Below are 127,223 nucleotides of genomic sequence, written 5' to 3'. Positions count from 1 at the left end.
GACACCTTTTCCTTTTTTTCCTTCTATATTCCTAAGGAGGCTGAGAATTTGATTTTGGGGGGAAAATACTTTTATTTTTAAATTGCCAGTTAAGTAATGGTTATTGTAAAAATTTCCACTAATACAAATATGATTTGTATAAGGTTTAAAAGATATAAGAAGGTTAAGAAGGTGTTATTTGTATAAGATTGAAAAGGAATTTTTCCCTCTTTGTTCCTTTAGCCCACAAACTTCCATTCCCAAGTGTGTCTTGTACGTTGTCCTAGACCTTTCTCTTTGCCTTTCTCTTTGCACATATAAGTAATTGATCAATAGCTTTGCTCGTTTGTTACACTGCAACTTTCCAGTTTCACTTAACAGTATTACATGGACAAGCTTCCATGTCAGTGCATAAATGAGAACTATCTTTTTCTTATTTTTTAAAGTTAAATTTATTGAGGGAATTTTTTTTTTTGGCCATGCCATGTGGCTTGTGGGATCTTAGTTCCCCAACCAGGGATCAAACCCCTTCCCCCTGCAGTGGAAGCATGGAGTCTCAACCTCTGGACTGCCAGGGAAGTCCCCTATTGAGGGGAAATTTACATAAAGTAAAACTCACTGTTTTTGAGAGTACAGTTTGCTGAGTTTTGACATAGGAGACAACAATTCCATCAAGATAGAGAACGCTGCTGTCACCACCAGAAGTTCCCTCTGCAGTCAATTTTCTCCTCACAACCCGAACTCCTGACAGCCACTGATCTGTTCTCCACTCATAGACTTTTCTCTTTTCCAGAAGGCTGTGTACACGGGATTAAGCAGGATTAGCGTTTTGTGTTGGCTCCTTCTACTTTGCACGATGCGTCTGAGATTCAGCCACATCCCTGGTTTCGGCAGTTCATCACGTTACTGACTACTGTTGCCTTGTACACAGTTTGTTTATCTAGTCACCAGTTAATGGCCATTTGGGTTGTTTCTAGTTTGGGGTCATTACAAATAAAGTGGTCATGAACATGCACGTACAAGTTTTTGGGTAGAAATGTGTTTCATTTCTTTTGAACAAATACCAAAGGGTAGAATTGTTGGGTAGCATAGTAAGCATATATTTAACTTTATAAAAAATTGCCAAACTGTTTTCCAAGGTGGCTGTGCCATTTTGCATTCCCACTAGCAACTATGAGAGTTCCAGTTGCTCCATATCCTCAGTAACACTTGGAATTGTCAGTTTTTTTAAAAAATTTATTTATTTTATTTATTGGCTGTGTTGGGTCTTCGTTGCTGCATGTGGGCTTTCTCTAGATGCAGTAAGTGGGGGCTACTCTTCATTGTGGTGTGTGGGCTTCTCATTGCAGTGGCTTCTCTTGTTGCAGAGCATGGGCTTCAGTAGTTGAGGCATATGGGCTCAATAGTTGTGGCGCAGCATGTGGGATCTTCCTGGAGCAGGGATCGAACCCATGTCCCCTGCATTGGCAGGCAGATTCTTAACCACTGCACCACCTAGGAAGCCCTGTCAGTCTTTTTAATTTTAGCCATTCTAGTAGTATGTAGTGGTATTTCACTATGGTTTTCATTTACATTTTCCTAATGACTAGTGATGTTGAGTATATTTTCATGTGCTTGTTTGCCTTCCCTGTTTCTTATTTGGTAAAGTATCCATTCACACCTTTTGCCCATTTATTTTAATTGGGTTGTTTCATTATTATTGAGTTGTAAAACTTCTTTATATATTTTGAATACAAGTCCCTTATCATATATGTGTTTTGCAAGTATTCTCTTCTAGTTTTTGGCTTGTCTTTTCAATTTAACATTGTCTTTGGAAGAGCAGAATTTAAAAATTTTGATGAGTCCATGAAAAAATTTTTCCTTTTATTGTTTGTGCTTTTTGTGTCCTATTTAAGAAATCTTTTTTCATAGAAGGAGGGATGGTAACTAGGGGTAAGGAGGGGAATGGGAAGATGTTGAACAAAGGCAACAAAATTTTAGTTATGTAGGATGAATAAGTTCTAGAAAGCTAATGTACAGCATGGTGACTATAGTTAATAATACTGTAGTGTATACTTGAAATTTTCTAAGAGAGTAATTCTTAAGTGTTCTCACTAGAAAAAAAAAAACCATGTGAGGTAATGAATATGTTAATTAGCTTGACTGTAGTCATCATTTCACAATGTATAAAAATCATGTTGTTACACCTTAAATATATAGACTTTTTATTAATTTTTTTCATTTAAAAAGAGAAATATTTGCCTAATCCAAGGCCACTAAGATTTTCTCCTGTTTTCTTCTAAATGTTTAATGATTTTCGCTCTTACATGTATGATCTAATTTGAGCTTTGAGCTAATTTTTGTGCAGAGGACAGTGTAAGAGTTACGGTTCACTTTTGCTTATTTTGCATATGGAAGACCGATCTTCCAGCATCATTTGTTGCACAGACTACCTTGTTCTTTGTAATGGCTGTATAAGGTTTCACTGAAGGGACAGGAAGTCCGTTTCAGATCTGGGGCGATGGTGAATACCCTTGCATCTGAACCACTGGACGGTTGGATGAGCATTTCTGTGGAAGCTCTGGGTGAAATGGTACCCGCACGTAAAGCGTTAAGTGATGAGCGCCCCGGACTGTTTCTCAGTAACACCCCCACCTACAAGGCTTGGGCGGGAAGGCTCTAACTTTGATTGACGTTACTGGTGGAAGCCTTTCACAAATCTCCGATAATTTCCTTCTGGAAAAATCTAACAGCCTGCATTATTAGATTCTGAAAGATTCAGAGTCCTTCCAGAAGGGTTTGAAGAGAGATGATAATTTCTACCTCAGTCAGTTAGGGTCACCTCATATGAAATAGGCTTATAAAATACATGGTCCATGGGAAATGGAAATTTACAAAACAGAGTTTAATAAATATTGGGGCTTATAAATACCTCTATGCAGGGCCTCCCCGGAGGGTAGATGTTCCTGTCATAACTTTACACCAACAGTGACTTCCCTGCAGTGGCCTGTGTATACATTCAACCTTCTGTATGCAGGCCACGGTCCACATTCCTCACACTGGCCCCAGCCCTCTGTGGCCCAGGCCCTGGCCCACAGCTACATGTGCAAAGGCACAGCACTGCTGGGAGTGCCAGTTGCTCAGCATGGCTGGAGCATAAGGTTATGTCACTTTTCCTACTTTCTTTTCATCTTACAATAGTGTGCTTGGATCACATTAACTGACATTGTTGAGGATCTGTTAGGTGACAAGGACTGTCCTGGGGACTGTGGGGGTGCATAGAGCTCTGGAACAGTCTCCCATCTTTAGAGACATTAACAGAGGTTAAATAGAAACACACGGTGGTTTAGAAGCAGTTCAAAAACAATACCAGCAGGTGTCACGGGCAGGACATAGTGACATAATCTGTGCCAGCTGCAAGGCCAGTGGTGAAATCTGCGTGCTGAGAGAAGGTGAAATCCCTTTGCTTCTCACCAAGGTAAAAATTCAGATTCTGGGGACTTCCCTGGTGGCAGAGTGGTTAAGAATCCACCTGCTAATGCAGGAGACACAGGTTCAAGCCCTGATCCGGGAAGATACCACATGCCGCAGAGCAACCAAGCCCATGTGCCACCACTACTGAGCCTGCGCGCCTAGAGCACATGCTCTGCAATGCAGGGTAGTCCCTGCAATGAAGAGCAATCCCCGCTCACTACAACTAGAGAAAGACAGCGCTCAGCAACAAAGACCCAACACAGCCAAAAATGGATAAACAAACAAATAAATAAATAAATAAATAAATAATAAATATTAAAAAAAAAAAATTCAGATTCTGGCACCAAGTTACTTAGAAGTTACCCTCCCCCTACGTAACCTGCATTTTCTCCAAGCCACCCAATGCCCACTGCTGGGGCTGGACGTTTCCAGAATTAATGAGAACAAGCCTGAGAATTTCCTCATTGGACTTGGCCAACAGTCACAATCCTTCTGCTAAACATTTTGGGGACAGTGACATGGGGTACCCCCTCTGCAAGCTGTACTGTTAATTTTGAAGTAACGAGTGTATTCTTCATGCTTTTCTTATAAATCCTGTATCAGTTAGCTACTGCTGCATAACAAATCATCTTAAAACCTAGTGGGCTTGAAGACACTGAAGGCAAAAACAACAGCCATCTGATTTGCTCATGAACCTGTAATTTGGGCTGGATTTACCTGTGTAGTTCTTCAGCTGGTCTCACCTGGTCACTTCTGTGACTGCCATCGTCTGGGGACCTGTATGAGGTCGGATGATCCAAACTGACCTCACTCTCATGTCTAGTGCCTCATCTGAGATGGCCAGACAGCCATGGCCCGGCTGCTTCCCCCTCCGTGTGGCCATTCGATAGTCCAGACTTTTTAATGTGGCAGCTGGTTTCCAAGAAAAGGCAAAAGCAAAAGCGAAAGCTGCCAGGCCTGTTAAGGCCTAGGCCTGGAAATGGCAGTGTCACTTCAGCCACATTCTGTTTGTCAAAGCTTGTCACAAGGCCAGCCCAGACTCGACGGGAGGGGAAACAGACCCCACCTCTTGCTGGGAAGAATGGTGCCTACGTATAGGGATGCGAGAGATTGCTGGGGGCCATGGCTGCAGCCCTTCTACCGTGGCTCCCCAGGTTTCATTTTTGCTGTCTCTATACACAGTTTTAAATTCAGGGATGAGTCATCCCACATTACCTCATTTAACCTTTCCAACAAGGCTTTAAAGGGAAATGCCTCCATTGTATGAGAAAACCGAGGCCTAGAGAGATCAAGCAGTTTGTCCACAGTCACAGCAAAGCTGGAATCAAGCCCCTCTGGTGCTGGAACTGTGGGTATCACCTCATCCTATGCTTCCCTCCCAGAGTGAGGCTCAGCTACTGGAGCCCACAGTCAGGAGCTATCACACCATTTCTGAATTAGCTCCCATGAGGTACTGGGAGCATGTTATATAGATTACAGCAAAATGGACAGTTCTGTGGGATATTATTTTCATTATTTGTATATAGAGATCTAAGGTTCTCTATAACAGTCTTTATAAACTCATAAGGGGATCCATTGAAGGATGAGACACTTTGTATTTGAAGATTTTTTTCTAGCCAAAGGTCAAGTCAATGATGTTATATCCCAAATGCAGTTTGAGCAATACTCATTCACTTTGCAATTCACTTACTCATTTCATTTTTCATTCATTGCTTTGCATGGGATAAAAGGTTGCAGGTTTCGGAGAGAATAACACTTTTTTTTTGGTGAAAGCTGTTTTGGAAAATATAAAATCTCCCCACGCGCACCCCCGCTTTTTATTGAATGATTAAAGAAAAAATCCAGGCTCAACTTTACATTTGTCCCCCAGTGGGTAAAAATGTCACAGACTGACAGCAGAAGGTCTTGTCTCCAGGGAAATTCGGTTTGAATCCAGAGGGTCTGAATAGAATCTGTGATGCTGCAGGACACCTCAGTTGTGAGGGGGTAGACGCCACTGGATAACCATTAGGAAATCTGTCTGCCCTTGACGACTGCTTCTAGTGGACATTCGAGACCAGGCTGCCATCACCTCTTCAATGGCCTCTTACCTCAGTCGCCAAAGAAGAAAATTCAGATATCTTAATTTCAATGAGGGCATTTGATCCAGTGCTCAAGATAAATATAACCCTGTGGAGTACGGAGGTTTAGTGGGGAATGGTTGGCATTCTTTCTCGGTAAAGGCATGGGGAAAGTAGAGAGAGGGAGCGAGAGGGAGGGAGAGAGTGAGGGAGAGAGAGAGGGAGAGAGAGAGAAGGAGAGAGAGAGAGGGGGAGAGAGAGGCAAACGGCGTGAGGAAGACAAAGCTCAGATAAGCGAGGCTCCTTGCAGCCCTGCCTTGAGAACTTGACACTTTCCAGACCGCAGCCAGCATGGTTGTCCTTAATCCGGTGACTCTGGGAATTTATCTTCAGCTTTTCTTCCGCTTCATCGTGTCTCAGCCCACTTTCCTCACCAGCGTGCTCCCCATTTCAGCAGGTAAAGCAGGACCACCGCTTCCCTGTCTCCTCTCTGTCGGGCAGGGGAGGGAGGAGGACCGTTCTGCAGCCGTCTTTCCCTTCCCCTCGGGGTGGAGGGAGGCTGGGAGGGAGCCAGCCCCCAGCAGCCTCGGGTCTCCCGGCCGTCCTGTCGGGGCGCCCCTTCTGTCCTTGTCCCCTCCCGGCTGCTCAAAGTCACAGACCCTTGAACAGACTGCAGGGGTGCATTTTGGTCGGGAGTTGTGGGGAGCTTAACAGAGACAGAGAGGAGGGCAAGTGAGAGAGAAGTGAGTCCAGACGTTTCCATAAATTCTCCCCTGACCCTTTGGGGAGGGGGGGTGGCTTGGCCCACAGGGGATGCCGCGAGAGGGAGCCCCGTGCGTTCTCCCGGGTCCAGGGGCCCCTGCAGCCTCGGGACCAGGTCTCTTGTCTCTCCAGCCCCGTCCCGTTTCCTGCTGGGCTTTCTCCCAGAGGTGGGCTTCTCTTCAGCCTCAGAGGACGCGGGGAGGGGGCCGCTGGGCGTAGCCCTTGGGGGTGGGGAGGGGGCTCTTCCGCCCCAGCCTGGCAACCTCTCCCCGGGGGGCTCCAAGCTCTTGCCCCTGTCCTGCCCGCCCCCCGCCCCGGGCAGGGGAAGTATTGAGTTACCGGCACCGCCTGTATAAACCTTTCTGAGCGAACAACGCAGATGTTTCCGGAGCGCTTGAGGGGGGTGGACAGACCCCAGGCGTGGCATCCTGTCCCCTCACAGCCCCCTCACCTCACTTCGGTCACCCCTGGCTCTCCCCAGAGAACGTGGTTTAGCTCACATCCTCCAACAGGAATCTCAGAAGTACTGGAGTGGAGGCAGACATTTCTCTCCCACTGCCTTTGCTCTCGGGGGAGGGCACAGCCCTGAATGCAGTCCCCAGCCCACTCCATTCATAAAAACGGCTCAGCGACCTACTGAGCTGCCAGCGTTTGTGGGCCCTTGGCGCCGAGGAGGGCGTGGAGCTAATTATAAACGAGAGAGAGAGAGAGAGAGAGAGAGAGAGAGAGAGAGAGAGAGAGACGGGAGGAAGGGAAGGGAGTGTATGGAGAATGTTGGGGGGCAGGAGAGGTGGATGGTTGTGCTGCCACAGGTGTGTCCGCATGTCCCCCCCCAACCCCCCGCCCCGCCATCCCGCCCCCCCCAGTTCAAGTTGAGAGCACAAGCTTCTGGGAGTGAGTAGGTCATCATTCCTGATTCGGGGGGAAGCTTGATAGTTAGTTTGGTCTACTTGGTGGTTCTTCACCTTGTTTGGGCCGTAGATGCCTTTGAGAATCTGCCGAAGGTTCAGAACTCAAGGAAGCTCGGGCTTCTGGATCCAGCCTTGCCTCTGGGGGGCTCCCTGGCTTCTGGGAGGTGGTTGGCATTAGACTGCAGGCGCCATGTGGGCAGGGACTGTGTCTGTCTTCGACGTTATCGCTAGTTACCCAGGGAAACACTGGGTAGGGGCCCCGTAAATACTTGGTGAATGCATGAGTGAAGGAAGGAATGAAAGCTTTTCTCATCTGTAGAGTGCAGTCTGTCCTCATTTTGTACCACTTAATTTAGATACAGCTAAAATGGCTAGTGAGTTCTAAAAGCTGGAGGGAAGAGAACCTCTGATTTTCTAACTCCTCACCTTCGAGAGAGCCTCGGCATAGCTTAGATGTCTCTTAGGTAAGACTTGGTACGGACCATTCCAGTCAGGGTCACAGCAGGAAGATGTAACTCAGATGGTTCGAGAAAAGACTGGAGGGCTTCCCTGGTGGGGCAGTGGCTGGGAATCCACCTGCCAATGCAGGGCACATGGGTTCGAGCCCTGGTCCAGGAAGATTCCACTTCCCACGGAGCAACTAAGCCCACGTGCCACAACTACTGAAGCCCACGCACCTAAAGTCCGTGCTCTGCAACAAGAGAAGCCCGCGCACCACAACGAAGAGTAGCCTCTGCTCGCCACAACTAGAGAAAGTTCGTGTGCAGCAACGAAGACCCAATGCAGCCAAAAATAAAATAAATAAATACGTAATTAAAAAAAAAATTACACACACACACACACACACACACACACACACACACACAGACATCTTTAAAAAAAGAAAAAGAAAAAAAGAAAAGACTTGAATGAGGAGACTGCTTTCAAGGATGTGGGTGGGTTAAGGGAGCCAAGAAGAAAGGTTGAGAAATTAGCAACCTCAGGAAGCCTTTACCACCCCCATGCTTGAGGAGGCAAGAGGAGAAAGTGGGGAACTGGATCCCAGGGAGATTTGGGACCTTGGAGGAGCGGCTGCGGAGAGGAGCTTTGGTTGCAGAGGGACCAAAAGCAGATAGCAAGTGCAGAATACCTGCACTTACATACCCTGACTGCTCTCTCCTCCAATCCAACCACCTCTTGGCAGTGCCTCCCATGGGCCAAACCCAACCAGAAGCCAGGGCAGGGGAACCCCTTGATGCCGTCACGGGGGTCAGCCCCTGGCTGAGTTAAGGGAGTGGGAAATGAGAAGAGTTAGCTGACCCATCCGTGGGCACTTCCTCCTGAACTGCTAACTTCAGGTCTTCTGATGGGGACTCTGTTCTTTAGACATTTGGTAAAACAGTGGGTTTGCTCCAGGGGGAACCACTAATGTGTCAGCTCAACAGAGCAAAAAACATCTGCTTCCTCCTGTGGAATCACTTTGCTTGGTCCCATTCAACTTTTTGCCAGGGCTTCCTGACAGCACAGTTGGGATAAACTTATGCCCTGAAACGGGAACTGTTCCTTAATACAGGAGAACTTTAATCCTTTCAGAATAGTTGCTGACAATTTGACGTGAAATAGTCTGTGTTTGGAAGCTCATAGATTCTGACCCTTCTGCAGAAGCCCAGCTCTGTGTACATAGTGAAAAGTGCCACCAGGAAATCTTTTCATTCCAGTGGCCATAGCTTAGTGAACACCTACCGTGCACCTGGCACTGTGCTAAGTGCTGCAGGGGCCACGACAAGCAGGATGCAGCTCTACTCTGGGTGGAAATGCAGGTAGCACAGGCCCCAGGATGGAGGAAGCGCTCTTACAGGTCTGTGGGCTGGTCCTTTCCTCACTCTCTTCAGGAAAGAATGGATTGCAGCAAAGCCAGACACAGCACAGCTCTCTGGATCAGATATTCATTGCCTGGCAGCCTCCACTGTCGGGTCCCCGAGAGGACCAGAAAGGGAGCAGAAAGCATCAAAGAGGCCAAAATTGATGATATCGATCCCAGCACCAAAACACCTGTATTGGGTACACAGAAAACTAGCTCAGGCCTCACACCAAGCCTGTGAGCTCTTTTCTTCCTTTTCCTTTTCCTTTTTTTTTTTTCCCTGCGTTTGGGTCTTCATTGCTGCACACGGGCTTTCTCTACTTGTGGCAAGCAGGGGCTACTCTTTGTTGTGGTGCACAGGCTTCTCATTGCGGTGGCTTCTCTTGTTGCAGAGCACAGGGTCTAGGCACGAGGGCTTCAGGAATTGCAGAACACCGTCTCAGTAGTTGTGGTTCTCGGGCTCTAGGGTGCGCAGGCTTCACTAGTTATGGTGTGCGGGCTCAGTAGTTGTGGCTCGCAGGCTTAGTTGCTCCGGGCAAGCCTGTGAACTCTTATGTGGGGCACCATCCTTGCAGGCTATGAGAACAGGCTTCTTCAGGGTGGCGACTAGCACACTAGGTTGGGGAGGCGGGTTGTTGATTAAGACAGACACAGTGACCACCAGAACAACAAAGACAGGCGATAAAACTAACTTCAAGAAAAATGGTAAAGAACCAGGGCATAGTTCTGAGATCAAAAAGGATAGCCGATTGGAATTGTTTCTAGAGCCTCTGTCCTGTAGTGGCCCCGGAAGGTGCCACTGACTTACAGCTCGTTGACTGCTTTGCACTGTGATGAGCACGAATGACCTGGTGAAGGTGGACTTCGACTCACTTCATTTTGCCTAAGAAGGCAGAGATATGTCAGATATATATTCTATTGACCATGGCCCTAAAATTTAAGTGTTAGGAGTCTTTTTTTTCCCCCCAGTGGAAATTTGAAAATGAATTATTTTATTGAATGTGATTCTAGGTCATTTAGTAAATTGAAACTTTAATTTTGCATCAAGAAAACATCTTTATAGAGAGAGTCAGGACATGTTTACCAGGGAGCTTACACTTATACTGAAGTTTCGGTTCCCCTCAATTGCCTGGATCACTTCCAAGACCCATGGAAGGTTCCTGGAACTGGATAGAGGTATCCCCTGCTTTTCAAAAGCATGTCATTTTACTTTTACAAAAGACCTACATTATTACCTGTTTTCACTAACTGAAAGAAATATGAAGAGGATTTTTGCTTTAATGAAAAACAGGCAAGAAACATGAAAACAGTGTTCAGCATTTGTTTTGCAGGGAACCTATAAAGACAGCATGCACCACTGGCAGTGAGCGTGGCCCAGCTAAGCGCCTTCCCCAAAACTCTACTCAGCATCTCAGCATTGAGCCGCCATAGCTTTGAACTGTGTCTGTGGGCATCGTGTGCTTTATCTCCATTTATCCTGTGCGTTCGTTAGAAAGATGTGCCCTGAGATAATTGCTTCTTTGCTTTTTGCCATTTAAGCTTAGGAAAGGTTTCATAAGGACTAAAGTGTCAGGAGCCTTAACTTTGGTGTATTGTTGTAACCCTTGCTGGGCAATAAGCCACCCTGAGACTCAGTGTTTATTGTTGAAGTTCAAGTGTTTGTGGGTCAGCTAAGGGTCAGCTGATCTGGCCTGGGTTTGACAGGCCTGGGTGGGCTCACTGTGGTCTGTGCACTGACTCAGCTCCAGGGTCCGTCCACCGATGTGGCTCTGTCATTGTACAGTTTCTAGTACGTGGTGGCACAGACCCAAGGACAGTGATATCTATAGGACAGGCCTCTGGCACTCTTCAATCTCTGCAACTCTCACAGCATCTGGGATGGGTGTGGCCTCACTCCCGCTTTCCAGGTGGAGAAATGAAGGCTCAGAGAGGTTAAGTGACTTGCCCAAGATGGCACAGCTGATGAAGAGGACAGCTGGAGCCTGGAACCCTGCCCATTGACTGTAAGTCCAGGGCTCTTACCAATGTAGACCAAATCTGCTACAGCCCTGGATAAACAGTGATACTAGCTTTTGAAGTCCCGTACCCCAGCATCCGAAAACCCAGCTCCGGGTCTTTACTCTCTGTTCCCACCTGCCTTCTCCTCACGACATCAGTGCCCAAAGCGCTTAGCAAATGTCTGAGACGACGACTTCATACTGAAGTGTGCATGACTAGCTAGGGTACTGGTTTTTCTTTCTTTGGAGGTATTTGTGTTGTAACAGGAGTTGAAGATCTAAGCTAAAGGATCTTCTAGTAAGATGAGCTTCAACCAGGGCAGTTGGGGGATGAGGCTTCCTGGAGCCAGGGGAACCTGCTTCACAGACATTCTCTTCAGGGCTGTGAGCCAATCGACTCTCTGCCCACAGACACGTGTGGCTTCCCTTCTCTGACACAGGATTTCTCAGGCAGGCAGGAACTCTCCAGATGATGTTTGGGTCTGGGGCTCAGGACAAGGTGGAGAGAAGGCCCACTTCCAGTCCTGGAGAGCGAGATCACGTGGAAGCTTGTGTGTTCCGTCTGGGTGCTCCTATCTTCTCCTGTGGGTGCAGGGACGTGACCAGGGCACGCGTTTCCTGGCCTATGGGACCTGGTGTCTGGCCCTACACTCCCCTGACTGGAAGCCAGCCAGGCCACTGCTTGGGACCAGTTGTGTTCTTGGCAGTAGATTACGGGCCATTTATTTGTGTCTGATGCTGGTTGGCTATTGTTTAATGTTCCGTAATGTACTTCCCAGCCATCTCCTCCGATTTAGCTTCCCATATTTCCTCTGGATAATATAATCAGAGAGGCTTCTTAAATTAGAGGGCCCTCCAGGGTCCCAGCATGCCCACTTCACTCCATCCCAAGCCTCTGAATGAAGCACTGGACCCCTCTCCAGCTCAGAGAGGGGTGGGTGTGGGCGACAAGGGCTCTCTCTCCAGAGACCTGGGCCAAACCCCGACGCTGTCACTCACCACACCCAAGCCCGCCTTCCGCAGACCCACAACCATACAAAAACGACGCAGCTCCGGAAGGAACAGAAACTCCTCTGACTTTGATGAGTCACCAAGTAGGTTGGACCCGTCTTCTTGAAAGACCGCTCATGTCGTAACTGCTGTTCGTATTGCTCTTATAATTGGTACCAAGTGCCCCCAAACCCCTTATTTTGCCAGGTTTTTTCACAGCTGCTGTGTATTTGCTCTTCACAGTTGTCCCTGCTGTGGGGGGTCTTGGGTTTGAATCCTGACTCTGGGTGATTGTGGGATGCTCATACCATGATTGTGGCGTGAGCCCCAATGCTCGCATCTGTGAAATGAGTGTAATAGTCTCACAGGACTGCTATGAGCATTTATCCGTTCAACAAACATTTAGTAAGTCCCAACTCTGTACCTGGAACTGGGACGCAGCAGTGAGCAGACAAAAACCTCCTGCCCACAGGGAGTTCCTGTCATCACCCTGCGAAGACTAGTCTTCTGGGCCCAAGGGGCGAATGAAAGTCCCTTACAGCAGAGCTGGAGCCCACAAACCAGCTGTCCAAGGGCTGAATCCAGTCTTCCTCTGGAGCTGTACTCAGGCTTCACGTTGCAGTACTGAAAAAAAAAGAGACAGAGAAAACTTTTAAAAAATTGGCTTGGTTGCTAATATTTAAAACTCAAGTGATTTAACAAATTTCTTTAAATGTATTTCTTTTTTTTCCCATAAATTTATTTATTTATGCCTGTGTTGTGTCTTTGTTGCTGTGCGTGGACTTTTTCTAGTTGCAGTGAGCGGGGGCTACTCTTGGTTGCAGTGGGCAGGCTTCTCATTGCGGTGACTTCTCTTGTTGCGGAGCACGGGCTCTAGGTGCACTGGATTGAGAAGCTGTGGCACAGAGTTGAGGGCTCTAGAGCGCAGGCTCAGTGGTTGTGGTGCACGGGCTTAGTTATTCTGCAGCATGTGGGATCCTCCTGGACCAGGGCTTGAACCCGTGTCCCCTGCCTTGGCAGGCAGATTCTCAACCACTGCGCCACCAGGGAAGTCCCTAAAATGTCTCTCTGATGTTTCTTGAAAATCAAAAAACCTCTTGGAAGCCAGGGCAACCTGGCAGTCCTGCCCCACATCCTGATACCACAAGGACTGCCTGGCGTGGAGCAGCTCCTGGGTCCCCACTGCACGCTCCCGCCTTACACCTGGGCTGCCTTCCTCGTTACCTCTGCCCGTCTGGACCCATCTGGGCCAGAAGCCCTGCTGGTTTGGACCCTGCCTCTTCCCTCTTTAGCAGTCTAGGAAGTCCCAAGCTCTGCAAAGGTCAGTTTGAAAGTTAATATTCTAGATCAGTGGTTCTCAAACTATAACACTGCTTCTCCCCAGAGAGACATGAGAATCACCTGGGATGCTTTAAAGGCGTCCAGTGTCCAGACTGAACAGACCAATGACGTCAGACTGTCTGGGGCATGGCATGGGGCACTGAGAGTGCTGACAGCTGCCTGGGATTCTAACGTGCAGCCATGCCTACCTGTTATTATAGCTAGCATCAGCACCACCTGGAAGGTCTGCTAAGACAGACTGCTGGCCCACCCCTGGAGCTTCTGATGCAGTAGGTCTGGAGCGGGCCCATGAGTTTGCATTTCTAATAAGATCCCAGGCACTGCTGATGTGGCTGGGCCACGGGCCACACTTTGAGGACGACTGCTCGAGTTTGCCTCTGAGTTCCTGTATTAGTTTCCTGTAGCCACTCAGTGGTCACACTGCCTCCTGCTCCTGTGTCAGTCTTCCTCTGCCTCTCTCTTATAAGGACACCCACCCAGATAATCTCCCCATCCTACGTTTCTCATTTTAATCCCACCTGCAAAGTTCCTTTTGTCATATAAGGTAACTTTTACAGGTCCCAGGAATCAGGGTCTGGACCTCTTTGGGGGGCATTAATCAGTTATTGTCCCACAATTGCCTTTTCCACTGGGTTGTGTCCCCCGCGTGCGTTCTTCGAGGACATCAGGATCAGAGGCACCGGCGTGTATACCGTCATCATTTGCATCCCTTTCCAGAGCGGACCCTGAGACAAGGATTTGGGTGTGAGTGTTTGGGAGGTGACCCCAGTCGGGCACTGGGAAACCGAGACAGAGGAGGGAAGACCGTCGGTTCTGGGGGAGTCCACGAGCAGATTCCTGCTGTGGGCAGCTGGGGCTCGGATCTCCTGGGACCTCCGGGAGACAGGGGACTGGGTATTGACGCACCAGGTCCTGGGGACATGCTTCTCCAGGCAACTTCAGTGGCTGGAGAAGCCCTCTGGCATGGTCCCAGGTGCTGGTAGTGGGAGCTGGAAGCCGCAGGGCCTGGTGAGCGCCGAGGGCTATGGCAGGGAAACAACAGCACCTGCCGTGGGTGTGCTAAGAGAGCAGCTGTGGTCCTGCTGGCGCTTACGCGGTTGCTTGGCCTCACTCTCACCCCTTCTGTGATCCTGGAGCTGGGTTCCAGTAGTTAAGGGAGCCCCCATTAACACTCATAAAGCTGCCTTGCATAGAGCACTGCTTATTTGTTAGACTCTCCGTGTACCTGACTTCCAATCTTCACAACAATTTCACAAGACGTTAGTACCCGCATTCTACCAAAGAGGCTATTACCATTCAGAGAGGTACAGTCACTTGCCTGAGGTCACACAGTACCCGGGCCAGAACAGCCAGTTAGTTAGGAGTGGGATGTCTAGTGCCATGCTGCCTGGGTTCTAATCTTGTGTCTCCCTTAGCTTTGTTATGTTGAATAGGCAAATGGCCTTGTACGTGCCTCAGTCCCCCTGCCTGTAAAATGGGGCTCAGAGTAGGATTTCACTCACAGAGCAGTTGTGAAGATTAAGTGGGCTAATTACGAACACAAAGAACTTTGAAAAGTGCCTGGTGTGTGATGTATAAACCTTTTCTCTCATTATTTCCAGAACCTCACAGTTTCTCTCCACATATGCCAGGAGGTCATGATTTCCCCTAACTTGCATTTGTGTCAAAAGGCAAAAATCCCCAATACACTACAGACAATAACTTTTTGCTTAAAATATCCAGTGGGTTAAGGCCGTAAGAGGGGCTCAGCTTTTATCCATGTTGCATTTGTGAACCAGTCCGTAAAGCAGGGACCCATTGACCAGGGAGGGAGGCCCTTCTCTTGGTGACCAGCTTTCCCAGATGGCTTTAAAAATACACCTGGCCCTAGTCCATCTCCCCGCCCGGAGCGTTTGGCTCCATTCAAGCCCGCACTTATGTCTCCATGGCGACCAACATAAGCACACGTTGGAGGCGTGTACTGGGAACTGCGACAGCTGCAGGGGAGGCCTGGTGGCTACCGAGGACTTTGCGCCATGAACCAGCTGAGGTCTGAGAAAAGAAAAGAAGGAAGCACGAATGGGAATTGGACAGGTTCCTCCCCTTCTGGGCGTCTCCACTCCTTTCCCCACGCATCCTGTTGCCACTCACCTGGCCTTCTTGGTTTCTTTCTGAGAAGTCTGGAGAAAGCCCTGGAGCTTTCCCGCTGCAGCTGGTAGCTCTCTCTTGGGACACATGCTCCAGGAAGGACCTTCTGGGCTCTCAGACCCATTGTGGGCGTCTCGGGGAACCCAGGAGGGTGGGGGATGGGGTGATGATGGCCAGCCTACCTACTTACTTTACTGTGACTCAGGGTTTGTTTAGGGTTTGAACTTGTCCCCTTTAGGAGGGGCCTGCCAGCTGCATCATTATTGTTGAAAACTGAAACCAGGCTGCCCTCATGCCCAGAGAGAACTGGCTTGGTTTCGGAGATCATCTGCGTTGGACCTCACAGGGTCGCCCCCCGAAGGCCTCCAGATTCTCTGTGGTCATCCAGAAACCAGGTTCTCCGCTGTTGAGATTAATGTTCGGGATTTAGGGCGGGTTCCAGGCAAGGATAGCCCTTTCCCTCCCGTCCGTCTTCCTGAGAGCTGTGTCGGGCAGGTCGAGGTGGGGAGAGTTAATGGTGGGGCTGAGTGTCCTGACGGCAGGCCATGGGTTTGGCTGGCATCCCTCCACGCTCCATGGCTGCCTGTGAAATGGGCACTGGGAGGCCGAGAGGCTGTCTGGACAATTCAGGCCCTGGGAGTGCTTTCCCCAGAGTCTGAGTAAATGATTTCTTTTCTTTTTTACTCTGATATCCGAGTTGACTGCCCAGCTCTCACCTCTTCTGCTGTGCAGCCAGGAAAGAGAGAGGGCACCTGCCTGACCGGCATGGGACCTGCTGCTCAGCTTCTCTCATCAGGTCCAACTAGCAGGTGGCAGCGTGCGGACAGTTAGCGGGCTTGGCCATCTACCTGTTTACTAATGTTCCCCGAGAGGCGCTGTGGTGGTGCTAAGACACCGAGGTGGAACTCGGGAAACCTGGGTTCTCTCTCTGACCCACTGCTGACTCTGGGACACGTGTACTGTTGGACCAGCTATTTGCTCTCTGTAAGACTCAGTTTCCTCATCTGTAAAATGGAGGGATGGACCAGATTCAGAAGATCCTTTTAGCCGTAGACTTTCTCTGACTTTGGGGCTCACAAGTCGCTTGCTGATTTACAGGATTAGCTTGTCCACAAAGAAGTGTTCTGGGCACAGGTTTCTCTTTGGAGCACTGGCACCTGAGAACTCACGATGTGGCAGGAAAAGGCGTGGGTTCGCGTTCAGACAGCTCCGGACTTGAGTGACATCTTCGTGACCCACTAGCTGAGTGATTGTGGCCAAGTGGTCTTGGCTCGTTTTCGTAACACCTCAATTTCCACCTCTGTAAGATGGGAGCACCTGCCTCACCAGATGGCGGTGCAGTAGGTACAGAGCTTTGCACTGCGCCTGGAACACAGGCGAGCTCTCAGCTACTGTTGCAACCGTTATTCCAAATGGCAGTGAGAGAGTTGGAATCCAGGCCACTTACCTCCTCCTGGGATGACTCGTTTCTGCTGTAATCCCACCTGCTCTTATTCAGTGGCTGGGGAGGTTTGCTCCTGGTGGTCAAGAGTCCAGTCTCAGAATTCAGAGTCTTCATCGGAAGCCCGGGCTGAGGGGGGACCGTCACATTGCGTGGGCTTTGGAACTGCAGATCTGGGCTCAGAAGCCCAGCTCCATCGGACCTTGACTGTCAGAGCCTCAGTTTTCCTCATCTGGAAAAAGGGGGCATAGTAGAGGGTAATTCAAAGGGTTGTGGTGAGGATCAAAGGAGGAAGCATGAGAGGGCTGGCTCTGAGCTGGTAGCGTGTGCGTTCGGCATTTTTTGTGCCTTGAGGCGTGATGCCGGACTTTCATGTTCTAGAAAGCATGGGCTCACACCTGCACACCTAGGGAGGGTGCCTTAGCTACAGAGTCCTGAGCTGATGGGCAAAGTCCACCCACAGGCGCCTCCCTGAGCTGTGAGGGAGAAAGCTCTCGCCTCCCCAGATGGAGTGAGCGCACTAGGAGTCCCCAGGGCACTGCAGGCCTGAGGGCAACTGGTGGAAGTTGTGCAACCCTGTGTGGAACCAGCTGGTAGACAAGTCACTTCCCGTATCCAATTCATCTGAGTCAGGAGAGCGGGGTCCTCTGTCCACCTGGCATCTGCTCTGTATGGAGTAACTTGCCCCCTTCAAAATGGACAGCAATGCCAAGTCACCAGGCTTGCCAGGGGGTCCTGCCTGTAAATCAGAGGCAGGTGTTTTTTTGTTTGTTTGTTTGTTTTTAGCTGCATCGGGTCTTAGCTGCAGCGCACGAGATCTTTCGTTGTAGCACCTGCAGCGAGCAGGCTTCTCTCTCATCGTGGTGTGCAGGTTTTCTCTCTCTAGTTGTGGCTCGTGGGTTCCAGGGCACGAGGGCTCTGTGGTTGGCAGCACGCAGGCTCTCTAGTTAAGGTGCATAGGCTCAGCAGTTGAGGCATGGAGGCTTAGTTGCCCCACAGCATGTGGGATCTTAGCTCCACTGACCAGGGATCAAACCCTTGTCCCCTGCATTAAAAGGCAGATTCTTTACCACTGGACCACCAGGGAAGCCCTGGAGGCAGATGAGTATTATTTTTTATACATCTTTATCGGAATATAGTTGCTTTACAATGTTGTGTTAGTTTCTGCTGTACAACAAAGTGACTCAGCTCTATGCATACATATATCCCTTATCCCCTCCGTCTTGAGCCTCCCTCCCACCCTCCCTATCCCACCCGTCTAGGTCATCACAAAGCACCAAGCTGACCTCCCTGTGCTCTGCAGCAGCTTCCCACTAGCCGTCTGTTTCCCATTTGCTAAATGTATACATGTCAGTGCTACTCTCTCACTATGTCCCAGCTGGAGGTAGATTACTAAACTTGAAAATTTCACACGGAATGCCAGCAACGGTGGCTCACTTGACAAAGATGCTCAGTTTTCTGGCCATATACCCGTCTGCTGCTGCTTTTGTCGTTGTTGTTTAACCACTTTTACTGAGATATAATTGACAGACAATAAACTGCATATATTTAAAGTGTACAATTTGATATTTTTCTTATTAGTAAATGTATATATGGCAATCCCAATCTCCCAATTCATTCCACCCCAACTACCCACCCCCCCGCCCCCGCCCCGCTTTCCCCGCTTGGTGTCCGTATGTTTGTTCTCTACATCTGTGTCTCTATTTCTGCCTTGCAGACCGGTTGATCTGTACCATTTTTCTATAGCCCACATATATGTGTTAATATGCGATATTTGCATTTCTCTTTCTGACTCACTTCACTCTGTATGACAGTCTCTATTCCATCCGTGTCTCTACAAATGTCCCAGTTTTGTTCCTTTTTATGGCTGAGTAATAGTCCATTGTGTATATGTGCCACCTCTTCTTTATCCATTCCTCTGTTGATGGGCATCTAGGCTGCTTCCACGTCCTGCTATTGTAAGTAGTGCTCGTCTGCTGCTACTTTGCATTTTGTTTTATTTTTTCCTACGTGAGGCAATAAAATCCACTTGAATGGATTCAGATTATCCTCATTAGCATGTTTAAATCTCTCTCTGCCTCTAAATTAATTATGACTATTACTTGATACATACATAGCTTTTTTTTTTTTTCATGCATAGCTTTTGATACACTTCCCATCAATCAAATGGCCAATTTTTATTGCACCTCCTACTATATACTTAACTATTATATTGAACAAGAAGATTCACAAGACAAACGAACACAAGAAGCCCACAGTCTGTGTGTGACACTAAAATCACAGAAATGAAACGAGAAGTGAAGCGGGTCATGGTGGCAGTATCCGGGGTGCACAGGTGGTTGGCATTTGAATGAACAGAGCAGTGGAGATAAGGGCACAGCGGATCTGGGTTCAGGTCCCAGCCCCATCCTGCATGTTACCCCTGTTACCGAGTGTTGTGATAGCTGATGTTTGCAGGCTTCATAGTTTAAAGAAATTTTTCTTTCCTGCTTTAGGTCACAGCTAAAATGTCTCCTAGAAAACAAGAAAACAAACAAACTTACATCTTATACCAGAATAAATCACAAATGAATTCAGATTTAAACATAAGGTATGAAATCATAAAATTGTTAGAAAAAATCTTGGGAGACTTGGGGGGTAACTTTAGTGGTGGGGGGGACCCAGAAGCCATTAAAAAAAGGCTTCTCAATCAATTCTACTACATAAAAAAGAAAAACTTTGTGTATGGGAAAAACAATTAAAAAAAAACAATGTCAAAAGACCAAAACAAACTGCAGGAAATATTTGCAAGTCATACATAAAGTGCTACTCTTTTTATGTATTAAAAAAACGTATAGACCAACAACCTAATGGAAAAATAGAATAAATGTTATATATGGCTCTAAGATGTGTAAAAATATCCCCAGCCTCATTTACCGTAAGAGAAATGCAAATTAAAACTGCACTGAAGCACCATTTTTCATCCATCAGATGGTGAAATTCAAAAGGTCTGACGTCGCATGTGCTGGTGAGGATGTGTGGAAACAGATGTCCTCATCCGCTGCTTGTGGGACGGAATGTGAATTGATGGAGACTTGGTGGAGATGAATCAGGCAACATGTGTAGAAACTACAAACGCACACACCCTTCAACCTAGCAATTCTTACTCTAGGAATTCATCAAATGGACATGCTTATCAACATATACAAAGATGCACGCAGAAGGTTGTTTTATTGTATCATTATTTATATCAGGAAATGTTTGCAAATCACCCAAATGCACATTAGTATGGGGCAGGGTGAACAAATTATGGTCCTTCCAAATGAAGGAATATTATGTAGCCATAGAAAGGGATGTGTATGCATTTTGTGCAGTAATAAACTCTTAGAAATACTGTGAAGAAACCGAGAAAGTATCACAGTTATAGTATTATATTACAAGTAACCCTTTAAGCAAGAGAGGGAAATATTATTCCTATCTATTTGCTTCTGTATGCATAAAATATTCGTGGAAGAATACACAGGAGACGAGCTGATAGTGAATAATTGGAACTGGAACAGGGTAGGAGAGTTTTCAAGCATACCTGTTTATATACTTGAAATTTGAATTTTGAATCACATGAATGTATTAGCTTTTCTAAACAATTAGACAGAATCCCATATATACATACAAAACAAGAGTCTCTCACCTGGTGCACAAGATGAGATTTTTCTGTCTTTAAAAGTCTGTTGGGGACTTCCCAGGTGGTGCAGTGGTTAAGAATCCACCTGCCAATGCAGGGGACACGGGTTCAATACCTGTTCTAGGAAGATCCCACATGCCACAGAGCAACTAAGCCCGTGCACCACAACTACTGAGCCCGTGTGGTGCAACTACGGAAGCCTGGGTGCCTAGAACCTGTGCTCTGCAATGAGAAGCCACGGCAATAAGAAGCCCTCGCACTGCAACAAAGAGTAGCCCCTGCTTGCCACAACGAGAGAAAGCCAGCACACAGCAATGAAGACCCAACACAGCCAAAAAAAAAAAATGTCTGTTAGACCCAAATTAGCAAAAGGAATTGAGATCTCAGAGAATTTCCAGGATGGTAGAATCACATCATTATCATGCTGCTTGTAAGGTTCCTTTTGCCAACTTGTTCAGTCGAGAAGCTCTTTTCCTCAGTTGAGTTCAATGGGGCACCTGAGGTCTCCCAAATCCTGGAATCCAGGGTTTTTAGTGACTCATAATACCCGTGGGTAGGGACCCTGCCTTCTCCTCCCCCCTTGCTGTGGACCCTTGGCTAACAATTACTGCAGGTGGTGGGGGCAGGGGTGGAAGTTCTACGGAAAGGGCTTAGCGAGTCATGGGGTTTTAAATCACAAATGTCTGTAGAGATAAAATGTCACCACGGATAAACAAAGGCATGGAAACGTAGCTGGTGGAAACACAGGGTCTTTCCACTCGGCTCCGGTTGTCAGCGCAAGTGGCAAACGACCCACCCTTTGGGCCGATGTGGTGGAGGGTTTCGTCTCTGACCTGATCTCACAAATAACTCTAGAAACCTGGCCTCCCCCGTCAAGCCACAGCTGAAGATTTAATAGGACGCGCTCATTTATCGTGGCCGCTGTAATCAAATTCAGCGGCAAGGCACAGCCAGCCTTGGGGAGGTTTCTCCGTGTTCCCTTGGCTCCTAATAACATTGCCTCCTCCTTCTTTTCTATTTACCACATGCCATTTGGTCAAATTAGAACTCTAACTCACAAAAGCAGATGCCTTCCTTTAGATAACATCCAAAAAAATTTCCTTGTTGGGAGGAAAGAGAGATGGGTTTGTCTCCTCAAATCTATCCACAATCAAAGGAGTCACTTCTGATAGATGCCTTACTTCCCAGGCTGGGACCTGGGACCCTTTGCTGCAGTGCTGCAAACGTTGCACCTGGACACACCTCTCCTCGAGCTACCAAATACAAAGAAAGTACATGGGACTAAAAATAACTGCGTGCCTGCGCCATTGGGGCAAATTCTGAACCAAAATATACAAAAGACTAAAACAAAACACAACAAAAGACTCAGCTGCCACTTCTGAAGAGCTGGGAGCAAGAACAGGGTGTTGGGAGCCAAAGCAGGTAATACGTATGCCCCCTGCACACACCACCACCTACGGGGTGGGCGAACACCTAAGGCACCCCTCTGCCCACCCCTGCGCACCACCCTACCCTCACCCCTCGGGGAGCAAGGAGCAAAGGAAGCGGCTGTTTGTTCTCGCTCCCCCCTGCTGCAGCGGGGGCCCCAATACAGCCTTGCCTGCATTCCTTGTCTGGCCTCTAGTCAATTTCTATTGCTTGGGGAGGGCCAAGAACCCTGGACAGTATCAGCTCTGGTCCAATCTGACCGGTGTGCATATAAAAAGAGGAGATCTGGACACATGAAGAGACAGCAGGGATGCTTGAAATGAGGAAAGGCCACGTGAGGACACAGGGAAGAGGTAGCCGTCTGCAAGCCAAGGAGAGACGCCTCGGAAGACACCAAAGCGTCTGACACCTTCCTCTTGGACGTCTAGCTTCCCAAACTGTGAAAAATGAATTTCTGTTGTTTCAGCCTCCCAGGTAATTCGCTAGGGCAGTCCTAGCAAACAAATACACCTACCACATCGATTCTGCAGTCGCGATTGTTGTGTCATATTTACTGTGTCCTCTCTCTGTTTATCCACCTTATTTGATTTAAGGGATTTCAAAATGAGTTGCGGATCCCTTGCGCACATTGAAGAGTAAGCTATTCAACAGAGACAGCAAATGCATGCATGACTGAAGCCTCTCTGTGGCCGGGACAGTCAGGGAGGCAACTCAGATTGCCTACCCGTGTGCGTTTGTTTCCCAGCCGGGAAACTAGGACCGGAAGTGGAGGGGCTGTGAGGTTTGGTTAGAGAGACCTGGGGCTGGGTGTTGGAAATGCCTCCAAGCCCAGCTGGCTGGGCCACACCTGCGTTTTTCTCAGCTTCCCTGCTCATCCTCTCCTGCTGGTGGGGGTGTGGGGGGGTGTGGGGTGAGGTCACGTCCGGAAGTCTCCAGGGTCAGGCATCTGGATTCAACTGATGTCTTCATTTATTTTATTTTTTGGCTGCCTTGGGTCTTTGTTGCAGTCACAGGCTTCTCATTGCAGTGGCTCCCCTTATTGCTAAGCACGGACTCTGCGCACGCCAGCTCAGTAGTTGTGGCCCATGAGCTCTAGAGCACAGGTTCATTAGTTGTGGTGCACAGGCTCAGTTGCTCCATGGCATGTGGGATCTTCCAGGGCCAGGGATTGAACCTGTGTTCCCTGCATTGGCAGATGGATTCTTTTCTTTTTTAATTAATTTATTAATTAATTGGCTGCGTAGAGTCTTTGTTGCTACACACGGGCTTTCTCTAGTTGTGGTGAGCGGGGGCTACTCTTCATTGTGGTGCGTGGGCTTCTCGTTGCAGTGGCTTCTCTTGTTGCGGAGCATGGTCTCTAGGCATGTGGACTTCAGTAGTTGCAGCTCAAAGGCTCTAGAGCACAGGCTCAGTAGTTGTGGTGCACGGGCTTAGTTGCTCCTCGGCATGTGGGATCCTCCCGAACCAGGGCTTGAACCCATGTCTCCTGCATTGGCAGGCGGATTCCCAACCACTGCACCACCAGGGAAGTCCTGGCAGGTGGATTCTTAACCACTGTGCCACCAGGGAAGTCCCAACTGATGTCTTCAACTCAAGGGCTTGACACATGGTACGTTTGTGGGTTGGAGTGGAATCTGTTACCCAGCTCTCCTGTGTGCAAAACACTGGATCTGTGTCAAGGGAAAAATGATTCTGATGCTTGTTGAAAGGGTAAGGGAGACTGATGGAGACCAGTGCCACAGGTGGCAAGACTCTCCCAAGAGGGGAGAGAGATTGGGCTCAATTCTGAATTAAACAGGAACAAGAGGGGATTTGCGGCCAAGGAGCAGGTTGAGGGGTTGGTGGATGGAAAATTACCAAGAGACCTCAAGTGTAGGAGGATCTCGCTAAAGCCACTTAAGGATTCTTGCTGAAGGCAGGCCAGGTGATAAGATATCAAGGGTGGGGGAGATGAGAAATCTATCAGATATCAACGGTGAACAGATATCAACGGTTCTGACAGCAGAATTCTTGCTAAAACTGGACTCAGCAAGGCTGACATGGAAGCCCAAGTTGGGGCCTGGTTCAGAGCCTGACCAAAGTTTGGTCAAGGAGAGCGTGTCCGGCAGTGAGAACAGAACCCAGGTCCTACAGCCTACTTCTGCGGAGGCTGCGTCCTCGGGAAGGATGTCGAGTTAGCCCAGCCACACAGTCTCTCTGGGCAGCAGGGGTGGGAGACACGGTGGAGGGGAAGATGCAAAGCAGACTCTGCCCTGGTGGGCTTAGCAGGAAACAGGCCGTGTGTGTGGTAGCAGTGGCGACAGGCGCGCTGGCCCCATGCCCGGGGAGGCAGTATTCCAGAAGGGTCTTCTGGCCTGGGTGATGAATCCCAGAGCTGCGATTAAGACGAAATACTGTGAATATGACACCTGCTGACAGCTGCACGAAGGCCCCAGAAACTTTTATAATGAATTAGATTTTGCAGGCAGCTGTGCTGGGTGAGCAGTGTTTCGGTGAGCGGGTGCCTGGGCCAACGACAGGCAGCTCAGCCAGCCGGCTGCCTCGAGGGCAAGGATTGCTCTCCAGGGGAGAAGAGAGCAGAGTGGTCCTCCACCTGGTCCAGGGCCCTCATGAAGGGCCACTTGTGTCTCAGGAGTCACCTCCGCTGGGAGAAGCCAGAACTTAGAGTGCATCTAGCCCAATGCTCCCATTTTACATTTGGGAAAACCAAAGCCCAGCACGGCAGTGAGTTGTCCAAAGTGGCACAGCAAGTTACGGTCCACACCAGGGCTGGAGACCAGGACTCCAGATCCCAGGCTGGCACGCTTGGCTGAGGGGTAGTTAAGTAGTGAGCGCACCTCCAGGCATTTGACTTAAGGAAACTCCACTGTTAGTGCCTGGAGAGACAGAGACAGAGAGTGAGACAAAGAGACAGGGAGACAGAATGGGATTGAGGCAGGAAAGAAAATCACAGAAGGAGGGAGACAGAGACATTGGTGAGCCTGAGACATCAGGTTTAGAGTAGAGCTGCGGACACCTGCAGGGCTGGGTAGGACCTCAGCGATCCCCTGGTCAGCCACCTTCCTTTTCACAATAGTGAAACAGAGTATAGCTGAGTGGTTTACTTGTGTAAACATGTTGAGGAGACGTTTGGTGTGGAATGGTAAAAAGTAAATCCTTCAGGTGCTTAAAACGGCAAAACTTCCATCTCTAAAGGTTTTAGAAATGAGGCTTGAAAAATGAAAGAGCTGCAGGAACATGAGCCAGCACTGGGGGATCTGGGTAAATGTGATGCAGAAGACCTTCCTGCCGTGGGCTGGGCTTCAGGACTCTGTGCCCGCTCTGCTGCTTTCCCTGATGTTTCTGCAAACAGAGAGAGGGAGATGCCCCAGAGAAGGAACAGAGCCTAACCCTCTCCCTCCCTCGCTCCTCCCATCGTGGTACCAGCAGATCTCTACTTTCAAAGATCAGGTCAAGTCCAGGAAGCTTTCCCTGATTTCTCACTTGTATCCCCTGCCCCAACTGGTACCCATCACTCCTTCTTGTAAATCCCCGCAGACACCCCAGCCTCCTGTGAGTCACTTTTATTTTTCCATCTGGTACAAGTTATCTATGAAAATGTTGATAAAAGAGCCCCTAGTCTGTGCCTTGTGCTAATCCTCACAGCAAAGGAGCCAGGTGTGTTTCTCCATACCCGCTCAACAGATAAGGAAGCTGAGACCCCGAGAGAGTGAATAACTTGCTCAAGTTCGGACAGCCAGCAAGGGGCAAAAGCAGGGCTGCAGCCCAAGTTTGCCTGCCTCCAGGGCCTGCTCTCTTTCCAGGACACGGAAAGACACGTGCAGAGGCAGCGACTGTGTCTAGCCGTTGCGTCTTGCAGGCGTCTGGCACCCGCTCGCTGTGTGTTTCTGAAGGAAACAGTAGATGAATGAATGCAAGAAGGATGCTTCCTTTTGCAGGCTGTAGCTCAGGGGTCGGCAAACTACAGCATGGAGGCCGCAGCCAGCTTGCCTCCTCTTTTTGTGAATAAAGTTTCATTGCCACACGGCCACACGCATTCCCATCCGTGTTGTCTATGCCGCTCTCGTGCCCGATGGGAGAGTTGCGTGGCAGCAGGGGCCATGAGGCCCACAGAGCCTCAAACACTTACCATCTGGCCCTTCCCGGACAAAGCGTGCTGACTCCTGCTGCAGCTCCTGGTCACTACTAAGCTAGTTAAAACATCAGCGCTGACTCCTCTTCTGAGCTAGAATTCTGTGTGTGCGCACGCGTGCCTGCTTATACATCAGGTGCCTGCAAAGTGTCCGACAGACTTCCGTGCGTATCTGGTATATGTCACTTAATCATTTTACAGGGAAGCTTCATCTAAAAAAGCTTGCCCCTTGGACCCTTTGGAAATACATATATAAATACATATTTTAAAAATTAAGTTTAGCTTTGTTGCCAACACTTTGGCACAGATGTGGTGAAGCAACAAAGAACTTCCCTGGAGCAGAGGTGGGCAGACACCCCCCGTCCCACACCCATCGTGGTGGGGGGACAGCGAGGCTGGCTCCGTGAGGCTCGCCAGGATGGAAAGCAGCCTGTTGGACGTATTACCCTCCGTTCCCCTCTGCTGCAGGGGCATCGGTCTCCCAGGCTCCCAACCCCACCTCCTCCCCTGGGCACTCCCCAGGGCGCTCTTCCTCTCCCAAGCCGCCCCCTAGTGCCTCCTCCAGAGAGGCCAGAGCGCTGCCTCCCCTTTCCTGCTACCTGGAGCTCAGGACTGGCCTCCGGACCCCTGGCATCTGGGGTAGAAGCAACACCAAAGCAGGGATTGGCCGACTCCCACCCCAAATGCCCAGCAGCCCAGGTGCTGCAAGCACCAGGGTGTGACACATCTCAGCCGGCCTCCAGCAAGTGTCCCCCGGCCAGCCCACCAGGCCTTGCCCGCGATGACTGGCCCATCCCTTGACCTCGCTCATCTGCTCACCATCTCAGGACTGCTCTGCTACTCAGCCTGCTGCTTGGATGAGTTCTGTGAGTGAGTGTGTGTGTGTGTGTGTGTGTGTGTGTGCTGTTTTGGAAAAAAGACTCTTGGAAAACAGACTTGTTCTGGGAGCTTTTGGCAGGCTTTCAATCCTAAACTCCTCCACCGGTGCTGCACCTGCAACGCAAAGGGATTTGACATTGGAGTTGGTGGGGCTTTTGGCGCACACGTGTGTGTGCATGTGTGCCCACGTGCACGTGCGTGCCTCTCTTGTGACCTTGAGTGGCAGGCTGGCAGCTGCTGCTCCCTTGGCTTTGAAGCAGCATGGTGTCCTGGTGGCCATCCCTCTCCAGGCTGGCTGGCAGCTCCTGGCTGGGTCATACAGCTCCCCATCGTCCCAGGGACAAACATCTTCTTTGTAGGCTGTGTCCTCACCTGCCCCCCAGGCCTGCTCAGTCAGATCGCAAGACAGCAAACGCCTAACTGGTCGTCCAGAGCAGTTCAGCTACGTTCAAGCGCTAGGGTCAGAATTTGCTTCTCAAGGTGCATGTGGGGTGAATGGGGTTGAAGGCAAGTTGCAGGGTGCAGCCTTCTCTGGAATCTGTGAATCGGGGAAAACCAGGCAAGCTGCAGACAGTCGGGGTGAGAACTTGGCTGTAGCTGAGCCCTCTGACTCACGGTCAGACCCCTTCGTGATGCCACGAGCACGTGACCTGACCTCTCCTCTCCTTGGGCTCCTGCGAACACAAGTTCAAACAGGCAGGCGAGTCCCAAAGCGGAGGGGCGGGGGGCGTAAGAGATTGAGCAGGAGCAGCTGCAGACCAGTTAGTGCATGACAGCACCTGTAATTTTCCCGACCTGCAAAGGCAGGATGTTTGTGGCCCTTCTTTCCTTTGCTGCCTTCTAATGGCACATTTGCTTGGTTTGATGCGGTGCTGCTTGATGCAAAAACAGGAGGCAGAAACAGAAAAGGCTGTCTCTAGTGCCCTGCTGATGGGCTGGTCTAGTGCGTGAGAGACCCAGATGGACACGTTGGTGATCCTGGGCTCGTATGTGTAGGAAAAGCACTTTGAAGATGGTTTGGGCCAAATCCCTTGTGGTGCAGATGGGGAAACTGAGTCTCGGGTTGACGATGGGAGTCACGCCGGGTCCCATGGTCACTTGCACCTGAACTCACACGTGGATGCAAGGCCCTGTGTTTCCAATAGTAGGTCAGCGTGAGTTCCTTTCCAAGGATATGCCCCAGACGCAAGTGGGTATTTTGTCCAAAGGGCAAAGACAGCATCAACAACAGAGAAAAGAAAAAAAACCCAACCATTTGCCAAAAGCCTGCATCACACTCAGCGTTGTTTCTGTCCGTGATGTGGTGCAGCTTTGGTGTGTGTGAGTCAGGGCAGGCAGTCCTGAAATTCCGTGGAGGTTGCCGTTTGCAAGGCAGTTGCCTGGGGCTGAGCCACGTGGGGCTCCCAGGTTTCTGCAGGCCCCGAGTACACACACACACACACACACACACACACACACACACACACACACACACACACGCACGCACACGCGCGCGTGCGCGCACACACACACACACACACACACACACACGCTATTGTTTCCATTACAACAGAGCCTCTGGGGCTTTCCAGGCTGGACCTGAACTCAGACACGATTCCGCAGAGGCAGCCCAGTCCGGAGGGACCCACAGGCCGCTCGGATGACACCAAAATAGACGTGTGAAGTCCTGTCTTAGAGACTGGCAGGGAGGGGCGGGGGGACGCTGTTCCCAAACATGTCCACCTGATGGAAATATTCTGAGCTGGAATGAGCTGGAAATAAACTAGACGGCACTAAAAACAAACCTCTCCAGGGAGCTGGGGGGCGGGCAGAAATAGATGGTCCTCACCTGCTGAAAACGAAGTGGGTGGAGGAGGAGGGGCGAACAATGCAGAAGCCTCGGCAGGAGAAGCAACTGACTGTGTGTTTGCTGAGGGACTCCGGCCTCCAGGAGGCAGGGAGGTCATGGGTGGAGGCCTTCCAGGGTGTGGGCTGCAGGAGGCACTGGGGCCCTACATGGTCTGGAAACAGGAACAGTGAGCAGTGCACCTTCGGCCCTCGAACCTGCAGCCCCCAGGTGCTCCTGGCTGGGAGAGGCGGTGCGGAGAACCACAGCTCAGCCCTTGCTGTCTGCTGAGGCCCAACTGAGGCGAAGGAGAGGCTGCAGCTGGGGCCCCGGAAGGGCTTTGGAGACCCCCATGCCTGCCCGCCTGTCCCAGGCTGGCCGCAGCAGCTTACGCTCCAGGAGAGAAACTTGGAGAGGTGGGGAGAGGCGTACCATTGCTGCTGATGTCAGGTCTCGTAACAACACTGCCTGCCCTCCCAGTTCAGCCGCGGCTCCTCCTCTTGGACGCGGACAACCTCACAGAACGATGGCCGACAGGGCCACTCTGTGACCGTGATGGATCAAGACAAAAACAGGGCCATCGTCACCATGCCAGACATAGACACAAGACTGTCTCCGAGCCAGCAGGCCCTCTGCCCTTGCTCACACGGAAGACTGCGCTGCTTTACGCCCACAGCTCCCATTTCCCTCTCGTCTCCCTCCCGTCTCCTCTTCTTCTGGGTGAGAATTAAGATGCAGTCGCAGACTAGCCGTCACGTCCTGACAGCAGCCAGTCCAGAGCAAGGCTGACTTGGCTGTCCCGTACGTGCCCCAGCATCACGTTGCAAAAGCCCAACTCCTAGAATAAATCCTTTCTCACCGCCTCTTACCAAGATGCCCATGGTCCCCTGGTGTGCCTGCTCCCTCATGGCGATGAGGCAGTGGGGCCAGCTGTGTTCAGCTACAGGTGCGTCTTCGTTGGAGGCATCGATACGTTCTATCTCAGGTGGTTGTCCCGGGAGCCCCTGGCCTTCTTCTTAATTCCCGGTCTTTATTTCTACGCACACGCAGGCATAGTGTCCAATCAACAGGAAGGACTCTGAAACCAGAGTTCAAATCCTGCCTCTGTCACTTACTAGTTGTACGACCTTGGGCAAGTTGCTTTACCTCTTTGCCTCAGCTTACCGGATCTGTGAAATGGGGTTGATGGTCATAGTGATAATAGCACTGAACTCTCAGCGTTGCTCTGAGGATTCGGTGAATTTATAGGTGTGAAGCACTTAAATGGTGCTTGGCATGTAGTAAATTTTTAAAGTTAATTCAGCAAACATTTGTGGAATGTCCAATGTACGCCAGGTGCTGTGCTAGACCCTAGGGATCAAAACTGACGCCCATCCTCCCAGGAAGCACAGTTGAGTTGGGGAGATACAAGGAAACACCCCATGGGTAAGAGCTAACCTGGAGTGAGCGCAGAGAAAGCATCGCAGGACCCCTCAGTCTTGGCCTGGGAATCGAGGAAAGCTGCTTGGCGGAGGCAGTGCCCGACAGGTCTTGCTGTAGAGTAAGAGTCTCCAGGACGGGGCTGGGCGTGCGTGGGAGGGCAGAGTGGGCCGTGAGCCGAGGGCACGGGGCAGCCGCCGACAGGCAGGGGCACGTTCGGGCATCTCTGCCCTCACGAGGCCTAGTCCAGTGCCTGGCAAAGCACAGGCGCAGATGAACGAACGTCTAGTGCTGAACCTGGCAGCTTTCCTCACACACCCGTGCCTGCTCTGACTGTCCTTAGACTCTGACCACGGTGGCCCCGGGTCCCCTGCGACGTCAGAATCACCCCGATCTTTCCTTCTTTTCCACCGACCCCCGGTTTCTTTCTCCCCAGGATGTGTGCGTGGCCCCTTCCTTCCAGCCCTCACTGCTTCCACGCCGGTGCAGGCCCTGTCAGGCCATGTCCTTGCCCGGCCAGCCACCGGCTCTCTGCCCCCATTCTCCGAGCTCCCCTCACCCACCTGCCCCCACACCATCTCTCCCAGCACCGCGTTGATCCTATTACTCCTTCACTCAGCACCTTCTGTCACTCTTTACTACGTTTTGAATAAAGCCCAAACACTTGGTTGGGGCATCCGAACGGCACGATCTAGCCCCAAACTAACTTCTCAGTCTTCCTCACCCCCTCTGTTCTTTCCAGAGCCTCCTCCCCCATGAGACCTCCACCTTGAAACTTCTTGCTTCTGTGCTCTATTTCACTATTTGGAGGGTCTGCCTGCCCTTGCCCCCTTCCAGAGAACCTTCTCCCATAGCCACAGTGAGCTGGCAACACACTGAGATTCTGCTGAAGATTGGCCCTGGTCCCGGGTGGGTCTGCACAGCCGTCCCAGGGAACTGTCACTTGGCTGGAAAAGACGTGCAGGGCCATCAGAGTCCCTGTCATGGATATTTGAAACAAGAGCCACGAAGGGATATTCCAGCCAAACAGATGCTGGAGCGAAAAGACTTGAGGCAAGACTGGGTCAGCCATTGTGGGGTGATGGGGGGAGTGAAGATGCAAGAACACAGGGTGAACAGATGCCCAGAAACAAGCATAAGAGAGCAGCAGGGGTGGGAGGGAGGGGGAGGGGGAGAGGAAGGAGGGGAGAGAGGGAGAGGGAGGACTGGGAGAGAGGAGAGAGGTGGGGGGAGAGGAGGGCTAGGGCTTCGGTTCCTGCTCTTCCTAACATTCCTTAGCTTTACGATAAACCTCACTTTTCTCCCACCAGAGCCGGTGTGAATGGACTTCTGCTCTTGCCGTCAAAGAATGGCCATCCTCAAAAAATCCAGAAACAGTAAATGCTGGAGAGGGTGTGGAGAAAAGGGAACCCTCCTACACTATTGGTGGGAATGTAAACTGGTGCAGCCACTGTGGAGAATAGTATGGAGGTTCCTCAGAAAACTAAAAATAGAACTACCAAATGGTCCAGTAATCCCACCCCTGGGCATATACCTGGAGGAAACCATAATTTGAAAAGATACATGCACCCCAGTGTTCATTGCAGCATTATTTACAGTAGGCAGGACATGGAAGCAACCTAAATGTCCATCAACAGAGGAACGGGTAAAGAAGATGTGGTACATATACACAATAGCATATTAGTCATAAAAAAGAACAAATGCCATTTGCAGCAACATGGATGGACCTAGAGATTGTCATACTGAGTGAAGTAAGTCAGACACAGAAAGACAAATATGTCTTTGCTTATATGTGAAATCTAAAATAAAAAGTGTATGAATGAACTTATTTACAAAAGAGAAGTACAGTCACAGACGCAGAAAACAAACTTATGGTTACCAGGTGGAGAGGAGCGAGAGGGAGAAATTGGGAGATTGGGATGGACACATACACACTACTATATATAAAATAGGTAACTAATAAGGACCTACTGTATCGCACAGGGAACTCTACTCTATACTCTGTAATGACCTATATGGGAAAAGAATCTGAAAAAAAAAAAAGAGTGGATATATGTATATGTATAACTGATTCACTTTGCTGTACACATGAAACTAACACAACATTGTAAATCAACTATATTCCAATAATTTTTTTTAAAAAAGTGGCCTGAACAGAATGTTGTTTCTCCCTGCCATTCCTCCTGCCCCCTGGGGAGTCCTCCTCCTTCCATCCGCCGCCCCATCCAGTCCTGCCCCAGACAGTTCCGGGGTCTGGAAGACTTCCTGTATGAATCTTCCCCAGTCTTCCAGAACTAGCATGAATGCCACCTTCCCCAGAAAGGCTCCCATGTCCCTCCCAGTGGGTCATCATCTCTTCCTTGCTTCTCTGATTCCCTTCCGTTCCTTGTTAACCTACCTGGGGCAGATGCTGCTTTGGTGTGGGAATCGGATTCTGTGGACTGTCTGGGACCAAGCCTGTCTCCAAGCGTGGGAGAAGCCAATAGTTTCTAATAGGGCCACTTTGTTTTGGTTTATTTGTTTTTAATTTGTTTTTATTTTTATTGAAGTATAGTTGATTTACAATGTTGTGTTAGTTTTTGGTGTACAGCAAAGTGATTCTCATATATACATATTCTTTTTCGGAAACTTTTCCATTATGGTTTATTACAGAATATTGAATATAAACAGGGATATTTATCTATTTTATATGTAGCAGTTTGTATCTGTTAATCCCACACTCCTAATTTATCCCTCCCCCACCCCCTTTCCCCTTTGGTAACCATAAATTTGTTTTCTATGTGAGTTTCTTTCTGTTTTATAAGTAAGTTCATTTGTATCATTTTTCTTAGATTCCACATATAAGCAATATCATATGATGTTTGTCTTTCTCTAACTTATATTTCACTTAACATGATCATCTCTAGGTCCATCCATGTTGCTGCAAATGGCATTATTTCATTCTTTTTTATGGCTGAGTAATATTCCATTGTATGTACATACCACACCTTTTTATTCATTCATCTGTCAATGGACCTTTAGTTGGTTCCATCTCTTGGCTGTTGTAAATAGTGCTGCTATGAACATAAACGTGCATGTATCTTTTTGAATTAGTTTTCTCTGGATATATGACCAGGAGTGGGATTGCAGGATCATACGGTAACTCTATTTTTAGTGTTTTGAGGAACCTCCATACTGTTCTCCATAGTGGCTGCACCAATTTACGTTCCCACCAACAATGTAGGAGGGGTTCGCTTTTCTCCACACCCTCTCCAGCATTTGTTATTTGTAGAATTTGTGATGATGGCCGTTCTGACTGGTGGGAGGTGACAGCTCATTGTAATTTTGATTTGCATTTCTCTAATAATTAGTGAGGTTGAGCATATTTTCATGTGCCTATTGGCCATCAGTGTGTCTTCTTTGGAGAAATGTCTATTTAGGTCTTCTGCCCACTTTTTGACACGGTTGTTTGTATGAGCTGTTTGTGTATTTTGAAAATTAATCACTTGTTGGTTGCATCATTTGCACATATTTTCTCCCATTCCATAGGCTGTCTTCTTGTTTTGTTTATGGTTTTCCTTGCTGTGCAAAAGCTTATTAGTTTGATTAAGTCCCAGTTGTTTATTTTTTGCTTTTATTTCTATTGCCTTGGGAGACTGACCTAAGAAAACATTGCTACAATTTATGTCAGAGAGTGTTTTTTAGGGCCACTTTGGAAATGTTCATTTTCAGTTGTCACAGTGGCTGGGGTGAGAGGTTTCCTGTGAAGAGTGGGACAGAGTCATACATCAAGAGTGGATCCATGTCCCACATGACTCTGAAATGTCACATGGAAGATGCATACCTTTCATAATCATCTCAGCCTAGAACCTAATTCTCTTTCACATTAATATTTGTTGAACTACTATAGTATGAAACTGAGTTTTGTGAGACGATATGGGTGCAAGCATCAAACTACATCGTTTCCTTTTTTTTAATATAAATTTATTTTATTTATTTATTGGCTGCATTGGGTCTTCGTTGTTGCACCTGAGCTTTCTCTAGTTGCGGTGAGGGGGAACTACTCTGTTGTGGTGCACAGGCTTCTCAGTGTGGTGGCTTCTCATTGTGGAGCACAGGCTCTCGGCACCCGGGCTTCAGTAGTTGTGGCATACAGGCTCAATAGTTGTGGCATGTGGGCTTAGTTGCTCGGTGGCATGTGGGATCTTCCTGGACCAGGGATCAAACCCATGTCCCCTGCATTGACAGGTGAATTCTTAACCACTGAGCCACCAGGGAAGTCCTACATCATCATGTTTTCTGATGTGCTAGTGCCTGACCACTTATAGTCAAAATATGCATTTTTATATCATAAATCCTTTTTCTGAAAGATCTCTTTTATATGACACTCAGAGCATTATATTGATTTTTTAATTGCATAAGTATGTTGTAGTATTTAGGAATTTCATTTTAGGATGACAAAGGGCTCTTTAAAAATATTTCTTACCAATGGGGCGTTGCGTCTGAGGGGTCGAGAACCATTGGCCCAGCCAGTGGGATGCTCCTCCACCAGGTGCAGGGTGTAGGTGTGCTTGGGGTGGTGATTCCCGGGTGCTGGAGCTGACACAAGCCACCCCACACTGGGCACCTTCTGAGAAGCACCCAACAGTAGCCTGATGTCTGAGGCAGGTCCTGGATCACAGGGTGGAAAGAGAAGGCAAGTGCTGGCCCCTAGGAGACAAGACAGAAAACTGGGTTCAGGGCGAGATGTGTGCGGAGGGCAACCCGCCCATGGTCTGTGAGGTCAGAGGTTCAGAAAAGGGGTGGAGGTGGAGGTAGCATCACAAGACCAAAACTGGGAGCTGAAAAACTACAGCTTTGGGCGATTATGAGTCTTAACTTCTATGAATGTTCCAGTACATGTGTTTGAACATGCACCCACTTTTCCATCGGTAAACACCTAGGAGTGAGCTGCTGAGCTATCGCATGTGCCTATATTCAGCTTTAGTAGATGATGCCGAGAGTTTTCCAGAGAGGTTGAAGCAATTTTCACTGCCACCAGCCCATGGAAGAGAGTTCCACATCCTTGCCAACATTTGTTATTTTCTGTCCTTTTCACTTTAGCCACTCTGGAGGGTGTGTAGTGGTGTCAAGCCTGTGTGCAGTGGCAGCAGGATGGACAAGCAGGTTGTGGTCGAGTCCTACAGTGGGACCCTCTTCAGCAGCATAACAACCACAGGCAATGACCAGGATGTCCCTCACAGACAAGTTGAGCAAAAGAAAGACACAAGAATTCACGTTTATATAAAGTTCAAATATAGGCACAAGGACTCCCCAGCGCTAGAAGCCAGGATGATGGACAGGGAGCAGTGCAGAGACTGGACAGGAGCTGAAGGGTCTTCTGGAGGCCGGGGAGTTCTGTGTCTGCACCCAGGTGCCGGCTTCTAGGGTGTGTCCACTTTGCAGGAACCCACTGGGCTGAACAGAGGACCCCTGCCCTTTCTGCCAGGTGCACTTCAACACTGAACATGTACGAGCCCTGAAACGGGCACGGGGCAGTGAGGCTGTAAGGACCCAGGGCCCTCGCTTCGTCTCCTCACACCCATGTCTGGAGACATTAAGCTGTGGGTCTCCAGGGAGCATGGGTGACCCCGAATGTCTGTGTAGAGTCTGGAGTCAAACCTGTGCTTGAAATCCTGGCTCTGGGTCTGGTCAGCACTGCCCCCAGCCCTGATGCCTCCCCCTGGAACCGTTCCTTCCGGGCACAGGATCAAGCGTATTAGCAGACACTGCCTTCTTCCCGACTGCTGGGGGCACCTTATGACCATTTGAACTTTGCCTTCCTTGTCTCATCTACAAAGTGACCCGTCGGTGTCTGGAGAAGGAGCCCCAGACCTCATGATGGTCACCGTGGCTGCTGCACCATCTGCTTCTTTATCCAGTGAAGGTGGGGAGGGCTAGGTCGGGTACAGACAGGAGGTGTGCTCACGCCCAGCAGGCTGGAAATGAGACGCAGGCGTCTGGGGTGCCACCCTGGCACGGTGGGCACCCAGAGGCCCTAGTGCTGACCCCGTACTAACCAGCAGTGGTTTTCTCTGCACAGCCCTTCCCGGCCTGGATCAGAAGAAGCGGGGTGCCCACCGGGCATGTTGCCTGCTCACCCCCCCGCCGCCCCCTCTGTTCCCACCACCCTTCTTCCGAGGAGGCCGAAGTCCAGTGAGTAGCTTTGGGCTCACGAGAGGGCAGAAGTGTGGGTCCCAGGGCCACCACGCAGCCCACCTCCTCCCGCACCACTCAGCAGGAGCTGCCTTCAGGGTCCGTCCGGAGGGGCCCAGCTCTCTGCCCTCACGCAGCAGCTGGAGCCCAGAACTGACATGTAGCTGTTCCTCCCTCTGTCTTAAACAACTGACAGAGGGAGATGCTTCTCAGCAGGGAATCGGACTTGGCAAAGTGTCCCGTCCTTTCAAAAACAAGGAGGTGGATTTATAATTTTCTGGGCTCCTATTAGGGACTCAGACATGGAATTTCCCCTTCTGTTTTTTCTTCTCCCCAAGGGCTTGTGAAATTCCCTTCCACAGCCCGAATCTGACTTATACCATATCCATGAGGTGACACAGGAAACAGTCCCGTGAGAGGGAACAGAATTAGGGGCGGGGAGGAAAAGGTGAGCAAAGAGCAGGATTTGGGAAGCTGACCTAGAAGACAACCGCCCAGGGCATTCCAGGGACTTGAGATGCTCAGATCTTCCCAGAACCTCTTCGAGCTGCACTGTCCAGGAGAGCTCCTATGTGGCCAGCTCCAGCTGAGATGTGCTGAGTATAAAATACGCGTTGGCTGCATTTTCTAAGAATGCAAAATATTGCAATAATTTTTTATATTGAATATATGTTGAAATAATGTTTGGGATATATTGGTTAAGATAAAATACTTATTAAAATTAAAATTAATTTCATTTGTCTCCTTTCACCTTTTTTATGTGGTTACCAGAAAATTTTAAACCGCACAGGTGTCTGCATTGGTGGCTCACATTTTATTTCTGTTGGGCGGTGCCGACTTGGACACTGGATTAAGGCCCCTGAGTGAGCTTCCTAACTCCATCCAGAGTGGTCTTTACCTCTCTATAGTCCATGCAAGCCAGGTTCGTCTCAGAGCAGATGAGAGAATGGAAACTGGGGGCCCAGAGGTCGCCTTCTTGAGACACCCACTGGGGTATCAGGGAACCGCCAGCATCGGGGGCTGGGCTGTGGAACAGGTCTGTGTCCGGGGGCTGACCCTTCTTCTGTGCCGCAAGTCTGACCTGTAACCTGTGTCACTTTGCCTTAAAGTTTCTCTCCCCCGATGTGAAGAATCTCGTCCTGGAACTGGAGACCACGCAGCCCCCGTGCATGGAAGGGTCGCTCAGCTCCCCCGGGCCTCCGGGCCCGCAGGTCAGTGCGTCCCCTGTGCCCTCCTCCCTCCTCTGTTCAGAGCAGGGACGCCCCCGGGCAGAGCCACCTCTCTTCGGGTGACGTGGGGTTGTTTTCCTGCCCTGGAAACCCCCAGAGCCACGTGGATAGAACACTGGTTCTTCTCTAGGGGATTCTGCCCCCAGCCTAGACGTCTTCTCCCCACAACGAGGAGGATAAGGTCCCCTGCAGTGCTGGACTTGGGGGGTGACCGAGTGAGATTATTACTCCAGTTATCAACAGGCAAACACTCCATGGCAATGTGACTGTCAGCCCCACCAGAGGACCCAGAGGTGCCCGCATTCAGGGCATAAAAATGGAGGTAAAAGGAACTCGCTACCCTGAGCTCATTTGGCCCCCAGATCCTGGCACCAAGCAGCCAACCCCTCCCCACCAAAGCTCAAGGAAGAGTGAAGCGCAGGCAAAATGCTAGAGAAAGGATTTTCTAGACAGGAGAAGAGTACCCTGCAGAGACCCCGTCTCCTTGGCCGGCCTGGGAGAGGGCGCCCATCAAGGAGGATCGTCCCTCGGCATGGGGTCCGGGCCTGCCGTGGGGACGGGAGGGAGGAATTCCGTCACCCCTCCTGTGGCTTCCTATCATGGGAAGAAGCTAAGACAAACTCCTCACCCAAGAGCAAAGCTGCACACGGGGACCCGCATCTCCTGCGGGGTCTCGCGCGCCCACCACTGCCCCCTCGGTGTAGCCGCAGTGCGCCTCCTGGGTCCTCAAGCACCCGAAGCCTGTTCCAGCCTTGGGGCCTTGAGGCGCGTGGCTCCAGAGGCTTGGGGTGCTCTGCCTCCTGATTGTCTCTGTGGCCAGCCCCTCTGTCCCCCAGCACGCAGGGTGCTCCACCTCCCCGGACCAGCCCTCTGTCTGCGGTGGCCTCCGTCCCTCCGTCCCTCTCCATCCAGTGACCTGTTTACATTCTCCGCAGTTTTCACATCTTGTTACGGTTTTCTTTTCTTTAGTTCCTAGGCTCTTTGGTCACCCCTCCAAAATGGAAGCTTTATGGCTGGGCTTGGCAAACTATGGGCAGGGGTCCAGCCCCGCTTGTTTTTGTAATGAAGTGTTATTGTCCCTGGCTACTTCTGCACTAAAGGGCAGAGCTGAGTACTTGTGACAGAATTGCTGCATCAGAGACAAAGCCTAAGATGTTTCCTATCTGGCTCCTTACGGAACCAGTGAACCGACCCCCGGTCTTGCGAGCAGGGAGGTTGTCCACCTTGTTTATGCTGTGTACACAGCCCACACCAGGGCCTGGGGCGTGGCTTCCCCATCAACATTTGTTGAATGCGGTGAGGAAGACAGGCGGACCTGAGCTGCCGCAGAGGGGCTGGGAAGTCTGCACAAAGGCACGGTGGGCCCCCGAGAGTCAGCTGTCTAGGGGATTTCCTTTTATTTTTTGGCCACAGTATGTGGGATCTTAGTTCCCCGACCAGGGATTGAACCTGGGCCCCCTGCAGTGGAAGTGTTGAGTCCTAATCACTGGACAACCAGGGAATTCCTTGCGTCATTTTTTAATTAGTTAATTAATTAATTGATTAATTGGCTATGTTGGGTCTTCTTTGCTGCATGTGGGCTTTTCTCTAGCTGTGGCGAGCGGGGGCTACTCTTTGTTGCAGCGCACAGGCTTCTCATTGTGGTGGCTTCTCCTGTTGTGGAGCACAGGCTCTAGGTATGTGGGCTTCAGTAGTTGTGGCACATGGGCTCAATAGTTGTGGCACATGGGCTTAGTTGCTCAGTGGCATGTGGGATCTTCCCAGACCAGGGCTCAAACCCATGTCTCTTGCATCGGCTGGCAGATTCTTAACCACTGTGCCACCCGGCGAGTCCCTCTGGGGGAATTCTATCTTCCCAGCCTCACAGTCCACACTGACAGCACATGATGGCACACAAGAACTGGTGCCGAAAGCTCGGCCTCTCTGCACCGGTGCCGAATCAGATCTCGGAGACAAAATTTTGGGTGAAGTAGAAAGGATAGCTTTATTACTTTACCAGGCAAAGGGGGACCCAGCGGGCTAATGCCCTGAAAACTGTGGGTCCCGACCCCAGAGGATTTGATGAGGGGTTTTTAACAATGGTTCCACAGTGGGGTCTCTGACAAGATTAGAGTGTAAGCAGGGCTTGCATTTCTTTCATCTGGTCTCCTAATCTTGATGAGCTTCTCTAGTTCCTTTAATCTTGCCTCAGGGAGTCTCTTGGCTGTGCAGGCTCCTCATTGTGGTGGCTTCTCTTATTGAAGAGCACAGGCTCTAGGTGCGTGGGCTTCAGTAGTTGTGGCACATGGGCTCAGTAGTTGCAGCTCAAGGGCTCTAGAGCCTGGGCTTAGCAGTGGTGGTGCACGGGCTTAGTTGCTCCGAGTCGCATGGGATCTTCCCAGATCAGGGATCGAACCTGTGTGCACTGCATTAGCAGGTGGATTCTTAACCACTGTGCCACCAGGGAAATCCCTAGAGTCTTACCTACAAGAAATGGGGGACAAAAAAAAGGCCTCCATGTCTGGGAGCAGCACAGGCCCCCCGCTTGGTTTCAGAACCCACAGAGAACCCATGCCCTCAGCCTGCGGTCTCCAGCCCCACGTGCATGCCGCCAACCTCGTGCAATCTCCTGTGTGTCACTTGGAGGCTGTGCTGCCGACTCCAGGCACACCGTGTGAGGACCAGCAATACTGGCATCACCTGGGAGCTTGCTGGAAACACAAAATCTCACCCTCCCCTCCACCGCACACCGTTCCATCAGAATGTGCATTTTAGCAAGTCTCTCCAGAGGGAATCACCTCCACATCAAAATTTGGGAAGCCCTGAGCGAGGGAGAGCACGATGGCCTCACAAATGGTTCTAGCCCACTTCGAGAGAACAGAAGAAACTGAGGCTTGGAAAAGACCAAAGAGTGGAACTGAAACTCTCCCTCCTTCCCTCCCTAAAATGGAATAAGAATAAACCAACGATCGTGGTTCCCAAACTTTTCCGCACATTAGAGGCCCCTGGGATGCCTACGTCCCCGGGAATTTTAAAAGATCCCCAGGGGCTTCTAATGTGCGGAGAGGCGTGGGATTCCCTGGCTGAGGGGGCTGTTGGTCATTTGGACGAGCCTCAGAGAAGTCCTGTTTCAGACAGGCTTTGCGTGAGGCCTACTCCCCTGCAGATCATGGGGACGAAGTGGTGGCCTGGGAGTGTTGGTGAATTTCCTCTCTGCTGTCCTGAGGAGCTTGGAAGACAGCTGGCCAACTGAACACTTCACAGGCACATGTGCAGAAAGAAGGCAGCTGCGTCCCGCCGTGGACGTGCCAAGCTTTCGCACGACGGGCACTGGAGTCCCTGAGCTAGACTCAGCCCCACGCCCGTGGCCAGGCAATGGGGCAAAAACGTACTCTTGACTTGCCCACACGCTTAACATCTTAAAACACAAGACTTTTGCTGTACCTGGTACCCACAGATCCAGCATGGGAATTTCTGTGTCAGTTGCTCCTGCAAGCAAAGCACAACTTCCGTTTTGTCAGGGCCCCCGAGAAACTTGGTAAGAGCAGCTGAAACGATGTGAGAGGTAGCAAAGCATCTCGTTTTCAGCAAATAGCATTTTGTCAAGTCTCTTTAGCTGCTCTCACCAAGCACTCAGGATGTTTCAGGCAACCCAAGAATCCCAGGGAGAAAATGAAGATCATGGAGAGTGGGTATGTGAGCATCGTAATGATGGTGCCGTTGGCAACAGCCCAGAGAAAGGGAGAAGGGGGCCTGGGGAGGGGCCTGGGCTGGAGGGTGCAGGGGGCCCTCCCCACCATACCTGGAGCCCCGAGTCTGCAGGGAGAGAGGCTGCTGAGGAGCCAGGGTGCCAAGAGCCCCTCCCGGCCCCGCCTCCCTCCCACCCCGCCTGCCTTGGGCTGACAAATGCTTTCTTCACTTCTTATCTTGATTGTGTAGGGCCCGCCTGGGCTTCCTGGCAAGACAGGACCAAAGGGAGAAAAGGTACGAACCATCTCTATCTTCACCCCACCTGTCCTTGTAAATCCAGCCTGTTTTCTGGGGGCACCACTGAGGGTTTTCTGGTTGACATTTCAAAGCATGTCCTAATCCTGCCTTAGTGAGTGCGGATGGGCTCCGTGGTGACTGGGTGTCTGCAGGTGTGGGACCCACCATGCATCTCGGCGGGAGCCCCTGACGTGGCGGGGGTGCTGTGAGCCGCCAGGGGACCAAGCCACATGGGCATGTCTGCTCATCAGCCCTACTAAGCCCTCGCTTCCACAACTTTTCCTCCAAAGCAGCCTCTGCTTACCTGTCTTCTCCATCCACAGGGGGAGCTCGGTCGACCAGGAAGGAAGGTATGGTCCATGTTGTTCTGTCAGCGCTACGTGGGTAGCTGTGCTCCGCGTGCATGAGTGTGCGCTCCTAGGGGTGGGGACCAGCCACGCACCTCTGCTGCCCTGATACCCAGGTGGCCGATGACGGCATTGCCATCCTCATGAGGACAGTAGCGACCTCCTCTTTCTGCCCACCTTTCAGTCAGGAGCACTGGGACTGCTGCCAGAGGCTGCCAAGCCTGGCCGCATTGCCCCCAGCCTCAGACCACCTCATCCTGTCGTCCATCAGAGAAATCCTCCAAGGCCCCGGCCAGTGACACCAAATGACTCTCACTGTCAATTTGATTAAATTGAAATAAAGTGTCAGACAGAAACAAATGGCTTTGCTTTATGGCCCGGCTAAAGTAAATGGGAGTTACTTCAGGTCACAGGGACTCCGAGTGAACCAAACACATGTTATTAAGACTCTCATTAGTGTCAGGAAGGAGTAAACACCCTGCCGCTGGCTGCAGTCAATGGACGCTGGCACTGAAATTGTATGTCTTGGTGATATAGAAGGAGGTTCAAAACTTTGGCTGAGAAAGATGCCTATGGTTCTAAATATAAATTACTATTCTCCCAGTTAAATGTTTTATTCAAATACTCTCACTATCAATAAGAGCCTCGAACAGACCCTTGTAAGGCAAAGTTCCAACCCTTTAGGGCACAGCTGATCCCTCCAGCCGAGGCTCAGGGGTTGATTGAAGAGCTGGGCTGGGAGGGTTCTGGCATCGTCTCCGTGCTCAGAACGAACAAAGGCCATGATTGATTAGCGATGTCTGCCGTGGGTGAGGCAGGCAGGAGCGGGAACAGTACACGTGCCAACACCTGTGAGCTCTGGGTAGGGGCTGGGCTTCCACATCCCCAGCTAGGCTAACTGAAATTAGCCAGTGGTACAGAGTCAACACGGACGGCAAGTCGCTGCTCCCCTGCTCTCTTGCAGGACGTACGCTTCTGTAGCTCCTTGGCTTACGTTGGGCTCCCTAGCCACAGAGATAGAGATGGTCCCAGCCATGTGCGCGTGAATTACTGATGAAGGGAGCTCTCTCCAGAGGAGCCTAGGGGAGGGGGGTACCCAGGGAGGGGAGGAGAAGCAGCCCCGTGTGGGGGGGCATCAGGTGACGTCCAGCTTCAGCCTGATCCCTAGGGGGGCTCTGGAGTGTGCACGGCACCAGAGAATTTGTCCTCCTTTGCCTTGATGTAAGGGGGCTGGGCTGTCGGCAGCAGGAAAGAAAGTACCTCAGTTGCTGGGCAGCTCCAATGGCCCCCAGCAAACCCACACTTGCAGGTTGCAGGAAGGAATGCATTGGTACAAGGAAGGTAGCCCCTGGGAGAGGGGCACGCTGAGCAGGGGAAGAGACCCGGAGGGAGTACCCGCAGCATCTGCTGCTGCTTCCCAGACGTAGTCCTCTCCCCTCCTGTACTGCCTCATTGGAGAGAACCTACTGGAATGCAGGAGACATTGGGTGGGTGCGTAGAGGGGATGATAATTGAACCGAGACGTTCAGCATCCCTTCCCCACCACCTTCCACTTCTTGAATAGAACAATCTTGTGTGTTGACATAATGTGACACCAAGGGGTTTAACTCATACGGGAGTGGCCCTACTTTCCAGGCCGTCCATCTTTGGAGGGCGGGGATGAGGTTCCTGGGGCCTTGCTTGCAGTCCTCATACTCCCCTTTAGGCTGCAGAGACACATCTGTGTTTTTAGAAGAAGGGAAACAAACCCAGTTGTCCTGACTTTTGTTCTCTGTCTTTGAAGGGCAGACCCGGCCCCCCCGGTGTTCCTGGCATGCCTGGGCCTGTTGGCTGGCCTGGCCCTGAAGGCCCCCAGGTAAGTGTGGCAGCTCTCAAGGCTCCTGTGGCATCAGAACTTGAGGGGAGAAGATGGGGGCTCCCTTGGTCCCTGGCTCCTAGCCGGTGAAACTCACTTCGTCAAGACAGGGAGGAAGGAGAGAGTCCGAGGCCTGCCCAGAGGTCCCTAAACACTTCCTCCTTTGCTTGGACCACAGGACCTTGGTCAGTCCCACAGCTCTTCTTCTGTGGGGGGAGCAACAGGGGCTGCCGCCTCTTTCCCAGGAGCCCTGTCCTCCTTTGTCCTGAGAGTTAGCATGCAATTCTTTGGTTCCCTGAGATGCCCCAAGAGGGGCTGGGATCTGGAAAGCATGCAAATCAGGCAGGGGGTGGAGGGTGAGGGCTTGGGAGTTGGGGGCTGGACAACGGAAGTCCTACATTCACAGCGCGATCATCAAATGCTGGTGAAACCCCTGTCCTCAGACAGGTTAGGAGAAGCTAACACATTCACACCCATGTCTTTTTACACGCTTTGGTCATAGACTACTGGGTGCAGAGGCCATGACTTAGAATTTTGACCTGCAGGAGTCAGGGGTGGGCAGGTGTGTGTCACTGTCTGCTCTGGCTCACTTACTGGCTGTATTTATTATGAGAATAGAAAATTGCTCCCAGTCCTCTTAGGAAAAGTCCCAAGGATATTTCTTTAAAAATCCACTCTACAGAGCTGAGTTGTCCAAGAGGGCAGCCACTAGCCACATGTGGCTACTGAGCCCTTGAAATGTGCCTAGTGCCACTGAGGAACTGAATATTTAACTTTAATGAATTTAAGTTTGACTTTAAAAACCTGTACTCAATTCAGTTATTTGAAAATATTTAAGTATTTTGGAGTGAATCGAGTATGTGAATCTGCTTTTTCAACTATAAATTTTATGAAATCTAAATACAGACCACGTATTTTAGATGAAAATTTAGCACCTGAATTGAGATGTGATTTAAATGTAAAATACAAAACAGATTGCAGATATTTCTTATGAAAAATGGAATGTAAAACTCTCATGAATAATTTTTACATTGATGGCATGTTACAAATGACAATTAGATTAAATTAATCAGAGTAAATAAAATATGTTATTAAAGTTAATTCCATCTGTTTAGTTTTACTTTTAATGTGACTTCTAAAAAGTTTTTTTAAGTTAAGTACGTGGCTCACCTTATATTTCTATTGTTTAGCGCTGGTTAAAGTTTTTCAGCACAGAGGGTACTGCAAGTCCCAACTGTAAACCATTCTGAGGGGTAAAGATCCCACCCATGAATCCTAGTCCCCTCTCTCCATAGTATATACCCAGAGGCTGATGTTCACTCTGCTTGGCTGCACACCTAGGGTAAGACTATCTGGAAACATCGGAAAGGCCCTCCCTATGCAAAAAGCAGAGCAGGTGTCGTTTTGGGGGCACGGATACCTTGTGCTTTGAGGCCCCAGTGCCTGCGTGCTCTCTCCCCCACCCTTTCCCAACCTGCTCTCTGAGAAAATCAAACATCAGTCCACTTAAAACACGCTAGTGAGTATTGAGTTTGGAGATCTACTCTACCTTGGACAATTTCCTTCCATGTTTCATGTCAAATACCAGAATGAGGTGTGGAGTCTGCAGTCTTGGGCCCCTGGGAACCAGCAAGGGAGCATTTGGGGTCCTCAGACTCACAGGTCCACCCCAATACCCCCAGTTCCATCCTGATCTTGCCCACGGCTCTCCTGGTTCAGTTTCTCTAGGGAATGTCACTGTAGGTCTTTTTTTCCCTTCTGATTCCCACAGGGTGAAAAAGGTGACCTGGGCATGATGGGCTTGCCAGGGTCAAGAGGACCAATGGGCTCCAAGGTCAGTGTGTTGGTCCAGATAGACGTTCCCAGGTCTTCTGACTAAGGCTCTGGAGCAGCTGATGTCTATAAAGTGGGGCCTGGGTGGCTGCCGTCCTGGGCTGGGGATTGTCGTGCTTGTTGGAGAGCCCGGTGCCAGAGTGTCCTTATTGTCATCAGCCCTTTGTGGGGCATTGTGCCTGGGGCACGGGGGCAAGGGGATGCCATTCCTGCTGTTCTCTTGGGCAGCGAAGGTCCAGCCTCTGGACAGCGAAGCAGATGGAAACCTTTGTTCAGGCCTTTGGGGGAGTGAGAAAAGCAATGTTCTTTTTCGGCCTGGTGTAAACACAACCCTCAGGGATGTCTTTATATTTACTGCTGCAACCCCTCGCCCCCCACCCCCGCCCCCAATGCTTAAAGCTCATTGCGGAGACATGTCTCACCACCACACCCAGGGATTCCCTTCACTCTTGTACCAAACCCAAAGGTCCGACAGGGCTGAGGGTCAATGCACCTTCTGCTTTCTTTCAGGGCTACCCTGGATCCAGAGGGGAAAAGGTTGGTGTTGTCTCGGGTCTGGGCTGCTGGGTCTGGGGTCCGCGATGAACAGAGGATGGGCCCAGGGGTCTCTTTAGTCAGCGATTGCAGCCACCACTCCTAGGTATCACCCTGTTCTTTGTCAGTGGGCTGGGAGACAGAAGTGAGGGGCCTCCTAGCCAGGGCAGGCGGGTTAGGGAGGAGCGCCCGGTGGAGGCAGAGGCCCCTCATGTGGAGCAGAGAGAGCTGAAGGTTGTGCCCGGGGCAGTGTGAGCACAGCTGGCATGGGCATGCTGGGCGAAGGCTTCAGATGTGCGCTTAGACCCGGCTTCTACCACACAACCTTGTTGTCTGTCAAAAATGAAACAAAAACCAAAACACCCAGCCAGACACTGGGGACAATTTTCATAGAGGATAAGAGAAAATATGGCACCCAGAATTTTCTGTGGGTTGTCCTTTATTATTGTAAGAGGTCTCTGGGGTCCAAATAGAAGGTATCTCACAAAGCATGCCTTCCCTGGGCCAGTCTCCTAACCTCTGAGCCTGTTTCTTTGCCTGGGAAGTGAGGGTGCTGACCTGTGGAGCTTTCAGTTTTAAATGCTCCAGTTTCCCCCGATGAAGTTTACTCATTGACCCTCTCCTGTGGTTTCCTCCTAGGGATCCAGAGGTGAAAGGGGTGACTTGGGTCCCAAAGGAGAAAAGGTAATGGGCATCACAGAGAAATGATAAACTTCAACAGAAGTGGCAGCCCAGCCCACTCCCATCTTGCAGGCTGACTGACTGGCTTGCTGAATGAATGAATGAATGAATGAATGAATGACTAACTGGCTGATTGGCTGACTGACTGACTCTCTGAATGACTAACTAGCTGACTATCTGATTGGCTAACTGGCTGACTGACTGACTAACTGGCTGACTGACCGACTGACCGACCGACCAACAGACTGACTGACTGACTGACTGAGTGACTGACTGGCTGACTGATTGACTGACCAATTGATTGACTGGCTGACTGACTGATTGACTGACTGATGGGCTGACCGACTGATTGACTGGCTGGCTGACTGGCTGTCTGTCTGTCTGACTGACTAACTGGCTGACTGACCGACCGACCGACCGACTGACTGACTGACTGAGTGACTGACTGGCTGACTGATTGACTGGCTGACTCACTGACTGACTGACTGACTGACTGACTGATTGGCTGACTGATTGACTGACTGACTGGCTGGCTGACTGGCTAACTGACTGATTGACTGACTGACTGATTGACTGACTGACTGACTGATTGACTGACTGACTGATTGACTGGCTGACTGACTGGCTGACTGACTGATTGATTGGTTGATGGGCTGACCGATTGATTGACTGGCTGACTGACTGACTGACTGATTGACTGACTGACTGATTGACTGGCTGACTGACTGATTGACTGACTGACTGGCTGACTGGCTGACTGGCTGACTGACTGACTGGCTGACTGACTGATTGACTGACTGACTGATCGACTGGCTGGCTGAGTGGCTGACTGGCCGGCTGGCTGGCTGACTGACCGACTGGTTGGCTGGCTGACCAGCTGACTGACAGAGCTTTATCTTGAAGGGCTGACCAAGCTCTTCCTTGGCCTTTTCAGGCATTATTTCAGAGGCAGCCACTGTGTTTGTTGTTCTCTTCACAGGGTTTCCCAGGATTTCCTGGAATGTTGGGGCAGAAAGTAAGTACCTAGAAGTATTAAAAATAGTCCTCCGTAACATTAGACCCTCCAAGTACAGCATAAAGAGGTCCGCCTCTCCATCCATCAGGCGTGGAAAGCGGGTTTCACTGTGGCAGGTTCTGGTTTGAAAGGGGAGCACGTTGTCGAACTCACTGGTGAGACCTCCCTCCAGCTCAGCAGGAGGAAAGGACACCCAGCCTGAGTGGAGAGAGGCCTTCTCTGCATCTGCTGGCGCTCAGAGGGCTCTGGAGCTGTTCAGAAGCAGAGCGCTTTGTGCCCGGGACACGGACCAGAGCTGCTGCGGCCGAGGCCCCTGCGCAGGTTTAAGGCCACTGCTGATAGCGTCCAGCTCAGTGAGCCCCCAGGAGGGCACAGGCACTGCTGGAGACGCACAGAGTTATTTTAGTGGTGACAGCTAAAGCATTTTATATTTCATAGTTAAATTTATTACTTATTTAAGTATTTAGTGGGATTTCATGGATATCTTGCTTGGGACAAGGCTTAATAAAAAAAGAGTTTGGTTGACTTGAAAAAATATTCAGTGAATATCAATAGAGTGGCATGCAGATGTGATAAAAGCTGTGAAAGTCGCAACTGACAGATTTTTTTTAACTTTTACTTTTTTTTTCTTTAAGAACTTTTATTGAGATACAATTGACATACAATAAACTGCATGTATTTAAAGTGTGCAGTTTTATATTTTTCTTCTTGTTAGTGATGTATATATGGCAATCCCAATCTCCCAATTCTTCCCCACCCCCGCCAACCCCCTGCTTTCCCTACTTGGTGTCCATATGTTTTTTAACTTTTACTTAAGGTTAAGGGAGAGGAATCGGGGTGGGGCGTGAGGGGAGTGTCAGAGAAAGGGTGCTTGAATGACCGCTTAGGACAACCAGAATTGCAAAAGTGGTTCCTCGTGCTGTAGGGCATTGACATTGGAAATGTATTTTTGCCTAAGCCTCAGAGCACTATATTCTTCAACCTGGCAAGTGGGATGCTTTCTTGGAATTCTAAATTGCTTTCAAGTTCACCTTAAAGTTTCATTTTCCAAACTTGAATGAACAATTTTTATCTTACTTTCTCCCATCAGTAGATCATATTTAAATAATTTCAATCATCTGACATTATTATAATTCATCACTGACTAAAGCTGTCAAAATCTCTGTTTCTGTTACCTACATAGAGTGTTGGGTTAAAAATAAACAGATTAATTGTAGAAGCAAATAAAAGGAAACTTTAAAAGAGAAAAATAATTTTATTTTAAAATACTTAGGCCAGGTTTTCATTCAGTGCAACAGTGGACATCAGAGAATAATACATCCCTGTAAAATTTAGTATGACAGCTTCTCTGGTGTCTGTACCATTTGCTAGACTTGCTGTACAGAGTTCTGTCTCCCTCCCACGGCAGCCTGTTTAAGACAGAGCTGATGTGATGACCATAATTAGGTCTTTGGAGAGAAATTAGATCAAGACATTACTGGCTGCTTCCAGCTGGTGAAGAGAAAGACCACACTTCCTTCAGATGATCTTTTCCAAAAAATTATGCTGTTTGTGCTGCTGTTTTCTCCCAGCCAAACAAGACACCTCTCAGCCCCCTCTAAACAGCCACGGAAAATTGTGCAAATATCTCCATGGCCACACAGAATCCACCCTATCCTAGCAGGCTGAAGGACATGATGGATGGGAAAGAAATTGTAGATTTGAGGACAATTCTTGGTGAGGCAAGATGTTAGTAGCTTGACAAATTCATGACACTGGCTGAGCCAACAGGTAATATGAGAGCTTTATGCTTAATTCTTACTGTGTATTGGTGTTCCCTGGAATCTTCCATTGTGTTGTACCTCCTCTGGCCTCCCTGGGAGAAGTTGTCCGGGTGTGTATCGTTGTCTGAGTGGCCGGGGCAGCTCTTCACGGGCATTGACTGCTGTCTAACAGAGACGTTCATGGCTGCTGTAGCTAAACTTAGCCTGTGTAGTGCCTTCTGGGCTGTGGAGGGTTCCTGGGGGTAGGAAGGATGCCCTGTGCATTGATGAGCCGAAGAAGCCACTGGTGGGCCTGGAATCCTAGAACACGGCGACGGAGAGGATGAACCTAAATGGAGAGGCGGGTTTTACAAAAGCCTTAAACTCCGGCACTCCGCGGTTGGTGTCTTTGGTGCTGATGGTTCCAAATAGAGCTTTTCAATTAGGAATGGTGCTTCCGTTGCCTTCCATGCCTTTTACAACAGCTAGAGTGAGTATCTGAGCATGTGTCTCGAGCATCTCTCCCACTAAGAGTTTTTATCTGAGTCAAATGGGAGTGAGGTGGGACTCGAACCAGTGTTTTACTGAAGAGTGGGGAAATATATCACGTGGGCAGAAACAGCCCAAAGATGACAGTTGTCAAAGCTGTGTCCAATCGTTCAAAAACCCATAGATATGAATCTGTTCCATAAACAAAACAAAACACAACGTACGATTTCAACTAAGAAAGCAAGTGTTTCCCCTGACGGTGTCCCGGGCACAGGGGGCTGAAGCGCAGACACCTCCCACCGTGGCACTTCTGGATGGGGATTTGGGAAACAGAATGTGTTTCTGCCTGGCAGCTTGTCTCTCTCAGACAATAACTCCCACCCAGGATAACCTGCTCCTTCCCCTCCTCCTCCCTGAAAACCTCTCTCCCTTTCACACTCTCCCAGCCTCAGGAGCAGCGCGCCTGGAAAAGGCTGGGAGTGACCGAGGAGACACCCTGGTACCCGGGACTGGATCCATCTGGGGCTGTGCTCTCTTGCTTCTCTTTCTTCTTTCCAGGGCGAAATGGGGCCAAAGGGCGAGCCCGGGATCGCAGGCCACCGGGGGCCCATAGGAAGACCAGGGAAACGAGGCAAGCAGGTACGGACCCCAGGGCTCACAGGACCTTCTGACCTGAGGTGTGGGTGGGGGTGCGCAGAGGCGCCAGTGGGGGGGCAGGTCAGGGACATTTCAGGGACACGGTTGCCAGCATCCTCTGTGGGGGGTCGGGGGATAGCTGGAGAGCTGGAGCTGGAGGTTGAGGCAGATGGGGTAGGGTGCCCAACCAGCTGTGTCCAAGCCCAGAGGCAGGAGTGGGTCTTTGGTTCATAAGAACAGGTCTTTTTTTCTATTTTGGCTGCATTGGGTCTTCATTGCTGTGCACAGACTTTCTCTAGTTGCGGTGAGCTGGGGCTACTCTTCCTCTTGGTGTGTGGGCTTCTCATTGTGGTGGCTTCTCTTGTTGTGGAGCACGGGCTCGAGGCATGTGGGCTTCAGTAGTTGTGGTGTATGTGCTCAGTAGTTGTGGCTCTTGGGCTCTAGAGCTCAGGCTTAGTAGTTGTGGTGCAGGAGGTCAGTTGCTCCACAGCATGTGGGATCTTCCCGGACCAGGGGTGGAACCCGTGTCCCCTGCATTGGCAGGCAGATTCTTAACCACTGTGCCACCAGGGAAGTCCCAGAACAGGTCTGTCTTAACTAAGACAGCTGGGAGTGGAAACCAGATCTGCTTGCTTGCCCAGAAAACCTGCTTTTTGCTTTAGTGTCCCAGACACATATGGAGTTCTGGAAACAACCCAGATATTTCCCTGCTGTTCGAGGATCTGCTGGGTCTCAACAAGAGGGCATTTTCTCCCAACTCAGGATCCCCATTTGTAAATGACCCTCTTATTGGCACTATTCTGGGTTTGGGGGAAGTTTTCATTCTGAATTCTCCTGGTCAGCAGGCTCTTGTGTCAAACCGTGTGATGCGAGCTGTCCCGAGGGCCTCAGAGAACCTCTCCTCTTTGCTTGAATGAGGCGTGTGCCCCTTACTCTCTTGGTTGCCAGTCTGTTGGCTTTTTACCTCCTTTCCCATTACACATGTAATATATGAGCATCCCAGAAAACTAGGAAGGAAATCATCTAAAGACCTCACACCCAGGCATAACCATGTCACCATGGTTATTATATCTGATATATACTTATTGTATCCTAAATTTTTAAGTTAAAGATCACAACACACACATTTTTACTTGTTCCTGCATTCACTGAGCACCCTTACCCTCAGACATTTTTTTAAAATCTCTGCATCGGATTCTAGTGGATGAGTAACCAGCAGATTGCCTGGACAAGAGAAGCCTAACAAAATGATAAGTAATGCTGAGAAGCGAACATCTTTGGGCACATTTCCATTCTTTCCTTAGGCTAGATCTGCGGTTCTCAAACTCTAGCTTACATCAGAATCATCTTGGGGGGGCCGATTATACACAGATTCCCTGCCCCCAGAGCAGCGGTGGTGGTTCCAAGTGTGTCTCTCCTCATTCCTAACGTTGAGGCTTACTTCCCAAAGACTCTGATGCAACTGGGGCTTCCGTGTGGGTTGTAGTTTTTAAAGCTCCACGTAAGTCTAATGTGCACCAGGGCTCAGAACCATGGTAACACTATGAAGCCACTTCTGGTCTTTTCAAAATGAACTTAGGAAAGACGTAGCTTCCACGATGACTTTTGAAGTCACAATGTTCTAGGTCAATTTTTAAAGCTTTACAGTTGGTGGCATGGCTGTGGATGGCTTCACAATGATGTCACAGATACCAATCTCCTAAAAACTAGGCTCAGAAAAAGGAGAAAAAAAGGAAACATTGTTTTAAAACAATCATTTTCTCCCCTACTGCTGCGTTCCATCCAGAATGGATGCTTGGGGTCCGAGAAGTCAGTTTGCTTCTGTCATCTGGTTCTTTCCTTTGGGCAGCGTTTGTCTATCCTGGTCGGGGCCAAAGCCAAGAAGGCTCTTTCTTGACCCTGTTGAGAATGATTCTATTGGAGCAGTCTTGAAAACAACACCAGAACCATGTCTGGGAGCTCAGAGGAGTTATGAGCTCATCTTCCTCCAAGATGACGTTATAGACACCCGAGTCTGCTCCAACCCCTGTGCCTGTCTAGTCGGTCGAGACTGGAGTCGTCAGTCTTGGGAGCCGGCCATGGTGCTTTCTCTTTGTCGTGAATGAATTGCCTGGTAGAGTCTTATATACAGAGTGTTTGTGGGGCTGTGGTGCTGAGAGTCTCTGGAGGTTTTTGAAAGTCAACCCAAATCCTGGAATCAGAAACCCAGAAGGGGCTCCAGGAGGAAGAACTTCAGATCCAGCAGGACTTCAGAGACCACCGACCCAATTCCCTGCATGTAGCCACCAGGAAACCAGGGGCCAGGGAAGTGGCGTGACTGCCAGGACCCCCAGCCAAGCTAGCTTCCGCTCAGGGTTAGGACCTGGAGACCTGAGACCAGCATCCCCACAGCAATCTTCACATCACCCTCCCGCTTCAGGCCTGGCCTCTGGGTGGACCCAGGAAGGCAGCTCTTGACTTCATCACACAAATCTTCAGTCAAGGAGACACAACAACTTCTTGGACGGGAATCACCAGACTTTGTGGCAGTAAAGGAATAGAGAACGCTTTTCCTGGAAAGCGCTGCTCGGTGAGTCCTCCTCACGGAGCCGAGGGTGTTCTGAGTAGATGCCCGAGAAGCGGAATATCCCATTACTGCTGAGCTCAGAACAAGGAGCATTTCCAGCTCCTTCGAGCTGTGGCATTTCCTGTGCTCAGAGCCAGCTGACGCGGCTGTTTTAGAAAAGCAAGCTTCGCTGTGGCTATATTAAGACGGTGTGACTTCCTTTGCCGTCTGCGACCTGTCTTGGTTGCCTCACGGAATGCTAAGTCTTGGGCAAGGCTTAAGACTCCCTCCATTGGGGTGGAACTGGAGACAAACTCTGACCTCACCATCCCACATTAAGGGTTGAAGAACTCCTTGGACATCGCCAAGAGAGCCCCCAGGGCCATGTTGACAAGGCAGCAGGTCACACATCACGCGGTGGTTGGAAGGCGTGCCTGGCCTGCCTACTCCCCAGGCTTGCGGAAGATAATGTTTCATCAGGTGGGCGAGGTAGCCATGGCACGAGGGTATGAAGGGGACCAGGCCAAAGCCATCAGGCACCCGTCACCGTCCTGGTCGGGCCCTGGCAAGAGCGGACAGTTAGCAAATGGCCGGGGGGAAGGAGCTGCAGGTGTGGCAGCTTAGTTTCTGGGGTCATCCCTAAGGGCAGCCCTGGGGGGAGACGTGCTGGGGGGAGACGTGTGCTCTTAACCCTCCCAGAGCAGACAGCAAAGAGGACATCCCGTGTGGAAAGACTACACCTGCAGGTGTGCCTCTCGTTAAGAATCAGGACTTTCCTAACTGTGGAAAAACGATGAAGCCAAGTCAGCTGCTGTGATCATCAGCTTGGTCCACAAAGCCCTTGGTTCTGTGCAAACCACTTTTTCACCTCTGAGATCTTTGCTAGCCTCACGACAAGCCTACGCAGGTGTATATTGCCTGGCCCCATTCCACAGATAAAAAAACTGAGGCACAGAGCAACAATGTGAGTTACCCAGGGTCTCATGGCCAAGATGAAAACCCAGATCTCTCGACCTGGAGCCGACAAACTACATCCCCTTTTTTGTGTTCAGCTTCTCCTCCTTCCCCATTTGATCTAGGGAAGAGAGGTGACCAGGACAGATTCTGGCCCGAAGGGAGCTTCTGTATCCTGGGGAGACACGGATGAAATGGCCACACCAACAATGGTAGTTGTGATTGGGGATAAAGGCTGTGAAAGGAAAAAGGCTGATGAGAGGGAGAACTGACTCCATCAGGCAAGGTCAGGAAGGCTCTGCTGTAATCGTGTTTTAGCTGGGAGCTGAAGGATAGGAGGGAATCCACTGGGCAAGATGGGAAGATGGGTTTGGGGCAGAGAGAAGAGTCTTGAGGAGGGAAGGAAAAGGCATGGTGCTGTTGAAGACCGAAAACACCAAAAGGCTGGCACGAGCCTGGAAAGCCCGGCTGTACAGGGCTGTGGAGGCTGCAGTAAGGAGCTGGGTCTTTATCTTGAGAGCAACAGGAGGCCACAGGGTGGGAACAGCTCTTATGCTGAAACAGAGGAGCAGGCAGAGGCCTGATGCCAGGTGACTGGCCTAAATCCCTGCTCTTTCCTGAGCCTCTCTTTCCTCACCTGCCCAGTGAGGGGAGTGAGTTCGATTGGTTCCCTTTTACTGTCATGTGCTATGCGTCAAGGACAGAGCCAGAAAATTTGTCTGTAGAAAACAAATTTACAGTCACCAGAGGGGAGAGGGGTGGGGGGAGGTACAGGATTAACAGATATAAGCTACTGTACATAAAACAGATTAGCATCAGGAATTTACTGTGTAGCACAGGAACTATTCTTAGTATTTTGTAATAACCTATAATGGAATATAATCTGCAAACTGCTCCCCCCCCACTGAATCACTATGATGTACCCCTGAAACTAACACAATATTGTAAATCAACTATACTTCAATTGAAAAAAAAGAAGTAATGTGTATAAACTTACAACCATCACTGACTCAAATGTCACTTGCCTTGAGTTTTTTAGGAGCTTGGTGGTCCCTCTGGGACTGCATCCCACCCCCCCCCCCACCACCACTCCAAAGTGCAAGGTGGTCCCTGATTTACAGATGAATGGGGAAGGAAGTTTGCCATGTCATGCTCTTATAATGGGCTCTGCCTTTCTCTCTATCAGGGGCAGAAAGGAGATAGTGGAGTTATGGGCCCACCAGGCAAACCTGGGCCTTCTGGTCAACCTGGCCGTCCAGGTCCCCCAGGCCCCCCGGGCCCCCCATCTGCAGGTAAGAGCTACACTGCTTCACCCGATCCACGGTGTCACCATCCTGGCCAGCCTCCCAGAGGTGGCACAAGGAGATGTCAGCAGAGGCCTGCTTTGTATTCTGAGTTAGAAACTGCCTGAAGCATTTCAATATATTTCTAATTTATCCAATCTGACTCATTCAGATTTTACGCAAGAGACAGAAACACTATTCTGGCTTTGTTTTAGCATTTTGGAGAACAAATAGAGGAGAGAAAAAGAAAAAAAATTCACATTGGTGATGTCATTTACACTTTAAGTGAAAATTAACAGGCAATTATTTCATCAACTAACACCTTTTTCTAGAAAAACATTTCATGGCTCCAAGCAATTCTCTTAAACCTAGAAGTAAAGATGACATTGCAAATTTGTCTATCTTACACAATGTTATGAAAGAGTCCTTACAGATTTGTGTCAAATATAGAAAGAAATCACTATAAAGAAATGAAAGTCTACCATTGAAGGAGCCATAAGTTACACTGCTACCGTGTTTTACCTTGTTTAATTTGCAGAGCTAAGTCTTTTGTTGTTGATTTTTTTAAATTAATTTATTTATTTTACTTATTTATTGACTGTGTTGGGTCTTCATTGCTGCACACAGGATTTCTCTAGTTGCTGAGAGTGGGGGCTACTCTTCATTGTGGTGAACAGGCTCCTCATTGTAGTGGCTTCTCTTGTTGTGGAGCATGGGCCCTAGGCGCGTGGGCTTCAATAGTTGTGGCTCACGAGCTCTAGAGCACAGGCTCAATAGTTGTGGCACACGGGCTTAGTTGCTCCGTGGCATGTGGGATCTTCCTGGCTCAGGGATCGAACTCGTGCCCCCTGCATTGGCAGGCAGATTCTTAACCACCGCGCCACCAAGGAATTCCAAGGAGCTAAGCCTTTTATTTAGTTTGTCAGCTCAAAGGAAGGCCTTTCATAGCACATCATCTATATAAACACAGCACCTCTAGGTCCAAGAATACTGTTTATGGACTGTGCAAGATTCTTTGTCCTCAGTTATACAAAAGGAATCAAAATTTTTATTCTAATTTTTTTCTTAAGAAAATGAAGGCATTTAAAAATTCCAAAGTGGACTTTTCCCCACTGTGTTTATAGGGAAATGTTTACAACCACATCATGGGATGGTCAAGAAATGTCATTTTGTTAGATCCTTTCAACCAAATGAAAACTGACTCTGAGGCTCCAACCTGCTAGGATACCAGGAAAATTCAATCTCAGGCAATAGTGTGGTTTTCTCCACTTCTTCAACTGCTACAAAATAGTGGGGCAAAGATCCTGGAGAATTATGGCAGAAAAACATCACAGGAGGTCCCTCAGCCCTTGATGTGCCCCATTCACCTCTGAAATGCCTGTTGTCCGAGACCACATGGTCAGACGTGTGACCACCATCTTCACACCAAGCTTGGGTATCAGGTCATCTCCAAGCCTGGGAATCTGGGTCCCTAAAGTTCAACCTTCCTGGGAGGGCCCCACAGCCATTCCTCCTGAGAACTTGTCTCTGCTCCAGGATTTGGGGACTCCGTCTTCCCACATCTGGGGCTATCCCTCCTCTTGTGACCTACAGCCCCTCCCTCCTCATGCTCTTCAAACAGTGCTGCCCCTTGTAGGAGCTTTTCTCCTTTGAGAAAAGAAGGCAAAAGTCTTCACATAGTACCTGGTTCTCAGCAAGGGCAAGAAGGTACAAAGTCTTGCCACCTCCTTGAAATCAGGAAAGAGAAAATAACAGAAGGACAAACAACGACTTCAAGAAGTTATCTTGCCACCCCTATTTCTATCTGTTGGGGAGCTGGACTGAGATGCAGCTCAGGCCCTGTGTCCATGCCCAGACCCTGTGATGACTGGATGATCCTTATGAAGGTTCTTCTAGCCAGTCCTCTCCCTCCTTGGTTCATATGCATAATGTTCCCCTTGAGCCCATGACCCTGAGTTGCCAACCCCAGAGGCTGAGAGCACGCCTGAAGCCCGGGTTTTGCCTTTGGAAGGGATGTTCTTGGCCCTCGGGGTATTTAGGGGCTCACAAAACTGAGGAATAGCCAGCGGATGTGCAGTTGGTGGGCGTCCTTAGCAAATTAAGACCTTAGTGGTCTCACTGTGTGTATCTGACTTGAATCCTGGTTCCCTCCTAGGGCCTGGGGTAGGGTAAGAAGGGCAAGGCCTGGAGACCCTCAGCAGCTCCCTCAGATGCCCGCTGTGTTGTCTGGACAACCCCATCCCTGTAGCAGGGCCAGCGTAACCCTATTTTCTCTCCGTGGTTCTCTAGCACCTTCTCTCTCAGCCTGCTATGCCCACCCCCTCTTTCCCTCCCCCTCCCCCACCCCATCCTCTGCTGGATCCCAGCCTCACCGCCCTCTGCCCATCAGTGGACTCTGCTCTCTGTTGAGCTGGAGCATATTCCTACAGTCTCTCTGGGTCCACTTGGCCTGAAATAGGGTTCCTGGCATCCTCTGGTCCACCCCACCGACTCTTCTCCTTCCTTCAAAGCCCTCTCCTCAATGAGGCCTTCCTTGGTCCTTGGAAGGGTCTCCTTCCCCCGGGCCCCAGTCCCACATAGCATCTGCTAAAGCCCCTCCACTGGTAACTGTTTTCTGCAGATGTGTTTCTTCTTCCTTCTAGGGGGCAGGTCCTTGAGGCAGGGTCTTGGCTGAGTCTGCTCTGCATCCGCATGGCACCTGGCAGGTGGGGTGGGCGGGGCTGCCCTCGCAGGTGCTCACACACCTGGGCTCCTTCGGCTCCCCAGCTGTCGCACCTGGATTACTGCACGGCAGCCAAGCAGGATGCACGCCAGCTCTTTGAGTGATGTCCCCTCCCTGTGCCTTGCTTTGGGTCACTTCCCTTCGGGGGAACCTCCCAGCATGAGGGGCCTGAAGAAAATGGGGCGAGAACCCTGCTCTTTGGAAGTGTTTTGGGGGGATGGGGAGAGACGGAGAGGGAGGAGTTGCAAAGAGCCCGTCCCTGTGCCTGGAACCAGTTGCGTCATCGTCAGGAGCTGGAACCGCCCTCCAAAGTGATTTCTGAAGCTGCCTTTGAGAGCCTGATAAAGTTCCACTCTCAGGAAAAAAGTGTGTCTACCTACACCCCAGCTTCTGCACACTATTGCCCAGAGCTCCAGACCCCCTGCCCCCGATCCATCTTGGGATATCCTCAGGCTCTGTGGACCCCGGGTTAAACTCCCCTGGCCTAGTCCAACCCTCCCTTTATAGATGAGAACTCTGTGCCTCAGAGATCACGGAGCTCCCCAAGGTCATGGAGCTGACCGGAGCCCACTCCTGGAACAGAATCAGTCTGTGACCCTTGGTCCCAAGACCCTCCCACGTGGCCATGCAGCTTCTCCATGGGCATGACGTCAGGGCAACCCTGTGGTTCCTCTGCCTTCTCCCAGGTTCTCCCTCGGACCTGCTCCCACCGCACTGGCCAGTGAAGACGGGAGGCTCCCTGGGCGAAGATGGGGAGCCGGGTCCTCTTGCTCCCGGGGATGGGGGAGAGGCTGAGGTGGGCGAGTTCGGGTGGCTATGCCCTTCAGTGCAGCCTGGCAGGAAGCAGGCAGGGGTAACCACTGCCCTTGGACAGCTGGGAGGAAGTGGCAGGGAAATGGCAGGGGGCAGGGAGGAAGCAGGTTCCCTGCCACATCCTGTTCTCCTATCTGATGCCCAGTGATGGAGGGCAGAATGGTGCTGCGGAGGTGCAGGGGGCGGGAGCTTCTTATTACCCCAGTTAACCAAGAAAGAGGGGCTGGGGGCAGGGGAGGGAACAAGAGCAAAATGCCTTTAGGATGTAATTTGCGAAAACCAAATTACAAATTTAATTGAGTCCTTCCTGCCCCAGACAGGGCATAAGTGAATCAATGTGGTACCTGGGAATTGCCAGCTTCCTGCAAGCATCAGTATTCTTGGACACGTGTCTTTTGAATGGCAGAGTGTTAAGTCAAACATGAATTACAACCTCAGCCTCGCCACTAATTAGCTGGATAATGGGACAAACTCCTGAGTCTCTCTGAGGCTGTGGTTCTGGAGGACAAGGTGCGGGGCACAGAGCCTGCCGGAAGGCGGCTCCCATGCCCTCCCATCCTTGGTTACTAAGAAGTCCCACCTCAATTTCCCCAGGTGCTTAACTCCCCAGAACATTCCTGAGCTGGTGGAGTCTCTCTCTGAGCATGAGATTGGCATTCCTCCCAGAGTGTATTTGTATTTCTGTTTGGAACAAACGGCCATAACTTGATGTGAGATGCTGGCAAGCCTCCCTTCCCCACAGGCTGGAAGCATTCCCACCTTGGACACGACGGTCCACCAGCTCAGGAAGGCTCAGGCTGTGGGCATTCCCACTGGGGTCTCCTCCTCCAGCTGCAGCTGCTTCCTTGGGGTTCTGACCAGATCTCTCCCCTGGAGTCATTTTTCCCCACCCTCCTGGGATCTGCAAACCATGTCCCCAGTTGGTCGCTGCCCTCGATACAGTTAGGCAACCTGAAACCAACGACTGGCTGGTCTCCAAGCTCCCCCTTATTTTCCCAGGAGGAGGGTTACTTACTTATTTCTGTTTTCCGCGCCCATCTTTTCCTCTCTTTCCTTTCTCCCTGTTGGATATCTCTGGCTCTAGCACTTTTCTGCCAACCGGAGCGGGACCTCTAGCCTTTTCTGAAGACGCTCCCTTTCCAGTTAGTCTTCATTCATTCATTCGATCATCAAGCGTGTACTGTGGCCCTACTGTATGCCACACCCTGGTGAGTGAAAACAGGCATCCACCTGCCTTTGTGGAGCTGACATTCTCCTGGGGGAGATCCAACTGGCCTGGATAATCTCAGTGTGTAGAATCACAGAGATAAGTGCCAGGAAGAAAAGGCCTAGGGAACTAAGAAACTGTACTCAGTATGAACAGGATGGAGTGTGAAGGTTCAGAAAGGCTTCCCTGAGGAATTGATGTTTGAATCCAGATCAGGAGTGAGCCAGGAGATGCCTGGGGAGGGAGAGATGGAGGGTGAAGAGGAGGACAGTCTGGTGGGGGGGTTTGTGCAAAGACCATTTCCCGAGACCAGCGGCTCTCAACCTTTGTGCTCACTGGAATCATCGTGAGAGCTTTGAAAAGTATGGATCCCTGGGTTCCATTCTCAGCATTCCTTATGGAATTAGTCTGGAATGTGGCTTAGGCATCGGGGCCTTTACACATCAAGATGAGAACTACTAGGACTTCCTAGGTTGCTCAGTGGTTAAGAATCCACCTGCCAATGCAGGGGACACGGGTTTGATCCCTGCCCCAGGAAGATACCACATGTCGCGGAGCAACTAAGCCCGTGTGCCACAACTATTGAGCCTGCGCTCTAGAGCCTGTGAGCCACAACTATTGAGCCCGTGTGCCACAACTACTGAAGCCCACGTGCCTAGAGCCTGTTCTCCACAACAAGAGAAGCCACCACAATGAGGAGCCCACGCACCACAACAAAGAGTAGCCCCCACTCGCCGCAACTAGAGAAAGCCCGTCTGCAGCAACGAAGACACAACACAGCCAATAAAATAAATAAATTTAAAAAGAAAAAAGGTGAGAACTACTACCCTAGCAGGTCTCCCACCTTGCAGGGAGCGAATTTCCTGATCATATCTTTTCCAGACACTCTTCAAAATCAGGGAAGAACAAATAGGCCGAGCATTTTCGAACATTCCGTTTTCTGCCAGAAGAAATCAAAGAAACCCACCGTCGAAAATCCCTTTGTAAAGTTCCTATGTATAAGAACAAAATAAAATGAGTAAAAAAATAATGAACGTTATCAGCCACCAATGTGCTCATCAGCAAGAAGTCCTCATTAATAATGCTGTAAACATAAAGGGGGATTGTCTTCCTCCTACAACACAGAAGTCCAGGGGCGGACAGGGGCTGGCTTTGGTTCGGCACCAGACATCTTGTCTGTCTTCCAGACGGGAAGGAGGAAGCTATGTCTCCCTCCAGCTATGCTTCTCCCTTATCAGGATATACTTTCCCAGACGCTCACCCTTCTCCCACTACGGACCTTGCATTGGCTGACGCTATGGCCCATGGTCACCTCCAGGGGTACGGGGGTCTGGGAAGTAGAATGCCTATCTGTCTGGTCTCTAACGTAGAGAGAGAGGGAAGGGAGGAGGAGGGTTGGGCGAGGTACAGTCACACCCAGCGTGGTTAAGGGAACCCACACTTTGGACCAGAAGTGCCTCTCTGGACCTCTCCTCCAGGCCTCTCTGAAACACTGTGGAATTCAAATTTCTTTCTGTCCTGAAGATTGCTGACACCTCCCTGGGCTGTTAGGTTTTCTCTTCCTTTGCTCTCGTAACAGCAGTCTGTTGCTTCCTAGGACACCTTGTAATGGGACCCAAAGGGGAAAGAGGATTTCCCGGGCCTCCAGGAAGATGTCTTTGTGACCCCACCATGAATGTGAATAAGCCTTCCTACGGGGAGTCTGCGTACGGGTCTAGTTCCCCGCGAGTTCCTGTGGTAAGGCTCTTCTGGGCAGAATCAGGGCTCCCCGGGCTTTGTAAAAACCTTTTAGTAAAACTTACTTCCCACATTATACTGGGCACAAACTCATTATAGGAAATTGGAAAATAAGGGAAAATCAAAAGAAGAAAACCAAGATTTGGGGTCCGTTTTCTGTGTCTTTTTTGGGGGTGGGTGGGTAGGGGCTGTGCCATGTGTCTTGTGGGATCTTAGCTCCCTGACAAGGGATTGAACCCAGGCCCCGACAGTGAGAACGTGGAGTCCTAACCACTGGACGGCCAGGGAATTCCTTTCTTTGTCTTTTTTAAGAAAAAAAAAAAGGAAATTATAGAAACCTTCAAATAAATACCAAAGCAGAACAAATAGTGTCAGGAACCTCCATGTACTCTTTACCCAAGTTCAACAACTCTCAACTCCTGGCTAATCTTGTCTCCTCTTTGTGGTACTCATGACAGCCCACCCTCCCTTGGATTATTCTGAAGTAAAACCCGGACATCAATTCATCGTTTGAATGGATACCTAATAATCTGTCCATCACGTGGCTGTGCTGTGATTTATTTAACCAAAGCCCAGCTATTGTCAGATACATACCAGGTGCTCCTAAGCGTCTCCCTGATAGACATTATACTGTCGTGAACACCTTTGAGTATAAGAATTTTGTTGAGGATCATGTCCAGTTGTTGAATGACCTGATTAGATGATATCATCTTTTTATTTAAGTCTTGGTAACATTTTATTTATTTATTTATTTATTTATTTATTTATTTATTTATTTTTGGGGGGGGTACACCAGGTTCAATCATCCGTTTTTATACACATATACCCATCTTCCCTCTAAGTCTTGGTAACATTTTAAATGTTTAAAATTTTTAAACCTCGATAGATATTTTTATTTCAAACTCAGACATTAGGAACTAGATTGGGAAGATGTGGGGATGAAGATACTGGTCCCCACCACAGAAGGGATGCAGGAGCATAAATGCAGACCCCCCTTCCCACTGATCACCAGCCCAAGGACAGGGATTCTTTCCTCCTCTGGCTCGTCCCCTGCCCCCCGTAGAAGTGTTTTCTGGAATCCTCACCAGTGTGTTCTCTGGCAGATTTTTGTGGTCAACAACCAGGAGGAGCTTGAGAGGCTGACCACCCAAAACGCCATTGCCTTTCGCAGAGACCAGAGGTCTTTGTACTTCAAGGACAGCCTTGGCTGGCTCCCCATCCAGGTACCCGAGGCGGACACTCAGCACACTCCCCATCGGCAGAGGGTCGCATCGCCAAAGGAAGGGAAGGCCTGGCGCAGAGCTTTCTATGAAGGCTAAGCCCTCACCCCAACTCCAAGAGCTCTCCAAGCCCCAGCTCCCCACGTGGAGCCTCCCCCAGCCCCGCACAGCCTTCCTGCCACAGGAGAGGAGTGCCCTGCCCTCGCTGCCCTGCCCCTACCCAGAGCCTCTGTCCCCAGCGCGACCGGGCACACCGTCCCTGACAACTGTGCTGTGTTTCTCTGGCCAGCTGACGCCTTTCTACCCTGTGGACTACCCCGGAGACCATCGTGGCTCCTGCGGGGACGGGGTCCTGCAGCCAGGGGAGGAGTGTGACGACGGGAACGGAGATGAGGGTGACGACTGCATCCGTGAGTGGCCCCCGCTTGACCTGCCACCACCGGGTGGAATCAGGCCAAGCCCTGGACACCAGCTGTTCTGGTCTGGGACAGTCCTAGAGCCAGAGCTGGGCTGCTGGGGGCACGACCCTCCCCACTCAGGCCAAACGTGAACCCTCCCACCGTCCAAGCACGGAGATGGTGTTGCTGTCAAGGATCTTGGCCCCAGAGAAGCCACCAGGCCCTCCCTTCTTTCTGAATCCTAGTTCTTGGCAAAACCTACATTCTATTTATTTATTTATTTACTTGTTTGTTTGTTTATTTTATTTTTATTTATTGGCTGCATTGTGTCTTTGTTGCTGCACGGGCTTTCTGTAGTTGCAGTGAGCAGGGACTACTCTTCAGTGCAGTGTGTGGGCTTCTCAATGCGGTGGCTTCTCTTGTTGCAGAGCACGGGCTCTAGGCTCGTGGGCTTCAGTAGCTGCGGTGCATGGGCTCAGTAGTTGTGGCTTGAGGGCTCTAGAGCGCAGGCTCAGTAGCTGTGGCACACGGGCTCAGTTGCTCTGTGGCATGTGGGATCTTCCTGGACCAGTGCTCGAACCCATGTCCTCTGCATTGGCAGGTGGATTCTTAACCACTTGGCCACCAGGGAAGCCCAAAACCCACATTCTAATCCACATTCTTATCAAAAGATAAAAGTGATGCATGACTGAGAGGCACACTGGAAAAGCCAAGGATCTGAATCAGGACTCCCTTCTAGTGGAGTCTTTGTAGCAGAGCTCTGTTTGAGGGACTGGGCCGCCAAGCCACTTCAGACTTGTGGACACTTCCAGGACAGGCAGGCAGCACAGCACTGAGGCGTTGCTTTTCTTTCTCCTTTTTTAAAAAACCAAGTGACAAAAGCAGGAGGTGAGGTGGAAAGCATGAACTTCAGAGTCAGATAGAGTTTGCACGCAGGCTCTGAAAGCCACCGAGTCAACCTCAGGCTCAGAGTGGGGTGATGGAGGGCCTCACTTTTCCCAGCTGAAAAATGGGTGCAACAGCACCAACCGCTCAAGCCTTTCAATTCTGTGAGATTCTGTGGCTGATGTGTGCGTGGATTGTCTGGGTGTAGTAAGGGCCCCATGTCCCTTCACTGCATTGTTTTTAAGGAGCTTCTGCTGTGGAGCCAGGCTGCATTTCAGGGCTGGGAACCAGTAGGTGCAAAGGCGGGTTCCTCTCCAGCGAGGGGCTCAGCGGGAGGGAGGATGAGAGTGCACAGGGGCAGGTGCGGGGTAAAGCAGCTGGTTCTCCCCGTGTAGCTGCACTTCCCATGACAGTTCCTGGGCGGTGATTTCGAGGATGCTGGCTTTGCCTGGAGTCCCTCTGCCCCTCGTGGAGGTTACACAGCAGGAGGGAGCTAATAGCGTCTCAAAGCCAATAAAAATGAGGGTGGGTTCATACTGCTGGCCCCTCCCCTGGTGTGAGAACAGAGGCCCTGTGGAAGATGGTCCGGCTCCCAGGGGACACAGGAAGCTCCCTGCAGACAGACAAGAGCCACCAAGGCTGTCACGTGCCCGGTGCGCCCCGTCTCCCTCCCCTCACCTGGCGGGAACCCACAGTGGTCCTGCGACGGAAGCAACGTCCAGGCCCCAGGTTGGGGACAAGGACACCGAGGCTCGGAGAAGCTCTCAGCTAACAAGTGGCAGGACTGGGCCGGGCCCAGCCTCCATCCGTGGGATTGGGGTCTGAAGCTTTGTGGACATCCACCAGGAGGGTGCAGGCTCTGTGTGTGTGTGTGTGGGGGGCCTCAGGCCACACAGTCCTGCCAGGCGGTCCCCCCCGCCACGCCCCCTCTCAGGGCTGCACCTCCTGTGTCCCTTCAGGCTGCCGCCGAGCCTACTGTGGAGATGGTCACCGGCACAGGGGCGTGGAGGACTGTGACGGTTCTGACTTCGGCCACCTGACCTGCGAGACCTATCTCCCCGGGTAGGGACCGCTTCTCAGGCTGTGACCTCACCCTGGCCTCCCCGTTCCTGCCTCCCCTTTTCTTCACCCATATTCCTGAGCACCTCTGCATTCCTGGGGCGTTCTGGACACTGAGGTGTGGTGACGCAGAACCACGCACGGTCCCTGCTCACGTGGGGGGACAGTGCTAAACACAGAGCCCCCACGTGACGCTCACAGCTCCGCCTGGGCCTGGACAGCAGCCCCCGGAGTGGCTCCCGTGACCACACTGGTCTCCTGGGGTGCGGGCCCGCCTGGGAGGGGCCGGGGGGGGGAGGTATCCGGGCATTTCAGAGAATCAAGCATCTGGAACCGGAATTCTCTGGAACCACCGAGCAGGCCCATGGGTGCAAGTAAGATCCCACCAGCCTTATTACCTAAGGTTGCTGACTCCGGGCTCCTCCAAGAAAACCCCAGCATGTAGCCTCCCCTGCGAGCATCCCCTGCGGCTGTTTCTGAGACCCCCCCAGCGGGTGTTCACATGGCTCACGACAGGCATCCTGGTGTCCTGGCCTCCACGAGGACATCTCCCCAGCCCGCTGAGCGCCTCTGCTCTGTGGGGGCCCATCCCACGCCCAGAGCAGGGTCTCCTGGGCTCCGTTCCCTCAGCCCCCCTGGGCCCAGAGGCGCGTAGCCTCTAGGGAAGCTGAGGCGGCTGCTCCTCTCCAGTCCACGTCCCGCTCCTCTCTTGGCCCAGAGTGGATGGCCGGCCCCTCGGAAGTCCGTCTGTGCAGCCCTCCCCTCAGCCCTGCTCCTCTGTGGGCTTGGACCCAGGCCCTCGGCAGGGCTGGGGGACGGTCACCAGGCCTGTCTCCCTCCTCCAAGGGGGTCTCTCCCGGTGTCCACCCCCAAATGCATAGCAACATATCAAACCAGGCTGGGGAGCTCAGACTGCGAGTGCTGAAGGTGGGCCCGGACCCCACTCACCTGTGTGTCTGTGTGTGCTGCCCCGCCCTGAGGCAGGGAGGCTCCCGCCAGGCCCCTGCAGAGAGGCGGGGACCGCCGAGTGTAGACCATCGGACCTGGGGGCCAGAGCCACGTGGAGCCCAGGGCTCACCCCCGGCTCTCCGTGGGTATGCTCTCCATCCTAAGAAGCCTCAGGGGATGCTTGTCAATATGGAATATGGGTGTGACGTATCAATACGACACTTCTTGGAATTAGCATCTGGGCTGACGGAGTGTAGGCTGCCCTCTCCACGGAGGTAGCCCCTGGCCGCATGTAGCTATTTAAATACAGTGAAAATCCAGTTCTTCGCTCACATGAACCTTCTTGCAAGAGCTCAATAGCCACATGTGGCCAGTGCCTGCCATCCTGGACAGCATGGGAGTAGTGTAGTGTGGTCTAATGGACAGCGCTGGAGAAAGGGGCGCTTCTCTCTGAGAGGCTGCATTCAGAGTGAGGCTACCTACCAACCCCTCCCCCCCAGATCCCGCAGACGGACTCCAGGGGAAAAGCCCCAGAGGCCTAGACTCGGCTGCCCCAAGCCCCTCACCTCCGTGGAGGCCCTGGCCCTTAGGAAGGCATCAGTGGAGGCAGCTGTTGGATGAGGTTTGACCAGAGTCCCGCGAGGCGGCCTTTTAGAGCGTGGCTGCGTCCTTGGGGCTCCCGCCCACTGCCCCGTGTCCACCCCCGCAGGTCGTACGGAGCCCTGCGGTGCACCCCGTACTGCTACATTGACTCCACACCCTGCCGCTACTTCACCTGAGGGCCGCCTGGAGGAGGCGGCTGCACCCACGGGACCGGCAGCAGCCTCTCCACCCTCAGCAGACTGACCTCACCCCGTCCTGGTCCAGCTTCCACCACCTTCATGCAACAGAAACAAGGACAAACTCTTGCTGCTAAGACGTGCTTTTAACACAGTCCAACTGGAAGAAGCTAGGACGGCTGCATCCTGTCTGAACCCCAAGTACCGGGCCTCCTCCACACGCCCATTGTGACCCTCCGGCGAGATCGCGGGCCTACAGGGCCCTTCCTTCTGAACATCGTGGACTTGGCTTCGCACTGTTAGGCACACAGACTGTTGGAGTTTGCTCGCATTCACTGGGGATGTCTGGGGTGCAGGCCTCGTGGCTCCTCTGACCCCTGGAGATGCAGGCATTCTCACCCGGCAGCTGGCCAGGGCTCCTCGGGACTGGGAACCACAGATAAGGGAAGTGGGCCTCACCTCTGGGGGTGGCCCCCAGGTCTGGGCCCACCCAGGGACCTTCCCCCACCCCGCCCCAGCTGGCCACAGCCAAGCACGGCCTCGTGTGGCTGCAGCTCCCCAGGCAGAGCCCCAACTGTGAACAAGTACTGAGACTGCCGCCAAACCTGCGCTCTGCAGCTGGGGTGCTTGCTGGGTAGACGAGAGCAGAGCAGTGGCCTTTTTCTTGATGTTTCCCAAAGCGGGTGCTCTTGGGGCTTCCCCATCCCCGGCGCCATCCTGACCTCCTGACTCTGTGCACTTGGACCTCCGTCCTGTGAATGTCCCCTGTGTGCATTTCTCCTCCAGGACGTTCGCTAGCAGGTCGGCCGCTGGTGTTCCCTGAGTCCTTAGGAAACTGCCACCTAGTTTCCCGTCCGGGCCCCACCACTGAGTACGTGCTCTGGGCAGAGATGGCGTCTGTCCCGGGCGCCAGCTCCTGACCGCCTGCTGCCTCGCGTGAGCCCTGGGACCTCCCTCCCTGTCTCCGTGGTGCGTAGCCTTGTCCTTGTGTGCGTGTGCCCGAGCCCCCCGTTTCTAAGGATGGTTAGTCCTGCATGTCCGTGAGCTGCCTTTCATCACCACGTGTCCTGAGTGGGGCTTAGCTGTGTCTGGGAAAGACGTCTTCCCCACGGCAGACCTCACGTGGGATCTGCCCCTTTGCTCCTAGATCTTGGAGGGACTCTCCTGGGCTTGTGTACGAGGCTATGTCACGTGCCTGGGTCTCTGGCACTAGGCATTATGCTGGTGGCCGGTAGGGGGCGAGACCACTCTGGGGTCGTGTCCTCAGAGGTGGACACATTGATCCGTCTGGTTCCCTCAGCCTCTACTGCCAGTCCTGGGCTGCTGTCCCACGGCCCCCATCTGTCCCTGTGAAGCCACCACCTTCACCCTGGCATCTCCAGATGGGAAATCAAGAAATAAAGACAGTGTACCTCCCTACTGTGGCACTCTCTTCCCTGGGGGTTTGGGGCTGGTGTCCCAGAATTGCTGGATGGGATGAGGGCTCTGAAATCAAGTCTGCTTCCCAGACTCTACAGAAGGTTCTAGAATTGGAAGTAGTCCTGCTTCCTTGTGGACAAGGGAGGAAACTGAGGTCTAAGGTCATGAAGCCCAGTCTTGCTCACCCAGCCCCACCCCGGCCTTGCTTTATGGTCTTGTGTAGGCCAGAACGGAGGTCCAGTACTGCCCTCCGACCTGACCAAGGGGGGTCCAGTCCTGGGTCCCACTCCTTAGAGGCCACTACTCTGGCCTTCCTCTGGATGCGACCCTGCCCACAGGGCCAAAGTGACACTCCATGCTGCAGGTCCCAGGAAACCCTAACTCCCCACCTGAGCGGTCCTGAGCTTGCTTCCAGGGCCACACAGCCCTCTCCAACGACTGTCCTCTCGAGTGTGGCTCGTACACACCTGTAAGCACGAGGGGTGGCCAGGGATAAGCTGTCTGCAGGGGTCGTAGATGGAGCTTGGACACAGGTGGGTCTCCACGTGGGCGTACATCCCGGTGTGAGATGTGCCAGGGGCAGGGCTGGGGACGGCCTGCTCTCCTTGTGCTGCCACAGGACTTTGCAGAATCTAAAAATCCCAGGTCTTTATAAAAGTGTATTTGTCAGGTAAGCAGAACCTATTTAATGCATAACAGTATGTCAGTTCAATCCTAATGTAAATGTGTGGGAGCCTCCATCCAACCTTTTATTCCTGGACCCCACAGTATTAGAGCAGGCCTGTCTCCAGCTATTTCTAGGGAGGGTTCTGAAAGGCTCAGGAAATGGAAGGGTTCAAGGTCACGTGTTGAGTATATAGTAACAGCCATTCTCCACCTTCAGCATTCTGAAATGGAGAGATGAAGGATCCAGGAAGGTGGGCCTTGGGCCTCCCCTGAAACACTAACTTCAGGGCATAGGGAGCAGCTTTGCCAGGAGCAGGGGCACCTGTCAGCAGGCCAGGCAGCCGCAGAAACGCTTCCTGGGATCCTCTGCTGGTCCCCTGGTTCATCACTTCCCACAGCCTCAATTTCTTCTCCTGAGAGACTTGAGACAGAGGCTGAATTTTCTTCCAACTCTAACCACTGGCGAGTGTGGATTCTGCCCTCCAGCTGTGACAGGGCATGTTCTAGGTGATGGATTCCCTTGGCTACTCTCAAAGCTGTCACGTGGAATGACTGAGAATATGACAGGGGACTTCAGAATATAGTCACCGAAGGAGGCTGTGTCAGTCCAGATACTTTTGTTGGCAAGTAGCAGAAAATCCAACTTAAATATGATATAAACCATAGGGTAGAATGTATTGCCTCATATAACTTAAAATTCCAGGAGTGGAGTGGAGATCAGGCAAGGTTCAATCAAGGTTCCCCCTCCATTTCTCGGCTTGATCTACCCTCTCAGCTACTTACATCTCTCCTGTTAATTCCATCCTTAGGGTGGTCACAAGCTTACTACTACAGTTTCAGGCTTACATCTGCAACTTGTAATGTCCACAGGAAGAGAGAACGTCTATTCCAGTGGCTCTCAGGTTTTGTTTTTTTTTGTCCCCAGGAGTCCCCAGCAAATCTTGCCTTGAGCCTTGCTGGCCTGTTTTGGGTCTCATGCCCATTCTTGAACCAGTTCCTACCGTCAGGAGAAAGCTGCCTGCTGACTGGGTCACTGCTGGGTTCCTGAACCCAGGGTGGCAAAGGCTGTAAGATTACCCTTAGCACACCCCCTGGGGATTTGCCAGAAGCACACAGGCTGTGTGGGGATGGGGTGGCTGCCGGACCCGATATTGGGGAGCAGGAATGGGGCAAATGAGACACATTTGTAAGCAAAGTAAGGTTTCTGAAGGAAACTTGGTAACTAAGATGTAGGAACCAGTGCTTGGGAAGATGGGAGGACAAAGTTTCTGAGCGTCTTGGGGCAGACAGACCAGTCAACCATCACCCTAATAGGTGGAGGGCACACATGGGTCCAATTGCTTAAGACTCTCCAAACCTCATTATAATGAATGGGCCAATCTATGCCCCAAAGGCTGCTTTACTTGGGTTGTCTGCCCAGCCACCCCCGCCTGCAGTGGAGTGAACCAATTTAAATGTTCCGCGAAACTCAGATCTTCCATTTGTGTGGTAACCGTGAGATCGCAGCGCGAGGACCTTGGCGATTCACCAAGGAGATTATTACACTAAAGCAGCCCCGTTACCACCATGGGCACAGAGGTTGCGGGGTGTGGGCTGGCCCTCCACCTGCCTCTTCAGTCGTAACCATCCTGGGAGGGGTGCAGACCACACAAGAGTGGTGAGTGAAGGACTCCCCACACCACCTCATCCAACCCACCCTCCCCTAAAAATAGAGGACGAGGACTCACACTGCATTGATCCGAGGGGCTCTCTCTCTAGGGGTTTCAGCCCCAGAAGCTGACTTCTAGACAAGTCTCCAAGAAATCACCTTACCAAAGAAAGGAGGCAGTGACTTCCCCTGTCTGCTCTTCCCCCAGCCCCACTCCCTTCATAGAAAGGAAAGGAGCCTACGTCACAGTGAATTTCTGCCCCCCGTCATTTCTTCAAGGACAACGAGGAAGTGTGTCTTTGATGTTCCAACCCACAGCCAGGACCACACCCCGCGGGCGCCCCACCCCACTTCACCCTCATCCGACCCCTCGCGTGAGAAGCTGAAGGCACTTGTCGTGGTCACGGGGCATCGCTGAGCCTCACCAAGGGCACTGTGTCCTGGGGCAGTGGTTCTCAGGCTTTAGGGCTCATCAGAACGACTCGAAGAGCTTTGTCATTCTGACTCAGCAGGTCTGGGGTGGGGCCTGAAAACCTGGGCTCCTCACAGGGCCCCAGGGGTTGCTGATGCTGCCGGCCCAGGGGCCCACGAGTCTGCTCCGGGGAGACGTCTCATCGGAGGACCGCTGCAGGAGCCTAGGCCCCAACACAGGGCAGACAGGTGGGGACTTCGGGTGGATGCCTTTTTCATAATCGTTCATTAAAGAAGAGAGGGGCTCTGCGTCCCTTCCTCTTGGATCTAGGTGAGCTTTTAACTGCTCTGACCAATAGAACACTGCGGCAGGGATGCTGTGTGCCTCCTGGGCTAGATCATAAAAGGCCGTGCAGCGTCTCAGAACGCTTGTCCTAAGGGAGGCGGCCAGAGCGTAAGACGGACTCCCTGAGACAGCCTTGTAGAGGCTGTGTGTGGCCCCAAATGAGCCTTCTTCCAGCCACCCCCGCCACGGGCCAGACATGTGAGTCAAGCCAGCTGGCACTCATGAGGCCTGCCTATGCCACAAGAGGCAGAACTGCCCAGCCAAGCGCTGTCCTAATTCTCAACCGAAAGTTTCCATCAGATAAAATGGTGGTTGTTTTAAGCCACTACGTTTTGGGGCAGGTTGTTGTTTAGCAATAGGTAACCAGAGGGGTGCTCTGGGTCGGAAAGGGTAGGTTAGCAAACCGCACACAGGGAACAGAGTGAAGTGCAGGCGCAGAGGAGCCACTGGCTTGGGCCTGGCACCCTCCGCAGGAACCACAAATACAAATCGGCTTTATCTCCTCTGGACTTTTACCCCTGGGGCCAGGAGGAAAGCCAGAGCCCAGAGGGACCCAGGGTTCTCAGCCAAGGTGGAGACGGGGTCCACGCAGGCAGCAGACTGCCTGCAGCAATGACCCTAATTCCCAGAGCTCCCGGGATCCAGTGAACGTTGCCACTCCTCCATCAATTGCTGCAGTGTATTTGCCCACGGACCCCTCGATTCTGAACGCGGCCCTGTGACTTGCTTTGGCCAATGAGATGTCAGTAATTGTGACAGAGGCCGTTTCCCCTCACCTAGCACCTGTGCCGTGACAACATGCCCAGGCTAAGCTGCTCGCGGATGAGAGACGTGGAGTCGACCTGAGCTGTCCTAGCTGTGCGGGCCGAGGCCATCCTGAGACCTGCTAAACCTGTCAAATCCCAGGCTATCCAGCCACGTCCAGTCTAAAGTGCAAAATAAACGCTGATGATTTTAAGCTTCGTGCGTTGGGATGGTTTGTGACAAGCTGCTGTAGTGGCAACAGTGAACTGAGGATCCAAGCTCCTCAGGTGATGGACACGCCCCACCGCTTCCCCACACAGTCCTGGCGCAATGGGAGCCGGCGCAGAACCAGCAGCAGAGGACTCCTAGCCTAGTTCTTTGAACATGTAACTGTATTCAGTCCAAATCTACTGAGCACCCAACAGGTCAAAGACACTACAGAGAGTTTAAAAGGGATGTCACTTCTCACCTAGGGGTTTACAGTCTATCAGGGCGGCCAAGACTACGGGACAGGTGTGGGTGTCGCCGTATCCAAGGTGCAAGCAGCAGGCGGGACCATTCCCAGACGGTGAGTGTTGCGGGGACTCAGAGGTGTACGCGGGTCTTTTTGTCCAGGTGGAAGGTCCCTGGTGCGCTGAAATCACTAGGATTCAGTTTAGCCCCTGCAGGGTTCTCAGACCCAAAGCTAAGCCTGCCTTTCCAGACCCAGTAAAATGGCCTCAGGTGCCACGTGGCTTGCTAAAGCCATCCTTTAGTTTTGAGCTTCACACCTTGTAAAACTGAAGTGTATATCCTAACAACCATAAACACCAAATTAAAAGGGAATCAATTTAGATAATTAGACTTAAGCACAAAAGAGTCTTAAAAGAACCCTACATGTTTCACTGATCCCTAGATTGATTTCTTCTAAGAAAATAAAACCCACTGAGACATGAAGTGTATTGCTGACCTTCATGTTTTACTTAAATACAGTGATCTTTGAAGAGAGTACACCAAAAAAACTTTACAGCAAATATTTTACATAAATATAAACATGCATGTCTACTTTATAATTAAGCAAAATAAACTTTCAGGCACAAGATTTTAATAATCATTAAAGAATGAACCCCAAGACAGAAACAACAGGAGCAACAAAAAGACATTTCATGACGCTTCAGTTGGTCTTGTCGCCCAACCTACTGGTTAAGGCCTGAGTTTCATGAATCCTACCTTCCTCGCCAAAACATTTGCTTTGGCTGAACCTAATGTATATCCACATAACAGACGATCACTCTTTCAAAATAATGTAATAAATACATCACACGCCCACACACACATCCACACACACACACCCTACTTAACCAGCCTCTCAAACAGGGAAGAAATAAGGATTTTGGAATTTTCAAGTTTTCCCACCACTGAAGCACATAAGTATTAATACCACACACAGAAAAAACGATTCTGCTACAGAAATAAAACAGTTACCGAGTGGCATCATGAGAAATCTCTGGTTTCTGAAGCTTCCCCAAATCACATCTCTGCTGTGGCTGGCTTGCCGCCGTTTCTCAGACACCTCGCCTAGCACACCACAGTGTGGCAGACACTACACGGAACTAAGAAGAGGCAATTTTAACAATTCAGTCAGAGATTTCAAAACCATGAAAACCAGCATGGATAGTTTCCAGCTGTCTCCAAACTTTCCAGCTGTCTCCAAACGCCTGGCATGTTTCCTCTACGTCTGCCCTCTGTGCTCCACTGGCTGGTTCTCTCTGCCCCCTCCCCCCAGGCTGCAAGCACCCACAGGTCTGCTCCTGTGCCCACTCCAGGGAACAGAGATGACGACAAAGGCACCTGCCTTGAAGGAGTTCACGCCAACCAGAGCTCGAGCAAGAGGAAGGGCCGTGTGTGCGCAGAGCACTCCAGCTGGTGAAACCGACAGACGGGGAGTCCGTGAAGGTGACACCCACAGTGCCCCTGGAGTGGGGCCGGGGGAGGGGAGACTGACAAGGCACAGAGGCAGGAAGAATAAGTCCAGCTTGGCTGGCAGGTGGGCACTCGTGACAAGTTTATGAGGCCAGATTCTTCATTTCCAAAAAGAAAAGATTCCTTACTCTGCTGGGTAAAGCTGGAGGGCCTGTGGAGCTGTGCTAGCAGATGGTACAACCAGGCAGGGCGGGGAGGACGGATGCTGGGGAGAGGATCTGAGACCAGAGAGCCTGATTCACCAAGCCCACTGACACCTGCAAGCACTTCCTATAGGAACAAACATCTTGACCCGACAGGCCCCAGTTCTATCTACGTACATCGAGACTTTGGGAGGAAAAAAAAAAGAGAGAGGTTTAAATAGATATTTTTAGTTCAAGTTCCCGGAAGCTGCCCCAGCTTGAGCAAGCTAAGAGCGGTGACATGATCCTCATGTCCAGCCACAGTTCAAGCCTCCTGACCACGACCTTCAGCTCCCCTGAGCTGTCATCACCAAGGAGTTAAAAAGCAACGATCAACTGATTATCAGCAAGTTCCTACCTGCCATGAAATCCTCTGGCGCCTCCTAACGGGCTGAGAAGCTGGCACCGGGCACCGGCGTGGACGGCCTGAACCACACCTGGCAGCGCGGCGGCAGCGTGCTGCCAGGCCCCTTCTCCAGCTCTCCGGGGTCGCTGTGTGGTCGCTGTGTGGCTCACACAGGTGTGTCTGTTAGGCTCAACTCCCAGCCCCCACCACGGATCATCAGATTTCTTTCTAGGTCCAGACTGCTCTCCTCCACTAGCTGGGGAGGGAGAGGCCACCCCGAGGAAGAAAAATAACTCTTCCTATTCTTGACACCCACTGAACCAAAGCAGAGAGAAATCTCTCAGGATGTAGTCATTCAGATTACAGAATGGGCTACTCCACACTAAGTACGGGACAACTCAACACTCACTCGCTGCACATAGAACATTTTACTAGTGACCAGTTTCCTGCAGCAAAAGACTCATTGGAAACCGCATACTGCAGAAGGCAACCTTGTGACTTTCTTCTAGTTGCATATAGATAAATACAAATCAGTCTGGGGGTCAGACACAAACAGTGGTACAAAAGCATGAACAGAAAAACCTTATCAAGACATATGCTCATTTCACAGCACACGAGTCCCACCTGGATTCTGGTCTGGAAACCGGTTGCTGGCTCATGTGCTCAGAGAGGCTCCTCCACCCACCCCTCCCTCCACTCCCAACCCCCACTGACACCCACTGAAAGACACACACTCATTACAGATCCACATGGAACTAAAAGCCTCAAGTTAATCGAGTCACATGCACCAGTACAGTGGCTGCCGACTGACGGGGAGTCTGTGAAGGTGACACCCACAGGGCCCCCGGAGTGGGTGCTCCCCCGGCCTCATGTACTTAGGGACTGTTTGGATCTAAACTGGAGCTAAAAGTAGCCACCACTCCTGTCTCTTGGAATCCAATAAAAGCTCCAAAGCACAACTCTAAGTCCCATGTATAAAAATCTCTGGTTCCAACAGGTGAGATTCAGGGGTGGGAGCGGGGGTAAGCCTGGACGTGGGGCAAGGCACGGGCCCTAAACCAGCTGTACCCATCCCTTTCCTCACCTGCAGACGAGGGGCTGAGCCAGCAGAGCCCTAGGGCCCCCCCAGCCGACATTCTCGGACTCCACACTCAAGTCCATTTCTACACAGGCCTACCAGGCTGGGTCAGAGAGAACGTCCTCGCCACTTTGTGTCAATAATTGAAAGTGGTTTAAACATGTTTCTGTGCTACAGTATGAGGTTTCCCTCTCCCCTACCCCTCAAAGACTGTGTTTCATTTCACTGGTGCAAACCATCTGGCCAAGCTGGTGACTGCTGTGGTTTAAAACTGAATCACTGGCCAGGTGAAGAAACGGCCTTTGAGCAACCTAGACTAGGACATGTTTGTCTGTTTTTCGTTAACAGTGTTAACCAAATAGAGATATAATTCTGTTAGTTCTTCTACAGATCTACTTAAAACTCTGAAACGTGAGATTGTTCAAAAATCACACGAGAAAGTCACCCATCACCACTAAGTTAAAGACATGCACATCTGAGCGCCCCAGAGCCTCCGACGCGTCCTGCAGCCACTGACACCCACACCTCCCCCCACCCAGTGTGCACCCATGCTCCAGCAGCCCGGTCTCGCAGCAGGTCTGTGCACCGAACACCGAAAAGCTGATTTCCAAAGACCCGGCTCTAGCCATCACTGTCGCTGCCAGACTCGCTCAGCTGCAAGTCATTTCCTACAAAAAGAAAACAGAATCAAACCAGAAGTACACAATTTAAAAATGACCTCCCCACAGTTCTGCAGTTGACTGCCTGGGCTCTCACACTACAGTGAAACCAGGCCAGTTCAACTTAATTAGGGAGGAAAACCCATCTGGCTCAGTGACAAAACTGGTGCAGCCGACATTTCAGAAGAATTGCTATTTTTGGTATCCGCAAAGCACAGCAATACTGCTCACTGGGACAGAACAGGGGAGGGATAGGCTAGACAGCTTTTACACGTGTCAATAAACAGCAAAAAATATTTATAAGTAACTTACTCACTGACTAGTAGAACTGTTCATATTAAGCTGCTTTATAAAAGCAAAAATAATACCAAGTTGGGCTTCCTGTTAAGGAAGCTGAACACTGTTTATACACCAATCCAATAGCCCCTGAACCCTCTGGCCGGAATAGTCACGTTACTTTACACCTCAAATCTGAACTAATGAGCTCTGTAAAGCCTCAAATTTTCGTTCAGTGTGCAACATTTAGGTTTTAGGAGTGACGACTCTAAGTTTTTCCATCTAATGTGATAAGAAGAATAACAGGACCCCAGCTGTTGTCACTCAGAATAGAACAAAAGTGAACTTCTGTATTTCTGGATTACTAACCTCTAGGTCACCTCTTCTCTAAGTTTGTTCTGAGGACCCTGGGCTCCCAGAGATCCTTTCAGAAGGATTCCACCTGAGGTCCTCCTTTCTCTAACTATATATGTGATACCAGGTTTTCTTCATATACTTCAACCTAAAAAAACAACTTATGGCAACAGACTGAATGCGGAAGCAGATGTAAGAATCCAGCTTTGTACTAAGCCAGACGTCGATGAGATTTGCAGAATTTTAAAGTAACATTACTCTTCATATTAAATATTATTTGATTTAGAAAACTTATTTTTCATAAAAATGTTATTTTTGTTAACATGTGATGGTTTATTGTTCTTTTAGATGAATTACTGAGTATTTTAAATATTTCTCACTTTTAACTTCTAATATGGTAAATACTGATAGAAGCCACACACACAAAAGCTCTTTGTGATCCTCAATAATTTTTATGACATAAAGAGGTCTGAAACCAAGGAAGGCAACACCTGCTGTTCTAGACGTGGGGAAGGTGACGGGCATGGCGCCAGCTAGTCAGCTCTGATCAACAGAGCTGAGCACCATCACTTACGAAGGTGACAGCACGCACATGGTCAGTATCATGCAGCTGCAAATCCATCTGAAATGTCTTCTAAAATCGATCTGACCCAAGTTCACACTGATTCATTCGTTTTTTGGGCAAGAAGATACAATACACGTTACCATTCAGGAAAACAATATTATCATTACTCTGTATGTTTTCACATTAGGGTTTAGCAAATTTATGCTATTTACTGTGATCTTAGGGTTTATACGTTGGTTCCGGTTGACGATTCTGGTTTAAGTAACTAGTATTTTATTGTGTATGAGGTATGCAAAGATTAAGGTCTTGCCACGGAAGAGCTGCGGGCCAGGAGGACTTGCAGCTAAAAAGAGCTGAAAGGAGTTTAAGGCACTGGTAGGTAGGTAACATGCACCGAGCCATTTTTCACTCTTTCTCTCTGGGAGGAAGGAGTAGTTTAGCACTGACTGGGCAAAAGGAACAGCTGAGTTACAGCCACAGGAGCTGTCTGGTTGTTCTCCACTATGAATTCCAAACTCCAGTGTGAAACTTACTATCCCGAGCCAGCTGAGAAGGGCATCAAGTATACCCTGACGTCCAGAAGCTGGGATAGCGGACAACAGCCTTCCCTGATATCACAGCGGTGCCGAGCTCACTCAGGCAGCAGGGCAGGGCCCAGCACAGTGGTTCTCCACTGGCAGGGATTCTGCCCCCCAGGGGCATCTGGCAATGCTGGGAGACATCCTGGGTTGACACACTGGGGGAATGTGGGGCGGAGCGGGGGGGCTCTGGCATCTAGTGCATAGACGCCAGGGATGCTCTTAGCCATCCGACAAGGCACAGGCCAGCCCCCATGACAGAAGTGCATGTGAGGTCTACAGTGTGGAGTTGAGAGTTTTTTTGCCAGGCTCACAGGAGCAGGGTTACCTAGGCTAACTTCCCCACCACTGCCTCCTGACCTTCCAGCCTCCTCACAGGAAGTCAGACCAAGGGTTCTGGAGAGAGGACAATGCAGAGAACCCGCACTCTCCCCACCTCCAAGACAAAGACATTTGTTCCTATTCCCCCCCTGCTGCGCTTTACTACCAACTGCACTGAAAGCCACCAGACACTATGATGTCCCTTCCTTCCCTCCTGCCGAAGGCTAGCTGGTTCCCAAACACATCCTAATGGCACAGCTGCCCAACTCTGGGGGCCGTGGGACACTGCACTCCAATGACACTGGGCTCTCGGGACTGTACAGAGACCTGGAGCGGGGGGGACTGGGTGGGGGACGGCAGTGCCCCTAAAGCCGGGTATATGCAAAAATAAAGAGCTCCGCGGCTCAGGTTTCAGCACTTCCCAGAATTCACAAAATCTAACTTGTGCCAAAAAGTAAAAGGAAAGAGATGGAACAGATTTTTAGTTTTGTGCTTCCTTTTTTTACTGTTCGGTAACTTACTCCTTCTCGCTTCAAACTGCCTTTGTCAGGACCTTTTCTTATGCCTTAAACATCTTCAGGTTTCCACACGTTGGTGTAAGATACACGGACGCTAGAGCTCCAGCCTGACCGGCCGCCGCCAGGAGCGGGCACGCGCTTGCTGACTCCCGCATCCCCCACGCCGCCGCCGCCAGGAGCGGGCACGCGCACTTACTGAGGGTGCTCATGAGCTGGCTGCTTCCCTGCGGCCGCCCAGTGCCGGTGCCGGTGCCGGTGCCGTTGGCGACGGGCCTGCTGCTGTAGGGCTGCTGGTGCGGCGGCTGCGCGGGGGACGCGGGGCCATGGTCCTCGCCCCCGCTGCTGGAGCTGTCGTCGTCGCTCCCTGACGAGCTCTCGGAGTCCGAGGAGCTGCTCCCGCTGCTGCTGCTCATCTGCTCGATGATGTCCACCTCCGCCCTCAGCTCTGGAAGACACAGGATGGGGGTCAGCGCGCCGAGGAACAACTGAAGGCCAACCCCTGCTTCTCGAGTCCTTAAAAACAAACAAAACCCAAACCCAAACCAACAGACAAAAACATCTAAGGTGTCTCCAGAAAGACAATGGAAATTCACCCAAAATAACCAAAAAGCAAACTGCTTCAGGATATTCTTCCGCGAAATGAATTGTCTATTTTGCCTTTACCCACTTTAAAAAAAAAAAAAAAGATTGCAAATTATGGGATTAGACAGCAGTAAGAGAAGAGTCGGGTTCTGCTCAGGGGCTGAGAAGAACCTAACCAGCAGCTGGGAGGTCTCAGCGCTTGCTTTGCATCCACCGCTCAGCAGCAGGGAGACCCAGGGGGAAGGTAATGAATCTTCAAAGACATTCCGGAAAAATGAAGGGCCAGAACAGACAGCCTTAGGGTCCTTTCCAGGTCCTTACCCACAGGTAACCAAGGCTCTCAGGAGGAGCCGAGGCAGCTGAGGAAAGATGGTGGAAAGACACTCTTCTCCTGTGCTCTTCCACACTTGACTGACAGCCATGCCCTGCAGGTACCGCATTTTTCATGAACGTAAAGCAGGGAAGGAAACACATCTTACCTGACCATTTTAATGTCAGTGAGTATATTAAGGACTCACCACAGGCTACATCAAGGAAGATGCCAGGCTTTCCTGTCCAAACCTGCCACAAGGCCTTAAATGACTGTGGTTCCCTTAAGCATAACTGGCAACAACTAACCATTCACAGTCCAATTCCTATTTAACTAAACTGAAAACTTCCATAGACAGCATTCCAACATCCATGAGAAAAAAAAATCCAGAGGCTTCACAACCGTGCACCACAAAGAGAGTGACCTTGTTTGTGAAAAGACAGCATTTCCACAAGGTGAAAAGGCAAACTTCCCAAGGGCAACTTTTTATCTTTTCCTGTTTACTACTGTTATGGGTTTAATTTTGTTTCACAAAACTTCACAAATATGAAATACAACACTTACTTTCATAACTTTCTAAGTGTCTGGACAACTAAAATCATCCTCTATGCAGGGGAGAAAGCCAAGGTGAGCTCCCCTGTCTCGGGTGTGCACTGGAGAGCCGGACCAGACCTCTAAGTCTTTCTAGGCCAGTGTCCCCAGTCCACTGGTCCTCACAGCGCTTTCAAATTTACACACTTTGTGTTAGTACAAACTATTGGTTGTGGACTGGACACTACACTAACACTGGCACCCTTGGTTTTCACCCCCAGCACCTTGGAATTCTTCTTTCAAAGCCTTCAAGGTGGGCCGTATGGAGCTTTAGACGGCAGTCAGGCTTGTTTAAACCCTGGGCCTCTAAGCAGAAAGCTGCAAAGACAGCCACAACTCAAGTCACCATTCCTGGACGCCCCCCCTTGCTAAATGACGTAAGTGACAAACCCCTCCCCGCTGTCACCTGTGGAATGGTGAAGCCTGTGGAAACTGTCACAATGGCGGAATGCCCATGCGGCCACATATGCAGCCTTGTGAGCACCACAAACACGCTAACACCCTCCTCCAAACTGCTACTGTGGCTCCAGAAAATGCTCTCTACCTCTTTTGATGTCATCCAGCTGAGGTTCAGGTGAGGGGTTATCCTTCAAAGGAGAGGTTTTGGGTCCCACGGGCGGCTTCGTTGGAGCTCTGAATGGCATGGGCGGCGGAGGCAGTGGTGGCTGGGGTGGCTGCGGGGCACGAGCGGGCTGCTGTTCCATCCGGGCTTGGATTTTGCTGCTGCCCTCAGCTCTGGAATGAGATATAGGCTTTAAACTGGAGGGGCACAAAGAGCGGGTCTCAAATGTGCCCCAGTTACCAAGCAGAACCCCAGGCTCTTTACAGACAGCCTCAAAATACTGATATCTGTAATTTTACCACACAAATTACTCATTCTACTGTATTCCAGTTGTGCACTGTGCACCAGAGATACAGAGATGACTAAAATAGACTCACAGCCCTCAAGGAGCTCACGTTTTACATCAAGCAGCAGACGACAGGGAGGTAGGATATAATGTGATTATGAGAACCCATTTTAATGAAAGAAAATATAACTATTCAACCTGTGCACACTATAATGTTATACTCACACGTGAGCTACTAAACTAGCTCTTGCAATACTGGCCTGTTGGCAACTGTTGCCATTCTCTACCCACTGCTTGCTCACTTGTCACAGGCAGAGCCCCCCCACCCCAGACCAAGGACATGCTACCCATCAACAATTTCTTCTGTAAATGGACCACCTCAGCACTTTTCAAACTCTGGTGTGCAAACGTATCACCTGGGGATCTCGTTAAAGTGCAGATTCTGACTTAGTAGGTCCTGAAGTTCTGCAGTTTTAGCTAACACCTAAGTGACGAAATCCTGCTAGTTCCCAGATGATACTGAGTAGTAAGAGAAACTCAAGAGGGGAGAGGTGGGTGTCCTCAGTGCACCCCTGGGGCAGAGCTCTGCACCAGCCTTGCACTTGCTAAGTCACAAGCTCACTGACCCTCAGTCTCGTCTCGTGTGTGTGTGTGTGTGTGTGTGTGTGTGTGTGTGTGTGTGTGTGTGTGTGAAAGGATAACAATACCACCTTTCCAAAAGTTCTCTGTAAAGATTAGATAATGCACGTAAAACATCTAGCACAGGGCCTGGCATGTGATAACCCCTCAATAAATGGTAGGTACTTTTACTTTTTGTGGAATGAGTAAAGAAAAATGGCTTGAGGAAGCATAAACAGAAAAACATCAAATACTCTCTTTAAAATTTAATTACTCTATTACAAGAATTACTGTATCACAATGTAACAATAGAACCACTGGGATACTTCTATGTACAGAATGAAATCTGACTTTTAAAGTCAAATTTTTATTTTAAATAAAATTTATTTTAAATAAAATCTAGGGCTTCCCTGGTGGTGCAGTGGTTAAGAATCCGCCTGCCAAAGTAGGGGACACGGGTTCGATCCCTGCTCTGGGAAGATCCCATATGCCTGGGAACAACTGAGGTCGTGCACCACAACTACTGAGCCTGTGCTCTAGAACCCATGAGCCACAACTACTGAAACCTGCACACCTCTAGCCCATGTTCCACAACAAGAGAAGCCACAGCACTGAGAGGCCTGCACACCACAATGATGAGTAGCCCCCACTCACCACAACTAGAGAAAGCCCATGCGCAGCAATGAAGACCCAACGCAGCCAAAAATAAATAATAAATAAATGATAAAATAAATTTTAAAAAAATAAATAAATAAAAGAAAAGAAAATCTAATTGGCTTCATATGACATGTGTAATGCCTGTTGAATTAAAAATTAAAGAGCTCACTATTCGGAAAAAATAGACAAAGCTTTACTTTGGTATTATAATGACCTCAAATGTATCTTGTAAAAATTTACTGTTTTCACTCTAATAAAGAATACACGTTATCCAACTATTCTTTCATGATTTTAAGTCTGTAAATTTAAACCTTACCCCTTTGGTGGTAGTGTATCAACAACCATGAGATAAATAAAATTAATTTAATCATAAAGTATACTCCCTTTCCCAGTGTTTTCTATGTTTCAGGTCTTAAAAGCGTTCTTTTTTATTGCCTTTGAGGAGAAGATACTTTATTGACATGTGTGAGAAGACACAGGTGGAGGTGCTGAGACTGCCGGCAGGACACGAAGCACCCCGATGCCCACGTCCTTACAAAACAACTGGGCAGATAACGTAAACCCACAGGAACGCACACGGGTCTGTTCCTGCGTCTCCCCATACCTCGTCTTCTTGACCTGGATGCTGCTGCTGAGCTTTTCCAGCACGTACTCGCCAGTGTCGTGATTGATGATGAGCACGCAGTCCTTCTGGTACGGCCGCTTGTTCCCCTTGAACACAGTCATTGGTGGCGTGGACCCCTACATGCCACGGAAAAGTGCAATTCAGACAGTCCAGCCCAGCAGGCTAGCCACGCGCGTCAGACCTCACTTAGAGGCAGCCTCACCTCATCACCTTTCATCAGAGTTACTTGAAGAGGAACAGAATGAACTGATTTGTATTTTAACTCCAGGCAAAAATAAGGAGGAAATAACAATAGAGCAAGAATCTGTGACTGTGCAACTGGCCCTAAGTAATCAAGAAAAAAATATAACTTTTAAATTACTGTACATTTTTCCATGGATGTGGAAAATGTTACAAATACTGGTAAAATGTGAACTGAGAAACAGAAATGACGCATTACGGGCCTGACACTGAGCAGAGCTCACTGTGAGCGGTGAAGCTAGTGAGGAACCTCTGCGTTTCCCTGTCATAGGAGAGTCCAGGCCTCCCCCTCACGCCAAGCAACCACAGAGCATCCTCCAACGGATGCTTGTCACTTTGGCTGGTTCGGAGCAAGGATGTCCTGCCACTCACCTGCCTAAGCCCTCAAATCACTACCCATCACTCTAAGGCCACCTGGCTCTTCCACTGTGCCCTGCTCCCCCCGCCCCAGGCTCTGCGGGCTCCACAGCAGAAGCAGCTGGCCTTCTCTCAGACCCTCAAGCTCTTCCTTGCAAGGATTTAACAGGGCTTCTGCCTGCAACATCCCAACCCCTCCCACCCTTTTAATTATTCAATCTTCAGATCTGCTCAAAGGTTACTTCTTCAGGGAGACCTTCCCAGATTTTTAAAAATAAGTGCTACATTTTTTTATATTTATTTAAACTCCCTAAGAGCAAGAAATGTGCTTGTTTTGTTCAAGACTATATTCTCAGAACCTAGTAGTGAGCCAGCACCCAGCAGGTGGTCATGAATATTTGTCAAATATAGCATTTAATCCTCTGTAGGGAACCAGAAACTGTTGGCTGCATGACTCCTTATTCATAGAGCAAAAATTAAGAGTTGGAAGAGACCTTAGGGACCACTATCTAACCTCTTCATTTTATATTTGGGAAAGTAAGGCCCAAAGGGAGATGATGTAACTTGCCAAAGGCAACAGGTAATGAGACAGCAGTTTGAACTGGCAGACAATAATTTTCCCTCAGGACAAAGCTTCCCAGGCCTCCCTGTCCAGAGCCTTTTCACTCCACCACTGGTTACCAAGAACTTATTATGTTCCAGGACAGGACTGGGATATGCACCAACACATGGTCATTAAGAGTCTTTCGTCTGATCCTTTGGGCTTTGTGATCAGAGTGCTGCCTTGGGGGAGGCCACTCCATTCAGCTTTTAATTGGGCTCCTCACCCTTAAATGGGCCGAATGCTCTGCACCTCTGGTTCCGGCCCGAAACTACCAACCTGCACATCACCCCTTGCCAGATTCATGAACCATGTCCACCCTGCTCCTGTCCCTCCGCACTCCTAAGCTGTAACTGCTTTACATCTGCAGGGCACCTGGGCCTTTCTCTGTGCCTAAGGGAGGGGCCAGGTGTCCACACAGGAATCTTGTCTACTCTAGAACAAATGGGGGAAAAGTGAGCTTAGGGAAAATGACAAAGGATTATTTTTACTCAAGTACCTGGGAAGCATGAATTCCACCACACCCCACCCCCCAAATTCCTTTTTCCCTTATACTGGCACTTTAGAAATCTAGAAATTTTTAAATAGGAAGAAAATCAAATTGCAATAACATAGAATATGAGAATTCACTGTGATTCCACATTTAAACAACAACAACAACAACAATGAAATAAAACCTACAGGGATATGCGGCAGCGTGATTGTGACTTCATCTCCTTTGCCCACCTGAAGCTCCCCTTCACAGGAAGTATCTATAGATGCTGGCTTAAAGTCATCTAAAGGGAAAAGAAAAAGAGCATTTATCTACCAATTTAGTTATACTGAGGGTTTGCAGGGCATTCACGTTTAAGAACTGAAATTTTTTATAATTCAGATAAATGGAAAATGCACACCATTTAGAATCATTTTAAAAGCTATTTCATTGCGGAAAGCTCATACACTAGCAGCAGAGAGAATACCACAGTGAGCCCTGTGTACCATCATCCAGCTTCAACAATTACCAGCTCCGAGGCAATCTTGTTTCATCTATACCTGCACATACTTTCCCTCTCATCCCCAGTGGATTATTTTGAAGAAAAAAGATTAGAATTGATATAACATTTTATTAAACAAGGATATCCCCTTCCCCCAAGTTGCAGATGAAAAATCAATGTCTTATTATCCACAATGAGGTGTTTTATCAGGATTATTATAAGGATCAAAAACAAAAGAACATCTTTTAAAAATCCTGTGATTGTAAAACCCAATATGAAATAGGAAAGGCCACAGCATCACATAAACTGATTTCATTTTCATGGGAACTGTCAAAGTTAGGATCTGCCGCACTCCAGTTCCATAGCTTTAACAAGGATACTCCTGTAGATGTTTGGAGCAGAAGGCTGGACTGTATTTCCAAAGGTTAATTCTGCCCATGTTTCTGAACTGCAGTTAAAGCACAGCACGAACAGCCACCTTACTCCCTTTAAACACAAACCTGCCTCAAACTACAGGCCAGGTGCTTCTATGAAGTGTCTTATTTAAATTCCACACTGCCCTTCACTCTGCTAAAACATCAACTTAGTGAACTGCGCAGGAAATGACGCCCTTATCACATTGCCAATAACCTCCCTCTGAAAGGGCTGATCTGCTGTCAGCAGGAAGCAGAGTAATGGCCGGGCAAGTGACTACACGAAGATAGAACTTCATTATCTAACACGCCCTCTTCCAAGGTGTTGAGTCATGTCTAGGAGCTCCTCTGACAAAAACAAGCCCTGACCAGCACTTAGGCTGTGAGGACAGGAAACCAGGAGCCTGTGAATCACAGCGGGATGCCCAGTCAGCCAATTCTTCACCCAGGACACAGAGCGGACGGGCCCTCCCTCAATAGAGTCTGTAATCACGGAGAAAAAAGGAGGTCCAGCATAATGACTATTTCCACATTCCTTAGGCCTGCTGGCTTCTGCTTCCAAACATAGACCGAGCTCTAACTTATTCCTGGCTCTCAAATTTAAAAGTCAGGGTAGTCCAGGTGACCTCAAAAGACATCAAAGTCACACGAAAAGCTGGCACAGAGGCATGGAGAAGAAAGACTGATGAGGCGCAGAGAGGATGCAGCTTCTGGGGCTGCAGAGGGGATGAAGCGCGGCGTCAGAGAGGCCAGAACCAAAACGGGGCGGGGAAAGAAAAGTGAGGAAAACAGGGAAGAAGAGAATGGAATAAGAGGGAGTGGACGCGGATCCCACGGAAACGATAAGAGTCCTTGAAGCGTGGAAACCCCCAGTGGGGTCACGGGGCAGGGGGTGGGGGGCGGCTACAGAAAAGAGCTAGAACCTGAGGCGGGGTCGCAGGCTTTCAGCAATGGGGGGGGGGGGGGGGGGGGGAGGTTCAGTGCGCAAGAGGGCCGGATGGGGCAGGAAAAGGGGCAGACGGTCTTTGGAAGAAAGAGTTTGGTACCACGAGGCGGAGAAATAGTGGGGAGGGAGAAAGGATCTAGTCTGGGAGGAGGAGCTGGGAAAGACAAAAGGAAACACCCGAGGTCTCGGCGGATCCGGGGTGAGAGGAAAGGAGCCGACGCTGGCAGGGCTCCCTGGACACCCGGGGCCGGCGGCGGCCTGGAGCGGCCGCGAGGGCGCGGACTCACAGCGGATGGTGTGGAAGGAGGCCCGTGGCCGCTTCTCGAAGCTCTCCCCGAGCCGCAGGCAGTGCTCCTCGCGGTCCAGCAACGGGTTGGCCGTCCCGTTCATGGCCCCGCACGGGGCGCGCGCCCGCACCGGCGCCCTCCTGGCGCGCCCGCGGCCCGAGCTGTCGGCGCCGGCCTCCGGGGTAGCGGCGCTCCCGGGACAGCGCTCCGGGGCGCGCGGGGAGCCGAACCCGCGCACACCCGCAGCCGGAAGCGGGACCTGGCCTCCACGTCCGGGCGGGGGACGGCTCTGAGGAAGTGGGCCCGCCGCGCTTCCGGCGCCGGGGAGAGACTTCCGGGCCCGGAGCGGAAGTGGTGGGGGCGGTGCCATGGCCAAAGGACTCTCCCGGAGAAGCCAGATTCCAGGTCTTCCCCGGGGGTTTGTCTGGTTGAAGCGTTTTGCTGAGGTAGCTCCCAAATTTTTGCTTCCAAGACTGGGCCTGGTTGAGGGCTCAGCGCGCCCGGCCCCACCCTCCAGGTGAACCTGGGAATTGATGACGGGGGCCCCGCGCGCGGCGGACTAGGTTCCCGCGGGTCCTCGCGGCCGGGACCCCGCGCCCACGCGTCCCTGAGTCTCTTCCTCCCTTTGGCGCGCCGACGGCGGCGCGAGGGCCTCAGTCCCTGGGAAGCGACGGCCCCTCTGGTTCGTGAGACTCAGAGACCAAGGCCACCCCGGCTTAGCTCCGTTTTCCCCGAAAAACAGAGTCCTGTCCTTGGAAACGGTGACCCGCCCGCAGTTCAGGCAGCCCTTGTGGTGGTTTTTAAGACACCCCTTTCGCGGACACCCAGCGTTGATGAACCCAACGTTTCTTAGTCACTTCTCAGGGCGCCCTTTTTCTAACACTAAAGCGATTTATTGTCATCGTTGACTTATTCTGGTTTGAATTAGGGTTGTGTGCGTGGGAGCCCTGGCCGCTGAATGTCAGCCCTCCGAAGGGCTTTGTGACCTCCTCCAGCGGGGCAGGGATTTGTGTAGGGTCAGCATCTGGTAAATGTTTGCTGAATTGAACTCTTAGGTGAAAGGAACTGTTCTAGAACCACCAACTCAGCATCTGTGAAAAACTGTTCTAGAATCAGGCCCCCCTCCCCCGCCCCCGAATCTCGTTCTTTTTCCTGCGAAGCACCCGGTGCTGCGTGAGGCTTGAACCCAACCTGAGGGACCACAGCTGAGAAACCCCTGCCTGTGTCTGCCTGTGTCTGCTGTATCCGCTTGAACTCCTCAGGTGGTTCAGAGACTTTCCAGCGGTGTGATTAGGAGATGGCAGCTTTGCAAAGGAAAGGGCTGCAGGCGAGGATTCTCAGCTCTGAAGAAGAGGAGAAACTGAAAAGAGACCAAGCTTTAGTGTCTCATTTTAAACAGCAAAAACTGGAAAAAGAGGCTCAAAAGAACTGGGACCTTTTTTACAAAAGAAATAGCACTAATTTCTTCAAAGATAGACACTGGACCACCAGAGAGTTTGAGGAGCTCAGATCATGCAGAGAGGTAAACTGATATTACACCTTATTTGAGCTGTTCTTCATTTAAAATGTGTGGGAAAGGGGTACTTTGTTGCATTCCCAGGGGGAGTGTGAGGTAGAGAATTTATGAAGCCTGTCAGAGGCTTCCTAAGTCTTTGTACTTATAAATACACTGTTTGTCTCAAGTAGTTTTTAGTAGTTGCTGAGTTGTATGATACAGGGGAGTGAGGACGCTGTAAGTGCAGTCCTGTTGCCTAACAAAGGCCAGTCACGGGATTTTGGAATCAGTGACTGGTGAGGCTTTCAACCACTTCACACCGATGTATCAGCCATCAGTGTCATGCTTCTGTGTTATGACAGGAGAAGGAAAACTAGATAAATAAATGCTTTTTTTTGGTAAGTTAAAAAAAAGTGGGCATTTCTTGTTTCTTTAAAGCTAATCTGAAAGTTGTAAATGTTAAATTCATACTGAATAATTTCAGTGGCAGGTTCATAATAATGAACACTTTACCACGCCCCTTTTCTAGAACTTTCCACGTGTTCTGTAATTTAAGGCTTATAATAACATGGTGAAATTTGGCATTAGTGTTATCCCCACTTGCTGATGAAATTGAGCTGCAAAGCTGTTTAAGTGATTTGTCCAGTGATAGAACATGAGACAAGGGGAGGAGTCCAGATTTGAGGGCAGGCAGTTTAACCTCAGAGCCTGTTCTGTTAACCGTTATGCTGTGTTTTCTCCATTCTGAACTGCCCAACGTTGGACAGCAGATGAGGTATCAGTAGCTTTGGGTTATCAGTTCACTTGTTAATTGTCTGCTCCATGGGGACAGAGACCTTGTCTCATGTTCTGGACCTTTTAGCGTGTTTCTTCATTATGTAGATGCAGTATACTATAACTTTGGGTTCTTTTTCCTCAGTTTGAAGATCAAAAATTGACTGTGCTTGAAGCTGGCTGTGGGGTTGGGAACTGTTTATTCCCACTTTTAGAAGAAGATCCGAATATCTTTGCCTATGCCTGTGATTTTTCTCCAAGAGCAGTTGAATATGTCAAGGTTGGTGCACCATTTCTGTATTCTGTTCTGTTTATATTCTCCTAGGCTTGTTTTACCTGCCTTCTATACCCATTTGCTTCTTATGGTGCACGGGCTTAATTGTTCCACGGCGTGTGGGATCTTCCTGGAGCAGGGATCAAACCTGTGTCCCCTGCATTGGCAGACGGATTCTTAACCACTGCACCACCTAGGAAGTCCCCATTATTTCTTCAGCTCTCTTTTCTCTTCTTCTTCTGTTACTAAGTCCAAGCTCGCTCTGCTCACTGCACAACAGGCCAGTGAATCAGAGATGAGGTGCTGAGGCAAGGAATACAACTTTATTCAGAAAGCTGGCAGGCTGAGAAGATGGCAGATTAGCATCTCAAGAAGCATTTTTTTTCATTCGGAACTCGGACTCCTTTTATACATAGGAGGGGAAGGGGGCGGGGCCCACTGTGGCACTGACTGATGGCTGAGCAGGACCACTGATGGTCGCTGGTTGACAGTTGCTCACTGATGGTCACTTGCTTTGGGGGAGGGTCCCACCATGCTTCAGGTTGGGTCCCATCTGGGGAGGCCACTGTTACACTTATAGGATTACAGTTACTTGTATGTTATACCATTTGCTATTGTCTCACAGCTCGTGGATGCTGTTTTTTGTCTGTTTTTAACTTTTTTTCCCTTTGCATTTTCAGTTCGTGTAATTTCTTTTGTCTTATCATCAAGTTCACTGATTCCTCTTTAGGCAGTAGGCATTCCTATTGATGAGCCCGTCAAAAGCAGTCTTCATTTCTGTTACTATGTTTTTGGTTTTTAGCATTTCCTGGTGGTTTGTTTTGTAGTTTCTGTCTCTCTGAAATTACCTATCTGATCTTGCACATTGTCTACCTTTTTCACTAGAGCCTATAATATGTTAATCATAGTTATTTTAAAAGTCCAAACCTGTAGTTGCAACGTCTATGTCAGATTTGAGTCTGGTTTTCATGATCGTTTGTCTCTTCAGACATGTTTCTTCTTGCCTTTTGGTATGCCTTGTTCTTTTTTGTTGAGAGCTGGGTATGTTGTATAGGGCCATGGATACCGAGGTAGTAAGGATTTGTAATAATCCAGACAGAAGTTGGGCTCTATGTGAAGTCTGTTGTTGCTGTAGTTACTGGTTAGTTTCGTTGTTGCTATGGGCCCCAGAGACTTCAAACTCCACTGGTGACTTTGTTTTTGTTGCTCCTCTTAGCTTTGGGTCTTCCTTTTGTGCTGTTGCCCATGAAGAGTCTGTCTCTTGCAGCTTTGCCAGCAATCCGCTGTCGTTATTACTGGAGACTTGTTGGGAGGATGTGGGAAAGGAATTGTTCTCTAATGTTCTGATTCTCAGTTTTCAAACTGCATAATGGTCCTGTGTCTTATGGAGGTGGCCCCTCACAAGTGTTTCTACCTCTTCAGGAATAGAGCTTTTCTCTCCTATCCCTTCCCAACCTCTGTCTTCCTCTGTGATCTTGAGGTCATTCTCTCTGCAGATTAAGATTAGGTCTGGGCAGAGTAGTTCCCTTCCCCAGGGGCAGTGGTACTCCACCAGTCACCAGTGTCCTAAGGATACAGGCCTCAGGTGACTTTTCCCCTGCAGATTAAACCGCTTCTCCCTTAAAGGAGATTAGAAAGTCCAGCACCAGAAAGAGCACCATTGTCTCTGTGAAAGCCTGGTGATGTCCCGGGTGGAAACACCTGCAAAGGGTGGGGAAATCCTGATGGCTTCAGCCATCTGTAACAGCCACACAGCTTCATGCTGTATAACAGCCACGCGGCGTCATGCTGTAACAGCCACACAGTCTCCAGCTATTTGTCACATTTCTAGTTTTCTCTTCCCAGGCTGGATGGAGGCTACTGCCTCAGGTAAGCACATGCTTGCTCCCTGAAGACACCTGTCCCTTTTCAGATTTGGGGATGGCTGGTGGTTTTTTGAAATCTGTTCTTTCAAGGGTTCACATGAAGTTGCTGCCTGTCCAGCTTGTTTCCCATAAGGATGGGAGCTACGTCTGTCCACCTCTCTCCATCTCTGCCCTGGAGCTGGAAGTCTTTCATTCCTCTGAGAAGTCTGCTGTCCTCTAACACAAGCAGATAGACCTAGCTGTTCGAACAGTGAATTGAGTGAGAAATTCATTTTCTATTCCTGATAATGTCACCTTTGTAATCTACCTTTTTTAAAATCTAGTTGTCATTTTTGTCATCTGTCTTCTGTCATATACGCTGATGATCTCTCTCTATACCTGGGTCTGTTTGGGGACTCTGTTCTGTCTTCGTGATCTGTTTGTCCCTATTCTCAAACCACACTGTTTTAGTACTACATTTTGTGATGTGTTTTGATGTCCAGTAGTGTGCCTCTTCCTCCATTGTTCTTCATTTAAAAATTGTCTTGGCTATTCCTAAAGATTTTCACTTCCAGATGAATAAAATTCACTTTGTCAAGTTTCTAGATATCTGTGAGGCTTCAGTTGAGGTTGCATTGGATTTATAAGTGGAGTTATAAGTAGAATTGACATCTTTTCAACATTGAACCTTCCCATCCAATAACTTTGTGTATGTCTCTATTTATTAAGGTCCTTATTTACATTAAAGAAAAGTTTAACATTTTCCTCCGTAATGCTCTTATACATGTGTTGAAACCCGTCAACCAAAATGTGCCAGGAACACACTTGTAGTGAAAAAAAAAGTTAGGATTTATTAGCTTGCTGCATCAGGGAAAGATATACCCAGAAGAACTGTGCGAGCATCTCAGTAAGGGGAGTTGGAAGAACTTCTCACAGGATTTAGGATTGTAGTAGATGATTCAAAAGAGGGTTAAGGGAGCAGAGGCTGATTTTGGATTATCATCTCTCTGGAGTTACATGCTTCTAAAATGCTCAGTTTGGAACATGTGATAGACTGTGTACTCATTTAAAAATGATTTGTTAATATGTTTAAGGTAGATAACCAGTAAGGACCTACTATACAGCACAGGGAACTCTGCTCAGTACTCTATAATAACCTAAATGAGAAAAGAATTTGAAAAAGAATGGATACATGTATATGTGTAACTGAATCACTTTGCTGTGCACGTGGAACTAACACAACACTATTAATCAGCTATAGTCCAATGTAAAATAAAAATTTTTTTAGAAAGGAAAAAAATGATTTGTTAAGATGAAATCTTGCCCATTGTAGCAGTATTGAATACTACATGCTTTGCTGTGCAAACGGTTTGTTACTCAGTTTTACCCAGTAACGAAGTGATCGTTGACGTCTGTGCAGCAGGGTGCACGTGGAAATAGGGTCTCCTTTTGATGCTGTGTTTTTCTGTCTGTATCAACATGAATGTTATGTTAAAATTAAGTTTTGTTTTTCTCCTCTCTAGCAAAATCCTTTATATGACACAGAAAGATGCAGAGTATTCCAATGTGATCTGACTAAAGATGACCTTCTGGAACACGTGCCCCCAGAGTCTGTGGATGTGGTCACGTTGATATTTGTGCTCTCTGCGGTTCACCCTGATAAGATGCACCTTATCTTACAAAACATTTACAAGGTTAGTGGTTGGGAGCCTGCACTTGAGGGTTAGACGTCCTAATCTTTTCACTTATCTTCCCTCTGAGGCTCAGGCGCTGTCTTGATTCACACAGTGTCCCGGTTCTCATGAGGTGGGCTGTGTAGTCGGTATTTGGAAAGAAGTTTTCCTGTGTAAAATATCCACCCTAAATTCTAATTTGCCTGGTGGCCATCGCTGCCCTTCAGAGCTTGACCGGCCTTGGAGCAGGGATGATTTTGCAGCTGCCTGGGATCTGTGGAGACCTGCTGTAAAGTGAAAGGAAGCATGGGTCAGTGCACAGGAGCACACAGTCTGGGGTCAGGGCACCTAGAGTCAAATCTGGCTTCCCTGTGTAGGCAACTTCCTTTGCCTCTCTGAGCCTCCATTTCATTACCTGTGGAATGTTGAGATAAAAGTTCCTAGATCTTAGGAGTTGGGGGAGATTATGTAAGGTATGTACTAAGTGCTTAGTGCAGCACCTAGAAATACTGAGCGCTCTTTAATAAAAAGTCAGCTGGGGCCACTGTTATCATCACTCCCACCATCGTTAGAATGGGAAGAGCCCAAGCTGCTGAGGCCACCTGGAGACTCCACAGCACTCGGGGTAAAGTGGCACTCATAAGTCACATGAGTCAAGACAGGCCACCTTACCCTTCTTCCCTTGTCTGTAAAAGGGGGGGTCTTTCACTCATGGGGTTATTGTGAGATACAGGTAAGATAAGGTACGAGGTGCTTTGTAAGCTACACTAGAGGCTCTCTTAGCTAGCTGTACAAACAGTGGGTGACTGTGTTGATTAACTTAAAATCAACTAAGTCAAGAAATGATTTTTAAAAAATGATATATTCTTACCGTAAACGATTTATTATGACTTAAAATATGTAAAACTCATTTATCATTCTCTTCATGTAGAGCCAAGGCCTTTTCTTTGAGTATGGGGCCATTTATCTTACATGAATTACGTATGTAATAGAGTTTTGGTTTTTTCAAAAGCACAGCAAGAACTTAAAAACAATTGAAAAGTAATATGAGGGCAGATTCTATTATATTTTTACCCAGACTGTCAGAGTTGATTCTCCCACATAGCAGTTTGTTCAGTGCTTGTTTAACAAGTCTTTCCAAAGTATTCAATATACTTTTCATAGAAAATAAAACTGCTTTCTGTTCACATTCGTATTGCATTGTTTATATACTCGTATATAATGATAAATCTGAGTACAGTGGCACAAGCAAGCTTGGGAAGGAACACCAGTGACTGATGAGAGCACAAGCTCCCCGAGAGGCACTGGAGGGCAACGGCACACGGTCTAGAGAGCCTGGGCACCTCCCCTGTTCAGGGAGTCGAGACGTCAGTCTGTTTACAGAGGGAGTGGAAAGCGTCCAGCAAGCTGAGACAGTGGACATTAGCTGAGAGGCTCTGTGTATGTAGAGCTGTATGTTAAAATTTTACTCTGGTTAGTAATGAGGTAGAAATTTCAAGACATTGGAAACCTCTTAGGGAATAACTATTCTCACTGAAATATAATTTTTTAAAAAATTTGGATATTGCCACATTGGTTTTAGCCCTCCGCTTAGGAGGTTTTGTAAGGTTTTTTTCTCCTTACTCTCCTTTCCCTGCCCTGGCATATGAACTGATGAGAACCCAGCATATACCCACAGATGGGCATGAGACTTAAGCTGGGTAAAGAGGGAAGAGGGGGCCAATGGTAGCATCCCTGGTTTGATGGCTGAGGTGAACGTGAAAGATTATGAAAGACAGGGAATTAGAGAGCTGGAAAAAGGGGGGGTGGTCAGAGAGGGGCAGTACTGTGGGAGCGAGTGATTAAGGTAGGGTGGAGGACGAGATCTTTGGAAGAGAGGAGCTTCAGTCCTTGAGGCCAGCATGTTTGGAAGGATAATCCGCGTGCATGTTGAAATTGATGGGAATTAAGAATGGAGTAGTATGAGGCTAAGAGCATAAGCGAGAAGACACTCTCATCATGCAGGGGAGGGAAAGGACCCTGGAACTGATAGGTGACAGTAGCAGTGAGGGGCAGTGGGGGATGTGCTCTGATGACGGCACATTTAGAGCTGGGGCTTCGGGAGGAGGAAGGGGGATGCACAGAAAGCAGCAAGGGGATGAGGAGGACCCCAGCCCCAACCCCACCACCAGTGGTGCGAGGGCCACGGGAGGAAGCACAGCCTGACTCGAGAGGGTGCAGGGAAGACTGCGTCCTTGGGACAGTCATGTTTTCGTTAGCTCAGGAGTGTGAAGGGAATGTTCAGGATACCAGTGACCCCACCGATGGCAGGTTTCAGGGACTGGGAAGGAGCGGGAGGTAGCAGGGGCAGAGTAAGGAGTACCTGGTGCCCTGTGGGGACACGCGTGCCCACTGCCATACTCCGCTCATCGTGGCACTGGAGGTCCTAGTCAGCTGGGGAAGCCCAGAGACAGGAATGAGGCTTTTAGAATGAGAGACAAACAAAACTCATTGTTTGCAGATAATGTAATTGTCTACTGAGAAAACAGTAAAAGAACTACACAAGTGTAAGGAATGTACTCAGTGCCGCAGAACTGAACACTTAAAAAAGAGTAACATGCGTTTTGCAGTCTCACTTTTCCACTGCATGTTACATGTTTTATTTTACTTTTTTGTTTGGTTTTGAGTTTTTTGTAGACTTTTTTTTGTTGTTGTTGAGGAAATTGACAAGCTGACTCTAAATTTACATGAAGGAACAGAGTCAAAACATTCCAGAAGAAGGAGGCTACAGGGAGATTTATATCCTACCAGATATAAAGGGTTATTACAGCTACAATTATTAAGACGATGGTATTGACAGAGGGATAGATAAATTGACAAATGGAATATGATACCTTAAAAATAGGTCCATGTATATATGGAAATTGGACAGTTAATAGAGGTGACGTTGAAGATCACTGGGAGAAGGACTGCTCAGTAAATGATTCTGGGACCATTGGTAGTCCACATGGGGAAAAACCAAAATTGTATTCCTACTTCACATCCTGTACAAAAGTCATTCCAGGTGGATTTAAAGACTTAAATGGAAAAGACAAGAGTTTAAGCCTTTCAGAAGAAAATGCAGGAGAAAATCTTTGACTTCATAGTGGGGAAAATTTTCTCAAAGACTCAGAAACATTCTATGCATAAAGATGATTGCAATAAAATTAGGAGTTTCTGTTCTTCAAAAGACAATATAATTTAAAGAAATTAAAAAGACAAGGTGGGAAAAGTAACTTAAAATCTGTTCAACTGAGGGACTTACCTGGTGGTCCAGGGAAGTTAAGACTCCGAGCTTGCACTGCAGAGGACACAGGGAACTAAGATCCCACAAGCCACATGGTGAGGTCCAAAACAACAACAACAACAACAAAAACGCTTAGCTTTAGTTGCTTAGTGTCCAGAATGTGTAAAGAATTCCTGGGTAACAGTAAGAATGACAGTAGAAAAATGAGCAAACACGGTCATTTTATAGAAGAGAACACACAAATAGTGAGTTAACATATGAAAAGATAACCTTAATAACCCAGAAAATGGGAAATAAAACCATAACGAGACACCATTAGATTAATAAGATCAAGTCCGACAGAGCCAAGTGTTAACGAGGATATGCCTGTTCTTGATTTAAATGGAAACATACAGCATGTTGTCTGTATTTTAGTAATAATAATACGTTACATTAAAAAAAAAAGTTGACTTGAGCTGTCCCAGTCCACACCTGCCCCCTGTTGTAACCTTTCTTACGGTAACAAATTCCATTTCAGCCGTCCTCCTGTTTTTACCCCCTAATAGAAATCCTTTTTCAGCTGGCCTGGAACGAGCCCCTGCAGCAGTGGTGCCACCGTACATGGTGCCTGGTGCATTAATTGGAGATCATGGCCTCATCAGGAAGTTACCGGAAGAAGCAGTCTCTCTGCCTCTGACAGTCAGCCTCCCTTTGTGCAGCTCTGCAGTCTTGCTAAAACAACCACAGTAATAAGCTCTTGTATGGTAGAGCTAATTACTCTAGGATGTTAGCACCAGAGGAATTTTTAAAGCACATAATTTTATACTGAAAGGCAGCCCTGAAGTTGAATTCCCTCATTTTTGGAATAGAATGGTAAAGTAAAAATAGACCAGATTTGTCATTAGAAGACGAGATTTTGGTCTTCCCTGTGCCACTGACTTGCCTTGAAAGCCCAGGCGAGTCACTTGTCTTCTGAGCCTCACTCACTGTGGAGTGGGTCTCGTTGACCTCGCCTGCCTTCTTCCTGGAGCTGTTGGGAGGTGAGAAAACCCGGTGACTGCACAGCCCCACCATCAAAGGAGGAGTTGTTACCGTAATAACGGTTACTATGTACACCGAGGCCTAATAGAAATATGGAGACAGAGATTTTGGAGGAAGAGACAGATGCCCCTATTTTTCTGCGTGGCAGAAGGGAAGGCACAGCAGTCTAGCGCCTCAAGAACTGTGCCCCCTGTCCTTGGGAGTCAGGGAAGATTTTATACGTGGGGGCTCGCAGTCTGGGGTACGTGATAAGGATCAAGTTGGTGGAGGGCTTGCATTCTTTTTCCTTCACATTATTCCAGAATAGTCATAGCTGGCGTCAGGCCACCTGGAAATGGGGTCTGGCAGTTTGTTGATTGTCCGTTTGCCTCCAGTTTATCTGCTGGAGACCTTCTTTCTGAAATGCAAAAAACAAAAAAGCCCCACAACACTACAGGGGGTGATTTATTACAATGGTCGTATGGAATGCAGCTTCCAAGTTGTAAATAAGGTTAGCGAGTGAGAGACAGGATGTACCTCACACAGAGCTAAGGGTGATAGGTGCCACGTGTAATTGGTATAGTATCAGGGAGTTAGCTTCCTGAAGTAAAAATCTAGTTACTACAGATTAGTGACAGCTAAAGTAAAACAAGGAATGATTAACTTTCACGCCAGGTTATCTTTCTCCTCTAGCTTGTTCGACATTCTGTTTTCCTTGCTCTCAAGAGGAAAAAGAACAATCACCTCTATTTGCATTGCCACAGTTTCCCCCACTGCTAGTTTATTCCCTCCATATCATCGGAGAAACTCACTTCTCTTTGTATTGCGACAGAGTTTGTACCGTAATTACTATCTTACGGACAAGAAAACACATTCAGAGGGATGAAGTGACTTGTCCACGGTCATTCAACCAGTTAACGGAAGAGCTGGGATATGGTTCAGGATTTCCCAAATTCCTGAATGAGTGTCCCACGCAGGCTTTCCTTCCTTCTGAAATTAAGAATGAGTCTTTCTCATACAAACTAAAATTTTCAGATTTTTTTCCTTCTCAGTTATTCACATTTTAAAATTTAGCATTTCTGACCAAGGTAAGAATGTTTTTATCCAGGAGGCTCTTTACTGGCAATATTTTAAATGCATGCTGGTGTTGATAAGAATTTGCTAAATGAGAGACTTCCCTGGTGGTCCAGTGGTTAGGACACCGCAATTTCAGTGCTGAGGGCTCGGGCTCAATCCCTGGTCAGGGAACTAAGATCCCACATGACGTGGGGTGCAGACGAGAAAAAAAAAAAAAAAGACTTTGCTAAATGAGGAAAGCTGCAGCACACTTCCAAGTATTATGGGCAGTCTTTCACATTTTATTCAAGAAGAGGAAACACATCAAATTACCTCAGAAATCTATAATAGGTAGTATATGTCATATGTCTTCAAAATCATCTGTGGATGTGATGAGTCAGAATATATTTAATAAAATCAATGCCCCCTTTTGAAGTCCACTCTCACTTGGTAGTGTTACGCAGTTTGAAAGAATCCCCACATAAAAAGCAAGCGTCACAGTGAGTACCACTTTCTTTTCATTCTGAAAAGCATGTGGCTATTTGCTTTGTAAGAGAGAGGCAGTCATACCGCGCCCTGCGGATTTTACCCTCCAGTGCTTGAGACCCCTGCTCTGTGGCAGCTGTTTCTGAAAGGCTGTAGTGTGGGCCTCCCACCAGGGCCTGACACTGGTCACTTCTCTACACACTGCCCTGTCCTGAGGAGGCTCTGCCTCAAATCAAGAAGTGCAGCGATGTGGGAGGAAGACTCAAGTTACCCCTTCCCCCACAGCCTCTCTCATCTTGTCAGCTGTGAGAAGGGAACCGGAATGACCCCCCCATCCCCCCGTCCAGGGCTAACAGATGTCCCTGAGCCTGCAGCGTGATGCCTTTTGACCCAAATGTGAGTCCTGACTGCCCTACTTAGTAGCTATTGTGTGATCGTGGGCACATCACTTCCCTCTTCTGGTACTAGCTTCCTAGTCTCCCAGAGGGTAATCACACTCCTTCCTTCCTCTCAGAATTGTATGAAGACCCCATGAGAAGACGTCTGGTAAGCTGTAGGGGGCCGTTCACTGTGCGCATGGTGGGCAAGCCGTACACAATTGTAGCTCGGGAGACCAGAGCTGAGACTCAGGGTAAAGGCAGGCCAAAAAAGTCAGTAAAAAGCCAAAGTGACATCGTATTTTTTTTAATTGGGGTATAGTTGCTTTACGATGTTGCGTTAGTTTGTGCTGTACAATGAAGTGAATCAGGTATTTGTATACATATGTCCCCTCCCTCTTGGACCTCCCTCCCAACCCTGTATTTTTCTAAAGAGACAGCTTGCCTCCAGGGTCGTGGATTAGGAGATGGCTAATAAAATGGTGGGAAAACATGCTTAGTGAGGATCCGATTGTTTCCTCTGATGTCTTTAACATTTTAATTGTGTGACACTGGACCTTCCAGAGAACTCTCCTTAGTGCTCAGGATGTACTCCTCCAGTGCATGGGACGCTGCCAAGTCTTAGCACACCTTTGCTTAGCAGGCCCTGTTCCTTCGTCCTATAGGTATTGCAGTCTGGCCCTTTCATAGCTGTCACAAATGTAAGTTATTTTCATCCCTAAATTAATTGGATTTTACTTTATAGTAAGCTCTGACTTGGTCCCCGAGTTATGTGCAGCCTGTTTTGTTTCATAGGTATTAAAACCAGGCAAAAGTGTCTTGTTCCGCGACTACGGGCTGTATGATCATGCCATGCTCAGGTTTAAAGCCGGCAGCAAACTGGCAGAAAACTTTTATGTTAGACAAGATGGGACCAGATCATATTTCTTCACTGATGGTAAGATTGCTGGAATCTGTCTTGACTTCTCTTTCCTTGATTGCATTGTCACTGTGGTACCTGTTTGGGTGGGGACGGCTGTATCCCCCCCGCCACACACACAGACACATACACACACACACAGATGGATACAAGTTCCTGGAACATGCCCATTCACACGCACCCACCACTTTCCAGCACCGGCTGTGAGCTCACGAGCCCCCTCTGGTGACGGTGTCCAGTTAGTGAGCTGGGTCCGTGGACAGGCTCTGAGGCACCGTAGGCATGATACCAGCAGCTGTGCTGGAAACCGGGGAGGGCAAACCAGCATCTTCACTTCATTCACTCAGAAATAAAGCAGATAGGACAGGATAGTGCCTTGAGATTACTTGAGTCTCACAAAGGTAAGAAACCTTTTTTCTGTAAGTGATTGAAACTGTGTTTAGACACACAAACTTGCTAGAGAAGGGTCTTTAAAAGGTCATTCTTGATAAAGCCATCCAAACACCGAACATAATTTTAGTCTTTTAGGTATTTTGAACATTGGTGTTAAGCCTGCTTAACACAGGCACACCTCATTTCATTGTGCTTTGCAGATGCTGCAGTTCCCATAAGTGGGAGGTTTGTGACACCACGGTGTCGAGCAAGTGTGTTGGCACCACTTTTCCAACAGCATTTGCTTACTTCATGTCTGTCACATTTTGGTAATTCTCGCAATATTTCAGACTTTTTCATTATTATATTTTCTATGGTGGTCTTTGATGTTACTACTAAAACTCACTGAAGGCTCAGGTGATGGTTAGCAATTTTTAGCAATAAAGTACTTTTAATTAAGGTCTGTACATTGTTTTTTTAAACACGTTATTACACACCTAATAGACTACAGTATAGTGTTAACATAACTTTCATATGCACTGAGGAAGCAGGAAATTCCTGTGGCTCACTTTATTGCAGTATTTGCCTTTATTGCGGTGGTCTGGAGCCGAACTCACAGTATCTCTGAGGTATGCCTGCAATCTGAACCATAAGGTAATTACCTTCTTAATCTAATTTTTACATTTTTATTTCTTGAAATGAAATATTCTCTTAAACTCAAATATAAAGCTAAAAATGAGTGATTATCATTAAAACTACAAAACCATAAAAACGTTTGGTGAAAATTAAAAACTTGTTTGAATGTTTTGGATTCATGAAACCTGATTAAACCAATTGTAAATAATTGAGAAGATGCAGTAATATTTGTGAAGGGCTTCAGAGCACATTCTTTGGAGAAACGCCCTTGATAGGTCTTCGTGTTTGCTACATAGCCATTCTTTTTGTTTCACTTAACCTGTAGTGATGTATTACTTGGATTAACTTTTCCTTAGGGTATGTCACCATCAGACGATTTTTTTCTCCCCACTCTGGTTTTCCTCCTTCATGTTAGGATAGGTGAGGTGCTGGATGTAAACAAATAGTGCACGCACACAGCTCGCATGAGTACAGCCAGTCTGGAACTGTGTTTCTTTTTATTCAGACTCTTTACCTGGAGAATCATAATAAGGCAAGCAGGGTGTACTCCAGGTTGTTCTTAAACTTTTTTGGATATTGTTTATTTGGGAGTTTGTGTTTGACAGGGTTAAGTAGGAGTTTGTCAACTTTCCAGAACAAAACCTTCTTTACTGTTTAGCTTGAGGTTCTCCTTCCATTAAGGACACTCTGTCTCAGCCTCCCGCCACCCTCACCACGCTCAGCGGTGCAGTGGGGTCCAGGCTGCGAGCACTGTCCCTCTGCTTGTCTTCTAGAATTCCTGGCGCGGCTCTTTCTGGACACAGGTTATGAAGAAGAGGTGAACGAGTATGTGTTTCGTGAGACGGTGAATAAAAAAGAAGGCCTGTGCGTGCCACGGGTTTTCCTTCAGAGCAAGTTCCGAAAGTCTCTGAAGAACCCAACTCCTGTGACCCCGGGCCTGGGCCACGAGTCCTGACCTTTCACAAGGTTGACGTCCGTGCCTCCCCTTGAAGAGGAAAGGTTAAAGTCACTCTTTTTATTTTGTATATTTTTGTATTTTAACTTTTTAAAATGAATATATATAACTTTTGAATTAAAAAGTAGCAAGTGGGTGTGTGTTACAGAAATATAAATATAAATTGCAAGGCCTGAAAGGGAAGCATTTATGATAAAGCATGATTTTGCCATGTTCTCTAAGATTCCACGAAGGAGAGCGTAAGGGCCTGGTGGCACTAAAAGAGATCCGTGTCATTCATTACTCCTGCGAGGCTGTAAGCGTGTCTCCAGGCAGCGTGTCAGACAACCCTGTGGAAAAATGAGGCCAAATACACTAAGATAACACATCCACATGTGTTTTTAGCTTGGAGGTTGGTTCTCTTCTTTTTTCAGTGTCTCATATTTGCCCATTTTCCTCTGCTTTGATTCATTTATTTCCTCAAGGCCAGTGTCCACAAATGCCACTTTTACGGCGTCTCAGGAACACTCCATGGCTCCCTGCCTCATTCTTGAGACCCTCTGTAGTTGGGCCAGGCCCTGGCCACAGGGCCCTGCGGGAGAGGGAGTGGGCAAGGCCGTCAGCGGGCCCAGCTCCCCACTGGGCAGTGAGGCAGCGGCCGGGAGGCAGAGACTGCCGTGGCTCGTGCTGATGTGGCAGCTGGGGGACTCCTTCACCTGGTCTGCTGACCTGTTTCCCAAGCATTCCTAGGTCACTGCTTTCACTTTATAAAATAAAACCAGAGTTCCTTTGGCCTGCTGACAAGAGTGGATCCTGTAAGCCTTGTGTTTCCCTTTTTGCAGAAAGCTGTTGATGAGAATGTTTGTCTTGAGCGTATTGCCTGGACGGCACACGCAGCCAGCTAGGGCCCTGCGACCCCAACCACATCTGAAGGGGAAGGGTCCTCATGGGGAGGTGGCTGGACTCTAGCCATAGCCATTCTGTGCATTTAGAGCAAACCCTCCTGGCTCCTGGAGAGAAGAGGGACAGGCACTGGGGTCAGACAGCACGCGCGCTGGGTATCCTCACTACCGTCTGTCCCTGACTGCTTGGGAGGGATCTAAGGGGCAGGGAAGCAAGAGGAGCCCCTGTCTTGCTGGTCTGTTGCCCTTATGTGTTCTCTCCCCTTCTTTGGAAGGCTGGAAGATGGTCATCCTAGGTGAGAGCAAAACTGATGAGGACTAGTACAGAACTGGCTTTTGAAATCAACTTGTGAAGAAGAGGGACCTGGTTGGGGGCAGGGGAGTGGGGACTCGCAGGCCTCCTCGTTGAGTGAGGGGCAAGCCCAGCCCCAGGGCAGTGTGTTGCAGGAGAGCGTCGACTAGCCCCAGACTCCCCAGTCCAGGGCTCTTTCCTCTAAGTGGCTCCAGCGAGGGCACCCTGCACCCAGCTTCACCCCAGGATGCTACTAAATGCCCCTCTCAGAAGTCCTTTCACCTGTTTCCTCCACCAGCTCTGACCAGTGTCATGTGGATTTTAGTGCCTGAGCTGGATAAAAACAGGATATTTAAAGTAGAATAGTGGGGTAGCTTGGGCCTTTGTTATCAGAAGTCAGTTGTAGCCTCACCACTCACTCTGTTTGAACCTCAGACTTGTAAGACATGGATAACTGTCCTGAGGCCTGCCAAAGGTGGCCGATCCAGCCGACCACGTGCCTGGAGACTGGAGTGGCTGAACAGGCTGATGAGGACCTGGCCATAAGAAAAGGCCGCTCTACCTTTGCTGCTAGCTGGCTGAGGGGACACCTGTGGACGAGGCCCACGGTTTCCTCCAAACATAACTTGGAGTCGTCTCCATCCTCAGGAGCAATGATGGCCCCAAATCCCTGTCCCATAACGGAAAGGCTGCAAATTTTTCACTTGGAATATTTAAAGCTGGAGTAATGACACGTGCACCCCTGACACCCAGCCAGGTAACCTCTCAGTGACCCCACTTTAAAATACATTCTAATTAAATGAATGAGGTGACCTAGTCTATCATGGTTTGGGCCAGTGGACTTCAGTAAGAGATCATAAAAACGTGGCTTTGGACTTGCCTGGTGGCACAGTGGTTAAGAATCTGCCTGCCAGTGCAGGGGACACAGGTTTGATCCCTGGTCTGGGAAGATCCCACATGTCGCAGAGCAACTAAGCCCGTGCGCCACAACTATTGAGCCTGCACTCCAGAGCCGGAGAGCCACAACTACTGAGCCTGCATGCCACAACTACTGAAGCCCGCATGCCTAGAGCCTGTGCTGCACAACAAGAGAAGCCACCGCAATGAGAAGCCCATGCACCGCGATGAAGAGTAGCCCCCACTCACTGCAGCTAGAGAAAGCCTGAACACAGTAATGAAGACCCAATGCAGCCAATAAATAAATAAATACAATTAAAAATTTAAAAACAACAACAACAAAAAAACAAAAAATGTGGCTTTAGTTCTCTTGCCTCTGTGCCCCTGTGTTCATTCTCCCTGGGACACCTCCATTACTGCACCCAGATTAAGACAGAGGAACAGGGTCTTCTGCAGGTTGGGTGCCCAGGGGATCCAGGAGAGCAAGGCCACACAGTTGGTTTAGTAGCAAAATGCTTGACAGCATTTGCTAAATCATAGACTGCAAGAGTCCACCAATATTGCCTTGTCTTCACAGGCAGAAATAGCCCCAGAAAGGTAGTGAGTACTGGTTTATAGTGCTATAGAAAATAGCATTAGTAATACAGTGCTCTATAGTAAGGTATATGTACTGTATATAGTATAGAGTATATATTATGCTACACAGTGTATACCATACACAACACTGTATGGTGCTACTAATTTCTTTTGAGGCTTTGCTATATACTACATACAGCAATACTAATTGTGTTACGCTATTTGGAATATGAACATCTGGGTTCAAGTCCAGGACTTGCCCCATATAAGCCGATTTCTCCTACCACCTGTCTTTACTTTTCTCAGACTGAGATCCTGCTACCTGCAGCACAGGACTGCTACCAGGATTAATGAGTGCTCTATTTACTATAGAGTTACACTCAAGTGCTAGTTATTTCTATTAGTTTGTGTTCCCCAAGAAAATGGCAGGGCTCTTTGAAAGGGCCCAGGGTTTGGCCGAGCCACCACAAGGTGGCGCTAGATGCCAAATAGTCCCACAAGCCTCCCCCTGGCCCCACTCTTTTTTTTTTTTGGTGAATGTATATTTTTATATGCAGTACATATATAGCATTTTATTTTATTATAAATTTATTTATTTATTTGTTTTATTTATTCATTGGCTGTGCTGGGTCTTTGTTGCTGCACACGGGCTTTCTCTAGGTGCTGTGAGTGGGGGCTACTCTTCATTGTGGTGCGTGGCTCCTCATTGTAGTGGCTTCTCTTGTTGTGGAGCATGGGCCCTAGGCGCGTGGGCTTCAATAGTTGCGGCACATGGACTCAGTAGTTGTGGCTCATGGGCTCTAGAGCACAGCCTCAATAGTTGTGGCGCACGGGCTTAGTTGCTCTGTGGCATGTGGAATCTTCCCAGATCAGGGATCAAACCCGTGTCCCCTGCATTGGCAGGCGGATTCTTAACCACTGCGCCACCTAGGAATTCCCATGGCCCCACTCTTAATTGCAATAAAAGCATGTCCATTTTTACTGTCTTTGAAGAGGAAGGGAAATGCTTTCAAATGTGTTTTCTAGGTCAACTTTATCTCATAAGATCAATTTTGGCCTCACTGTGGGGTTAAGAAAGCAAGGGTGCTCTTACCCAGCACTCATTCTACTTTGCCTACTGGAAGGTGATGGGCTCTGAAGGTGCCTGCAAGGCCTCACCACTCCTCATCCTCAGATGGTTTTGTGGACTTGCTTTTACATTGCCGGGGGTTAAAGCAAGAGAAGGGACCGTGGTGTGGACACTTGTTTGCCTCACACATTATTCAGTTATCTTTGACAGCCTTTGGTTCCCTATTTCACAGCTGTCAGTCAAGGGAGGGAAAATTGTGAAACAAATCATGTCTACCAAGAAAGTGTTTTCCAGGACCAAGTTTGCTGTCGGGGAGCAAATATTTAACAGAAACTTAAATAGGCTCCGCTACTGAAACCAAAAATAAAACTAGCTGTTTTTTCGCTTTTCCTTTCTGCCCTTCTACAGATGTGTGGCCTTTCATTAGATAGTGTGCAGTAGGTACCAGCTGGGCAGAGGGCCCTGTGGGGTCACTGTGGCTGGAGTACAGGGTTGGGAGGGAGGACAGTGCAGGCACATGCTGAGAGGTAGCCCCAGCCACGTCTTCACTAAGCCAGAGTAAGACAGCTAGGAAGCCAAACACAACACCAAAGGAACGAGAAACAGGAAGAAAGGCTATGGGAAACATGAGTGTGGCAACGGTTGTCATTTAGAAAGGATATTTCCACATTTTCACAGTAGAGGCGTCATATGCTCTGGTCTGGGGCAGGGCTGTGGAGATGAGGACGTGACACACAGCTCCTTTAGAGTATCTTACCAAGCACATCTAGGAAAACATCAAGACTAGAAAAAGGAGACAATTCTCAGAGCAATTATAACTATAGCTAAAAATACAGTCACCTCTAATTAGAAACAATCATAAATTAAGTTGAGACTCTCCTTTTTTCTATCAAATGAATAAAGCTTAAAAAAATTACTCCATGCTGGTAAAGAAATAGCTGTTCAGATTTGCTCAACTACAGCTGATGCTTTTTATTCTGTATACTTTTCTGAAATTTCCATGTTTTCTATAATGAGCATATATTGCTTTTACATTAAGAAAAAAAAGTAATCTAGCATGCTCAGAACTCCTTCCAAAAGCTCATAAGTTAAATGAACTAAAATCCTTGTGACAGGACTTCCTAGGTGGCGCAGTGGTTAGGAATCTGCCTGCCAATGCAGGGGACATGGATTCGAGCCCTGCTCTGGGAAGATCCCACATGCCGTGGAGCAACTGGGCCCGTGAGCCACAACTATTGAGCCCATGTGCCGCAACTATTGAAGCCCATGTGCCTAGAGCCTGTGCTCCGCAACAAGAGAAGCCACTATGATGAGGAGGCCGCGCACCACAGTGAAGAGTAGCTCCCGCTTGCATCAACTAGAGAAAGCCCGTGTACAGCAACGAAGACCCAAAGCAGCCAATAAATAAAATAAATTTATAAAAAAGCAAAAAAAGCAAAAAAAAATCCTTGTGACAAATCTGCTAGAATTACCTTTTTTAACCTTTAAGATTCTTGCCCACCAGGAGCTAGAAAACACCTCCCAGGAATAAGAGAATGGGTGTCTTAGGATGTTCTTTTTTGTTCCCAGTGCTCTGGAGTCATGGGGAGGTGCCTTGCATGGGGGATTTTCATCTGTTGGTCTGTGCCCTCCATGGCTGCTTTGAATTTGGAAATGCATATCCTTCAGTCCCTTGGGGAAATTTACTCGAATTATTTATTTATTTATTCCTCACCACTACCAACACACACACACACACACACACACACACACACACACACACACGTATGTATTTTCTCTCTTTCTGGAACTCTTAAAATGTTGAGCTTTTTTTTTTTTTTAATGTATTATTTATTTACTTTATTGGCTGTGTTGCGTCTGTTTTGTTTTTTTTAATAAATTTATTTATTTATTATTTTATTGGCTGTACTGGGTCTTTTTTTGCTGTGCGCGGGCTTTTTTCTTAGTTGCGGTGAGTGGGGGCTGCTCTTCGTTGCGGTGTGCGGGCTCCTCATTGCCGTGGCTTCTCTTGTTGCGCAGCACGGGCTCTAGGCGCATGGGCTTCAGTAGTCGCAGCACATGGGCTCAATAGTTGTGACTCAAGGGTCTAAAGCGCAGGCTCAGTAGTTGTGGTGCACGGGCTTAGTTGCTCTGTGGCATGTGGGATCTTCCTGGAGCAGGGATCAAACCCGTGTCCCTTGCACTGGCAGGCGGATTCTCAACCACTGCGCCACCTAGGAAGCCCAAAATGTTGAACTTCTTGAACTGATGCCGTAGTTTTACAATCTGTTCTCTCCTTCTCTGCCAGCTCTCTTTCTTAGTATTTTGCTTTCTAGGAGATTTAGCTCACAATCCTTTCATTGAGTTTTAAAATTTCTGCTTTCATAATTTTAATTTCCAGGAACAGTTTTTTATTCTTTCAATGTCCCTTTCTAAAATAGCAATTTAGTCTTGTTTCATGGAAGCAGCATCTTCTCTGATCTAAGGCATATACTTTTCACAGGGGCAATATTGTCCCCCAAAGGGGCAAAAATCAGTTCTTTGGGGGTTGGCAAAAAATATAAGATATACAATAATTTGTGGCCCTCCAAAACAACCGTTTTTGACAAAGTCATATTCTTTAATTTCTCTCACTAGGAAAAAATGTTTTGATTCTAATTTTTCTCCTTAGAGGTATGGTTTAGGTTTATATTTTCATCTCCCTATATAGTCTCTGTGTACTAGTCTGGATTCTCCAGAGAAACAGAACCTATGTATATAATTATATATAAATATATAATATATGTATAATTATATATATTATTATACATACATAATATATATAATTATGTATGTATAATAACATATGTATATATTATATAATTATATAACATATAAATATATAGTAATATATTTTTTCCTTAGTCAGCTTTTTATTATAATTTCGTTATTTGATTTTATCCACACAGTTAGATGTTCAAGTTCTTTATCCACTCAACCAAGTGAAGGCATTTAGTAGACAAATGAATGGATTTGGGGGTATCTGAAGGATAATGTAAACTTAGCAAAACATAAATTTCTGACATTTAGAGAGGAAAAAACAGAAGGGGGATAGAGAAATTTACAAAAAAGCAACGAGATGTGTAGTTTAAAGATGAATAAGGAGAGAGAGAGATTGGTTTACTGTAAGGGATTGGCTCACACACTGTGGAGGCTGAGAAGTCCAACATCTACAGTCATCAAGGGGGAGGCTCAGGGGAGCAGACAGTAGAGTTCCAGTCAGAATCTGACGTTTAAGTTCCAGTCTGAGTCCCAGGTCAAAGACAATCAGGCAGAGAGAAAAATTCTTTCTTAGCCTTTTATTTTATTCAGGCCTTCAACAGATTGAATGAGGCCACCCACACTGGGGAGGGCAGTCTGCTGTGCCCAGTCTACCGATTCAGACATTAACCTCATCCCGAAGCAGCCTCACAGACACACTCCGCAGTGATGCTTAACCTGTCTGGGTGTTCTGAGGCCCAGTCATCACACTCCATTTCCTATTTTTTTTCTTTCCCGTTTTGGTCTCTGCCTTTATTGTTAGGGGCTTTCTTCAGGTTTGTGGTGATTCTTGGTTTTCCATTCATATTTTAAAATGGGGAGCTCAGAATCTGCTTAGAACTCTGAGCATCAGGGAGAGCTGTCAATGTGGGCTCCTCTGTATGGCCATCTACCTGTTGCTGTATATAGCCCACATTTTGATATCTTTTGGTCCCTCCAGAAAATAATCTTCCAGTCCCTGCCCGGAAGATAACATCCTAGCTACCCGTGATCTGGGAGCCAAGCCAAGCCAGTGAGGAATGGGGAGAATCTCAGTGTTTGGCAGTAAGCTTTCTTAGTTCACTGTGAAAATCTTTCTTGTAGTACTATCTTCAGTATATCTTCAACCCCAACCTCAAGGTTGCCTGGTGTGCCTTTATCCAGAGACTTTGGTTTTTAGCCACTAGTCTTGTTGTGGGGTTGGGACATACAGTTGTCTGGCTGTGTGTACATGGGGAGGGGGTTGGGGGTATAGATGCTCTTTAATGACTTTCAACCAGTTCTCCTGTTTTCAGTACCACCTGCACCCACACTTCTAGAAATAGCTGGTACCACCAAATCCTGGGCCACAGAGCCTTTGGGAGTTCTCAGGGCGCACGGAGCTGCTCCTTGACTTTTCTCACTATGAGCTTAAGATTCAGCTTCTCATCTACAAGTCAGCTGCTATTCATCCTTCTATGTTGAAGCCTCCCAACATTTTATCATCTCTTTATGGTTCTATGCAGTAAAAAATCCTTTTGCTGTCATTTTAGTGGGGTTTCCAGAAGGAGCTGAAATCAGTCCATGTGCTTAGTCTGCACATGCAGACTAATTGGCCGGTTGGGTTGGGAAGGAAAAGGTAGCACACAGACTGGTGGACAATTTGAGCAGGAGGTAGATTGGCATGATTGCCAAGGGTAAAGGCCCTCACAGATCTGGAGGGACGGAGGCAACTCGGGAGCTGAACTGGGTGGTACGTGCTTAGAACTTAAGAAAGTTTCATTCCAGGTATTGCCTTGGCAGAGTCCAAGGTGTTGCTGAGTCAGGATCAGGTAGCTATTCAGAGATCTGCTTCAAGCCATATCCCGGAGTATGCATCAAGGACCTTAGAAATAGATGTACTTTTTTTCCGTTAACTTCATTTGTAGGATTCTTTTGTAAGAGAGAAGTTTATATATATATACTAGTATACACACACACACACACACACACACACACACACCGAGTAGCTTCTCTTAGGAAAGTGTGTGTGTGTGTGTATATATATATATATATATATACACACACACACACACAAGGAGTTTCATTAGCAGCATTTTTATAATACCAAATATTAGAAACGATCTAAACCAGGGCTCAGCAAGCGATGGCCTGTTGATCAAATCCGGTCCTCCTCTTACTTCTGTAGATGAAGTTGTACTGAAGCACAGTGCCTTCCTGTTATAACAGCAGAGACTACAGCCAGCACAGCCTAAAATATTTACTATCTGGTCTTTTAAGAAAAAGTTTGCTGACCCTTAGTCTGAATGACTAGTAGAAGAATGGTTAAGCCAACTCACGTGCATCACACAATGAAATAGAATATAGTCAATGAACACTGTATCTAGGAAAAAGGTTTTTTTTTTAACTGGTAAAAAAAACATGTAACATAAAGTTGACCATCTTAACCATTTTTAAGTGTACCGTTCAATAGTGTTAACTATATTCACGTGGTTGTGAAACAGAGCTTCACCTGGCAAAACTGAAACTCTCTTCCTATTAAATAACATTTCCCTTTCCCCAACCTGGTATTCTACTGTCTGTTTCTATGAATTTGAATACTTTCGATACTTCAGATGAGTGAAATCATACAAGTTTTATCTTTTTGTGACTGGCTTATTTCTGTTAACGTAATGTCCTCAAGCTTCATCCATGTTGTAGCATGTGACAGAATTTCCTTCCTTCTTCAGGCTGAATAAGGTTCCATTTTGTATATATTCCTTCCTTTGTTCATCCATTAATAGATGTTTGGATTGCTTCCGCCTTTTGGCTATTGTGGATAATGCTGCCATGTACATGGGTGTCAGATATTTCTGTGAGACCCTGCTTCCAGTTCTTTTGGCCGTAAACCCATAAGTAGGACGGCTGGATCATATGGTAGTTCTATTTTTGATTTTTTGAGGAACCTCAATGCTATTTTCCAGAATAGTTGTACCATTCCCCACCCCCCACTTTTTATTGAGGTATTGTTGACATACAATATTTTGTTAGTTTCAGGTGGAGAGTATAGTGATTTGACATTTCTTTGCAATACAAGTTGATCACCACGATAAGTTGAGTAACCACCTGCCACCATAAAATGTTATTACGATGTTGTAGACTATACTCCCTGTGCTGTACATTACATCTCCGTAACTTATCTCTCTTCTAACTAGCAGCTTGTACCTCTTAGTCCCATTCACCTATTTTGCCTAACCCCTTACCTGCTCCCCTCTGGCCACCACCAGTTTGTTCTCTATATCTATGAGTCTGTTTCTGTTTTGTTGTGCTTGTTTCTTTTGTTTTTTAGATTCTATGTGTAAGTATTTGTCTTTCCCTGTCTGACTTATTTCACTTAGAATAATAATTTCATCCATGTTGTCGCAAATGGCAAGATTTCATTCTTTTTATGGCTGAGTAGTATACCCTTGTATATACAGCTGACCCTTGAGCATCCCCGGGGGTTGTGGGTGCTAACCGTCTGTGCAGTTGAAAATTCATGTATAACTTTTGAGTTGGCCCTCTATATCTGCAGTTCAACCCACAGGTGAATCCACGGATTCAACCAACTGCATGTTATGTAGTTATTTATTGAAAAAAATTCAGGTATAAGTGAACCCATGCAGTTCAAACCCATGTTTTTCAAAGGTCAGCTGTATATACCTCGTCTTCTTTACCCACTCACCTGTGGTTGAACACTTCGGTTGCTTCCATATTTTGGCTATTGTAAATAATGCTGCATTGAACATAGGAGTGCATCTGTCTTTTTGAATTAGCGTTTTCATTTTTTTTTCAGATAAATACCCAGAAGTGGAATTGCTGGATCATATGATAGTTCTCTTTTTAAATTTTTGAGGAACCTCAATACTGTTTTCCATAGTGGCTGCACCAATTTACATTCCCACCAACAGTGCACATGGGTCCTTTTCTCCACATCCTTGCCAAAACTTATTTGTTGTCTTTCTGATAATAGAATAATAGACAATAACATTCTGACAGGTGTGAGGTGATATCTCCTTGTGGTTTTGATTTGCGTTTCCTTGATGACTAGTGATGTTGAGCATCTTTTCGTGTGTCTGTTGCCATCTGTATGTCTTCTTTGGAAACATTTCTATTCAGGTTCTCTGCCCATTTTTAATTGTTTTTTTTTTTTTTTATGTTGAGTCGTGTGGATATTAACCCCTTATTGAATACATTGTTTACAAATATCTTCTCCCATTCAGTAGGTTGGCTTTTTATTTTGTTAATGGTTTCCTTTGTTGTGCAACAGCTTTTTAGTTTGATGTCATCCCATTTGTTTATCTTTGTTTCTGTTTCCCTTGCCCAAGGAGACAAATCCAAAAAATATTGCCGAGACCGATGTTAAAGACCATACTGGCTATGTTTTGTTTCAGAAGTTTTGTGTTTTCAAGTCTTACATTCAAGTCTTTAATCCATTTTGAGTTTATTTTTTTATATAGTGTAAGATAGTGGTCCAGTTTCATTTCTTTTCTTTTCTTCTTTTTTTTTTTTGCATGTAGCTGTCTAGTTTTCCCAACATCAATTATTGAAGAGACCATCTCTTCCCCCCTCCTTTGTTGTAAATTAATTGTCAGTGTACATGTGGGTTTATTTCTGAGCTCTCTGTTCTGTTCCATTGATCTGTGTGTCTTTGTGCTGGTACCGTAGTTTTGATTACTATAGCTTTCTGTACTAGAGTTTGAAATCAGGGAGCAGGATATACCCAGTTTTGTTCTTCTTCCTTAAGATTATTTTGGCTATTTGGGGTCTTTGCTAGTTCCATACAAATTTTAGGATTATTTGTTCCATTTTTGTGAAAAATGTCATTGGTATATTGATAGGGATGGCATTGAATCTGTAGATTGATTTGGGTAATTTGGACATTTTAACAATATTAATTCTTCCAGTCCATGAGTACAGTATATCTTTCCATTTATTTGCATCTTTTTCAGTTTCTTTCATCAGTGTCTTATAGTTTTCCAAGTACACGTCCTTCACCTCCATGATTAAATTTATTCGTAGGTATTTTATTCTATTGGATGCAATTGTAAATGGGATTGTTTTCTTAATTTCTCTAACAGTTCATTATTAGTGTATAGAAATGCAACCAATTTCTGTACATTGATTTTGTATCCTACAGCTTTACTGAATTCATTTATTAGTTCTAATAGTTTTGTGTGTGTGTGGTCTTTAGGGGTTTCTTTTCTTTTTTTAAAATTATTTATTTATTTATTGGCTGTGTTGGGTCTTTGTTGCTGCACACAGGCTTTCTCTAGTTGTGGCGAGCGGGGGCTGCTCTTCATTGTGGTATACAGGCTCATCATTGCAGAGGCTTCTCCTGTTGCAGAGCACAGGCTCTAGGTGCTCGGGCTTCAATAGTTCTGGCTCATGGGCTCTAGAGCACAGGCTCAATAGTTGTGTCACATGGGCTTAGTTGCTCTGCAACATGTGGGATCTTCCTGGAGCATGGATTGAACCCATGTCCCCTGCACTGGCAGGCAGATTCTTAACCACTGCACCACCTAGGAAGTCCCTAGGGTTTTCTATGTATAGTATCATGCCATCTGTATAGTGACAGTTGTATTTCTTCCTTTCCAATTTGGTTTCCTTTTATCTCTTTTTCTTGTCTGATTGCTGTTGCTAGGACTTCCAATACTATGTTGAATAAAAGTGGCAAGAATGGGTACTCTTGTCTTGTTCCTGATCTTAGAGAAAAAGTTTTTAGCTTTTCACCATTGAGTATGATGTTGGCCGTAGCTTTGTATATATGGCCTTTATTATAATGAGATAGGTTCCCTCTATATCTACTTTGTTGAGAGTTTTTATCATAAGTGGGTGTTGAATTTTGTCAAATGGTTTTTCTGCATCTATTGAGATGATCATGTGATTTTTATTATTCATTTTGTTAAGGTGGGTATCGCATTGATTGATTTGTGGATACTGAACCATCCTTGCGTCTCTGGAATAAATTCCACTTGATCATGGTGTATGATTCTTTTACTCTATTGTTGAATTCAATTTGCTAATATTTTATTGAGGATTTTTGCATATATGTCCATCAGGGATTTTGGCCTGTAATATGTTTTTTGGTAGTTTCTGTGTGGTTTTGGTATCAGGGTAATGCTGGCCTCGTAGAATGAGTTTGGAAGCATTCCTTCCTCTTCAATTTTTTGAAATACAATTGGCCCTTGAACAATGTGGGAGTTAATTCACATATAACTTATAGTCAGCCCTCCATATCTGGGACTTCTCCATATTTGTGGATTTAGCCAGCCATGGGCCATGTAGTACTGTAGTATTTACTATTGAAAAATATCTTTGTATAAGTGTACCCATGCAGTTCGAACCTACATTGTTCATGGATCAACTGTAGTTTGAGAAGAATAGGTGTTAACTCTTCTTTAAAAGTTTGGTAGAATTCACCTGCAAAGCCATCTGTCCTGACCTTTGTTTTCTGGGAATTTTTAAATTACTGATTTAATTTCATTACTAGCAGTTGCTCTGTTCAGATTTTCTATTTCTTCCTGATTCAGCCTTGAAAGAGTGTATGTTTCTAGGAATTTTTCCATTTCTTCTAGATTGCACAATTTGTTGGGGGTATAATTATTTGTATTAACCTCTTATGATCCTTCATATTTCTGTGGTGTTAGTTGTAACTTCTCTTTCATTACTGGTTTTATTTATTTGAGCCCTTTCTCTTTTTTTCTTGATGAATCTAGCTAAAGGTTTACCGATTGTTTATCTTCGCAAAGAACCAGCTCTTAAGTTCATTGATCTTTTATTTTCTTTTTTAGTCTCTATTTTATTTCCTTTCTGATCTTTATTATTTCCTTCCATCTATTAACTTTGAGCTTTGTTTGTCCTCCTTTTTCTACTTCTTTTAGGTGTAAGGTTAAATTGTTTACTTGAGATTTTTCTTGTTTCCATTTGGAGATCTGTATCACTATAAAACTCCCTCTTAGAACTGCTTTTGCTGTGTCCCATAAATTTTGGAACATTTTGTTTCCATTTTCATTTGTCTCAAGGTATTTTTTAAATTTCTCTTTGATTTCTTTGTTGACCAATTGGTTGTTCAGAAGCATGTTGTTTAGCCTACATGTGTTGGAGGGGGGATTGCAGTTTTTTCCTTGTAGTTGATTTCTAGTCCCATACTAATGTGGTCAGAAAAGATGCTTGATGTGATTTCAGTCTTCTTAAATTCATTGAAACTTGTTTTGTGGCCTATCATGTTATCGGTCCTGGAGAATGTTCCATGTGCACTTGAAAAGAATGTGTATTCTATTGTTTTCTGGTAGAATGTTCTGTAGTTAGCTATTAAGTTCATCTGATCTAATGTGTCATTTAAGGCCAATGTTCCCTTATTGATTTTCTGCCTGGATGATCTATCCCTTGATGTAAGTGGGGTGTTAAAGATCCCTACTATTATTGTGTTGCTGTCTATTTCTCCCTTTATGTCTGTTAATATTTGCTTTATGTATTTAGGTGCTCCTATGTTGGGTGCATAGATATTTACAAGTGTTATAGGGTCTTATTGATCCTTTTTATCATTTTGCATGCCCCCTTTTTCTCTTGTGAAAGTCCTTGTTTTAAAGTTTATTTGTCTGCTGTAAGTATTGCTACCCCAGCTTTCTTTTTGTTTCTATTTGCATGGAATATCTTTTTCCTTCCATTCATTTTCAATCTTTGTGTGAAATCTGGAGTGAGTCTCTTATAGACAGCATGTATGTGGGTCTTGTTTTTTATTCATTTAGCGATGGATGTCTTTTGATTGTAACATTTAGTCCATTTACATTTAAAGCTGTTATTGATAGATATGCACTTATTGTCATTTTAGTAATTGTTTTAGGATTGTTTTTCTAATTCTATTTTGTTCCCTTCTTCTTCTTTTGCTTTCTTTCCTTGTGATTTAATGACTATCTTTAGTGGTATGTTTGGATTCATTTCTTTTTTCCTACATGTGTATCTGTTATGGATTTTTGGTTTGTGGTTACCATGAGGTTCATATATAACAACCTATGTACACAGCAGTCTATTTTAAGTTGGTGGTTGCTTAAGTTTGAGTGCATCCTAAAAGTGCTACATTTTTACTACCCTCCCCACCACATTTTATATTTGATGTCATATTTATATCTTTTTATTTTGTGTATCACTTAACTGATTATTTTAGATATGATGATTTTACTACCTTTGTCCTTTAACCTTCATACTAACTTTTGGTGGTTGACCCACTACCTTTTCTATATGTTTGCCTTTACCAGTTAGATTTCTTTCTTTCATAATTTTCTGGTTTCTAGTTTTGGCCCTTCTTTTCTGTTTAAAGTCCCTTTAACATTTTTTTGTAAGACTGGTTTAGTGGTGATGAACTCCTTTGGCTTTTGCTCATCTGGGAAACTCTGAATCTCTTCCTCAAATCTGAATCATAACTTTGTCAGATAGAGTATTTTGGTTGTAGGTTTTGCCTTTTAGCACTTTGAATATATCATTCTAGTCCCTTCTGGCCTATAAAGTCTCTGCTGAAAAATTAGCTGATAGTCTTTTGGTATTCCCTTGTATGTTACTAGTTGTTTTTCTCTTACTGCTTTTAAGATTCTCTCTTTAACCTTTGACATTTTAATTATGTCTTGGTGTGGGTCTTTCAGTTCATTTTGTTTGGGACTTGCTGTGATTCCTAGACTTAAATGTGTTTCCTTCCCCAGTTTAGAGGAATTTTCAGCCATTATTTCTTCAAATAGCTTTTCTGTCCCTTTCTCAATCTCTCTCATCTGCTTCTGGGATCCCTATAATGTGAACATTAGTATGCTTGGTGTTTTCCCATAGGTCCCTTAAACTATCCTTATTTTTAAAAAGTCTTTTTTCCTTTTACTATTTCAATTGGGTGATTTCCACTACCCTGTCTTCCGGATTGCTGATTCATTCTTCTGCATCCTCTAAAACTGCTGTTAATTCCCTCTGGTGTGTTTTTCATTTCAGTTATTATATTCTTCAGTTCTGATTAGTTTTTTATTTTTATATTTTTATCTCTTTGTTGAAGTTCTCACTGAGTTCATCCATTCCTCCCCGATTTGGTGAGCATATTTATGACTATTATTTTGAACTCTTTGTCTAGTAAATTGTTTAATCTCTGTTTCATTTAGTTCTTTTTCTGAGGTTTTGTCTATTCTTTCTTTTAGAAGGCATTTTTCATCTCATTTTGCCTAACTTTCTGTGTTTGTTTCTATGTATCAGGTATATCAACTACATCTCCTGGTCTTTAATGAGTGGCTTTACATAGAAAGTGCCATGTGGAGCTCAGTGGCACAACCCCTCCCCACCCCTGCCCCTGCACCCCTGGTTGCCAGAGTTAGGTGCTCCAGTGGTATTCCCTGTGTGCGCTGCATGCGCACTCCTGTTGTGGTTGGGCCACAATTGATGTGGGTGTGCTAGTGTTCAGGGCCGGCCCCTGGAGCAGAAGCCACCTTGGAGGGGCCTGGTTTCAGCTGGGGCCACCACCAGATGGGGTGGGGTGGGAGCTGCTTTGGGTGGGACTGGTCCTCAGGGGATCACTGTGGTGAGGTGCATGGTTTAGCTAAGCTGATGGAGAGTGATAGATATGGTACCTGCCAGCACTGAGCCAGCTAGGTGGAAGAACAGTTTTTAAAAAATGGTGCCTGCCAGTACTTCCATCCCCAGAGAAAGTTCCACCAGATCCCTGCCTCTGCAGCACACACCCTAAAATCAGTCAATTAATCTTTTTCTTGTATGACCCAGGTGGTTTTCAAGCTGCTGTCTCTGCACTGAGCCATAAAGCAAGTGAGTTTGTGCACGAGTCTTTCAGGAGTAGAGTATCAATTTCCCCCAGCCCTCTGCTCTCCCAGATGTAAGCCCTGCTGGTTTTCAAAGCCAGACATTACGGGGGCTCATCTTTCCAGGGTAGGTCCCCGAGGCTGAGCAGCCCAGTGTTGGGCTCGAACCCCTAGCTCCTCAAGAAGGACCTCCATGGTTGTGATATCCCTCCCGCTTGTGGGTTGCTGCACCAGGGATGTGGGTTCTGACTAGACTAGACTGCATCTCTGCTCCACTTACCCATCTCTCCGTGGCCTTTCTTTATATCCTTAGTCACAGGAAATCTGTTCTGCTCGTCTTTGGGTCATTCTCAGAGGTAGTTGTTGTTGTTGTTGTTTTAATTATTTATTTTTGACTGCACTGGGTCTTTGTTGCTGCTCATGGGCTTTCTCTAGTTGCAGCGAGTGGGGGCTTCTCTTGCTGCAGAGCATGGGCTCTAGGCACTCAGGCTTCAGTGTTGTGGCTCGCAGGCTCTAGAGCGTAGGCTTGGTAGTTGTGGTGCACAGGCTTAGTTGCTCTGCAGCATGTGGGATCTTCCTGGACTGGGGATTGAACCCGTGTCCCCTGCATTGACAGGCAATTCTTAAGCACTGTGCCACCAGGGAAGTCCTGAGATAGTTGTTTTGTATGTAGCTATAGTTTGGGTGTGTCCACGGGAGGAGGTGAGCCCATGATCTTCCTACTCTGCCATATTGATCTAGAACTCAGTAGTTGAACCATTTTACAATGCCACCAACTGGAACAAGGATTCCAATTTCTCCACACCCTTAGTAACACTTGTTATTTTGTGTATTTTGTGTGTGTGTGTTTGTGTGTATTTTTGATAGTAACCATCCTAATGGGTGTAAGGTGATATTGTGATTTTGATTTATATTTCTCTGATGACTGGTAAAGTTGAATATTTTTTCTTATCCTTATTGGCCATTTATATATCACTTTTGGAAAAATGTCTCTTCTAGTCTTTTGCCCATTTTTAATTGGGTTATTTGATTTTTTGTTGTTGAGTTATAGGAGTTCTTTGTATATTCTAGCACCCCCTTTGGCTGGAATCCCTTCTTGCTTTTACAGTGGCCTGGGTGTTGTAGCTTCTCAGCTGTGCTCTAGAGTTCTCATGGAGGGATTCTGGTCTGTATATTGTGGTTAATTAGGTGTCTCTCTGGGGGAAGGAGGGCCTGCAGATTCCTAGTCTGCTGTCTTGCTGATGTGACTCTCATAGGAAAATGTTTTTAGGATTTTAATAGAATGTTCCTGTTGTAATGTTAAGTTAAAAAAAGAAAATCCAAATATAAAATTATACAGTCTGTTCTGAACTATGTAAAAATGTTCATAGAAAAAATACTGGTAAGAAATTTAGTACTGGGACTTCCCTGGTGGTGCAGTGGATAAGACCCCATGCTCTGAATGCAGGGGGGCTGGGTTTGATCCCTGATCAAGGAACTAGATCCCACATGCATGCTGCAGCTAAGAGTTTGCATGCCACTACCGAGGAGCCCACAAGCCACAACTAAGGAGCCCATGTGCTGCAACTAAGGAGCCCACCTGCCACAACTAAGACCCAGCACAACCAAATAAAAATAAATATTTTAAAAAAGAAATTTAGTACCATAAAATGTTACTACTTTTCTGTACTCTAAATATTTTACAACAAATGCAAGTCCTTTTATAATCAGGGAGGGGAGGAATGCAATTAAATAAAACAACCAGGAGTTCAGAGGTAGATCTAGGGATCAGATTAGGAAAGGAGCCTTTGGTATTCAGCAATCCAAAGAGCAGAGAAATAGTGCTCTGAGGGCATACAAAGTAGAGTTAGAAAAAAAGAACAGAATGGTGCAAAAACTAAGAGGAAATGAGTAGAAGTCAAGCTTCCACATTTGGGACAGAGAAGTAGGCAGAATAGAAGTGACCTTCTAAATCAGCCAAAATGTCTGAGGAGTTGACACTGGAACATCCCCGCTAGAGGCATACTTTGTAGGGGAAGACGTCTTCCCACTGTGATGTGGTCTATGCCCTTTAAACATAAGTATTGGCACAAGGCAAAGGAACCCATGGGGGAAGAGAAAGGGGAAGTACCAGGAATTTCAGTCCTTCATGTAGTGAGAATCCAAAGGTGCCCAACTCAAGGAAATTCCCCAAAGTAGGGTGACCAGCCATGCCAGTTTGCCAGGACTGTCCTGGTTTTAGCATCACAGCCCTGCATCACAGGACCCTCAGTACCAGGTAACCTAGGCAATTAATTATCCTACAAGCCATGGTCTTACACACGCATGCACATGCACACACACGCAGGGATACCTAGCTTTGGCAGGCCTTTGAGGTAACTGAGAGTGAATTCATCTTTTACTAGACACATACCCAGTGGACAGTTTGCTGGGGAACCCCGTTAATGAATGAGTACTTTTATGCAAAACAGATAAAGGTCCTGCTCTGGGCAAAGGCAGCCAGCATGTAGCTTGGTGTAGCACTCTTGTGTAGAAGGTCCCCTCCAGCAGACAGAGCCCTTCGCCAGGCAAGCAGAGCAGTGGCTGGTTTCCAGGTCCCCATCACCTTAGCAGGTATTTCCATATGGTGCACAAACCACACAACCATTGGTGGCAGGCCTGCCACTCAGACTGCAAAGGATTTGTCTTGTGTCCCAGATGTCTCTAACATCAGCAATGCCAGGAAAAAGGAAACACTTTCATATTCACTGAACTATATATATTTTTTGCCTAGGGACTGTGTCTGCCATGTGTGTAAAATCCAAAATAAACACTGAATTTTTAAAAAATTTTCACACATAGAATAAGGACCTACTGGAAGTAGATGAAAAGGAAATAAAAAGACATCCTGAGGGGAAATGCTGTAGCCAAGGATAAGACTGGAGGTGATACTCAGCCCTTTGATCTGTTTCTCTGATTCCAAGGAGGAGGAACCCACCCACAGGCACGAGCACAGAGACTGCCTGTTTCTTTATAGCAGGCCCTTGACTCGGTCAGTGCTGTGAAGGTCACATTGTCAGAACTTCACTACATCTCACTCCTTTCATGCCTCTGATAAAATGTACGATTAGGCTTTAAGAACATTTTTTCTGTCTCTTCTGTATTTTCCATCTTTTTGTCTCTTGGAATGACACTCTGGGTCATTTCTTCACACCTGTCTTCCAGTTCTCTAATTCCTTCTTCAGTTATATTTCTTTTGCCGAAAAGCTTCCGTTGAGGTTAGTATGTAGGTATGTATTTTGCTTATTGCATTTTTTTTGTTAGAAGTTCTCCTTTGTTCTGGGAAGACTACATCACATGATGGTGTTTCCTGTTCCCAAAGATATCAACAAAACTGCCTTGTTAATTTGCCTTGTTGAATTATTTCAGCCTTATATTGAAGGTTCCTTCCTTCAAGAAGTATTTGCATTTGCTTCTGCGAGGTGTATAGAGGCACCAAGAGTCTCAAAACACCTTCAACCAAATTTAAGGATTGATACTCCCTGAGCCAGACAATTAGCAGTGTCTACATATGAAGCAATGAACCAAGGAATTGAGAGAAACACAGACACATTTAATACAGAAGATGGGCGCACACTGAGCCAGAGGCTACTTCTGGGGTTGCAGACCCTAGGACGCACTTCGTTTCTTCTATGTAGCGTCAACAGTTGTGTCAACAAGAGCAGGGAGAATGGTGACCTCCCAGGAGAATACAGACACGGTGCGAGCCTGCCAGAAAGCAGCCAAACCACCCCAAACAGCAGGAGAACACTGTCAACAGAGGAAAATTGTTGGGGCCCCAAACGCTCCCCTGATGGGTTAGAGCTCCTAGTGAGCCCTCCAGGCTTGTTGTGTAGAAATATCAGCATCATTATGTGCTATGCACGTCTCAGATATGCCAATCCACTGAAGAAAGGCGTTCGTAAGTTGGGGGTTGGAGGCTTAGGTTTGGGACTTTTTTTGTTCTAAATGTTGTGTCATCATGGAAGGATCACTTCCTCTCTCTGGGCCTTGGTTTCTCCAGCTGTGAAATAACAGCATTGTGTTTGATCAGTGTTTCCTGGTTTTTTATGGTCACAACAAATCCCCTCAGGATCTTGTTAAGCTGTGGGTTTTGATTCAGAGTCTGGGATGGGCTCTGAGATTCCATTTCTATCCAAGAAGCTCCCAGGTGATTCTGGTACTCCTGATCCATGGCCCACAGTTTGAGCAGAAACTGTTAACACAAGCTCCCCTCGTAGGCGGCTCTAGGCAAATAGGGACGTTTTGGACACCCCGCCCCCCCCCCACCAACCGGATGATTCTGTCTCATATTTCAGGGCTGGGTCCAGGGTCACCTTCTCCAGGAAACCTTTCTTGGGATGTCTGTCAGCAGTGCCTTTGCCCAGCAGTCTGAGTGCCGGGGCCCCAGGCACTGTGACATCTCCCTGACGGCAACACCCTGCTTGGCACAGCTGAAACTCAATTAACGTTTCAGGTATACATGAACGGAAGGACAAAATAAATTTAACGGTGGGGTAAGGCGATTGAGGGGCAGGTGACTCAGCATTTTCCTGACCAGGACTTAAGGCCAGGTGTCTGTTTACACTCTCAGGATTGCAGATATCCACTTGGCTCCTGTCATGAGCTGAATTTTGTCCCCCGCCCCACCCCGGTTCCTACACTGAAGCCCTAGCCCTTGATATGACTGTATTTGGAGCTGAGGCCTTTAAGGGGCTAAATATGGTTAAATGAGGTCATAAGGTAGGGCTTAATCCAATAGGACTGGTGTCCTTGTAAGAGGAAAAGGCACTGGGGGCGTGTTTGAAGAGAAAAGCAAGAAGGGGGCGGCCCGCAAGCCGGGCAGAGAGGCCTCAGGAGAAACCAGACTGCCAGCACCTTCATCCTGGATTTCCAGCCCCCAGACTGCGAAAAGATAAATGTCGGTTGTTCAAGCTGCCCAGCCTGTGGTGCTTCATTTCAGCAGCCCGAGCTGATGAACAGAACGTGACTCCTTACCCTGGAATGAATCAGGGGTCCATTCCTAGGCCGACTGCCTCTGCCTTAACAGAAGACCGTCTCCCTCGGGGCGGGCTCAGCAGTTTTCAGCTGTCCGGGAGGCCCAGACAGAACCTCCTCCGGGCTAGGTCATTTTTGTCTTTGTTGGAAGGCCAGATAAAAGGACTGTGCCAGATGGAATTCGTGATACCTCGGCTGCTGGCTTGTTCTTGGTGAGATGCGTTTGAACCCCAAGACTTAAAGTTCAGCTGCCTCACCCCTTTCTCTTGGTGGCTGTACCCAGATATTGTCTGCGCCTCTTCAGCCAGCCTGGTTCCTGCCTTTCCACATTCTACTCTGCGTCTCCGGGGCTGGCAGCCTGGAAAGTACATTTCCTGAACTTCCTTGCCAGCTGGGTTCCTCGCCAAGTGCAGGGCACCAGTGTCAGGTTGACTGGAGCGCAGGAGGAAGGGAAAAACCTTTCTTTTTCCTGTTTATGACATCAGCAGCTGTGCTAAGTGGTTGCGGGCTCTGCACTGGTGGGCGCTGGGGTGGGGCAGCAGCGGGGGCTGGGTGACCATGGGCTCTGCAGCGATGGTGGCAATTTCACTAGCATGAACCGGTGAGCTTGGCTTTTTACTCGACAGGAGAAGCAGCGATTTTTTTCTTTTTTTGTCAGTCCTGTGCAGCTTGCAGGCTCTTAGTTCCCAGAACAGGGACTGAACCGGGTCTCAGCAGTGAAAGCGTGGAGTCCTAACCACTGGACCACCAGGAGATTCCCGAGAGGAAGTGATTTTAATGGTCGCGGCAGTGGCAGCCGCACTCCTGATGTTCAGTGTGAATGAGGCATCTTGTGGGCTCTGCATACAGCTGCTCTCCCCCCTTTCCTCTGTGTTGCACATGTGTCAGAATTTCCTTCCTTTTGGAGGCTGGATAACATTCCATGATATGTATATACCATGTTTTGCTTATCCATTCATCTGTCAGTGGACACTTGGGTTACTTCCACTTTTTAGCTGTTGTAAATAATGCTGTTATGAACATGGGTTTGCAAATTTCTCTTTGAGACTCAGCTTTCAAATCCAGAAGTTGGATAGCTGGATCATACAGTAACTCAATTTTCAAGTTTTTGAGGAACTGTATTGATTTTCACAGTGGCTCTATCATTTCCCATTCCCACAGATGGTACATGAGTTCCAATCATTGGTTTCTTAATAACAGCACTTTTTCCCTGGGATCCTGGCAAAGAGGTGTGAACATCACAAAAGAGGTCTGAATATAAAAGGACTTGGGTGCCCTATACATCACTCACATTTGGTGGTATTCTTAAGCTGTTGAACTGTAGGAGCTATGCTAAGGACATAGAGGTGGTGTATCTTCTCTCCTTGATTGGGCTCCAATCAAAGGTGTAAATCATGTGCCTCTCTGGGCCTCAGTTTCCCCATTGGTATATAAAGTGATTGAATCACATAGTGAAGCATAATTCAGCTCTGAAACTGTTACTGAGATAACCTCTTTGGTAATATATCTTAACAGACTCTTCTGGAGTCAAAAACCCAACTCAAAAGCTAGAGAAATGATTGGAGTAGGTGGGGATCTTTGGCAGGGTCTCAAGTTGGAAGCTCAAGGATCAGTCAGCCCATAGGTGTTTGGCTGATTGGTTGAACTATTGATTTTGAATTCCTGTAATTACAGATACAGGAGAGTTTAAAATAATGAAAGAGAGCATTAAATGTCACTCTATGGTAGTAAATTTGCAAACCTAAAAAAAAGATTTCTCACAAAATGTAAAATACCAAAATTGACATAGGAAAAAGTGGAAATTTTAAATAAATCAGTTATTATAGATTAGAAAAGTAATGAGATTTTTTAAAATTTAACTTTATTTTTTAAAATTAATTAATTTATTGGCTGCATTGGGTCTTCATTGCTGCACATGGGCTTTCTCTAGTTGCAGCGAGCAGGGGCTACTCTTCATTGTGGTGTATGGGCTTCTCATTGTGGTGACTTCTCTTGTTGTGGAGCACGGGCTTCAGTAGTTGCAGCACATGGGCTCAATATTGTGGCTCATGGGCTCTAGAGCACAGGCTCAGTAGTTGTGGCTCATGGGCTTAGTTGCTCCACGGCATGTGGCATCTTCCTGGAGCAGGGATCGAACCTGTGTCCCCTGCATTAGGCAGGTGGATTCTTAACCACTGCCCCATCTAGAGAGGCCCTAGAAAAGTAATGAGATTTGATGTTGAAAAGGCATCAGAATGAAATGGCTGCATAGCTGAATTTTATCGAAACTTTAAAATACAGACAATTACAGTGTGATTCAAATCCTTGCTACTCAAAGTGTGGTCCATGGGCCAGCAGCATCAGCATCCCTGGGAGCCTGTTGGCCCCCATCCCCATCTACTACATTAAACTCTGCATTGTAACAGGAGTTCTATCACCTAGAGAGGTGATGGCATGTATATTAGTGATTAAGAAGTGCTGGGCTAGGGCAGTGTTTCTCAGCCTTGGCTGAATATTGGAATTATCTGAGGAGTTTTAAAGAATACTGGCATTTCAGTCCCACCCCCCAGGGATTCTGATTTAATTAATCAGGTACAGACTTCCCTGGTGGTGCAGTGGTTGAGAATCTGCTTGCCAATGCAGGGGACACAGGTTCAATCCCTGGTCCGGGAAGATCCCACATGCCCTGGAGCAACTAAGCCCATGCGCCACAATTACTGAGCCCATGTGCCGCAAGTACTGAAGCCCTTGCACCTAGAAGCCCGTGCTCCACAACGAAGAGTAGCACCCCCTCTCCACAACTAGAGAAAGTCTGTGTGCAGCAACGAAGACCCAACACAGCCAAAATAAATAAATAAATAAATAATCAGATGCATGGCCTGAGCATCTGCATTTAAAAATACTCCCCAGATGACTGAAAATCAGAGATTTAAACTGGACCTTAGAAAAATATGGAAAGCTTTAAGAAATAAAGCTGACAAAGAATGTACCCCCAAAGCAAAAAAACAAAACTACAGATAAATCTCATTTATGATTAAAAATAAAATCCAGTAATGATAAGAATATTAAGTAAGACCAAGCAGAATTTATTTCAGGAACACAAGCAGCAGTATACTGGTTTAATAACCAGCTCTCCAGGAAAGATAAAAACAGCCTGATTTGTAGCATTTGTCAATTCTTGTGGTGTAAATACTCCTACAATGACTAATTTTAAGTATGGTTAATTTTACGCTAATTTTGCTTCTCACAAAGAATGGTGCTGATTTTAAGCTGTCAACGTGACCTCAACTGGCTTGAAAATTCCTGAAAATTAAACAACTGGCTCTCACAATCTAATAAGAGCTCACTACCTCACACCACTAGAGGTTGATTCAAAATTAGGAAATCTACCAATATATCCCTTCCATCAGTACATTAGAGAAGAGAAACATATGGCATTAAAGAACATCACATCA

The 127,223-nt window shown here is 48.2% G+C and overlaps 3 protein-coding genes across 12 annotated transcripts; 2 read left to right on the top strand and 1 right to left on the bottom strand.

Moving 5' to 3' along the window:
* The first annotated feature begins 5,843 nt into the window (after positions 1-5,843).
* Positions 5,844-68,706, top strand: COLQ (collagen like tail subunit of asymmetric acetylcholinesterase). 3 transcript variants are annotated; one of them, XM_057740305.1, is made up of 17 exons: positions 5,844-5,949; positions 36,307-36,419; positions 37,529-37,630; positions 41,567-41,611; positions 41,938-41,964; positions 43,745-43,816; positions 45,588-45,650; positions 46,160-46,186; positions 46,823-46,867; positions 47,844-47,879; positions 50,669-50,749; positions 55,432-55,537; positions 61,868-62,007; positions 63,111-63,230; positions 63,517-63,637; positions 65,470-65,572; positions 67,227-68,706. In XM_057740305.1, the coding sequence occupies exons 1-17, from the start codon at positions 5,844-5,846 to the stop codon at positions 67,294-67,296; spliced, it is 1,377 nt and encodes a 458-aa protein (XP_057596288.1). In that variant the 3' UTR covers positions 67,297-68,706. The 3 variants fall into 3 exon arrangements, with proteins under 3 accessions (XP_057596288.1, XP_057596290.1, XP_057596289.1); XM_057740306.1 differs by lacking the exon at positions 5,844-5,949 and adding an exon at positions 26,904-26,988; XM_057740307.1 differs by lacking the exon at positions 37,529-37,630.
* Positions 68,707-73,449: 4,743 nt separating this feature from the next.
* On the bottom strand, positions 73,450-87,788 carry EAF1 (ELL associated factor 1). The gene is made up of 6 exons (XM_057737829.1): positions 87,419-87,788; positions 85,480-85,574; positions 83,580-83,716; positions 81,397-81,587; positions 79,566-79,814; positions 73,450-76,766 (listed from the first exon to the last, which is right to left on the bottom strand). The coding sequence occupies exons 1-6, from the start codon at positions 87,786-87,788 to the stop codon at positions 76,720-76,722; spliced, it is 1,089 nt and encodes a 362-aa protein (XP_057593812.1). The 3' UTR covers positions 73,450-76,719.
* METTL6 (methyltransferase 6, tRNA N3-cytidine) lies at positions 87,787-123,128 on the top strand. 8 transcript variants are annotated; one of them, XM_057737834.1, is made up of 7 exons: positions 87,888-88,940; positions 89,833-89,967; positions 93,329-93,499; positions 100,327-100,362; positions 100,457-100,598; positions 102,362-102,587; positions 123,111-123,128. In XM_057737834.1, the coding sequence occupies exons 1-6, from the start codon at positions 88,716-88,718 to the stop codon at positions 102,541-102,543; spliced, it is 891 nt and encodes a 296-aa protein (XP_057593817.1). In that variant the 5' UTR covers positions 87,888-88,715; the 3' UTR covers positions 102,544-102,587; positions 123,111-123,128. The 8 variants fall into 8 exon arrangements, with proteins under 8 accessions (XP_057593820.1, XP_057593817.1, XP_057593815.1 ...); XM_057737832.1 differs by lacking the exon at positions 123,111-123,128 and adding an exon at positions 104,152-105,212; XM_057737833.1 differs by lacking the exon at positions 123,111-123,128 and adding an exon at positions 102,766-104,013.
* The last annotated feature ends 4,095 nt before the right edge of the window (positions 123,129-127,223 follow it).

Source organism: Hippopotamus amphibius, chromosome 6 (genome assembly GCF_030028045.1).
Source record: "Hippopotamus amphibius kiboko isolate mHipAmp2 chromosome 6, mHipAmp2.hap2, whole genome shotgun sequence".
NCBI lineage: Eukaryota > Metazoa > Chordata > Mammalia > Artiodactyla > Hippopotamidae > Hippopotamus > Hippopotamus amphibius.
This window is presented reverse-complemented; position numbering and strand designations above follow the sequence as displayed.

Bases quoted from the DNA above. Each gene is read 5' to 3' on its own strand.
- METTL6 (XM_057737834.1), top strand. From the start codon at position 88,716: ATGGCAGCTTTGCAAAGGAAAGGGCTGCAGGCGAGGATTCTCAGCTCT. The intron at 89,968-93,328 runs GTTGGTGCACCA...TCTCCTCTCTAG, and splicing joins GAGCAGTTGAATATGTCAAG to CAAAATCCTTTATATGACAC. The intron at 100,599-102,361 runs GTAAGATTGCTG...CTTGTCTTCTAG, and splicing joins ATCATATTTCTTCACTGATG to AATTCCTGGCGCGGCTCTTT.
- COLQ (XM_057740305.1), top strand. From the start codon at position 5,844: ATGGTTGTCCTTAATCCGGTGACTCTGGGAATTTATCTTCAGCTTTTC. The intron at 36,420-37,528 runs GTGAGTAGCTTT...TTTGCCTTAAAG, and splicing joins TCCGAGGAGGCCGAAGTCCA to TTTCTCTCCCCCGATGTGAA. The intron at 46,868-47,843 runs GTAATGGGCATC...TTCTCTTCACAG, and splicing joins TGGGTCCCAAAGGAGAAAAG to GGTTTCCCAGGATTTCCTGG.
- EAF1 (XM_057737829.1), bottom strand. From the start codon at position 87,788: ATGGCACCGCCCCCACCACTTCCGCTCCGGGCCCGGAAGTCTCTCCCC. The intron at 79,815-81,396 runs GTAGAGAGCATT...TGTGTCTTCCAG, and splicing joins GCTGGATGACATCAAAAGAG to AGCTGAGGGCGGAGGTGGAC. The intron at 76,767-79,565 runs GTAAGTGCGCGT...TTCTTTTTGTAG, and splicing joins CCAGCTCATGAGCACCCTCA to GAAATGACTTGCAGCTGAGC.